General features: G+C 42.7%; 2 protein-coding genes across 6 annotated transcripts; one reads left to right on the top strand and one right to left on the bottom strand.

The window, feature by feature from the left end:
• Positions 1–37,762: 37,762 nt before the first annotated feature.
• On the bottom strand, positions 37,763–120,287 carry PIK3R1 (phosphoinositide-3-kinase regulatory subunit 1). Of its 5 annotated transcripts, none has more exons than XM_026498860.4 (16): positions 120,085–120,287; positions 109,525–110,247; positions 64,784–64,876; positions 64,272–64,346; positions 58,817–58,948; positions 57,804–58,005; positions 57,518–57,597; positions 46,383–46,485; positions 45,589–45,687; positions 45,327–45,507; positions 45,032–45,157; positions 44,204–44,346; positions 43,831–44,007; positions 43,665–43,733; positions 42,937–43,107; positions 37,763–41,944 (listed from the first exon to the last, which is right to left on the bottom strand). In XM_026498860.4, exons 2-16 carry the CDS (start codon positions 109,859–109,861, stop codon positions 41,755–41,757), a joined length of 2,178 nt encoding a protein of 725 aa, XP_026354645.1. In that variant the 5' UTR covers positions 109,862–110,247; positions 120,085–120,287; the 3' UTR covers positions 37,763–41,754. The 5 variants fall into 5 exon arrangements, with proteins under 5 accessions (XP_026354645.1, XP_044240075.1, XP_044240076.1 ...); XM_044384140.3 differs by having other exon boundaries at positions 118,282–120,252; XM_044384141.3 differs by lacking the exons at positions 64,272–64,346; positions 64,784–64,876 and having other exon boundaries at positions 120,085–120,268.
• Positions 119,938–120,669, top strand: LOC113254895 (translation initiation factor IF-2-like). The gene has a single exon (XM_026498391.2). It carries the CDS (start codon positions 119,938–119,940, stop codon positions 120,667–120,669), a length of 732 nt encoding a protein of 243 aa, XP_026354176.1.
• The last annotated feature ends 23,510 nt before the right edge of the window (positions 120,670–144,179 follow it).

Raw genomic sequence — 144,179 nt, 5'->3', positions numbered from 1 at the left:
CAGTGAAGAAGCCTCCCATTCTGGCTTGCTGCTCCAGCTGTCCGCCTGGGGGGAAATGCTAGTGAGATAAGGGGAAGTTGACAAGCCTAGAGTGTGACCAGCAGAAGTGGGCAAGGAGGAATGGGTTTCTGCCTTCTTCCAGGCTGGCACCCACAGCTGTACGGGGAGGCCGGCCAGCAGCCCTGTGGGAGAGGGGGTGGCGAAGGCTACGCGGAGAGAAAGTGACAGGGGAAATCCAACAGTCAGAGGGCCTGAGGGTGGGCCCAGCCCTGTGCCGGCTTTCCAGAAAGCCTGCTAATAGGTGGGGAGTCCAAGGATCTCACCACCATCAGTCTGGTGTGTTTCCTTCATCCCTTCTCTGTTTCTCACAGAGCTTACCTGAGGCCACCTTCTCAGAATGGTTAGAAGGATAAAGCCTTCTTTTTAGCTGCACAGGTGAGTTAAATGTAACACGTGGCCTGTTTTTCCTTTTCTTTTCCCTGTCTGGTTCGTTTTGTCTACATTCCTCCCACCTGCCACCTGCGTCCTCGGATCCTCTGCTTACAATGGCCTCTGTTCTCCCCTTGGCCTGACCTAGCCCTCTGGTAATGCTGCATGGCCCGGACAACTTTTGATAAATGCTCCACTTCTGAGTGGTGGCACTTCGTGTGACTCTTCCTCCTTGGAGAGTCTGTACTACTCCACAGAGATGTGTTCTCTTTGTGATTGTTTCTTACAGTGTCTGACATTCTCTGGGCATTCTCTACATGCCAGGCACTGAGCTAAGCTTTTTACACAGTTTTTTTGCTTCCATTTAATTCTTCTGACACTGTATGGAACAGGTATTATTATTGTACCCATTTTATAGATGAAGAAATCAGAGAGGTCACAGAGAGGTTAAGTGAGAGTTTTTGGTAAATGTGTTACATTCCAGAATGCTATAGCTGATTTCCATTGGAGAAGTCCTAAGGGTAGGTTTATCCCAAACCTACTTGTGGTCAACCCCCAAACAATGAGCTCCGGGTAGATGGATGACAGAGGAGGAACTATTCTGAGTTATCTGTTGGCAAGGTGAATAGGTGATGGGTAAAGCCATACCATGTGTGGGGAGGAAGCACAAAACACAGTGCTCAAGGCCTATGGTCAACCCGAGGCGCTTCTCATTATCCGTTAGTATTGGTCCTTTCATCTGTAAATTGCAATGGTTGAGCTGTATTCTTTCCAAGAATGTGTCCAACTATGAAATCCTATAATTATACAAAAGCTTTAGAAAAGCAGACGTCCCATTTGACCTTAGAACTCTGCTCCCCTTTTGTGTTTGTAAACATGGAGCCAAGGCTTCCTATGGACTAGTGGACCAGTGGGGAATATGACCTCGAGTAGCTCAGAGGCTGTGAATCATTTCCTGCCATGAGGGGAGGACTCAACAGCAGAAAGGAAAATGTGGCTGAAATGGTTTGGTAACACCCTGCTCAACAAAATCCCGATTTTATTGTCCTGCAGACAGGGATGCTTAAAGCTCTTATCTCTATGCTCCTCTCTTTGGTGTGGTCCAAGCTGGAAAAACATGGTCTACATACAAAGCCTTGAGAGCTGCCCTCTAACCAGGGATTTATAAAGTGTGAGCCTGATCTGGTGGCCAAGTGCTATTTCCTATCTCCTGGAATCAGGGATCTTCTAGAAACGGAGGTAGTGTCAGAAAGAAGCTATGATGGGAGTACATGGAAAGAGAAGTCATAGAAAACATGGCGTTTCTTCTCTACCCAAAACTTTACTCCAAGTAGCTGAGAAGCTCTTGAACCATGAGGGAATGACATACGCTAATGGGAACTATGAACTAAGGCTAAGCATCCTGAGTCATCATCTTTCCATCATTAGTTCAAAACCCTCTTTGGACAGAAACAAAGATGGCCAGAGGCCGACTGAGGCTAAAGAAGGAAGAGGAAAAGAAGTTCAGTTTGGAGATAGCGTGTGCATTTCCATCACTCCGCTCTCTCAGCCTGTGCCTGCCCATTTGTGAAGGATACATTGTTACACCTGTTCTTCCTGCCTCGTATAAGGTGGTTACAAGAATGAATTTAAAGGATGAATATTAAACACGGAGAGAATAAGAACAGTAGTGTCTTGGGACTAGCGGCTTCCCAAAACAATAAACATCTATTGTTGTAGGTCAAGAATTTGGGGGAAGTTAAGCTAAGTGGCTCAGGTTCGAGAATTCTCATGAAGTTGCAGTCAGTATAGCTGCCAGGGCTGCGTCATCTGAAGTTTTGACTGGGGCTTCATGATCTGCTCCTTAGATAATGTGCTCACATGGCTGTCAAGTTGATGCTGGCTTTTTTTTTTTTTTTTTTTGCTAGGAGGCCTTAGTTCTTACCAAATGGGCCTCTCAGTGGGATTGCTTGAATGTTCTCATGACATCGAGGAGACTTCCCTCATGCAGGCCTCACCTTGGTTACATGGGTCAGCCCTATTCAGTGTGGAAGGGACCACAGAGGACCATGAGTACTTGGGGTCAAAAATCGGTGGAGCTGTCTTGGGGGCCATTTTGTAAGCTGGCTATGGCAGTTATCATCAGCTTTATTGTTCTAACTGTGAATATTGCTGTAAGTTGGAACCACTTCCAGCTTATGTGATGACTTTGGCTAACAGTCAGGCTTTCTTTCAGCCCAGCATCTCTTTCTGTTCTCTGAACTTATGACTCCAAAATGTATTTTTTTAAAGGCCATTTGGGAGAACAGGGGTGAGTAGGGAGGTAATGAGGATGATAGGAAAGAAAAGGCAAGGAAGTGTCGTAGATGATACTTAAAAAGAGCAATGAGTAAGGATTGGGTAAGTGGCTCAGAGAAGCTTCCGGAATGCTAAGCCAATATTGTCTCTGTCAACCTTCATTGTGCCTGTCAGAAGCAGTAACAGACTCAACTTTAACCAATAGTTTCAAATCTCCACCTCAGGAGACCTGTAATCACTTTTGCTAACAAAAGGCAAACGCAAGCTCGACTTCCTGTGCTGTGTCCTGCTCAGACTCTGTAAGGGGTTAGCCATCATGGAAATGGTCAGCAAAAGGGGCCAAATCGAAAAGTGTTAGGCTCAGCACCCTCCCTTCTGCTCTGAGCATTGCATTTTTTTTTTCAAGATAGTGAAATACAATCAAATCTTGACAGAATTTCTCAAAGGTTTTCTTTCACTTCTTGTGTCTCAGTCAAAATTTAAAAAAATAAAATGTCAAAAAAGAATATTTCTTATATGCATAGATATGTTTTTTATACTTAATAAATTCAATTTTACAGGTGTTTATACAATACCAACGATGTGCCCCAGGACCTTGTGAGAGTGGGGAGGGCACAGTGAAGAGAGAATTAAAATCACTTTGTCTTCAAAAAACTTAATGGTCTGTGTGGGGATGACAGAGGAGTAGAGAAAAGAGCTGAGAGGGACTACGATGCCACAGTGGCAAACTCCATTGACCCGCTGATGCAGGAGCCATTCCAGTACCTTCTCCTTGCCCACCTTCCACTATAGATACATAGTGAGGTACTTGCTTTCCTCGCCTCACTGGAAGTTAGGGGTGGCCACATACCCACTCCTGGCCAAAGAGGTATAAAGTCTGCTGAAAGCATTTGGGTAAGTTTCCTTTTCCTTATAAAAGGGACAGGTGTAAGAAGAGGGTTCGTTCCTTCCTCTCCTTTCTGCCTCAACTGGGGCTATGCGGGCTGAAACAGGGCTGTTATCTTGTGACCCTGAAGCAAGATAGATGAGGCCCAAAAAACTCTATGCAGAGCGAAGCATGAAGGGAGCCTTCGTCTTGGATGGCATTGTTGTGCTGCTACCTGCCTGCCTCTAGATTTCTAATAATATTTATTGAAGCCACTTTTTGATTATTCCTAACTGACATGGAAGATAAACCTTAAGACCAAATGAGAGTGTTAGAATGTACATATTCTGAAAGATCAGTGAGAAGTGAATTCATTGGGAGTGGAGAGGCAATGCAGAGGCAGGGGAGGGCTGGTTAGAGGAGTGGGAGTCAGTGGGGAGTGCTTGGATAGATGGAAATGTAGCACCTGGGTGAAGAACAGCATTCTAGAGGGGACGTACCAAGAACCAGTTTATTGTTGTCACCAAATCTGTACCTCTAAAGACAAGGTTGTTGTGGGTCCCTGTTCCCTAAGATGTGACACATGGCTAAAGACATTTCAGATTATTGGAGATAGTATAGGCTTCTGTGTCTGAACAAAGGCTCTGGCATTAGAGAGACCTGGGTTTGGGTACCAGGTCTATCACAAACTAGCTGCATGATTTTGGAACATTCTGCATAACCTTATTAAAGCCTGAGCTTCTTCATCTGTAAACTCGGGGCGGGGTGGGGAATGAAATAAGATAACATATATAAGGCACATAGAGCTCAGAACAAAGCATCCAATAAAGTGAGTGGTAACTATTATCACCATGACTGCGATCAGATATTATGTTGTCCCTCTTTGCCATCATAGAGATGCTTTCTTAATCCTCTAGAACCCAAATGTTCCATCTATCAAACAGGAATGTCATCTCTCAAAGTTACACTAAATATTAATGAAAGTCTCTGTGCAATTGCTTTTCTTTGAAGCAAATTTGCCTATAAATAACATATGCAATTTTATTTTATTTCATTTTATTTTATTTTATTTTTAAGCCCTTTAAATAGACTTGTGAGCTAAAAATCACTTTGTGATTTTTCTTCCTTAGCAGAAGGTATAAGAATTAGGAAGAAGACAAAGATCAAAACTTTAAACAGTGACCGTTAGATTCAGTGTGGGTTTCAGGGTTGCTATAGTCTGGAGTAAACTGTCTTAGATTGTAACAGTTTCTAAAGAAGTTTGGACCTCAAGGCATGCTCTGGAAAATTCAAGGTCATGAAGCTGTCTTTTTAGTAAGATTTTCTTGCACCATACATGGTCTTCACTATTAACAAAAGATGAAGGATATATAAGCAGATTGAGAGGAGAGCAATGTCAAGAAGAAACCCAGAAGCTGCCATCTGAATACACTTTTGAAATCTCGAAAACTCCCCTATGGTTATCTAGACGGTGTCTCCTCAGGTAAGTGATTGAACCCTCTGAGCATTAACATGAGCAAACGCCTGCACACGTACTTTCTCTCACCTCCAACATTTCTGCCTGCTTCAAACTGCATACCTTTCAGAACTTTCCTCTCCCTGAGTCACAGTATCTCTTACACGCATGACACTCCCGATCAAAATGTGCTACTTTTGCTCTCCCTTAGATATTTGCTTTTTAACATTTCAATATTCCACAGGTATTCCAAGCTCACTGAGGAAAAATAAATAGGTTAAAAAAGACAAGAGACACGACACCAGAGACAGGATCCCTCAAAGAACTGATAAATTAGACTTCATTAAAATTAAAAGAAAAAGATAAGCCACAGACTGGGAGAAAATATTTGCAAAAGATATATTTGATAAAAGATTATTTCCAAAATATACAAAGGACTCTTCAAACCCACACTAAGAAAACAACCCAACGAAGAATTAAGCCAGACATCTCACCTTATAGACATCTCAGCTCAGGAGATACACAGATGGCAAATAAGCACGTGAAAAGGTGTTCCACATCATATGTCACCTGGGAAATGCAAATCCTGACAACACTGAGACGCCACTACATATCTATTAGAAAGGCTCTTTCCTCCTGCCAGGGGTATGCTGGAGCTGACTCAAAACTCAGCGGAGTGTATTTTCAGTTATTTTGCAAGCTGGTTGTTATACACAGCTATTATTAAAAATTAAATGGTACCAACTTAAAATCAAATAAATTATAATCATAGGTACCATCAAAAATTAAATTATATGGACTTAGAATCCAGTACATATCCCTAACGCCTCACTTCCCTATTGTTTTACTGTATATTATCGTATGTGCTCTTGAGGGTATCTTTTCGTGTAGTGAGTGTATCTGGATGGTTGCTACTGTGCTCTCATCCCTACCCCACGTTCATTGCCATGCAGGAGAGCTGATGGTTGATCACTTTCCATCATACCCCTGCTGGCCCTCCCTTACCTCTAGTCTCAGTCTCTCTGAACTGGGAATCTGCTGCGGAGTTGGGCTGAGGTCTGATAGCCACTCACTTCCCAGAGACACCTTTCCTTCTAATGCCTTCAGTCATAGGCTGGTCAGAACCTCCTTCCATCCTATCCCGTCCTCACAAATTTTTGCAGAAATTTCTCAAAAGTTCTATGTATTGATGGCAATTCTTCCTCCCTACCCCCCCCCATAGGAAAAGGCCAGAATACTTGGCCTTCCAAAGATTCATGAGTGTAATTTAGCTAAAATGCATCACTGACATCTATCTTTGAGAGATGAAGTTCAAAAAAAAAAAAAAAAGTGACATTAGAAATGACCCGGAGCTAGGAAACCCCACGGAAGAATGACGAACAGAATGTAGAGGCACGTGAGGGTGGGCTCCAACCCAGGCCGGGTTGGTGTCTAGATAAGAGAATGCAGTGTCTGGCTCCCCGTAGCTTTGAGATTTGGCCCCGTCAGAGAGGTCACAAGGACCTCTTGAAAAGTTGTATTAACTTTTATCACCCACGTGCCAAAAGTAACGTTAAGTAGCAAAAGAAATTGACTGCTAGGATTCTGGCCTGGAACAGTCTAGCATATGAGCTGCGGTCTGCAATTTTGTTGGCTTTCCTCTTGAAGAACTTGCAGATCAGTGTTTCCAAGCCTGTTGACGTGAGGGCTGCTCAAAGAATGCTAGGAAATGGGCAAGCACCGTGAGCGGGGTTTTAGAGCCAAGCCACAGAACCTCCTTTCTAGATCAGTACTCGGCTGCTGTCACGGTCTGAAAGAGAAAGCACTCTATGGAATATTCTGAGACATTTTAAAATCGAGAACATTGTGTAAGGGCTACTATCATTTACAAAGACCCCTTAGGCCGCCTCCTCTCAAGTATCTGGATGAGGGAAGTGCTTACCTCACAAACGACTACGGGTTCCTCCTATTGAAGCAGTAAGACTATGAAACCAATGTGTAGTGCTTTTTTATTTTTTATTTATTTATTTTTTGCCTGATAGGAAGCTCTGTTTTCCTTTAATTATTGGAACTTTCCTTAGAACAGGATTTGTTTTTATTTTCAGTAACTTCTCCTTTCCCCTCCTCTTTCACTACTTGTTTTGTGTCTAATTTATATTGGTGTTCTTAAAATTTTTTTATACTTATGTTTGTAAAATGTTATACAATATTTTTTTCAGAGTAATTACATAATAGAACAGTCAATGTATTCCTGATTTGGTGTGTTGGAGTGTGAGTAATCCAATGCTGTGTACCTAAGATCCGATAAAAGTAAATATATTTTTTGGAAGTCAGTAAAGGTGTAAATAAATACTTTAGAAGTTAAGTAAATACATTTGGAGTGGTCTACCATATGTCCGGCCCTATGCTAAGAATGACAGTAAATCGAAAGTTATCGATACCGTGTATTGAGAACCTAATCTTACTGGATGGGGAAGATTCACCAACAGCCCATAGTTATTAGCTTTCATTTATTAGACGCCAGCGATGTTCCAGGTGTATTTTAAACATTTTCTCATTATCTTATTTAATCACCCCCCCACACACACACCAGACTAATTCGGTAGGTTGGGTTTCCTATTAAATCTTTACCCAGGTGAATCTAACGTGAAAGCGGCGTTGAGAGTTTCTAATCCGGAATAAAAGAACGGTGTAACTGCACGCAGTTCACGTGCGATGCCAAGCAGAGGCAAGTGAAGCCCCCACAATCTGTCCTCGCGTGGAGGACAGCAGCTTGCCTGGAGCGAGGGTATTGGTCAGCTGATGCAACCACAGGTGGGGACATTCAATTCTGGAGGAGAACTTGTCATGAAGATAATGCCTATGACAGTACTTAAAGAAAAAATAAAAGCACCTCACTTGAAAAGTGATTGTATTGAGAGGCGCAATGGCTTTGCCACAAAGTACTAGCGCTCCTGAAGGCTGGGGGTTGGAATGTGACGGGGCTAAGTGTTTGTTTTCCCTTCAATTCGTATGCTGAAATCCCAGCCCCCAATGTGATGTTTGGAGATAGGACCTTTGGGGGGTAATTAGGCTCAGATGAAGTAAGGGGACACTCAGGTGTTCCTTATACAAAGAGACACCTGAGTGTTTACTCCCTACACCCACGCACACACGCACTCACCCACCTAAGCACGCACGCAGACGCAAACCCGGGGTCACGTGAGCTACTAACAGCACCGCCTACAAGCCAAGAAGAGAGGTTTCAGAGGGAAGCCCTTCTTGCCAACACGTTGATTTTGGATTTCCCGGACTCTGGAAAGGTAAGAAATACGTTTCTTTTTTCTCTTATTTACAAGCTACCCCGTTTAGGATGTTATGTGATGGCAGCCAGAACTAAGACAAAGAGCGACCAAGAGTAGAGGCCATTTTTCTAAACTAGGTAACATTTTAAGGCACCTCTTCTGTGAACCTTTGCCCGACTCCTTTCTCTGGCCTTTTGAAACTTACTCTTCATTCCTCTCAACTGCATCTCTTATCATGATGATGGAGTTTGCCCTCACCGCGGACTGAGGTCTTTGAAGGCAGCCACCTGTCTTTATGATTGGGCTTCCAGAGGGAAGCACAATGTTCCGCACATAATAGGTACTCTATACAGTTTGTCAAATGAATCAGTATGCTGTCGTTAGACCTCTCGGCCTCACTGGTCCAAGGAAACAGATCATCACCACCGTCAGCAAACCTATTTAAAGTCCCAGACCATGTGTTATGGGGCCTCTCATAAGATGACAGTAAATAGGAAGTAAAGTGACCAGCACGTTTTCTCCGCTGTGACGAAGTTATCCATATTTTTTTGGTTTGGAAAGGCATGGACTATAAATCACTGAACTCTGAAATAAGCTCATAAATAAATTGATTCCAGTAGGTTAGTCATGGAACGTATGGTATATTTTCCAGTCAAAACCATAATTCTAATAAGCAGTCTTGGTGATGAATGAAACTGTCTTGTAACTTTGCTCTTAAGGTGATGAGCGGTGGTAGTTGGAGGTTGACCGTCCTGTTCTTGTACTATCGGCCAAACCTTTACATGTGTCAAGCCAGGTATAGCTTCAGAATTTTTTATTTAACAACAAGCTAAGCCTGAGGTCATGCTTCAGACAGTTGTGATTGAGTGCTACAGAAAGCAGAGAATTTCTAAATTTCCTTCTGGAAAGCAAATGCAGATAAGCATGTTGGTGATGACTCATTTCCCACCCCCCCACCCCCCCAAAGCATGTCAGCAGTTTTGTGTTGAGCTGATTTATGACATCAGTATCAAGCTGGAGATAACAAAGTGCTGTCACTTATGTTTAAATGGTTAATCAATTCTATCTGTTGACACTTAAGATACCACAACAGGATTCTTTTTGTTTGTTTTAACTGAGATATAATTGATGTTCACTGCATAAGTTTATGGTATACAGCATAATGTTTTGACTTACATATATTATGAAATGATTGCCACGGTCAGTTTAGTTAACATGCAGCATCTCCCAAAAATACAAAAAAAAAAAATATTTTTCCTTGTGATTTACTCTTAGGATTTATTTTTAGGGTTTACTTTTTTAATGACTTTGAAATATACCATACAGTGTTAACCTAGCCATCATGTTGTATGTTACATTCCTAGTACTCGTTTGTCTTATGGAAGTTTGCGACTTTTGACCACCTCATCCAATTATCCCTCCCCTTCTGGAATGACCATTTCAACAGGTGTGAGGCGATTTTGTGGTTTTGATATGTATTTCCCTAATGACTAGAAATGTCGAACATATTTGCATGTACCCATTAGTCATTCATACATCTCTTTTGGAAAATTGTCTGTTTGGGTCTTTTGCACATTTTCAATTGGATTATTGTCATTGTTATTTTGCTATTGAGTCGTTTGAGTTCTTTACATATTTGGACATTAACTGCTTATCACATACATAGTTTGTAAATATTTTTTCCCATTCTGTACCTTATTTTTTCGTGTGTTGACTTTCTTTTGCTTTTTGGTTTGATATAGTCCACTTGTTTACTTTTGATTTTGTTGCTTATGCTTTAGGTGTCATATGCAAAAATCATGGCCAAGATCACATCAAGTATTTTTTCCTGTTTTCTTCTAGGATTATGATGGTTTAAATGGATTTAATATTAATGGATTTAAATGGATTAAATATTTAATCCATCTTGAGTTAATTTTCTGAGTGCTATAAGATAGGGGTCTAGCTTCATTCCTTTACATGTGAATAGTCAGTTTTCCCAACACCATTTATCAAAGAGACTGTCTCTTCACCATTGAGTGTCCTTGGCTCCCTTGGGGTTATTTCTGGGCTTTCCGTTGTGTCCTATTGCTCTACGTGTTTTCGTAACAGTACCATACTGTGTTGATTACTGTAGCTGTATAGCATAACTTGAAATCAGGAAGTGCAACACCTCCCACTTTGTTCTTTTTCAGGAGTACTTTGGCTGTTCAGGGTCTTTTGTGGTTCCATGTAAATTTTAGGATTGTCTTTGTTTCTCTTATTCTTATGGAAATACCTTTGGAATCCTGATGGGAATTGCATTGTATCTATATATGGCTTTTTGTAACATTAATTCTTTCAGCCCATGAACACTGATATCTGCATTTATTTTTGGCTTCTTTGATTTCTTTAATCAATGACTTGAGGTTTTCAGAACAGAGATTATTCACCTCCTTGGTTAACTTTATTCCTAAGTAGTTTGTTGTTTTTCATACAATTGTAAATAGAATTTGTTTCTTTACTTCTTTTAAAGACCAGTTGTTGTCAGTATATAGAAAAGCTACTGACTTTTGTATGCTAATTTTGTATCCTACTATTTTGTTGAATTCATCGAATAGATACAACAGGTTTTTTTGGTGGAGTCTTTAGGACTTTCTACATATAAAATCATGTTATCGGCAAATATAGACAATTTTACTTGTTTTCCAATTTGGGTGCTTTTTATTTTTTACCCGATTTCTCTGGCAAGGACTTCTAGTACCGTATTGACTGGAAGTGGTGAGACTAAGCACCTTGTTTTGTTCCTGATCTTAGAGGAAAAACTTTAGCATTTCATCATTGACTATGATGTTAGTTGTGGGTTTATCATTTACGGTCTTTATTTATGTTGAGGATTTCTGTACCTGCTTTATTAAGAGTTGTTGATCATGAATGGATGTTGAATTTGGTCCAATGCTTTTTCTGTGTCTGTTGAGGTAAGATTTTTTTTTCATTCTATTAATGTGTGTTTCACATTGATTGATGTGTGTGTTAAACTATCCTTGCATCCTAGTTATAAATCTCACATGATCATGGTGAATGATCCTTTTAACTGCTGCTGAATTTGGTTTACCAGGCGTTTTTGTTTTGTTTGAGAATTTTTGTGTCTATATTTATCTGGGTTATTGATCTGGAGTTTTCTTTCTTGGTAGTGTACTTTCTAGCTTTGGTATAAGGCTAATGAATGTGGCTTTATAAAATGACTTTGGGAGCATTCCTTCCTCTTCCGTCGTTTGGGAGAGTTTGAGAATTGTGTTAAATCTTTAAATGTTTGTAATATTCACCAGTGGAATCATCTGAACCTGGGCTTTTCTTTGTTGGGAGATACTGACTCAATCTCCTTATTAGTAATTTGGTTTATGCAGACTTCCTATTTCTTCCTGATTCAATTTAGGTAGTTTGTATGTTTCTAAGAATTTTGCCATTTCTTCTTTTTTTTTTAATTTTTATTTTAAGTTATAGCATTTCAAAGAAATTAGAGATCAACATAGGATTGCTTGCTGGCAATTCGTAGATGACCATTTCTACCTGTGTCTCCCATTCATATTGGAGTAGGGGAACCCCAGTGACCTCATTTAACCCTAATTACCTCTTAAAAGACCCTGTCTCCAAATGCAGTCACGTTCTGAGGTTATAGGGGTTAGGACCTCAACATATGTAGTTTGGGGAGATAGGGAGGACACAATTCAGCCCATAACGAAGTTCTTAAGGAGACCAAGGTTATAAACTGGTGGAGACCTTGAAGAATGGACTGGTTTAGGGTAAGGTGGGGGGAGATCATACAGGAGGCTCTTGTGTTAGTCTAAGCATTATTGTGGTAATTTGATGTTTGGGAAGAAAGAGAAACTGCTATTTGAGGAAAAAGATACTTTATCTTTGGCCTGAAGCCACTTGTTTTCTTTTTCCTGGTTTTCACTGAGAAACTGGCCCTTGCTTTTTATGGACAGAGCATTACTTTAGTTCCCTTTGTGTTTCATAAAAGCTTTAATTTTTTTTTATAATATTTTTTATTACTTCTAAGTTGTCCAGTTTGTTGGCATGTAATTGTTAATAGGAGACTCTTAGGATCCTTTGTATTTCTATGGTATCAGTTGTAGTGTCTCCTTTCTTATTTATAATTTTGTGGATTTGGGTCCTTTTTTTTTTTTTTTTATTGGCTAGTCTAGCTAAAGGTTTTCAATTTGTTTTAAAGGAACCAATTGTTAGTTTGGCTAATCTTTCCTATTGTTTTCCTGATCTCTGCTTTGTTTATTTCTGCTCTCATCTTTTTAATTTTTTTCCTTTTTCTAACTTTGGGTTCATTTCTTTTTCTTGTTCCTTAGGGCATAGAGTTACTTTCCTTATTGGGCATCTTGCTTCTAAATATAGAGGTTTATTGCTAGGACTTCATTCTGAAATTGCTTTTGCTGGATCCTGTTAGTTTTAGGATGTCGTGTTTCTATTTTCTTTTTTTAATTTTTAAAAATTGTATCCAATATTTTTATTTAAAGTATGGTTGACATACAGTATTATTATAGTTTCGGGTGTCCATCACCCACACTTGTCTTAGACAAGACACCCAAAAACATAACAAAATGTTCACCGTGATAAGTGTAGTTGCCACCTATTATTATACAAAGTTATTATAATTCCTGTGACTTATTTATTTTATGAATGGAAGTTTGTACCTCTTAATCCCCTTCCCATATTTTGCCCACCTCTCCAGCTCCCCTCCCTCTGGCAGCCACGAGTTTCTCCTCTGTATTTATGAGCAGTATCTTTTTTGTTTTGGTGGTTCATTTGTTTTTTTAGATGCCACATACAAGTGAAATCATATGGTATTTGTGTTTATGACTAATCTCAGCATAAAGCCTCTAAAATTATCCATGTTGTTGCAAATGGTAAGTTTTCATTTTTTTTATGACTGAGCAATATTCCTTTGCATATGTATAGATCACTTGTTTGTCCATTCATCTACTGATGGACACTTAGGTTGCTTCCGTATCTCAGCTACTGTAAGTAATGCTGCAGTGAACATAGGGATGCACATGTGTGTTTGAATTAGTCTTTTTGTTTACTTCAGATAAATACCCAGAAGTAGAATGGCTGGGTCATATGGTTCTTCTTTTTTAAATTTTTAAGTAATCTTCATACTCTTTTCCATAGTGGCCGCATCAGTTTACAGTCCTACCAACAAGGCAGAAGGGTTTACTTCCTCTACATCCTCGTCAGCGCTTGTTGTTTCTTGTGTTTTTGATACTAGCCATTCTGACAAGTGTGAGTGATATCTCATTGTGGTTTTAATTTGCATTCCCTGATGATGAATGTCGTTGAGCATGTTTTCATGTGTCCTGGCCATCTGTATGTCGTCTTTGGAAAAAAACAGTCTGTTGAGGTCCTCTGCACATTTTTTAATCAGTCGTTTATTTTTTTGGTGCTGAGTTGTATGAGTTCTTTAGATATTTTAGATACTAACCCCTTATCAGATCGTTTGCAAATATCTTCTCCCATTCAGTAGGTTGCCTTTCCATTTAGTGGATTATTTACTGTTCAGAAACTTTTTAATTTGACGGAGTCCCAATAGTTTATTTTCACTTTTGTTTCCTTTGCCTGAGCAGGCAGATGCAAAAAAAAAATATTGCTAAGACCAATGACCAAGAGTTTACTGCCTATGGTTTCTTTTAAGAGTTTTAAGGTTTAAAGTCTTAAATTTAGGTCTTTAATCCATTTTGTACTTTTTTTTTGGTATGTAGTGTAAGAAGTGATCTAGTTACATTCTTTGCATGTAGTTGTCCATTTTCCCCAGTGTCATTGCTTAAAGAGGCTGTCTTTCCCCCCTTGTATATTCTTGCCTCCTTTGTTGTAGATTCATTGACCATGCAAGTGTGGGTTTGTATCTTAGCTCTGGTTCCATTCATCTCTGTGTCTGTTTTTGTGCCAGTACCATCCTGTTTTTATGCCTATAGCTTTCCAGTATAGTTTGGAATCTGTAAATATGATGCTTCCTGCTTTGTTCTTTCTCAAGATCGCTTTGGTATTTGGGGTCTTTTGTGGTTGCATACAAATAACAGTATTATTTGATCTTGCTGTGTGAAAATACTATTGATATTTGATAGGGATTGTGCTGAATCTGTAGAAAACATTGGATAGTATGGAAAATTAAACAATATAAACTCTTCCAATTGATGAGCATGGTGTATCTTTTCATTTATTTGTGTTCTCACTTGCTTTCATCAGTACCTTATAGTTTTCCAAGTACAGGTCTTTTATCTCCTTGGTTAAATTTTTTCCTAGGTATTTTATTCTTTTTAATGTGATAATGGGATTGTTTTCTTAATTTCTTACTTTATCACTCTATAGAAATGGCACAGATTTATGTGTTTTAGTTTTGTATCCTGCCACTTGGCTGAATTCTTCTAGTAATTGTAGTAATTTTTTTGGTGGAGTGTTTAGGATTCTTTATTTGTAGTATCATGTCATATACATACAGTGATAATTTTATTTCTTTATTTGGATGCTTTTTCTTTCTTGTCTTATTGCTGTGGGTAGGATATCCAGTACTAAGTTGAATAAAAGTGGCCCCAGTGAGCATCCTTGTCTTTGTCCTGATCTTAGGGGAAAGCTGTCAGTTTTTCACCATTGAGTATGTTAGGTGTGGGTTGTCATATATGGCCTTCACGGTGTTGAGTTATGTTTCCTCTAAATTCACTCTGGAAAGCTTTTATCATGAACAGATGTTGAATTTTGTCAAATGTCAAACTTCAGGCATCTTTTGAGATGATCATACAATTTTTGTCATTTGTTTTATTAATGTTGTGTATCACATTGACTGATTTGTGAATAGTGAATCATGCTGCAATCCTGGAATAAATACCACTTGATCTCGGTAAATGATTCTTTTAATGCATTGTTGAATTCTTTTTGCTAACATTTTGTTGAGGATTTTTGCATCTATGTCATCAAGAATATTGGACTATAGTGCTCTTTCTTTGTAGTGTCCTTTGTACTGTCCTTGTCTGATTTTGGTATTAGGATAATGTTGACCTTGTAGAGTATATTTGGAAGTTTTCCTTCCTGTTCTACTTTTTCCAATAGTTTGAGTAGGATAGGTATTAATTAACTCTTCTTTAAATGTTTTGTGGAACTCACCCGTGAAGCCATCTAGTCATGGACTTTTGTTTGTTGGGAGTTTTTTGACTCAATTTGATTACTAGTAATTGGTCTGTTCAAATTTTTCTATTCTTTTTTTTTTTTTTTTTAAAGATTTTATTTATTTATTCAACAGAGATAGAGACAGCCAGCGAGAGAGGGAACACAAGCAGGGGGAGTGGGAGAGGAAGAAGCAGGCTCTTCGCAGAGGAGCCTGATGTGGGGCTTGATCCCATAACGATGGAATCACGCCCTGAGCCGAAGGCAGACGCTTAACCGCTGTGCCACCCAGGCGCCCCTCTATTTCTTCTTGATGCAGCCTTGGAAGACTGTGTGTTTCTAGGAATTTATCCATTTCTTCTAGGTTGTCCAGTTGGTTGGTAAAAAAATTTTTTGTAGTAGTCTCATAATCCTTTGTATTTCTATGTATTTCTCTTTCATTTCTGATTTTATTTGGGTCCTCTCTTTTGTTCTTAGTCTGGCAAAAGGGTTTTCAATTTTGTTTATCTTTTCAATGAATCAGCTCTTGGTTTCATTGATCTTTTCTTTCTTTCCTCTTTTTTTTTTTCTTTCAGTCTATTTCATTTATTTCTGCTTTGATCTTTTTTTCCCCTTCTGTGAACTTTGGACTTTTTTCTTTTTATTGTTTTTAGAGATTTTGTTGTTTTTTTTCCAGTTACCATGAGGTTCATATATAACATCCTAAGTACATGGTGGTGTGTATTAAGTTGATGGTCATTTAAGAAGATCATAGACATTCTAAAAAAAAAAACCCTTCATTTTCACTCCCCCTTTCTCCATGTTTTATGTATGTGTTATCATATTTACTTTCTTTATTTTGTGAGTCCCCTTAATCTTTAAGATATAGTTTATTTTACTATTTTGGTCTTTTAATTTTCGTACTAGCTTTATAAGTGATTGCTGTACTCCCTTTCCTGTATGTTTGCTTTTACTCATGACATTATTTCCTTTAATAATTTTCTTCTAATTATGACCTTTTGTTTTCCACTTTAAGTTTCTTTAGCATTTCTTTTAAGGCTGGTAGAGTGGTGATGAACTCCTTTAACTTTTGTTTGTTTGGGAAATTCCATCTCTTCTTCAAATCTGAATGATAATCTTGTCAAGTAGAATATTACTAGTTGTCAGATATTTCCTTTCAGCACCTTGACCATATCATGCCACTCCCTCGTGGCCTGCAAAGTGTCTGCTAAAAAATTAGCTGATAACCTTATGTGGTTTCCCTAGTACGTAACTAGTTGCTTCTTTCATGCTGCTTTTATTTTTTTATTATTATTATTATTTTTTAAGATTTTATTTATTTCTGTGACAGAGAGACAGCCAGCGAGAGAGGGAACACAGCAGGGGGAGTGGGAGAGGAAGAAGCAGGCTCCCAGCGGAGGAGCCTGATGCGGGACTCGATCCCGGAACGCCGGGATCACGCCCTGAGTCAAAGGCAGCCGCCTAACGACTGTGCCACCCAGGCGCCCCCTCATGCTGCTTTTAAAATTATCTTTAAAATTTGACATTTGAATTAATATATGTCATGGTGTGGACCTCCTTGGGTCATCTTGTTTGGAATGCTCTGTGCTTTCTGAACCTGGATGTCTGTTTCTTTTCCCAACTTGGAGAAGTTTGAAGTTGTAATTTCTTCAAATAAGTTTTCTTCCCTTTTTAGCTCTCTTTTCCTTCTGGAACCCCTGTAATGCAAGTATTTGTTTGCTTCATATTATCCAAGAGAACCTGTAACCTATTTTCATTAACTTTTCTATTCAGCTTGGGGGCTTTCCTTTACTATCTTCAAGGGTGTTGATTCATTTTTCTGCATGTCCTAATCTATTGATTTCCTCTAGTGTATTTTCCATTTCAGTTATTGTAGTCTCCAACTCTGGTTCTTTTTAATATTTTCTGTGTCTTTCTTGAAGTTCTCACAGAGTTCATTCACTCTTCTCTCCATTCCAGTGAGCACCTTATGACCATTGCTTTGAACTCCCTCAGGTAGACTGGTTATCTCCATTTCATTTAGGTCTTTTTCTGAGGTGTTTTTTTTGTTTTTGTTTTCATTTTTAGTGTATTCCCCTGTCTCCTCATTTTGTGTGACTTTCTGTGTTTGTTTCTATGAATTAGGTGAAATAGCTACTTCTTTTATCCTTGAACGAATAGCCTTACGTACGGTTATCCCTGTGTACACTGTGTGTGCCTCGTGACTTTGATTGGATGACTGGAGCTGTGGTTGGCAGGGACTAGGGGTCCCAGGGCACTTTGTGCTAGTGCTGACCTGGTGAGATGGCTGGAGCATAAGTGAACATGGGCCAAGGCAGTCCTAGGGCTCTCTGCTTGGAGGACACCCCAGCAAGACAGCTGAAGCTGACATGGGCACAAGCTAGGGGCCCCAGGCCTCTTTGCCCAGAGGGTGCCCTGGCAGGACAGCTGAAGCTTAAGTGGATGTAAGCTGGGGGATCCTGGGGCTGTCACTGCAGGGAGCACCCAGCAGGACAGGTGAAGCTTATGTGGGCACAGATGGGGGATTCTGCGGCACTCTGCTTGGCACCCTGGCAGAGCAGCTGGAGCCAAAGTGGGCACAGGCCAGAGGTTCCTGGGTGCTTTGTGAGGATGATGCCCTGATGGATCAGCTGAAGGTGAATCGGGTATGGGCTGTGTGGTCCTGGGGTGCGGTATGCTGGGAGCGCCCTGGCAAGTGGTCTGGAGCTGAAGTGGTGGAGGCCTAGAGTGTACCCGTATGCTTTGAGCCTGTGTCACCTTGGCAAGATGGCTGCAGCTGTAGTGAGCACTCACTGTGAGTGTCCTGATGTGCACCACCCTGGGGCCACCTGGTGGGACAGCTGGGTCTGGTATGGGCTAGGAGCCCAGGACTCCTTGAGAAAGTAGGCTGGCTAGGGTGCCTAAACCCTGCATCTGTCTATGCTATTAAGGGGGAAGGGGAGCATAATCCAGCCCCACTGACCCAGAGAGAGTTTCAACAGCTTCCCCACTGTTTGGCAGGGTTTTAGGGCTGGATCTTTTATATTCTAGTTATTCTTTTAAACTTCAGCTTTTTTCCTATGCCCCAGGCATCTGGGGCTGGTGTAGGCTAGGGGCGCAGTGCTTGCTAGGAGGGCAGACCATCAGTGCACCCAGATCCTGCTCCCATGGACACTGTTAAGTTGGAGGGGGAGCATAAACAATGGAACTCTCCAGCCCCTCCAACCCAGAGGAAGTACTAGCAGTTACCTTTCCTTTTGGTACAGTTCTAGGCCTGGTTCCTTTATATTTTAGTTGCCACTATAAACAGTGCCTTTTTTTTCTGTACCCTGGGGTAGACAAATCTGCTCACAGTATCTTAGCACTGTCCCTCACTATTGCAGCTCGCAGCGTCAGGTGTGAAGCTTCCCTTCATTACCGTGCCCCTCTCTCTCGCCATTCTTTTTGTGGTCTTTCAGTGAACAGAAACTGCAGCGAGCGCTCGGTTCTTCAGGAGGAGTTACTCTATATATGTGAGTGGAGATTTGGTGTGTCTGTGGGGGAGGTCAGTTTGCGGTCTTCGTACCTCAGCATCTGTACTGGAACTCTCCTTTACCGTTTCTTGCAAGGCTGATTTAGGGTGATGAACTCCTCCAACTTTTGTTTGTCTGGAAATCTCTTATCTCCCCTTCAGTTCTGTATGATAATCTTGCCAAGTAGAGTATTCATAGTTGTAGTTTGTTTTCCTTTTAGCATTTTTAATATATCTTGCTACTCTCTCTGGCCTGAAAGTTTCTGCTGATGAATCAGCTCATAGTTTTATGGGGATTTCCTTGTATGTAACTAATAGCTTTTCTCTTGCTGCTTTTAAGATTCCCTCTTAAAAATCTTTAATCTTTTGCTTGTTTTCATCTTGCTTGGAGCTCTCTGTGCTTCCTTGAGCTGAATGTCCATTTCCTTCCTCTGGGTAGGGATGTTTTCAGCTCTTTCTTCAAATAAAAACATAAGCTGAGAGTGAAGGGATAAAAATATTTATTTCAAGTGACACTTGCTTTTTGTTGCCTACTGTTTGCTTCAAATACCCATTTTTATCCTGTCATTGTCGGTTTTTGTGTGTCTTTAAGGCTAAAATAGGTCTCTTGTAGGCAGTATATTATTGGAACTATTTTTTTTTAATTTGTTCACCTGTTCCATGTGTTTTTATTGGTGAATTTAATCCCCATGTTTAATTGTTCATAAGTAAGGACTTACTGGCATTTTAATTGTTTTATAGATCCATTGTTCCTTGTTTCTTATCCAGTTGTCTTTTTTTTGTGTGTTTTGATGTCATGTGTTACTTAACATATTCTTTTTTTTTTAAATTAATTTATAAAAATTTTAGTGCCAGTATAGTTACTATACAATGTTATATTATTTCAGGTGTACGATATAGTGATTCAGCAATTCTGTACAGTGCTCATCATGATAAGTGTACTCTTAAACCCTTTCACCTATTTCCCCCATCCTCCCTTTCATAAATGTCAGTTTTTTCTGTATAGTTAAGAGTCTGTTTTCTGGTCTTTTTTTCCCTTTGCTTGTTTTATTTCTTAAATTCCACATATGAGTGAAACCGTACAGTATTTATCTTTCTCTGACTCATTCCACTTAGCATTGTGCTGTCTGGATCTATGTTGTTGTAAATGGTAAGATTTCATTCTTTTTTATGGCTGAGTAATATTTCATTGTATATATGTCTATATATAAAGAACACATTTTGTTTATCCATGTATCTAGCTATGGACACTTGGTCCACTCCCATAATTTGGTTATTGTAAATAATGCTGCAATAAACAGAGGGGTGCGTGTATGTTTTTGAATTAGTATTTTTGCTTTCTTTGAGTATATATCAATTACTGGAAATGCGGAATCATACAGTAATTCTATGCTTCATTTTTTGAGGCCCCTCGTACCGTGTTCCACAGTGGTTGGACCAGTTTGTACTCCCACCAACAATGTAGGGGGTGCCTTTTTCTCCACATCCTTGCCAACACTTCTTGTTCTTGTATTTTTATTTTAGCGATTCTGACAGGTGTGAGGTAATATCTCATTATGGTTTTGATTTGCATTTCCCTGATGATGAGTGATGTTGAGCATCTTTTCATGTGTCTGTTGGCCATCTGGATGTCTTCTTTAGAGACACGGTCTTCTCATTTTTAATTGGATTATTTGTGAGTTTTTTTGGTGTTGTGTTGCTTAAGTTCTTTATATATTTTGGATGTTAATCCCTTATTGAATATTTCATTTGCAAATACCTTTCTTCCATTCAGTAAGTTGTCTTTTAGTTTTATTGATTGTTTCCTGTTCAGAAGGTTTTATTTTGATGTAGTCCCAATAGTTTATTTTTGCTTTTGTTTCCCTTGCCTCCAGAGACACACATACAAAATTGTTGCTTTGACCTCTGTCAGAGAAATTACTGCCTGTGCTCTCTTCTAGAATTTTTATGTTTCAGGTCTCACATTCAGGCTCTAATTCATTTTGAAGTTACATTTGTGCATGGAATGAAAAAGTAGTTCAGTTTCGTTCTTTTGCATGTGGCTCTCCAGTTTTCCCAACTCCATTGCTGAAGAGACTGCCTTGTTCCCATTGCATATTCTTGACTTCTTTGTCAAAGATTAATTGATCTTATTATCAGGGATTTATGTCTGGGCTCTCTGTTCCATTGATTACTGTGTCTCTTTTTGTGCCAGTACCAAACTCTGATTACCACAGGTTTCTAGTATATCTTGAAATCTGAGACTGTGATACCTCCAGTTTTGTTCTTGTTTTTCAAGATTGCTTTGTTATGTGGGGTCTTTTATGATTCCATACAAATGTTAGGATTGTTTGTTCTAATTCTGTGATAAGCGCCATTGGTATTTTGGTAGGGATTACATTAAATTTGTAGATTGCTTTGGGTAGTATGGACATTTAACAATATTCTGTTTGTGTGCATGTAACATCTTTCCGTTTGTGTCATCTCTGATTCCTTTCACCAGTGTTTTACAGTTTTCATAGCCGTGTTCTTTTACCTCCTTGGTTAAGTTAATTTATTGGTATTTTAGTCTTTCTTGAGCACTTGTAAATGGGATTGTCTTTTTAATTTCTTTTTCTTCTTTATTTTTATTTTAATTTTTTAAATAATTTTTATTTTGTTATATTATTCATCATACAGTACATCCCAAGTTTTTGATGCAATGTTCCATGAGTCATTATGTGCATATAACACCCAGTGCACCATGCAATATGTGCCCTCCTTAATACCCATCACTGTCCTATCCCAATCCCCCACTCCCCTCCCCTCTGAAGCCCTCAGTTTGTTTCCCAGAGTCCACAGTCTCTCATGGTTCATTCCCACTTCTGTTTACTGCCCCCCCTTCATTCCTCCCTTCCTTCTCCTACCGATCTTCCTATTTCTTATGTTCCATAAATGAATGAAACCATATGAAAATTGTCTTTCTCTGCTTGACTTATTTCACTTAGCATAATCTCCTCCAGTCCCGTCCATGTTGCTGCAAATGTTGGGTAATCGTTCTTTCTGATGGCTGAGTAATATTCCATGTATATATGGACCACAGCTTCTTAATCCAGTGATCTGTTGAAGGGCATCTCGGCTCCTTCCACAATGTAGCTATTGTGGAGAGTGCTGCTATGAACATTGGGGTGCATATGGCCCTTCTCTTCACTACGTCTGTATCTTTGGGGTAAATACCCAGTAGTGCAATTGCTGGATCATAGGGTAGCTCAATTTTTAACTTTTTAAGGGACCTCCACACTGTTTTCCAAAGTGGCTGTACCAACTTGCATTCCCACCAACAGTGTAAGAGGGATCCCCTTTCTCCACATCCTCTCCAACAATTGTTGTTTCTTGCCTTGTCCATTTTTGCCATTCTGACTGGCGTAAGGTGATATCTCAATGTGGCTTCGATTTGAATGTCCCTGATGGCTAATGATTTTGAACATTTTTTCATGTGTCTGTTAGCCATTTGTATGTCTTCACTGGAAAAGTGTCTGTTCATATCTTCTGCCCATTTTTTGATTTGATTGTTTGTTTCTCATGTATTGAGTTTGAGAAGTTCTTTGTAGATCCTGAATACTAATATTTTATCTGTAGTGTCATTTGCAAATATCTTCTCCCTTCTGTGGGCTGCCTCTTAGTTTTTTTGACTGTTTCCTTGGCTGTGCAGAAGCTTTTATCTTGATGAAGTCCCACAAGTTCATTTTTTCTTTTGTTTCTCTTGCCTTTGGAGATGTGTCATGAAAAAAGTTGCTGTGGCCGATGTCAAAGAGGTTGCAGCCTGTGTTCTCCTCTAGGATTTTGATGGATTCCTGTCTCACATCGAGGTCTTTCATCCATTTGGAGTTTATCTTTGTGTATGGTGCAAGAAGGTGGTTAAGTTTCATTCTTTTCCATATAGCTGTCCAATTTTCCCAGCACCATTTATTGAAGAGACTGTCTTTTTTCCACTGGATGTTTTTTCCTGCTTTATCAAAGATTAGTTGCCCAAAGAGCCAAGGGTCCATTTCTGGGTTCTCTGTTCTGTTCCATTGGTCTGTGTGTCTGTTTTTGTGCCAGTGCCATGCTGTCTTTGTGATCACAGCTTTGTAGTACAGCTTGAAATCCGGCAACGTGATGCCCCAGCTTTGTTTTTCCTTTTCAACAATTCCTTGGTGATTCGTGGCCTTTTCTGGTTCCACACAAATTTAAGAGCTGTTTGTTCCAGTTCTTTGAAAAATGTCATTGGTATTTTGATCGGGATAGCATTGAAAGTGTAGATTGCTCTGGGTAGCATGGACATTTTAACTATGTTAATTCTTCCGATCCATGAGCATGGAATATTTTTCCATCTTTTTGTGTCTTCTTCAATGTCTTTCAAGAGTGATTTGTAGTTTCTAGAATATAGATCCTTTATGTCTCTGGTTAAGTTAATTCTGAGATAAAGTATGATTTTTGGTGCAATTGTAAATGGAATGGATTACCTAATTTCTCTTTCTTCAGTCTCATTGTTCATGTATAGAAATTCAACTGATTTCTGAGCATTGATTTTGTATCCCACCACATTATTGAATTGTTCTATAAGTTCTAGTAGTTTGGGGGTGGAGTCTTTTGGGTTTTCCGTATAGAGTATCATGTCATCTGCAAAGAGAGACAGTGACTTCTTCTTTGCCGATTTGGATACCTTTTATCCCTTTTTGTTGTCTGATTGTTGTTGCAAGGACTTCTAGTACTATGTTGAATACTAATGGCGAGAGTGGGCATCCTTGTGGTGTTCCTGATCTTAAGAGAAAGGCTTTCAGCTTTTCCCCATTGAGAACGATATTCGCTGTAGGCTTTTTATAGATGGTTTTTATGAAATTGAGGAATGTGCCCTGTATCCCTACACTCTGAAGGGTTTTAATCAGGAAAGGATGCTGTATTTTGTCAAATGCTTTTTCTGCATCAATTGAGAGGATCATATGGTTCTTGACTCTTTTCTTGTTGATATGATCTATCACACTGATCGATTTGCGGATGTTGAACCACGCTTGCATCCCAGGGATGAATCCCACTTGGTCTTGATGGACAATCCTTTTAATGTACTGTTGGAGCCTATTAGCTAGGATCATGTTGAGAATTTTGGCATCCATATTCATCAGGAATATCGGTCTGTAATTCTCCTTTTTGATGGGATCTTTGCCTGGTTTGGGGATCAAGGTAATACTGGCCTCATAGAATGAGTTTGGTAGTTTTCCTTCTGTTTCTATTTTTTGAAACAGCTTCAGGAGAATAGGTATTATTTCTTCTTTGAATGTTAGGTAGAATTCCCCGGGGAATCTGTCAGGCCCTGGACTCTTGCTTTTGGGGAGGTTTTTGATCACTGCTTCAATCTCTTCATAATTAATCTGTCTGTTTAAATAATCAATTTCTTCCTGTTTCAGTCTTGGTAGTTTATAGGTTTCCAGGAAGGCATCCGTTTCTTCCAGGTTGTTTAATTTATTGGCATAAAGCTGTTGATAAAAGTTTCTAATGATCCTTCCTATTTCATTGGTGTTGGTCGTGATCTCTCCTCTGTCATTCATAATTTTATTAATTTGGGTTCTTTCTCTCTTCTTTTGAATAAGTCTGGCCAGTGGCTTATCGATCTTATTTATTCTTTCAAAGAACCAGCTTCTAGTTCTGTAGATCTGCTCTACTGTGCTCCTGATTTCTAATTCATTGATCGCTGCTCTAACCTTGATCACCTGCCTTTTCGTGCGTGGGTGAGGCCCGTTTTTCTATTCCAGCTCCAGCTTCTTGAGCTGAGAATATAAAAACTGCATTTTAGATTTTTCTATTCTTTTGAGTGAGGCTTGGATGGCTATGTATTTTCCCCTTAGGACCGCCTTTGTAGTGTCCCATAGGTTTTGGACCATTGTGTTTTCATTCTCATTGGTCTCCAAAAATTGTTTAAACTGATTTTTAATTTCCTGGTTTACCCAATCATTCTTGAGCAGGATGGTTCTTAGTTTCCAAGTGTTTGAGTTTCTTCCAAATTTTTCCTTGCGATTGAGTTCCAGTTTTAAAGCATTGTGGTCTGAGAATATGCAGGGAATAATCTCAGTCTTTTGGTATCGGTTGAGACCTGTTTTGTGACCCAGTATATGGTCTATTGTGGAGAAAGTACCACGTGCATTTGAAAAGAATGAGTATTCTGTTGTTCTGGGGTGTCGTGTTCTATATATATCTATGAGGTCCATCTGGTCCAGTATGTCATTCAAAGCTCTTGTTTGTTGATTTTCTGCATAGATGATCTGTTTATTGCTGATAGTGGGGTGTGGAGGTCCCCTACTATTAATGTATTATCTATATGTCTCTTTATTCTGGTTAAGAGTTAGCTTGTGTATCTAGCTGCTCCCCTATTGGGGGCATAGATATTTATAATTGTCATATCCACTTGTTGGATACATCCTTTAAGAATAACATAGTGTCCTTCTGTATCTCTAACTGCAGTCTTTAGTTTAAAGTCTAACCTGTCTGATATGAGAATTGCTACCCCAGCTTTCTTTTGAGGTCCGTTGGCATGAAAAATGGTTTTCTATGCCTTCACTTTCAGTCTGGATGTATCTTTAGGTTCAAAATGAGTCTCTTGTAGACAGGAAATGGATGGGTCATGTCTTTTTATCCAATCTGCAACCCTGTGGTGTTTTATGGGAGCATTTAAGCCATTCACATTGAGAGTGATTATTGAGAGAGATGATTTTAATGATGTCATGTTTCCTGTGAAGTGTTTGTTTCTATAGATTTTAAATTTCTGTTCTGTATCACTCTTGGAGCCTTTTTACTTTTATAGAACCCCCCTTAATATCTCACGTAGGGCTGGCTTGGTGGTTACGAATTCCTTCAGTTTCTGCTGATCCTGGAAGGTCCTTATCTCTCCATCGATTCTTTTTTTTTTTTTTAATGATTTTTTATTATATTATGTTAGTCACCATACAGTACATCCCCGGTTTCCGATGTAAGGCTCGATGATTCATTAGTTGTGTATAACACCCAGTGCACCATGCGATACGTGCCCTCCTTACTACCCATCACCGGTCTATCCCATTCCCCCACCCCCCTCCCCTTTGAAGTCCTCAGTTTGTATCTCTCCGTCGATTCTGAATGACAGCCTTGCCAGATAAAGGATCCTTGGCTGCATGTTCTTCTCAGAGCTTTGAAAATACCCTGCCAACCCTTCCTAGCCTGCCAGGTCTCTGTAGACCGGTCTGACGTTATTCTGATATTTTTCCCTCTGTACGTAAGGATTTTCTTCCCCCTGGCTGTTTTCAATACTGTATCCTTGGATCTAATATTTGAGAATTGCACTATGACGTGACATGGAGTAGGTTTGCTGTGATTCACCTTGGGAGGGGTCCTCTCTGCCTCTTGGACACAAATGCTTGTTTCCTTTGTCAGATTAGGGAAGTTCTCAGCTACAATTTTTCAAATATCTCTTCTAGACCTCTCTCTTTCTCCACCCTGTCAGGGGTGCCGATGATTCTGACATCAGAACGTTTCATTGAGTCAGTAATCTCCTGTAACCTACATTCTTGAGATTGGAATTTTTTGAGCCAAGTTTCTGTTTCAACTTTCTCTTCTTCCATCCCATCCTCCAATTCACTAATTCGTTCTTCTGCCTCATTTACCCTGGCCGTCAGAGCGTCTAGTTTAGATTGCATTTGATTCATAGCATTTTTAATTTCTGCCAGATTCACTCCCATTTCCACCCTTAGAGATTCTATATTCTCAATATTTTTGTTAATATTTTTTTCAAGCCTACGCATCATCTTGACCATTGTTATTCTGAACTCCATTTCTGACAATTTTGTTATATCCATGTCCATCCGTGCTGTGGCAGAGGCCACAGACTCATTATCTTTTCTTTGCTGGGGGGGATTTCTCCTTTTCATCATTCTGATGAGGAGAGGTTGTGGGGATGCCCAGAGCCCAAGTTATTGATCAGGACACAGGCAGTGTGCACTTGTTTTATAGGGACCTTAGGGATGTCGGCTTCCTGATTTTTCAGCCTGCCTTCTGGGCGAGGGACCTGCCACGCTGATACTCAGGCAACCCTGTTTGTGTAGAGCCCCCCCTGTCCCCTGTGAGGGGGGATGGGGGTGGACACACTGTGAGCCGGTCTTTCCAGGCTTTTGTTCTTTGGCAGCTTTCCCTGGCAGTTTGCTGTGCCTCTTCTGAGAGTCAGAGTAGCAGTGGCCGTATCGTAGCCTCTGTCTCAGAACAGAGAGATCGCAGTCCGCCCTCCACTGAGTTGTCTTGGCCACTTTAACTATTTCTGTCGGTGCTGCTAAAAACCCCCGCTGCGTCCTGGGTTGTGCGCCCCACAACCGCTCTCCTGGGCCTCACTTCCAGGGCCGGCATGTATCCATCCTTTGTGCTTCTAACACTGCCAGCCACCCCCGGTTCCTGCGCGCGCTCCCGAGCTCGCTGTTCCAGTGTTGTTTGCATGTGCTCCGGAGCTCCGGTTTTCAGTCTGGTCACGCCCGCGTTCCCAGGCTCACGGTCTCAGTCTGCTCTCTTGTGGGTCCCAGTCCGCGAGTCTGCCCGCTCCCCAGTGCAGGTGGCTACTGCTTCCTGGCACCCAAGTGCAGCGGCTCCCTCCCCCTTCAGTTTATCTTCTGATATCTGTGCGCAGATTCACAGCTCCCCACTTTGTACCTCAATACTCAGCACTGGCGATGTTCGTTTGTAGAGATCCGGATGTATCTGCCTACGTTTCGGGCTGATTTCGTGGGTGTTCAGGATGGTCTGGTACCTATCCAGCTTGACTCAGGGGACCGGCTGAAAAAGGGGTCCCCTACTCCTCCGCCATCTTTTCTCCTCCTTCCTTTTACTGCTTTATTATTAATTTATAAGAATGCAGTGGATTTCTGTTACTGATTTTGTATCTTGTGATCTTACTGAATTCATTTATCAGTTCTAATAGTTTTTGGTGCAGTCTTTGGTGTTTTCTATGTGTATAGTATTGTGTTAGCTGCAAAGAGAGAAAGTTGTACTTCTTTCTTACCAATTTGGATGCCTTTTATTTCTTTTTCTTGTTGGATTGCTGTGTCTAGAACTTCCAGTACTATGTTGAATAAAAGTGATGAGAGTGGACATTCTTGTTCCTGAACTTAGGGGAAAATCTTTGTTTTCCACCACTGAATATGATGTTAGCTGTGGATTTTTCATAGATGGCCTTTATTATGTTGAGGTGTGTTCCCTCACCATGGTTTTTATCTTTTCTTGATGTGATGTATCACGTTGATTTTGTGAATATTCAACCACCCTTGCATCCTGGGAATAAATCCCACTTGATTATGATGAATTATTCTTTTAGTGTATTGTTGGATTCAGTTTGCTAATATTTTGTTGAGGATTTTTGCATCTATGTTCATCAGAGATATTGACCTCTAGTTCTCTTTCTTTGTGGTGTTTTTATCTCTTTTTGGTATCAGGGTAATACTGGCCTCAGAATGAATTCGGAAGCTTTTCTTCCTTTTCTATTTTTTAGTATAGTTTGAGAAGAGGTAGTATTTACTCTTCTCTAAATATTTGTAGAATTCACCTGTGAAGACTTCTGGTCCTGGACTTGTGTCTCTTGGGAGTTTTTTGATGACGAATTCAGTTTTGTTGCTGGTTATTGATCTGTTCAATTTTTTTCTTCCTGCTTCGGTTTTGTTAGGTTGTATGTTTCTAGGAATTTATCCATTTCTTCTAGGTTGTTGGTTTGTTGACATATAATTTTTCATAATATTCTCTTAGAATCCTTTATATTTCTGTGATGTCAGTTGTATTTCTCTTTCATTTCTGATTTTAAGTACTTTTTTTTTTATTTTTAAATGAGTCTGGATAAAGGTTTGTCAATTTTGTTGATCTTTTCAAAGAACCACCTCCTGGTTTCATTCATCTATTGTGTGTCTTTTTTTCTTTAGTTTCTGTTTTATTTCTACTCGAATTTTATTTCCTTTTACTGGCTTTTAGTTCTTTTTGTTGTTCTCTTCTAGCTCCTTTAGGTGTAAGGTTAGGTTGTTTGAGATTTTTCTTCGTGAGGTAAACTGGTATTGCTATAAACTGCCCTCTTAGAACAGATTTTACTGCATCCCCCAGATTGTGAACCATTGTGTTTTCAGTTTCCTTTGTCTCTGTATTTTTTGAGATCTTCTATGATTTCTTGATTGACCGATTTATGGTTTGGTAGCATGTTATTCATCCTCTATGTATTGTGTTCTTTCCAGATTTCTTCTTGTGGTTGATTTCATGGCATTGTCGTTGGAAGAGATGCATGATCTGACTTCATTCTTTTTTTTTTTTCTTATAAGTTTCAGAGGTAGAATTTAGTGATTTATTAGTTGCATATAACACCTAGCACTTGTTACATGAAATGCCCTCCTTAATGTTAATCACCCAGTTATCCCTTTGCCTCACCCACCTTCCCTCCAGCAACTCTGTTTCCTACATTTCAAGTCTCTTATGGTTTGCCTTCTTCTCAATTTTCATCTTACTTTATTTTTCATTCCCTTCCCCTTTGTCCATCTGTTTTTTCTTAAATTCCAGCTGTGACTTCATCCTTTTTGATTTTGTTGAGTCTTGAAATCTGTAATCTGTTCTGGAGAATGTTCCATGTATACTTGAAAAGATTGTGTATTCTGCTGTTTTAGGATGGAATGTTCTGAATATCTGTTAGATCCATCCAGTCCAATGTGTCATTCAAAGTCACTGTTTCCTTGTTGATTTTCTTTTTTTTTTTTTTTTTTAAGATTTTATTTATTTGACAGAGAGAGACAGCCAGAGAGAGAGGGAAACAGGCAGGGGGAGTGGGAGAGGAAGAAGCGGGCTCCTAGCGGAGGAGCCTGATGTGGGGCTCGATCCCAGAATGCTGGGATCACACCCTGAGCCGAAGGCAGACGCTTAATGACTGAGCCACCCAGGCGCCCCTCCTTGTTGATTTTCTGATTGTATAATCTATCCATAAATGTAAGTGAAGTGTTCATATCTCCTATTACTGTATCACTATCAGTTACTTCCTTTATGTTTATTATTAGCTGCTTTATGTATTTGGATACTCCCATGTTGGTTGCATAAATATTTATAATTGTTAAATCTTCTTGCTGACCTATTTTCTTTATGATTATATAGTATCCTTCTTTGACTCTTCTGGCCTGCAGAGTTTCTGCCGAAAAATCCATTGACAGCCTTATGGAGTTTCCCTTCTATGTAACTGTTTTCTTTTTCCTTGCTCTTTAAAAATTGTTTTTGCTATTTTAATTACTATGCGTTTTGGTGTGGACCTTCCTGGGTTGATTTTGTTACTGGTTTTCTGTGCTCCTAGATCCATATTTCTGTTTCCTCCTCCAAATTTGGAAAGTTTTCAGCTATTATTTCTTCAAATAATTTTTCTGCTTCCCTTCGTCTCTTTTCTTCTTTTGGGATCCCTGTAATGAGAATGTTGCTACACTTGACGGCGTTGCTGAGTTCCCTTAGTCTGTTTTCATTTTTTATAATTTTTCTCTCCCCGTTCAGGTTGATTGCTTTCCATTACTGTGTCCTCCAGCTCACTGATCCATTCTTCTGCTTTCTGTAGTCTACTACTTATTCCACCCGGTGTATTTTTAATTTCCATTATTGCATTCTTCATTTCTGATTGGTTCTTTGTTTTCTGTGTCTATGTTGAGGGTCTCACATAGAGAGGTCCTCCTCTCTCTATTCTCAAGTCCAGCGAGTATCTTTATGACCATTATTATAAATTCTCAATCAGGCATATTACTTATCTCTGTTTCAGTTAGCTCTTTTGCTGTGATTTTGTCCTGTTCTTTCACTTGGGAGATACTCCTTTGTCTCCTCATTTTGTCTAACCTCCTTTTGAAAGTTGTGGCCTTATTGAGAAGAGGTCCTGTAGTGCCCTGCAGTATAGTGTCCCTGTTCACCAGAAGCTGGCACTTCAGGAAGGTCTCCTGTGTGTGTTGCATGTGCCCTATTGTGGCTGGGCTGCTTTTGCCTTCAGTCCAGTCATGTGCCATGGTTCACTTTGTCTGTTGTGGGCAGGGTTTGGTTCCTGTGTTGTTGTTGGGCTAGTCTGGGGCCACACTGGACTTGAGTTGTGTCGGATCAGGCATTTTGCCAGAGCTGCAATAGCATGGACCTGCAGGGCATTTTCCCTTGTTAGCCCTTGAGATGCTGTCACTGGTGGGCAGGCCCTGTGGTTAGATCAGATGCCTGTCACCAGCCCACTGTGGGGGCTGCATTTGTACTGGTGTGTGTGGACATCTTCCCCTCTCCCCAGCGTAGGAGGCACTTTGTGGTGGTGCTTGCCCCTGTCGGGGCTGCTTGCACTGCCAGGCTTATGGCGTTGGTTTGGATGGGCTCTCACTAAGGATGCATTGGAGGGGGCAAGTCTGCAGGAAGACGCAGGAGCAGGGTGGCAGTGTTACCAAGGTATTCACGGGTCTGCTGTGGGAGGGGACCTGGACTGAAGGCCTGGTTGCAGGGTTCACGTCTGCAGGAGAATGCAAGGGCAGGGAACCGTTAAAGCAAGCTAGGTGGAGAGTGTTGGTGCGCACTGGTTCCTCTAGGTGTCCATGTATCTAGGCTGGGAAGCGGGGAAGAAAAAACTCTATTGTTCTTGGAGAAGTGTCCAGACAATCCCTTCCCATCCCCCACCAGCACACTCTCAGAGCTGTTTCTTCTGTGTCTCATTTCAACAGGGCTATTTGTTGTGCTGTCTGTTGAAGGGCAGGGACTCAGTTTCCTCTCACCCTTTGCATCTGTAGGAGCCAAGACTGCAGATTTTTAAAGTTCTAGGTGTTAAGCTTGCTGATGGTAAGAACTCCTGAATTTTGGCCCCTCTAGTTTTCAAAGCTTCAAATGTCACTGAGGTTTGTCTTCCCTGTGCAGGTTCCCCATGCGTGGGGTGCCTGGTGTGACAGTCTGTTTCTTTCACCTCTCCCTGCCTACAGTGTCCTCTCCTCCTGTGGACAGTCCCGTGGGTCTTTGTAGCTCCTGCTAGTGTCTCCGCCCTTCCCACGCACTTCGATGTGGCCTCTTCTCTACATTTAGCCGTGGAGAATCTGTTCTGCCAGTCTTTGCTGGCTTTCCTAGGTTATTTACACTGATGTGGGTGTTACCTAGTTGAATCCATGGGAAAAGGTGAGCATGGGATCTTCCTACTCTGCTATCTTCCCTGGGAGTTTCTTGTGAAATTACTTCAGGTTTTTCCCAAGTTACCAAGAGTTTTACGTAAAACACGTAAACCTGCAGTGCCTTATTTTAAGCTAGTGACTTCAGTAGACTTCCTAAGCTTACACTATTACTTCCCCTTCTCTTCAGGTTTTAGATTACATATGTTACAGTTTGTGTATTTTTAAATTTTGTTTAACAACAGATAGCTGTATTTGGATTATTGTACTTGTTTTGGAACCTTTAAACTGGAATTGCAAGGGAATTACAGCCATTACCATATTATGGAACCCAACTGTGTGGTTTTACTGTGACTAGCGAGTTTTACAGTGCCTTCGTAAGTTTTTATGATGTTAAATCGTGTCCTTTTATTTTCACTCAAAAAACTCCCTTCAGCATTTCTTGTAAGGAAAGTCTAGTGGTGATGAGTTCCCTCAGCTTTTGTTTGTTTAGGAAAGTGTTTACCCTTCCTCCATTTCTGAAGGACAGCTTTGCTGGGTATAGTGTTCTTGGTTGACAGGGTTTTTTTCTCTCAATATTTTGGATATATCATCATGTTATCTCTTGGTGTGGAAAGTTTCTGTTTAGAAAACTGCTAATAAACTTATTTTTAAGTTTTAAGTTTTAAGTTTTAAGTTTTAATATTTTAAGTTTTAAGTTACAAGAGGTTCACTTGTAGTTAACTTCTTTTCTCTTGCTGCTTTTAAAATTCTTTGTCTTTGACTTTTGACAACTTAATTATAATGTATCTTAATGCAGCCCTATTTGGCTTCAGCCTTTATGTGGTCCTTTTGCCCCTTGGATCTGAATGTTTATTTCTCTCCCCATTTTGGGGGAGTTTTCAGGCATTATTCCTTTAAATACCCCTTTTGTCCTTTCCCTTGTCTTGTCCCTCTGGGATTCCCATAATGAGAGTTTTGTGTTTTATAAATTTTGTAGGCTTCCTTCACTCCTCTTGGTTCTTCCTTCTCTTTGCTCCTCTGACTGAACAATTTGAAATATAAGACATTCAAAATCAACCATTCTTTTTTCTGCATGGTTTAGTCTGCTTTTGAAGCTCCTTATTGAATACTTCACTTATTATATTTTTTCCTCTGTAGGATTTCTGTTTGGGTTTTTTTTTTTTAATGGTTTCTCTTTGTTGAATTTCTCATTCTGTTCATGAGCTAGTTTCCTAATTTCATTTAGTTGTGCATTCTTCTAATTCGTTAAATTCTTTAAGAGAATTATTTTGAATTTTTTGTCTGACACTATTCAGCTCTCCATTTCTTTAGGGTCAGTTATTAGAGTTTTATTAGTTCCCGAGCTTTGGTGGGGTCATATTTACCTGATTTTTCATGATCTTTGATTTCTTACACTGGTACCTACGCATTTGAGTGATTGGTTTCCTCTTCCAGACTTCAATCATTTGCTTTGGCAGAGATAGGTTTTCGTTAGTCAGTTCAGCTCGGGTTTTAGGACATGTCTGCCCTTAACGTTCTTAGGCAGATGGAGCCTGGTGTTAGCATCTATTTTGGGGTGAGGCAACTGTTCAAGCTCCGAGGTCATCAGGAGGAGTGGGAGGGATGGTATGACACTGACTGAGAACAGCTGGATAGGACTGCTGTTGTGGTTCCCTGGCCAAGGGAGGCTGTAGAATGGGCTCCACAGTTGCCTGGATTTTCTGGTCAGGCTTACTAGACAGTCGGATTGGGTCCTATACTGAGCAGTAGGTGGGGCTGTGAATTAGTTTCCCTGCCCTGGCAGGGCAACAAGATGGGTCCCAGGGCCTGCTTGGCTCATTGTTTGGGGATCCAAATTAAGCAAGGGTGTACACTGAATATCCTGGTCAGGGGAGGCCACTGGTTTTATTCTGCAGATAGGGAAAGCCATGACTCTGCAAGCCCTCTGTGCAAGCCCAAGTGGAAGCAAGGCTGTTGGATGGGTTCTGCAGCTTCCTTTGTGTTTTGCTAAGGTTCCCTGGTCAGGCAGGCTGAAGATTGTATTCAGTGGTAAGACTATATGAATTAGTTTCTCTGCCTAGTGCACTGGGAGAAGTAGCTCTAAGGCCACTAAGGCTTTTTGTGGTCTTGACTTAGGCAGACCTGTGCCCCAGGGTCCCTGGCCGAACAGGCCATTGGCTTTGCTCTGTGGGTGATGAGCTTGGCCTGCCTGTCGTCTGGCTTGAATGATGCAGTTTACACGGCCTCTGGGTGTTTTCAGCTCTTCCTGTCCGATGGGCCTGCGGACCATGCTCTGCAGTGGATGGGACTATGACTCAGCCTTTTTGTGTGGGTATGGGCAGACCCGACTTCCGGGCTGGCAAAGATTTTTGTGTGAGGTCCCTAAAAGCAGGTGTCCCTGCACCCTGCCTAGGACCCTGGTCAGACAACACCCCTGACATGGTTCTGCAGATGAGCAAAACTGCTGGTTGGGAGCTACTACTTGGGCTCTACAGGTAGGAGTTTGGTCCGCCAACATCCAAGTGTTGATTGGTGGAAACCCCTCCTCCTTTCTGTGTTACAATTTGATTGCCAGTGGTTGAGTCCTACAGAGTCCCCTGCGATCTCTATGAGACAAAACCAGAGGAGAGGCTCTCAGGAACTGCCCCCCCCCCCCCAATAACTGATTGCTGGATGTCACCCCGGCCTCTCTCGTTCCACTGGAGGAATTGCAGGCTCAGGGGAGATCTCTTGGCTTGGCGTTGCCCTGGCTTGGAGGGACAATGCGGTCAGTGTGCAGCTTTTCCTCTTACCCTTGCAGGGCAGTCTGTCTTGTCCTCTGTGGTGCCCTGGCTGCTTCAGCCCCACTGCCATGTTCTGGGATTCTTTCAGTGGTGGTCTGTTCATGAATGGGGGTTCGGTCATTCCTTCCCCTCACGAGAACAACCAGTGCCCCAGTCGTGGTTATGTCACTTGCTATTAATAACTATTCTAACAGGTGTGAAGTGCTATCTCATTGTGGTTTTGACTTGTATTTCCCTAGTGATTAGTGACAACGGCCACTTTTTCAAGTGCCTTCAGCCATTCGTTTGTCTTCTAAGAAAAATTTCTGTTCAGGTTCTCTGCCTATTTTTAAATTGGATTCTTTGGGGGGTCTTTGCCATTAAGTGTAATGAATTCTTTATGTATTTTGGACATTAACCCCTTATCTGATATAGGGTCTGCAAACATTTTCTCCCATTCCATAGCTTGTCTTTTCATTTTGTTGATAGTTTCCTCTGCTGTGAAGCAGCTCTTTAGTTTGACAAAGTCCCACATTTAGTATTTATTTTGTAGCTTGTGCTTTAGGGGTCATAACCAAAAAATGATTGCCAAGACCTGTGTCCAGGAGCTTTTTTCCTATGTTTTCTTCTAGGAGTTTCATGGTTTCTAGTCTTACATTTAAGTCTTTACAAAATTCTTATTTTTAGTCAGACTTTTTAAGGGGGCAGTTGAGAAAAAAAAGTTTTTAATGGTTTCTGTTCTTAACATACTATACTTGCCTCCTGCCATGCCCCACAGGATTTTGTAGGCCACGTCCTCTGACTCAGTGCCTCATGCTTTAGATAGACAAAATGTCATTTCCAAGTATACTGTCCTTCACATTATCAAGAACTTGACTTCCCATTTTGACTCACCTGAAGTGACATCAAGCTAGGTAAATAGACATCAGCTAGGTAAATGGGCCCTAATTCTGCTAATGCGTTCTTGGCCATGGTCACTGATGACACAAGGGGCCAGTTCTTAATTGTCGTGATCTGCAGTCGCCAGTTCTGTTGTGGGTTATAACTGTGGCCAAATGGTAAACAGAAAACCAGGGGGTTGAGTCGTCTCATTCATCCACTGAATCACAGCGTCTGCGACTAGACTCACAACTTTACTTTCACAGTTAGGGCGTTAGAGGCCTAGATAGGTGAATTGAGTTGGCCAAGTTCCCACAGCTGGCTAAAGACAGAGCTAAGACCAGCCTAGCGTCCCAAACTGAAAAACAGTCTATTTTCTCTATAGACTCAATGCTGTGAATATAGATGATATCATAAAGTAAAATATATTTCTATCAGTGGCGGTAGCTTTTAATGAAAATACTGGCAGTACGGTTTCAACAACCAGGTGATCTTAAGCAGTGACCCTCCAGCGGCAGTAAGCATTAAAATCAGAGAGCTCGGAGAAAGAGACCGCTGGGTCCTGCTCTCAGAGTGAGTAGTTCAGGGCTGAGGACCTTGAATTTGCACTTGGGACAAGTTTCCAAGGAGTGCTGGGGCCAGTGCTGTTAGTCAGGAAGCCACCGGTCTAAAGCCAAGCTAGGCCGTGTCCTGCCCTCCGTGACTGGCCGCTTGTGCGCTGTCCACCAGGGGAGAACTGTGGTTACATCCCCATCGGGAAGAGTAACCAGCGAACTGTTCTCTGAACTTCTAGCGTTTCCCATCGGAAACTTAAAAAAACTGTTCCAGCGTCGGGTGAGGAGCTTTGGCTCGAGTCAGACCACTGAGGTGGGGGTGCTCTAATTGTGGCATGAGCTGAGGAAATCATTTAACATCGAATGCGGATATTGTCTTTAAACTCAAAACTGTGGAAGGATTAAATGAGATAATGCATGGGAAGTGTTGAATGGATACTTGTGTGGTTTATTAATCAGAGATCAGCCAGGAAGGAAAACTGTAGTTCTTATAGAAGGGATTGAATAAATCCAGAGAATTGGTTACTTATGTGAAGGAAGGGCTCAGAAACCGAACAGGTGCTGGGGAGGGAATGCAGAGGATTAGCAACAGCGGAAGGCTGCCACCACCTCTTGGGTTAGACTAAAAATGGAGGCACTGACGGTACAGCTCAGAAGCCAGAGGCTTCTACTGAGCGGCAGAGCGTTGAAACCCTGGAGAGAAGGTTTGTCTGGAAAGCGTTGGTGCCATGGCAAGACTCGGGACCTAGAAGCCAGAGGGCAAAAGACCCTGGGGATATATATAGTTGTCTGTGATACGGAACTGAGGGGGCCGGGCCAGGGGGAGCTGGAAGTGAACTTGTAATTGCCACACTCCGTGTGTTAGTCATTGCTGCCAGGACTGTGTTTGTGAGCCCTTCTCATTTCCGTCGCTGGACCATGCTTTCCTGTCTGGGCCCCTGGCTGTGCCCCACGTTAAATGAGTGCCATATCCATACAAAGTAGCATCACTGTAGATTTGCTGAGCAATCAAAACAAAGAGGAAAGTTATTTCACATTAACTAGATGCTACAATGAGAACCCTCGATCTGGAGTGTAGTTTAGCTCCCTCTCGAAGCCGCGTGTCACACCCCATGTCACACTTTGCCATGTTGAACATTGCTTCATACTGTCCCTGTACTGTGGGTGTTCAGTACATGCCAACTATAGAACAGAGACAAAAACAGCTGCCTCAACAAAGCATAGTTTGTCAAGAACAATTCTGAAGGTTTGGGGATGGATGGTGGGCAAGGGAAAGGACTGACGGACAGTGGCCACACAGCAAGAACGTGCTTTGCAATGACATCACCTAGAGATATTTGTATTCGTCATTAAGGATGTAGTGAAATTTTGCCAACAACACTAACCGGTCATTCTTGCGACTAGTGTCTTTCTCACTTTACAAAAATGAGATAATGTGATAATAGGATGAAAACGGGTAGGTGTGGGACTATGGGAACAGCAGCAGCATTTGTTAACCAGAAGAGGGAGAGAGCAGGTTTAGAAGTATTTCTTACATGATAATGGAAATTTCAAACCACAAGTTTCAAAACAACCTTTATTCTGTTTGAAGACCTAATACAATGCATCAAAGCAACGTAACAAGACATAGCTCCACTGGATCTGTAGTTTGAACAAAATGTCAAGGAGGCGCGCTCCCCCCACCCCCCAACCCAGTTGCCTTGTAAAGGCAAAATTACAACTGACCATGACATCCTCCCTCTCGTCAAAAGACCAACTTTATTTTAACAATGTCATATAAACAGACTTGTAAAAACATTGAACAGATTGTAGCTTTAAAAAATACACACATATAAATGAGTTTTTTGTTTCGTTTTGTTTTTTTTAAATAGCAGCATCCTGGGCAGCTAATGCTATCTCATGGTGACAAGTTTAATGTTAAGTTGAATAGTGTTTCGATGAACCCAATTCCGTTCCCTCGCTACTCATACTACTAGTATTTTATACAACTGGATTTGTAAAAAATAAGAATTTGGCATTTTTGAACTTTGTCCCATGTGAGGCATTGTGCTTTAAACTGCCCCTTTCTTAAAAGACCCTGAACTCACATTTCAGGGTCTGCTTTCCAACTACTTGGATAGCATGCATAGCAAAAGCACAGGTGTTAAAACCAGCAGAATTTTTCTCCCATTAAGGAACATCAGTAGGACTCTAAAACACGTTACTAGTTCATAACCAGCTATATGACAAAGCACTTGGTTCCCCACAGTGACAGCTCACATAAACACGTTCTGACTCGACACACTGAAAATGAGGATTTCCAAGTTAAGCGAGTCATCCAGACCAGCTCACCAAAAGGAGGGACTTTACAAAGCAGAGAAAGCCAAAGAATTATGAACTTCTCACTTCACTTGCAAACAATTTTCACCCTTAGAAGACAAAACAAAGCCACTTCAAAGGAAAAAAAACAACCCATACACATATACAAGAATTGTACTAGACATGTGCTTGTTAGGTATTTTAACTCAATGACTGGATCTGTTTTGGCTGAAAGGTGTACTGGAAACAGTCCATGCACATATACATATATACATATACCAAGGGCCATGAACTTGTCAGATGTTGCAAACACATGCTCTCTGCCTTTTCACACGGTTAGGATCTTCCTCTTGTGGGTAGCATCGGGTCCCTGTGCTCCCACCGTCCAGCCCCCTCACAGCCTCGCTGCCGCTAGCTTAGCTTCTGGCGTTTCTCTCTGGGACGCTACAGTGGGTGGGGGAAAAGCACTGCGTGCAGAAAGTGGGTTATCAGGAGTGCCTCTGCTATAGCCACTCGTACTCATGAGCCGCTCAGTCTTATTAGGACCGATCGAGCCCCAAGAGCCCTTCTGGTCAAACATGTAGGACGAATGTGGTGGGCATGCTACACGCAATCAAAAAGGCATCTGGCAGAGGCGAGACCTTATAGGTCCAGGATAACTCCGCATAAACAGGGACTGATGCATCCCGCCTTCACTGCTCAGAGAGGAACCTGCTGCATTTATGTCTGTGAGATGCAAAAATGAGGCAGGTGCCTAAAGACCATGCCATCTGGGGAGAGTGGTGAACCGAAAACGTTAACGAAAGCTATCTTTTAATGAGACATTGCATCTTAGATCTTGTATTTTAGATGTTAGGTGAAAACCATACTGAACATCATCCACGTATGTGCTACCAAAAGAGACCCCACCAGAATGCTAGTTTCTAAACCACGACTAAGGAAGTGGCGGACCCGCGTGGGAAGTGAAGGAGAGTGGTCAGGCCGACACTTACAGACTGCAAGCAGGGCAATCGCAGCCAGTCGTGTGGAGGTGAGAGGGAGACGGTCAGGACAGTCAGGTCTCAGGCTGACAGTCTGGCCGCAAGACTGACTCTTGTCTTGAGAGGAGTAGCCTCATGTAAAGAAGAAAACAGTACATTCTACAGTTGATGATGTCAGCTGCTAGACCGATTGTTTCAAAAGAATTTTTAAAAGCAACTACATTAAAAACCAAAACAGAAAGCCCTCCCCACAGTATCTGAAATCAAGCCGTGGCTGAATCAAAGGAAAACTGCAGTTGCGAGTGGAATTCCCCTAGAACCCACCAGAATAGGGACTGTCACACTGATCCTTTATCGCTCCCGACACACGGACGCTTGCCACCACACAGAACGGAGTTGGCTTGAGTACATTAGGGAGACTCTCCTTTTTGCCCCAAGTTGGAAAGGCCCCTCTAAGACCCCTGCCTCTCCCCCATGGTGACGCGGACCACATACGATCACTTGGGTGAACTGGAAGGACTGTCAGGACTCCTGCGGGGCCGTGACGGTAATGAGCTCTCTGCAGCCCAGCGCACTAGCAGCTCGGGTCGTGGCTGTCTGCCTTGTGGGCTCCACTGAGTGGGAAGGTAGGAAGACAACAATGTGCAGATACAAATATTTTCTCAGGTCATGCTTTTTCTGAAATGAATGTTTATTGGCTGTAAGGGGTAATCTGATGTTAAAGAGACACACATTCTAAATGCAGCGAGTATACCTTGCAATCAGTGTTCCAAACAAGGTGCACACTGCCCCGGGAGGCTGGCTTCCTTCCTACGAACTACATTACCTGACCTGCCGCCACACTGCGCTCGGGTTCCGGTACGTCTGTGCTTGGCATTAATGTGTAACGACCAGCAGATCAAAGTGGGAAAACACTGAAGTGTAAGTTATTCACTTCTCCGTAATCACGAGAAAGTGCATACCATCTCGCCACCCCTCCCACCGTCCCCCCTGTACATCCCTTTGCTACATCCCCCTCCCTAGATTCAAGAAGTTCACAATTCTTTATGAAACAAACATTACCAAGTACCGTATTTTAAGGGTCTTGAAACAACATTGTTGAACTCAGCGATACTTTGTCATACTTATATATCTTTCTCTTTTTTTATTGAATAAAGCAGCTTTGAAGCTTATCAGGCACTGCCCAACAAAACATTTAGTCCAAAAAAATCTGTTATGAACTTTTAACCTTGGGCTAATAGCCAAGTACTCTGTACAAGAAAAACTGTAAAATATTTCATAGTTTTAATTCTGAAGCTTTTCTTTTTTAACTGGCATCCTGTACATTTCTTTTTTTAAAAAAAAAAAAAAGGAAAAGAATCACAGACAAATATTAACAAAAAAAAAATCTGGGACAGTATTTTCAAGCAACAGAAACTGGGGCTGGGGCAGCTTATTCTGAAGGTACATTTAAAACTGATATAACGATGACAATTAAGAATTGCATAGCACTGTGAATTTAGTCTTTAGCAGAACAAAACAGAAGCTATTTGGTGTTGATACAAATACATCTATTTGATAGTTAGTCATCCATTGTTATGTACATATTTTATATAATGAATGTCATTTAAAGTCCTGTTTTCCAAGCTCCGTTTGTCCCGTCGGTGGGGTTGTTTTTTGAAGTCTAAACGAAACACTTTCTGGCACTCCGCTATGACTGAACGTACGTGAGCTGACGTTCTCCCAAAATGTCTCTTGTGAGCCGAAGTGCCTTTCTGCTACATATCGTTCTTTTGTTAGAAAAGGAAATAATCCACAGTGCAGCGTGTCCGGGTCCACCGTGCACAGCAAGGCCCAGGCCCAGCCAGCCTGGCGTGAGCATTCGCAGGCCGGGGCTCTGGAGCCCATCCACCCTCTAGTCTCCAAGGTCCCCACTTTGAGCTGGTAAAGCTTCAGAAAGCATGAACAAGCACCATGGTTAAAGGCCTCTTTGTCCCTGCACGCAGAGATTTTTGCATTTCTTTTTGTCTTTGTGTTGTTGTGGCTTAAATTAAACCAAAAAAAACCCCAAAAACAAAAGGAAGGACAAGCGCTCCAGATTAGAAACGCAGGGTCACCGCACGGTGCTAGGCTGCATGTCTTCCCCTCTACTCTTTTGTCGGAAGCTCGAGTCCCATCTGAAGGCAGATGGCTTCGTTTCCGCAGCGCAATGACAGGTCAGGCTGGAGAGGAGCCCTGTGCTTTCCAGAGGCCTCAGGGTGGTTGAACGTCAGGAGCAGGGTCCGAGGACAAGTGCTTCATCGCCTCTGCTGTGCATATACCGGGTAGGCTAGTGTGACGTTGAGCGAGTCATTGTGCTGCACGAGGGAGGTGTGTTGGTAATGTAGCACCAGTTCTTTCAGAGAGCTGTACAAGTTATAGGGCTCGGCGAAGCCATAGCCGGTGGCCGTTTTGTTGATGACGCAATGCTTGACTTCGCCGTCCACCCTGCAGAGGAGAGAGAGAACATACGCCTTTTGAGCTGCTCCTACCTAGACAATTGTTGACTCTGCGAGGTGTTGCTCCTCAGATCGTCATCACGGAAAAGCGCGCTCTGCAGGCCGTGCTCCAGGAGGGGAAGCCTCCCGGGTGAGCTGTCGCCTCGCGGCTGTCACTTACTGGGCGAGCGACGTGGGCCGGTAACTCAGCCTCACTGAGCCACTGTGTGTGCATCTCTAAAATGGTATGTACTTAACACGGTGGCTTTGAGAAGCTTGAGAGAAGGGCTGGGGTGCGGGAAATGCATGAGCTTCCAACCATTACGAGCGGGGCTGGTGTGACGACCAGGGCTATCCTAGGACCAGTATTCGTACGCTTCTTTCGCGCTGGCCTTTCACTTTGCATGTATCCTGTATTCGCCTATTCTCTTGGCCTGAACCCAAAGTTGTTCTTACTTCCTCTGCTTAAATGGAGGGAGATCACGAATATGTCGTGTTTTTAGAACCTTTCCTTCCTAGAGGACACTCACTTTTCTGAAATGATAGCAGTGATCCAAATCTTATTTCTTAAGCACTGGGGGAATACTATGGAAAATAAAAGGAAAATATGCTCTATGATGGAAATGTCTTCTCTTGGGTGCGCTGACCTCAAGACCTGTTCCTGCTGTGGACCTGACCTGTGGGTGGAGCTCTCACGAGAATTACCTCCTACTCTAATGCTATTAGCCCTGGGAGGTTAAAAAAAAAAAGGCAATGTTGCTAGTTCCCTTGCAAAGACTGAAACGACTCCTGATTAAGGAGTAGGTGGATTAGGCAGGTTTCTAGGCTTCTGCCTAGACTTGAAACAGAGCCTGTCTTCGTCCCTGTTCTACACTATTGCACTGGGGGTTCTTCAGGATGGGAGCTTTTCCAATCCTTGCCCCACGCTCGGGTGGCTGAACGGACGGAAAAGCAGCGCGTCAAGAGCGGGTGACAGGACCAACAGCGGCTGGAGCTACGTACACGACAGAGCAGGCGTAGCAGCCCTGTTTACTGCTCTCCCGGACCAGGAAGGTGCCGTCTCGTTTCCCTCGGAGTAGGTTCTCCGCTTTGTTGCGGTTGCTGCTGCCCACGTTCCAGGTCTTCTCGTCGTGGTGCGGCAAATCCTCATCATCTTCCACCAGCGAGTATTGGCTAGAGAGGCCGGAGAGAAAGGGTCTCCGTGAAGGCCCGCCCCCTCCCGCGCCGGCTTAGCCCTCGGTGCCGCCTCCCCGACCAAGAGCCCCGGGAAGTTCAACTCTCGCTCCCGTCAGGCAAGAACTACCCGGAGGTTCCCGGGGCGAGAGAAGGTATCAACCAATCCCGTCTGTGCAGGTCAGGTCAGGAAATGTAGTGGCTAGGGGGGGCTGCCAGTTTTCAAATGGTTCACACAAAACATAGATTTAAGCTTTGGAGACAGACTGAATAGAACTGTGTGGTGGTGGGTTTTGCTTTTTTTTTCTTTCGTCCTGATTGTTTCAGAAACACATGGGATTTTTCAGATGTTCAGGGCCTTCGTTATGGACACTGTCATTTTACGGCACTGTCAGACTGGCACCCCCCCTTTTGTAACCTTCTGGACAAGGAGACGTAGTTGACAGAGGATGTTCCAAATGAGGTAAACCCGCTCACTTTTCCACAACCCAAGCAAGTCCTGCGTTTCCCCAACATGAGCAACTGCGCTGCCGCCCCCACCGGCGGTAAGCACTTACTCCTCCGTGTTCTCGTTGCCCAGCCACTCATTGAGCTTCTTCTGCCGGACGCCCTTCTGAGTCAGCCACCTGGGAAACGGGAAAGGCAGACGCGTTAATCACGTGTCCTTACTCTGCGCAGCCATCGGCTGTGGGCTTTCAGGGTTCGGCTTCCAAAGGGACTCACATCAAGTATTGGTCTCTCGTCTTTCTCAGCTGGATGAGGTCCGGCTTTATGCTGTTCATGCGTTTGTCAATCTCCCGGTACTCAGCCGCCTGCTTCTTCAAGTCTTCCTCCAGTCGTCGTCTGCTGTCCACGATTTCACTGATTCGGGACTTTAGCTTCTCATAATTATGCATAATCCTAGAGGCAAGAGAAAGGCCTGGGTCATTACCTGCTGCATCACGACAGTCTCCCAGTGCTTTTCTTCAGGTCAGGAGTGCTTTCTCGGGCTGTCGTCTGTTTTGTTTTTAATTTTACAAAGTACAGAAAGCGAGATCATCTTTCTAGAGGATTCTGGTTATCTTTAGCACAAGGACAACCCCCATGATTCACCAACCTTTGTATTTCTTTCTCATTGCCTTCACGTTTAAATTTTTCTATGTATTCTTTGCTGTACCGTTCCTGGCTTTGGCACTGTTCTTCAAATATTTTTATGGTTTCATTAAATGCTTCAATAGCTGTTCTTTTCATTTGGATTTCCTACAATACAATGTTTAATAAGCCAATGTCATACCTTCCATAGAATAGGTAATGTGTTACTGTGAGACGCTGTCAGGACACTTGCTGCTATTACTCTTCAGCATGTAAGGCCACTAATTCATAAAACCCAGTAAATAGTATCACAGAAGCACACACTTCCTTTGGGAATTTTCCCAGCCTATGACAGAAGACTGTCTCTGACAATTTCCTATAGTTTTTATCACTTTAAAAGTCATTCCCCTCTATCAGCAATTTAAGGAATCCACGTTGCCTTCTACTCCCTCTGGTGGTCCTAGACACATCATGGCATAGATTAAGCCTCTAGGAAAATACTGCAGTAAATAGCGTCTCCTTTTTTATGACAGGGTATATAATAGTTAAATCTCCATTTTGGAGGTTAGACAGGTTTGTGGAGAGGGGAAAATGTTCAATCAGGAATTATGTCAAATCCACTTAAAACTCACAGCAACCTCTTATGAGTACTTATTATTCTGAAATAAGAGCTTCATTGGAAAGCTTACAGAGACGTATGAATAATAAACAGTGATTCACAAATAATTGACCTTTTCCTCCCACCTGATCAGCAGAAGGTCAACTTTACTTTCTTTTTCCGAAAGGACACAGCTTAGATTTTAGTAACTAAGTGTGTTCTGAGACTCTAATGTGATTTTCACAGAAAACTCACCTGGGAAGTACGGGTATAATCTTCATATAATCTATCATATTCCCGACTTTTTTCTTGAAATTGAGCATTATATTCATGTAATTTTTTTCCTACAGCTTCAATATTATCTTCTTTGACAACTTGATCCTGGAAGAATTAGAGCGAGAACTTCAGCTGATGAGGTATTTATAGTCAGTGTTTTGGCCATTATCAAACAAATCTCATTACATGCAATTCATCTGCTTCACCATGTTCTCTAAACATTTGAAAGTATCTTGTCTAAATACCGTAACATGAATATTTCAGTTTTGATTACCTGTTGGTATTTGGATACCGGATAAAGTAATTTCACGTCCAGTTTGGGGTTATACTGAGCTAGAGACTCGTTCCGGTAGTGGTTTATTAGTTCAACCACAGAGTTGAAGGTCAGTGGGTCAGAGAAGCCATATTTCCCATCTCGGTGAAATATTTTGATTAATTTGTTATTTCCTCCTTTCCTGTAGATACAATAAAGGGCATTACAGTCTTCCCTAATGTCTGCTTCCACACCTCAATCTTTGCTACGTTCCCTGACTCACCTTAGTGTAAGAGTATAGTCACCATGCATTTTGGTAGATGCGTCTCGTACCAAAAAGGTCCCGTCAGCTGTGTCTCGAAGTTTCTCATTCACTTCTTCCCTGAAATGAAAAGGACACACAAAGCTCACTTTGAGGATTTAGTGACTGTTTTCATTTTTAAAATAGCCTTAATAAACTAAGCACAAGGTAGGTAGAGTTCCTCTATACCTCCCCCTCCCCTTCCAGACTGCATGTATTATTTATATAGAAATGTTAGGAATTTCATCTCATTACAAACTGGAAGCTAAAAAACAAAACAAAACAACATACCCACTTTCGGTACTGGTATATCTGTGGTACAAAGTTTTAATTTGTTTTTTTAACCAAATACACTGACAAACGACGAGCACAAAAAGACATGATCCCCAAAGGGACTCCTTACTCCCCCTTCAAAAAAAGCGACGAATAAAGATGCCTTTGTCAAGTAGGTGTCAGATAATAACACGAACTCCGGACAGCTTTCCCTAGCGGAAAGTGACTTTGGACCCTGCCCTTAGGCAGTGCCACTTCGCCCTGTGCTTTCCTGACATTTCTGTCCATAATGAAACGTGTTGAGTATTTAATTTCCCGTGGCATCCAGGACCCACAGTCCCCCAGCGCTCAGGGACTTCTTTGGTCTTCTTTGGAAGACAACCAACTATGCTTCATGCTTATGTTGGAGGATATCCTAAAAATGGAACTTAGTGCGCCGGTGTGTTTCTTTCTCTAAAACTAGGACTCTCTCCGGTGAAAATTCAGAGTGCTTGTCGCCTTACCTTGAGATATCTCCCCAGTACCATTCAGCATCTTGTAAGGACATATTGTTATTCATACCGTTGTTGGCTACAGTAGTGGGTTTGGGTGGTTTAGGAGGCAATGCTGCAGATGAAAGAGAAAGAAAAAGTTGTTTGCAATCCCAAGTACACTTGAATACTTAGACCTAATTTAAGCTTCTTTAGAAAACTGTGAAATACGGCAATAGTCCCCAATTCTATGAAACAGGATCATTTGTTAAAATAAAGACATCTTTCAGAGTATGGGTCAGAAAGAGAGAACAGCTTACAGATGAGCAAATAAACCGGGCTGGCCATGTGAATGAATTTCAGAGTGAATCCAGAGTCCCGGCTTTTTCTACTTCCAGGCTCTAGTTATATTAAAGTTTCAGGCCTGATCGAATCCATCTAAAACAGGAAACCGTGAACATATGAGCAGGAGGAATCACATGGGTTGGCTTTAATTTCCTCCTCTTATTTAATTATAAAAGACAAATTTGGTTTCTGTCCTCCACAAATGCTGTAGCTGTAATAAAACTCATCTACAGCAATATGTTTTAAGAGGAGGAACTGGGTTTCTCTAATCTTAGTATTTCAGGCACTGTTCTGCCAAAAGCCACTTTAAGAAACTCATCTGTGACCTAAATCTCTTCAGTATTCACATTAATAATCTTTTGGATAAATTGTGCTCTATATGCCAAGACGGAGGAAAAATCCTACCCCTCTTCCTCAATGTCAAATCACTATTCATGTATCAATTGGTGACAAATAAAACACTGCAGTGTTTCTGAATTTCTTAATTGGGAGCAGGGCTAATATTGGAACACAATTTAGGAAGCAAAATAAGGCTAGCGTTTGTAGCTGAATTCTAAGTCAAGTTTTAAAGGACCATTAGTATTTCACGCAAAAATTTCAAGAGTCTATCAATATTTTTTAAAGGCTAGCACTAAATAAATAAGGGGAAGCCAACTCCTTTTCTCATTACAGTAACTTCATAGAAGAGCAGGCAAAGTCTCAGCGTTTGACTTAGAATAGTTTCAGGTCAGCTAGGACTGAGTTATAATCACTGCCAGGTTTTACATGCTTTCTAAAAGTACCAAGTGTTATCACTGCAAAGTACCACACTGTCCTAATCCACTGTCAAAAGAGAAAAGCAGCACAAAGGACGCATCCTTTTAATTAAAGGAACAGTATGAACGATACACAACACTATCACCCAAACAGCAAAGGACCTCGATTAACAAAAGACACCAGTGAAAAACTGGAATTCAATTCCTGTCTGTTCAAGTAAGAGAAAGCATTCAGCACATACAGCCTGCTCTGCTTGCTTCCACAGGCAAACAGTTTCATGTCCAAGCTATGATCAAGCTAATTTTTATTAAATTACAAGTTAATAAACAGAAATCTAAAGAGGACCAGTTACAGTAGTTGTCAAAAAAAAAAAAAAAAAAAACCACAAAATAAACTAGCTTTCTAAAAGAATACTGCAGTATTACCTGGTGGATCCATTTCTATATAAAACATCAAGTCTGTGCCACAATTTCTATCTGTCTTAGCATATTCTAAATCCAGGTCTTCCATATTCCAAACAGTGTTGTACATTTGTGCGAGAGTTTCCTTGGCTGAGCTCAGTTATAAGAAAAGAGTCCGGCTTTCTTTGTAATGGTGTCTTGGAATTCATTTTAAAACCTATAAGGGGCTGCACTGTAACCTATTACATCACACACCCCAGCCAATCAAGTCAGAAAAATGTCACCAGACCACTCCTGCTTCATCATTTCTCTTCCACATCCAGCCCTAGCACAATCCCAACCTCACTGAGAACCTACATTTACTAGACCGGCAATGCATGCATGCTCGTCGTTTCCAAAAGGTGTTTAATTTGACTCTTCACCACCACCAGTGAGTTTTCTAATTCCTTTTTTATTACTCCTTGAGCATGGTACGCTCCGCTGTTGGCAGGTTGACAAAAGCTGATACGCTGCAGCACGGAGCTTTTTTTTTTTTTTTTCCCCTCACTGCATCTGGGTTTATGGAGAGTCTGATCATGCCTTGGTTTAAATATCTTACAAATGCATCAAAATGGTATAGTTAAGGTATATTTTACAGTCCTTAAATACCTCTTGTATATATTAAAAGCAGAAGGGATCAAGAACTCAGATATTTCACTCCTACAGAATTTACTGACAACTCAGAACTTAAACACTGTTACAAATGTACCACATAAGAAAGCACAATTAAAAGAAAAATCTCCTTCTACCACACACAGTAAAGTTAAAACTAGACCTTAAGGAATAACAATGAAAAATCTTATTAATAATGAAGATGTATTATTAGCACAAATTTAATGTTACAAGACTAGTCAAGGTAAGTTCTATCTTCCAAAAAGAAAGGCCATATATCAGAATGCAGAGTAGAGGGAGTGATGTTTGCAAACTATTTCTCACTGATTGATAGCATGAGGAGTCTGAAGATGGGCTTAATACTGCTTGAGGGGGGAGAGTGATGTAATCACTTTTGGGATTTTTTTTCTTCCCTCCATCTCAAATGCCTCACTCTGGGGACTATTAATCCTGGTTAGCAATATTTAAATCAATTCGTCTATAAATCTATTAGAGTTCTTTAAAGCCATTCTGCATATAATCCTGCCACCCTTACTAATGTACATTCCCACTGTACACCGTCTCTACGTGCACAGTATAAATCATAGAAAATAGTGGGGCACAGGCAAGGCATGCTCGGAGCACGGCTCACTTGTATCTCGTCTAGTTGAATTCATTTTCCCATTAATGAGGAAAGCAGACTCAACCCATACCCTGCAGCCCACTCCCAGGGGCACTGTTCTATTCCTAAACTCAAAGTCTCACACACAAAAATGGTCAAAGTGGGGGGGTGGGATATGTCCTCAGATAAGGGTCAGAAAAAAATGTTTTGGTTTAAGACAAATGTGTTTCCTCCAGCAAAAGCAGTCCTGCCAGCAGCTGTGGACAGGCTAACAGCCCAGAGGGCCACCCCATGCCGTTGGGAGCACCTGGTGCAAACCAGTCCTGCTGCTGGAACCCCCATGGCAAAACGACCCAGGGAGGAGGAAAGGGAGACAGGTGATTTTCCACGTATCTCCAAAGCCTGGCCCGGCACCAACTTCCAGCCAGGCGCTTTGTAATTACCTCCTTCCCTATTTCTAACCTAAACCCCATCGTTTCCTCCCACTGTGCCCCTCGAGGAAAGGGGGGAGTGTCTCCGCTAATCTCTTATCTGCTCTCCCCAGACAGCACTTAATCAGTCTCTCTCACACTCAACACACACACACACCCCCCCCGCAAAGACAAAACTACAGAAGCGAACCTTTCATACAGGTACAAAAAGCAAAGCAGGGAAGCGGCGAGGGGGGCACAAGTTAAAGGCAACTTACTTTGCAGGTTATGCATGTCTGCAGTTTCGCGCGGCAACGCCAGTATCCGCCAGTGAAAACAATGCCCCCGGCTAGTCCCGCGGCGCCCGCTCCGTGGCCGTGCTCGCGCCGGCAGAGCGCAGGGGCGGCGCGGGACCCTCGGGCTCGCGCGGCGCGACACGGACGCCGGGAGCGGACCGCGGCAGCAGCGCCGCTCACCGCCCGCTCCCCATTGAGAAAGCCACTGGATGCCGGTGCTGTACCCGGGAGGAGGGGAAAAACCCCGGCGCTCGCACGTCTCGCAGATAAAGATCACGGCTTCATGATTAACTTGGGCAGGTTCAAATATTTGCTGAGCTAGGGATTTCGGGTGGGGGAGGGGAGCCCAAGTCAAAGTCAAAGTTGTCATCGGCTAACAAGTGGCCACTGCCAGCCCAACTCGGTCATTTTCGCCGAGGAAATGAGAAGGCCATTGTGAAGGGACCTAAAATAGTCTCTCTAACTAGCTGCAGCGGCGCGCGGGGCTCAAGTGGCCACAGTGAAGCGAGGCACTATGCACGGCCAAACACAGGAAGTGGCTGAGCTGGTTCAGCAAAAATAGAATCAAAGCCCTGCTTGTAAAGGCCTGAACCTCTCCGAACAGCCCAGAACAGCGTGCCTCGCTCGAGTCCACCTCCTCCCACACACTAGCACAGACGGCCCCGCAGGTGTACCAGGAGAGCCCCACGGAGGAACTTGGCAGGGTACAGGTTTGGAAAAGGCCTGCTGGCAGGGGGAGAGGATCCCGGGGAAGACTGCTGTAACTGCATGGATACTCTAGCCCGCGACCACGCGAACCCGGCAGAAAAATCCCGCTGTGCAGCCGCTTTTATGGAGCCGATTTCAACCCACGCTTAACTGGCCATAGGATTGTCTAATAATTAAAAGGCGTGTCTGCATGAAGTTCACGTGGCTGCCAAATGGCGCAAAGGATAGGGCCAGGAGAAGGGTATGCCTTCCCAGAGGATTTCTGTCCTCTGAGAAAGTTGCAGTGAACCAGACTAGAATGTGACCTAAGAAAATTTTCACTGGCATCAGCGAACGATGGACGGCTTTACTGCTATCCCCCAGAACCGTAACAATGTAAAATCACAGAATCACTAACTCTAAAACCAGAAAGTAATTCTAAAGAGCACTTGAAGCAAATCCCTCAGGCTACACACCTAACCCTAATCCACAGGGGTGAAGTGGTTTGCACAGGATCAAGGCACGAGCACCACAACCTAGCCTTCAGACTTTTGGTCCTAAACTCCTTTTTCTCCACCCACTGGCCCTGGTATTCACTTCCTTCTGCCAGAGAAAGTTAAAATTAACAAGTGAAACTGAAGTTAATTTCTTTTAGGCCACATGTGAGAAATTTCACACCTATAATAAACTGACTTTTTCTGTTTTTCTATTTTTAGCTTAGTTACATTTTTTTAAAAACTACCTTCTAATTCTCTGTGAAGAAACACAGTTCTGTCTATAGTATTTACCCTCAGACTGTGCATAGGAAGGTGACCCCACGGTCCCACGCAGAGCTAAAGGGAGATCTCGGTGTTGACATACAGTGCGTGCAGGCGGGGCCCAGCTTGAGGACCACCTGCAGTATCCAGGAGTGTGCTAACCTCACGGTGCGAGTGGCTTTATGAACTTTCCTGTGGTGCAACTGTTAGAGCGTGAAAAACCTACCTTCCAATGGTAAGAAAAAAGTCTGTAAGTGAATCTTCCAGCTCTTGCCTGCTGATCCCAGGGACATATGGTTAGTTCCGATAACACCCTTGCATCCTCAGCTGCAGAATCTTGTCCTACTTTTAAAATAGTCTTTCTAAAGCTAGAAAGCTTGGAAACATCAGTCTCTTCAGCATACCTGTCTGATCTTACATGATTTTTCATGTCAAAACCTTCCAAGATGATAATGTTTTCTAGTCCAACAGTATATTTTCCATCTCAGAAGAAAACTATCCACTGGAAAGCAGTACACCCTCAACTTAGAGAAAGCCACGTCTTAGAAGAGATTTGAGAACTTTGCCTCAAGTTTCTCCCAATATGTATAATCCTCTACCATAGAGCTTCTATTATGTTACTGAAAGTATGAGCTGAGTCTTTTCCCATTCAGTTTTAGTCTTTGAAAAGTGATGGGCAAGACGCTCGCTGCTCTTCATTAGCTTAAAAAGGGAGCCCTCTGCTGGTAGAACAGAATCAGTAACTTCTTGGGAGAAAATGCTCAACTTTCTGCGTGGTTCATTCATTTCCCACTATGTCCAAAATTTCAGACAGATTAAACAGGATTTGCAAATAACTAATCAACTGTACAGGTGTAGTATCAACTTGGGAAATGTTTTTCATGCGGCTGCTAAGCACTTAAAAAAAAATCTCACATTTTAATTTCAGCATCTGAGACCCAAACTCAGCCACACTGGACAACTTACACAGATGTTTGAAAACTCACTCTACCCTCTAGATTCCTCAAAGTTTTGTAAAACTCATTTTGGAGGCAAAAAACAACAACAACAACAACAGGCCACATTTTGTTTCTCAACATGCATGACCTAGTCAGGAAAATATCTTGAATTATGTTTGAAAGGTAATAGAGTGGACACCATCTCACATGTACAAATCACCATCAGATAGTGTTCCCCAACCAGCTTCCTTCCTGCACGGCGTCTTCAAAAAAAGAAATGCAGTGAGAAGAAAAAAAAGAAATGAACCAAAATCTTCAAGGGTTAAATGAATGCCTCCCTTCATAATTTTAACTTAAGACAAATGAGGACAGAAGGGCCTTTCAGTATGATGCAAATTCTTTACTCCACATCCAGTGCTCTTACTGATGCTGCACTAGGAGAATGTCCATTTGAATTTCTAAATAAACCCAGATTTACATATGATACATTCTACAAAATATGTGAAAAGGTGTGACTGTTGCTTAGCAGAATGAAGCACTCCTTCCCTCTCAAATGGCTGTCCCTGGAGAGAAGGAGTCTGCGTGGTAAAGACAAAAGCCACCCGATACCCCACCCATGTAGGCACACCTGCAATATGCTTCTTTTTCAGAACACAAATAAAACTTCCTATTTTTCGTTATAACCTAGTGTGGCTTGCCTCTGTTTACTCCTACCCATCTAAATATATGCATTTTTTTCAAGGTTTCATTTCTCACCTTTGAAACAACCCTCTAATGTCAGACCACATTTTAAACCCAATAAAAAATAAATCAGAGAAAAGTAAAACTCTTTGAAAGTCATTTCCCTTTACCTTAGTGCTTGCTTTAGTCTTGGTTGAAAACCAAGCCCAGAGCATTTAAAACAAGATTTATGAATCAGGCTCTTCAGGATGAATGTTTTGCAATGCGCCAGTGGTTAAACATTAACTCTGACAGGTGTAGAAGGGCAGGAGGGAGAAAGAGTCATTTATTTTCCACTCTGGGCTTGAGGGTGCAATATTAGACTTCAATTATGCTGCATTAATATTTCTGAATATATCCGTGAAATCTGAAATATGTAAATACACTTATAATGGGTTTCATTCAGAGCCACCCGTGTTAAACGGTCCTGTTTGTACCTTAGTTGCCCTACAGAGACCTGCGTTAGCTACCTGAGTACCAGCAGGGGAAACAGCACATGATGATTCAAGAAAACCTGCTGTTCAGCTTTAGGTATTTTTACGACTTTTAGTAACAAAGGGAACAGCAGACTATCCAAGTTCTGAGAACCTAGGGACTCTGTGTTTAACCTTTCAAACCTTAGTTCCCCTCCAAATAGGGGAGATGCTTGCTTCACGGGTTTACTGGATGTGCTAAATGAGTGGGTATGCCAAAGTTCTTTGAAAGTTGGTTAGTCTGTCAAAGAAATTTTTAAAAATTCATGTGGATGATTGTTATCCTTTGCTCTATGCTAGGAGAGGCTCAACAGGAGAGGAAGCCTTTGTCATCCCTGAGCAATGTGAGCTGAGCAGAGGAAAATATGAGCTAAGTTTAAGGGGACAAGATCTTAAGGGCATAAGCCCATGGAACGGGCTGATCACTGCCCATCAAGCAGGGAGAAGACCTTCCTGGGACATGAAGTAGATGGCCCTGTTTGGGGCTGCTGTGTACAGGTGTGCGTTCTGTCACTGCACAGAGGCACGTGGCAGGGGCAGGTACTACTGAAATCCAGGCTCCTCCACTCACCAAGCCACACACACGGGAAGAGGCATGATATTAAGTCAGGTACCTTCCTCCCTCCAAGCCGCGCACCCAGCGAGCAGCAACTGCCCAGTGCGTGTGTCTCCGGCAGCTTAGTGGTGAAGCCCAGGCAGGCTCCTAGAGGCCTGGCTCTGCTGGCTGGCAATGTGGGCTCAGGAGGGAAGGGCCTGACGGGACTGAGGAGCTGGAACTATAGAAGGGGGCCCCCTCTGGTAGGTCCTTAAAGACCAGAGTTGAGCAATGGTAGAGAGAGGCTATAGGGTCATGAGTTTCAGTACTTATCACCTCAATCTCACAACCACCCCAGGGGAGAGGCATTATTCCCATTTCACAGACTAGAAAACAGTTCGGAAAGGCTGCGTTACTTGATATGAACTTGGCAAATAGGCAGCCAAGAGCTGATTCAAACCCAGGTCTATTTGAGACTCACTGTTCTTACCAGTGCATGATGGATGGAGTGACTCTGAGTTTTATCCCCCACAGCTATGAAAATTGCACTCGGGCTCTTTACTATATGTGACCCATACCGGAAACTTCAGGGGCGTTGGACTGGACACTAAAATCAGCCCAATTGCTCACGAAGGTTCCCCAAACCCATGAAGCCGATGCAGCACCGAGCCCCAGGCTCGAGTCCAGGACTGGGTCCCTCACAGGTGACCTCCCCCAGGTGACCCGGTTCTGGCACACACAGTTTGGTTAGCACCACGTGACCTCTCAACCTCTAGGGGCGCTTCAGTCTCCTTATGAGCAAAGGAAGAGCAGAGCAATGTTTTCAACTCTAAAGTGATGCTTTTTACGATACATTTAAAACATTTACTACTTCTTAAAATCTAGTGTAATCAGGCCATTCTTTTTGTACTTTGCAATTTATTTTGATCGAAACTTTGAAATTCCTTGAATTAAAATACTGTTTCCTCTTCCCCTTTTCAAACTGTACCAATTCCATTTCAAGTCCCATTTTTTTCTCTAAGTCTTTTCTGTCTACTCAATTACCCGACAAAGTCACCCATCACATCTCTCAAATTCTCTTCATGTTTAGAGTCAGCACCCTCCCTCCCACTGCGTGCTAGTGGTCATTTCAAGTTCTACCAGGTAAAACCTATAAAAGATGTCTATCCCACAATAGCCTTGCTTCCATCTCCCCCCAAAATCATTCAAGTACTCATTTCTATTCACAACAATAAAGTTATCGCAAATGAATGATTTATGACTGTTCACTGGAGATGCACCGGTTGTGCTTCCAGAGACCTCTGGTAACAGCACACGCTGGGGCAGTGATGAAGGAGTCGAGGAAAATGTCGGATTCTTATCAGGCCTAAGAAATCATTTCTCCAACCAAGAGTGCCCTGCCAGTCATCTGCATGACGCCGTTCCTGAATACAAAGGTGTTCAGGACGAGGACGTTCTTCCTGACATAGATTGTACGTTTCCACAGGTCAGACACACTGAAGCACTTACTTTCATTCCACAGGGCCTATACATTCTTCAGGATAGCTAAGAGATACCACACAAAGGGAAAGATGGCTCAAACTAGCATTTAGAGATTACTCGGCTTCAATTTCCTTGAAGAGGTCGCATAACTCCTGGGATGGTCTAGGAAACGTTCAATGCATTGTTTACCATTCAACATGGCTGACAGGACTAACCCACCTTTGAAACTGGCACACCAGTTTCTTAGTAGAAGAATGCAGCAGGGTCTGTGACCTAGCAGGCAGTCTGAAGTGTGCACAGTGAAAAAGGGTGAATGTGAATTTTTTTTTTTTTTTGGATGGAATTAGTTTGAAACTGATAAGGACATTTAACCGGTTTACACCAGTCAGACTAATTAAACTCCAACACAGATTCTCCTTGGTGTGTAGCAGAAATTCTCAAAAACTCTGTGATAAATTCGTTGGTGGGTATCTATCAAACCCTGTCTGGCTTTTAAGCTTCCATGTCTTCCCGTCTCCATAGGAGTGGGCACTGAGAAGACCGGGACCACCCCCAGCCCTTTACCCCCAGCAGGGCTCAGCTGTCCCTACGCTCGGAGACAGACCTCCACACACGCCCCAAGGAAGTGGGAGGCAGGGCTCCGCCCTTTGGCCCAGGGGCCTGTTTTGTTGTTACTAGTCTTCTTCCCCACCCATGTGTTTGTGGGGGGTGGGGGGTGCCAGCGGCAGTCAGTAAAGGGCTCAAGTGTCATGTTTCACACCTGCGCCCCCCCCCCCCCCCCCGTCCCCTCATCACAGAGTACTTTTAACCTACCACTGCATCTTTTCTATTGATCCCAAAGGCAGCCTCTGAACACCAACAAGGAGTTCCCAAATTCATTAACAAATGCGCCTAGCAGTCACATGAGATGAAACCTTTTGGCCGCCCCCTGGACTAAAGTCCTAGGGCACTGATGACAGACTTCTCTGATGCCATTCACCTACAATTTGGAGTATCCCCACTGAACATCCTGCCTGCTGTGATTTGGAACATTCAGAACATACCACTCTCGCCTTATGTACAGTTTCTGCTGCCTCCCTACGTTTGATACCATATTCTGGTCCTGTCCACAGGAGCCCTTCCAAATACCTGGACCCTGAGTGGTTACCTACCCCGTCCTGCAGTCCACACAGGTGGGTTTTAAGCCGAAGCCCTACCTCCCTCAGTCCGCCCCGTCCAGATGCACACTGCCAAGCCCGGCTGTGTAACAACTACAAAAGCATGACGTAATTCCCCACGGCTGAACACAGGGGGTCCCCAGGCCATGTTTTTTACAGAGATAAACTGGGTAGTTTGCATGAGTTACCTGTAATAAAGAGTAAATTCCTGATGTTTAATTCTAGGCATAAATTAAGACTATAAGCATCATCTCTACTGGTCCTGAAACTTCACTTCACTGTCTGAACCCTAACCTTTATTCCCAATAAAGGTTCTATTAGCTCATTTTTAACAAGCATATAGGCAAAGCAGGGTTGTTTAGACTTTCCACAGTAGAAGAAAAATACATCAGTTTAAATTAAACCCACTGCTAACGTGGTCTACATTTCCTGCTAACTGAATGCCAGTCTGCTTTCAAAGAAGTGTCTGGCCTGCTCTAACTTGCTGCAGTGAACACCCTGGTTTCATACTGCTTGCATTCTTGAAAATGTTTATTTGGACAGACATTTCTCAGCAGACCTGCTTCCAAGACACACATTCCAAAATACTTCAAATTATATAGTAATTATAAATCCCCTAATTTATAAGTATTAGAAAGGAAAACAGGAATGTCAACAACTAAAATGAGCTCCATAATTTATGCAACTGGGAGCAACAAAGTTGAAGGGAAGGGAGAGCGCACCCCACAACCCTCATCGAAAACCAAGATCATCCACAGATGCTGAAAAATCCACAGGTACTGAAACCCAGATAATACTTGCCACAGCCAGTACCACTCAAGCCGTTCTTCCCATAAATCACAAGGTAACACGTTATGGATCACGATTCTACCAGAACTTATGTTCCTCCAGAGAAGGTCTAAAGCCACCATTCTAAAAACGAGCCAGGAGAGAATGTGAAAAGTCCAAAAAGCATTACCTGGTGCAGGCTGTCGTTCATTCCACTCAGTTGAGATTAAAATTTCTATAACTTTTATGAGGTGTTCAGTATTCTCAGAGCTACAAAAAAAGAGAGTTTTCTTAGAAACCTTTTCTTTTTTTTGAAACAACAAACTTACGTGCATTTATACACATTCAAGTCCATGTGTCTGGTATAAAGGTGCACATGTATCTGTGAGCAAGTATCTTCAGAGTAAGTTGAATGATCCCCAGCTTAGGACTACCCCCAACACCCAAAAATACGTGCTTCTCTCCTTTCACCTTACCTGGCTGCTGGGAATCTGAAAAGCAGAGGACTGAAAAGTTCAGAGAGTACTCTTGCATTCAGAAGATTCTTGCTGGAGGCTTGAGAGAGCTTGAAGAAATGTTTTAGCAAATACTGAAGCGTAAGCCAATACTGATGAGGTATGTTAGGTGCCCTAATGAGCTTCTTCAACAGCTGGATATACTCTTCAGAGCTTTGTACTTCTACAGAGTTAAAAAAAAAAAAAAAAAAAAAAAAAGAAGAGATTGTTTCTAGATATCAGTGACTCAACACCTAGAACATTTCTGTTCTAGCTACAGTAGAACGAGTCCTTTTAAACGAAGTCGTCAGAGGCAGCGACAGGACATTTGTTCTTCTCATTAGAAAAGGCATTGTGAGCAAGTAGAAATCTCAAGTCAAATGGAAATGCAAGAAACTCTCGGTGTAAAAACACCACAAGAGGCTCAGGATGTGCTGGCAGAGGTCTGCCCTGTGATGCGCAGCTTCGAGTGTGACTGGCTAATTTGGAGGAGCCTCAGATAAGTATCACACGTTTTAACTTTGAAGGTTACGAACCACAATTTCCTGTCCCCAAAGCACTTTAACTGAGCGTTGGCTCCTGAGCCTCAGAGTCCTCCCCCCTCAACACATTTTGTAACGGCCACTCGAGGAAAATGGTAAGAACATCCCTGGTCAGTGGGTCCTAGTCCCAGGTTCCCTGAATCCAAAGATGGCACTTGGAACACTGTGGCCTTCAGTGACGTAGTGAACTTTGTTAATGCTGATAAAAGGTTAACAATTAGCCATTTCAACATGTGGCCAGTCTTCCTAAGCAACCGAGAATCTGGGTCTTCTATTGGACGCCCTGGTAAGGGAGGGAACTGGTGCTAATGGGGAGGAAGGGTGTGTGTGGGGGGGCAGAGTCCTACTATTTTCTAAACACCACTCTTTATATTATGCACCAGTTAATAAAGTTTACATGCACCTGCACATCTCCATATATGCTCATTGAGGTTTTCAGAACAGAAAACAAACCTTGGGCTAAATAAATCATTTCACTGTAAACGGCCACTGGAATGACAGGATTCGGTAAGTCCAAAAGATAGCGTTTGAAAGCGTCTCCTAAAACTTGCACATCGATCATTTCCAAGTCCACGGAGGCGGCATCTGTGACAGAAACATTTTAAAAAGTATTTCAGACACTGTATGTATCAGTTGGGCCCATTTTTCTGACTATTTGACTTAAATGTGACACAAGAAAGGGAGCAACAGGAGGACAAATATAAAGTTCTTGAGTATTTATTAGCCGTTTTTCTCACAGGGGTTGTTCCCGGCATTGCAAATAGAACACTTTTCTTTGTGGAGGTCTGTCCCCTAACTTAAAAGCATTTCGCATGATGGCTTATGCCCATGATGCCAGGGGCATGTTCCCAGGAGGTGGGGCAACAATAATAAAAAATCACGCCCCCGTTATGAGCTGAATTGCGCCCCCCACAAGTCATAGGTTGAAGCCCTAAGTCCCACTGTCTCAGAAGGTGAATGTATTTCAAGACTGGGCCTTTAAGGAGGTGGTTTAGCTAAAATGAGGTCATTAGGGCCTGGCTCTGATCCAACCTGGCTGGTATCCTTGTAAGAAGAGAAAATGTGGACACACACAGACACACCAGGAGCACAAGCACGGAGAGAATGCGTGAGGACACAGGGAGTAGGTGGCCATCCGTAAGCCAAGGAGAGAGGCCTCAGAGGAAACCAAACCTGCCTTGACCTGGGACTTCTAGCCTCAAGAATGGTGAGAAACTTGGTCTGTGTTGAAGCGACCCAGTCTGTGGCACTTTGTTACGGCAGCCCTTGCAAACCAAAGTAACCCCCGGCTATTTCCAAATACCTTCTGGAGGGTCGTTCTCTGACTGAGAAGCACTCTGTCTAGGGATGGCTAATCATTTAGTAAATGCTTCCTAAAACCTCAACAGGAAAGCATGAAATGCAAATTCAGAGATTGCCGAAATCTTGAGTTGCTAAATACTGCATCTCAGAATTCATATAAATTTAGCTCAAGAGAGTGACTGAACAAACAGATATACAGAATTTTAACAGTCGATCTCAAAAATAGCCATAAAAATATTTTTAACACTTTTAGAATGTTTTCCCCTAATTCTGACAGGGTGTTCTACTAGGATATAACTAATCTAACCTGTGGGCACTGAACTAGCTCGTAAGAAATATAAGATGAGCCCGTGTCCAGTAAATGCTTCCACCGGAAAAGAGGTCAGGCAATTCAGTAACGGGGTGATACTAACCCAAACCATGCTCTGAGGACTCAGGGCAGAAAGAGGGGCTGCTGGGGCAGGAAGGACCACGGGCATCTACATACGAGGAGAGCCATCTGGCTGCTGCCGAAGGCTGCACACCAGTGACGTGAAGGCTGCCTTGAGGAAGATTACCTGGAAACTCGTGTACTCACCGGAGAAGAGGTGAGCTGATGATGAACGAGATGCTACATTTTCAACAGTTATTCTTTCTAGTGTTAACAATTAGTTGGAAAAGAGCACCACTGGAAGTGAAGGGAACACTTCTGGTAATTCGAATTGTAATGTTAGGAATGGGTGAGACAGTATCAAGAACTGAAAGAACTTGGTGACTGACTGGATCAGGTGGTGGCCTGGGAGAGAAGGAGAAGGAACCTGTGTCCTCCAAGGTGTGGGAGCCGGAGCAGGAAAAGGCGGCGTCCTGGACGGCCACAAAGTGAGTGTGATACCATAAATCACTCCGGGTTCAACGTGAAGTTACAGAAGTTCCTGGGACACACCGTTATAAACCAAATCTGTCGCACTAACGAGGCCGACCTTACGAAAGAATCACAACACCAATAAAGCTCAGGAAAGTTCATCTGGTGGAGGATGTGCGTAGGTGAGCTGGAGGAAAAGAATAATTAAACTCAGTCAGTGGAGGGGCACAGGGTTGTACGGCGTGAGTGTTGTACAGAGAGCCAGCGACACACATCTCCAACAACGCCGGGACAGGCAGTGCCGGGTCTGTGCGCAAAGGACCCATGTGAGAAGTAATGCAACCACCAGTGTGCCTGTCAACCACAATTGTGTGTGCATCACTCGAGCGACATTCCACCGCCACTGACCACCTGACAAGCTGCTGGCCCCCTGGAGACCCTTCATGCCCTGTATGCTTCATTTAATAGGTCTCTTGGCCTAGGGAATTAATATCACCTAATTTGTTCATTGTCAAGAATGTGACAAACCATTTGGTGATGTGGTTAAAAAAAATAAAGAAATTAGGATGCTCAATATTCCACAGGCCCCACCCTCAGGCAGAGTTTCTACTGGCTTCTCTGTGCAAGAGCAGTATGGATGAGCCACGTCTCTGTCGTGCCACTTCCCAGACAGTATGGTAATAAGGTGTCTCTCTACTAGACCGAGAGTACCGCGAGGGCATGGGCTGTGGCTCTTCCTGCTTCCCTCGGTGCCCAGCACATAGGACGTGCTTGCTAAATGCTTGTGGCCTGAACTGCAGCAGGTCCTCAGAGTACGGTGAACTCACCCAAGCCTTCTCTAACACATGAGGTGTACTCCCAAGAGCCTTAAGCCTTTGAACAAAATCACCTTACTTCAAGCCTTGGGACTAGTCTCCGGATAAGCTCACTTTATGTCAAATCCCTGAGTGCTCATAACATAGTATATTGTTTATTTTTTGAATGTAACTTCTGAAGCTCCTTGGAGTTCCTGACTTTGTTCTGCAAGTCTCCTTTTCTGCAGACTATCCTAATGAGCTCCTCCAAGAGCTAAGGACATCTGTCATGTATGGGACGACTTCTGAGGTTAGCTAGGCAAGAACTACACCATCTTTAGCTCTAGGATGGAGATTTATACCCTCCACGCCCCAACTTTTCACTGAGTCTGCTCAAGACAGGTAAACTAGTAAGCTCTCCAGCACGTCACCCCTCCTCCCAAAGGGATGGAGTCCCCTCCGCAGCTCATCTCTACCTAAGTTAGTAGTTCTCAGTTGGGGTTTTCCATTTTATTGCCCTACCCCTACCCCAACCTCCACTCCTAAGAGACATCTGGCAATGTCTGGGGACGTTTTTGATTGTTAACACTTTGGGGACCACGCGTCTGGCATCTAGTGAGTAAAGCACAGGTGTGCGGAGGCTGCTAAATAGCCTCATTTTTACCCGTGAGGTATAACTGACAGATAACGCTATTTATCATTGTAACAACAGGCTTTGATATTTGCATATGTGACAAATGATCACCAGTCAGTCCAGTTAGCATCGATCACCAGAGTTACAGAATTCCTCTTTCTTGTAATGAGAACTTTTAAAGAAAAGGCTTGCTTCCGGTTAAGAGAAACCAAAAAATCAGGAGAAAATTCAAGTGACAACAAAGATATAATTCACTTTAGGTCAATACAGCAGGAAAAAAAAAAAGAATATGGGCTTTTGGAGTGAGACCAATGTGGGTGCAAGTCCCAGCTTTGCATGCAGCAGTGACGAATCCTGCTATCAAAGCGTAATGTGGAGATGAAACAAAGTAACTTAGGAGGGTGGGTGCTGACAAAAGTGGGATGTTGTCCTCTACATCCATCCCTTTCAGACACTGGTAACTCACAATTGGTTAAAAGCCATGAATTCTCTCTCTCGCTTGCTCGCTTTTTTTTTTTTTTTTTCAAGTCTAAGTGACTTATCTCTGAGCTTCCTCCAAGGTATTACAACATTCGTATGGATTGAAAAATCCTCAAGCTATGAAAAGTCCTGGAGGACCCACTCCTAAATTTAGATAACGTTTACTCTTTCTCTTCTCACAAAATTCACTTTTATCACACAGAATCCACATGAAACCAGTTTTCTACGTGTGTTTTCATCTCAAGTGGCAAAGAAAAGCTGTCTATCAAAATACATTGCTGACGTGATTTTTGGTTAGTTATTCCATCTCAGAGGTGATGTGAAGATTTTTTTCTAAAGCTAAAGTGCATCATTTGTATTCGGTCACATTTAAAAACTTAACCACTATTTCTCAAATAACTCCCATCTCATCGTCTCTGATGTCTACACATTTCCTGTGACTGTTGTTCAGTCTGACCAATTTTCTGACCAAAACATGTATCTCAATTTCAACTGGCTAAGGACAAACTTCAGTTTCCTTACCACTCTGGTCAGGCTGTGACAAGTAAAGGACAAGTGTTTCACCTTGAGTTTTCTGCCAGTCAGGTCCTACTGACCTACTCTGGGGGTAAGGCAGGAGACCCAGCCGCCAGGGCACATGCCCTGCACATGTGGGAGGCTGGCTTCCATGCACGAAATAAAAATGAAAGCTTGAAAAATTTTTTTTCAAACTTCAAACATTTGGGTGGTGCATTTCAGGTGAAACTATTTACTGATAGAGATAGAATCTTTTTTTCCCAGAAACATCTTTTCTAGAAATTGTCATGAGCTGCCTCGACTTCACATTTTCATTTACTACATTCTTTGCACAAGTACCTGTCTAGAAGAGCTTCCTCCCAAACTAGGTTTCGTTCTTTTGGTTTCAGACGTCCAAATTCAATTACGAGAATGTGAGGCAGAGAATGATTTTTCTAAAAGAAAAATTCTGAGAGGGAATGAAGAATCTGAGAGCATCTACAAGTTGATACAGAAGATGAGTTGCTGGAATGATGGCCAGTACATTTATTCACATTTGTAGTTTCATTCCATTTGGAAAAGGAGAGAGGGAACAAATACTGAAGGCACCACTAGGTTGAATTAATTGATATCATTTCACCAACGGTGTGCTGCAGCTGGCCTGCTCCTAAGGGCCACCTGTGCTCAGTTCTTTCCAAGTTGGGGGTTTAGTGATAACACACCGGCAGCCTGAAAATGACCGCGGCAGGCATATTTACACCGTGGAAATGGGCAAATGCTACAAACCAGGCTTCCCCCACCTCCCTGAGAGTCGGGTTTACCAGCGCACCACTGAATAGAACAGTATCATGACGTTACTTAATATAAACATGACATGAAAAAGCAAATAAGCATGAAAGGAAGGAAGACTGAAAAAAAAAAAAAAAGGAAAATGGAAAAGGTCAGAAGAGACATTTGTTAAATGACATAGACTTATAAATATTTTTTAAGCTGATCCAGATGAATCAGATGTAGCCAACTGCACGGTCAGAAAAAGATGGTCGATACGCAGAGCCAGAGAAATCCTAAGGGGGGTATTTCTCTCCTCTGCAACTCCTGCAGGCCCCAGAGGCTCCTGGCTGTGAGGACAGGCCATATGCCTGCAGGCAGGCATGCACACACCCCAACTCAGGAGACAAACATCAAAGGTCAGCGCTGGTTTGCACTGTTACCATAATAGGGCGGAGGGAACTGTGTGTGATTTCCGAGCTTCCTTCAAACTTAGAACGCTGCACGGTTAAGTTCAAGTTTTTGGTGCTTTACCTGAGACTGAAAGGTAGGAACCGTGTTTCCCATTTGTCTTTCTAGCTCCATGACACTCACCACAATCAAGAAGCTGTCGTAATTCTGCTGGGTTGCTGGAGCTCTGTGTTCTGTATAGAGTTGAACATTCCAGACCTAAGACACAAAACAGACTGAGCATGCAAAACACAGCTCTCTGGAGAACCTGTGAGCTTGCTGCCAGAAAGACGTTCCAGTTTCCATCCCCTATCTATTTTAGATGTGTACCAAATATTCTTGGAAGTGAACTCCTACTATTAATCTTAGCTGGCATGTCAATAATTTTGGCAAAGTCATCTGGCCACTAAAGAGCAAGTTAATTATATTTATTAAATTATGGAGAATTTAATAGTTTCCATACAGTAAGTACACGTTAATATGGAGTTAGAAATCAGACCAAGGTTATTTCCCCGCTACACAGCAACAAAGAGCTATCTGTGTCTAGCACAAGTAGCAAGAAACTAATGAATGTGCAACAGACAAATGTAAATTACAACACCCGTGAAATAAGAATATAACAAGGTACCGGAGGAGCCCCTCTACCAGTTGATTACCTTTCTTTTCAATGGCTTCCACTAGCTTCACAAGAAGAGGCGGAGCAATGTCGGGAGGGGCAAACTGCTCTGCAAGATCTGGAAGGGCCAAAGCTGCAAATAAACAAAATCTTACGATTATGTCTAATTGGGGTAATCAAATGCATGAGACAACAAGGAAGAGAATTTAAATACAAAACAATTTAGTTCTGACACTGGCAAACTCAGGCCTGAGCAAGACCGAGCCCGGTGCTGGGCCCTGCCCTTCAGAAGGATCCTCTCTGGCCATCTTCCAGCTGCACCTCTTCCTGCACTTTAAGGTTTGGGGGCCCAGTGGACAGGCCTGCTTCTCCCCTGTGACACACTCAGAATACTTAGCTAGAATCCAGGAATTCCCTGCCCAACTGGCCTCTCAGGGCCTCGGACCCAGGTCCATCCTCCCCAGGGCAGACTTCCCTTGGGGGTTGCCGCTGGGCCTGAGGCGCCTGGCTGGGGTGGGGTGGGCGGGGCTCAGGGGAGGAGGAATTTGGATGAACTGAGCCGCAGCAGTGCCAGGCAAAGCCCACGTGGGTGGGTGGTCCACTAAGGGGCAGAACTTGGAACCCGAGAAACCTAAATTCAATTCATTATGAAGGAATAACTGTCCAGGTAGGAGGATGGGGCAGATTTTACTGAACAGTTCATTAACAGGAGTTATAACTTCAGAATATTTAGACACAAGCACTTGGAAATGATCACTGGCCCCGTGACGTTCACATTAAGCCCCTGTGTACCTGCCACCCAAGCCTCTGTTTGCTGACATGTGTTTTGGTCAATGAGTATCTTAAGAGATGTGATGCTTTCACCAACAGTTTTTCCATGCTTTCTCTCCGTGTTTTACTGACTGCAATGATACAAGAAGAAATGGATGACACACAAAGAATGGCCTTCACCAGTACATTTATAACTGTAGTCTCACTCCAAAAATACACGAAACCATTTCAAGTAAAAATATTCATCTCATAATACACCAGAAGAGGGAGCTAAATATATTCACCTCACTTTTCTCAAACTGCAAAATACATCTAAAGGATAGTCTATATGAAACTATCTACAGGTGTGACCTTTTCATTAGCCACCAACACGTAACTTTTTCAACACTTAAGGTTCATTACTGTGCACTCTTATCTAGGAATTGTTCATATAATTTCAGAAAGATTAAATATTGAATTTTGTTTCAGTGAGATTTTAGTGGTACGATTCAAGGCATTTATTATGTTAAGATTTCGAAGGAAGCCCATCTTCCTAATACTAAAAGTCAGCACAGAAAAAGAGATTCATGATACAAAAGTCAACCTCAGAGAATGAAGTATGATTTGTATCACTTTACAAACCCTAAACCCTAAGTCTAAGAGCCTTCTACACTGCAGTATGCCCCGGCAGAGACAGACACATGTGACCTTGCCACCTAACTCAACTGGCCATTCAGGTCCCCAGGATAAAAGGAGAAGAGCTAGATGAGGGAAGAAAATCCCACAGCAGCACTGTCCACTAGAACTTTCTGTGATGACAGAAAAGCTCTGTTTGCTGTGCTATCCAAAAAAGCAGTGACTAGCCAACTAGCCACATGTGGCTACAGAGCACCTGAAATGTAGCCATGCAGCCAAGCAAAGGAATTTTCTTTTATTGATTTAAACTGAAATAGCTATATGCGCTAGTGGCCACAGTATTATAGAGCACAGTCCTACAGCCTGAGCGAGGACAGATTCTGTCAAGAGCAAACGAAAGAGCTGGCTCCGTGCTACCAAGACCCCTCCATAAAGCCATCCAAGGGGACAGAGCTTCCGGACATCAGGCTCATCGGCATCTGAGCTCAGGACATGCAAAGTCTGTCACAGCTTCCCGGGTGACTCTGTCCAGCTGCAACATCACCGGAACACAGTATGGACTTCATAAAGGAGGGACAGACACTCCAACTAACTTTCTAGATAGTCACGATGCAGGGAGCTGAGTGGGAACGCCGTCTCCCCTGTGTTCCCCATCCCCGCCTGAGCCTATGGAGCACCTGGACAACTTGCTGGGAAGACAGATTCCCAGGGATGACCACAAACCCCCAGAATCGGAAAATCCAGGAATGGAGCTAGTCATCCATTCTGGGTTAGTACTAAGTTTTAGGACATGCTATTATGATAAGCAAATTCAGGTGGGTAACCCCCTGAAAAAAAAAAAAAACCAGCAATGACATCCCCATCCCCCCATGTCTAAATGTCATAATGGGAATATATTTGAAAAGCACTGAAAATAAAAATGTCTTGCAAGTTTCATGTAGTCTATTTCACTAAAAGCATTGTAAAATAAGAAAGGATCAACTGCAAATGAAAGAGCATACCACTGCATTTCCTCTGATAAACTATAAACTACTTCCTTTTGCCTCAGAAGATGATCAGCTCACAAAAATGTCCTCCCCCATAAATGCCTTCTACAAGTGAGCAAGCTGATATGTATCATCCTATCCGCATATGTGACAGAAGAAAACAAGGGCAGAGAAATATTAATTAGAATTCACTGTAGTGTCTCCCCTTAGCCTTCTCAAACTTACAGGTCTTACTTAGCACACGCCAAGATACAAAAAGCTAAAGATTAACTAGTAAATACACAGTCCCACATGGCCACGCAAAAATCATCCAACTACCATGCCCTGTTCCTCTGTCCCCGTCCCCAGAAATTACTCAGACCTTTTTTTTTTTTTAACTAAAAAAAAAAAATCTTTAAAGTTGGCAACTGAAAATAGTATTACTTAATAAAGGGTTATCTCCTTCCAGAATCTTATCAACACCATCATTTCTGCAGGCAAATTCGAAAGTTAAATTAACTGATAATTAAAGATTTCACCTAATTGCGATTGAAATATGCACCCAGCAGTTGTTTTATGACTGGGTTGGCAAATACTACACAGAAAAGGGTTTCCATCTCTCTGTTTGTTCCCTTTGGCTTGAAGAAGAAAAAAGAAAAAAAGTAAAACCTTCTTTCTTTAGTCCTTTCAATGTCTCTGTGGCAAAAAAATGGTAGTTTACCTTCAGTATCCTGAGCTACAAAATACCACATTATTTCACTCAAAAACGGTTACATCAAGGGGCACCTGGGTGGCTCAGTCAGTTAAGTGTCCCATTCTTGATCTCAGGATTGTGAGATTGAGCCCCACCTCAGGCTCCGCACTGGGCATGGAGCCTACTTGGGATTCATTCTCTCTCTCTCTCTAAAAAAACAAATAAACTGTTACATCTAGTGTTGGAAAAGCACTGTGACAGCCATCAGGTCCCTACAGCAACAGCGGAACTTCTCTCACAGAGCACACGAGAATACGAAGAAGACAGCCAGATGTACTTACAGAGGGTACAGGTACTCTTCTTGTAATAGGTCTAGTGAATTTCCCACTGAGTTTTTAATATTGATAAAAGCTGTATTACTCAAATGTCTGGATCATTACAGCTGACTAAGGTTTTGCAATGGGAGTTTTTTAAGAAGAAAAGTTTTATAAGGAGAGACCTTATTTTTTAAATAACAATTCGGGGATTTTCTATTCTCTAGTATAAAATCTGTGATTCAATACATTTCCCCTTTCAAATATTTAAACACAGGGAATATGAAGCCCTACCCAAGAAGTCTTTAAAGTTCACATTTTCTACTTCAGGCAACAGGATCAATCAACATCAAAAGCCTAAAAAGTATTCTAAAGCAAAATATTAATTATTTCAACAATCCTAAAATCAACTATTCCTCTAATTTTATTAAGTACACAAGGCCAATAATTTCCTATTCCATTACATCCCATTTTAAGAAATTCCGAAAGGAAATTACAATTGCTAGGCACTACCAAATTTGGCAAGTTGTTCTTTGAAAGGTCCATGATAAAGCACCCATATCATATACTTCAATAAACTAAAACAGTGGAATTAAAAAAAAAATACAGGATATACAGATCATATATGGTGGCTATCAAAGAAAACACAAAATGACACAGTATGTTCCCCATGAAGTTTATATATAAATTCTTACTGGGTTTCATCTTTCAGACAAATTTTTATACCTGAACGAGGAATGCTTTTTGGCTGAAGCCTGCTATAGCCAGTGTGAATGCCTGAAGAGCCAAGTCCACTCTTCAGAACCTGGATGAATACACAGATTTGCCTACTACAGTCCAACACCAGTTTCTGTTCCTTTTTTTAAGTATTTATTTATTTGAAAGAAGAGGGAGAGGGAGAAGAGGAGGGACACAGGGAGAGGGAGAAGGAGAGAAGCAGACTCCCCACTGAGCCCAGAGCCCGACAAGGGGCTCCACGCAAGGCCTGTTCCCACCACCCTGAGATCATGACCTGAGCTGAAATCAAGAGTTGGACGCTTAACTGAATGAGCCACCCGGGCGCCCCTGTCCAACATCAGTTTTTTACTTAGTGGGATCCGTTTTCATAAAAAGACATCAGTATCACTTAAGGAGAAAGAAGGCAAGAAAGAACAGCAGAAGGGTCAAGAAGTGGTGAAGCCAAGACATATATTGTTTCAAAAGAGGAAGCAGTCTTCAACACTGATAGGAACACCAATGAATCAATGAATTAGGTGTTCCTGGTTGCAGAAAGAATTTTTGATGACACATCAGATGCTGCGTTTTCCATTAGTTCTATTTTTCTACCTTAACCCTGGCGACAACCAATCACATGGAACAGGAGAGAGCCTTCTCTCCAAACTCAGACCCTTCCCAAACCACGAACACGGACAGGCCTGAACAGTCCTGGGGCACCAGTGGTGTGTGGGAGACAGCGGCATTCCTCACATTAAACGGTGCCAACACCGCTACAAAGTGCAAGATGAAACCAGCACACAGCTGCACCTTTTGGAGGCAGTCCCCATAAAAAAAGATATTTCAGAGTCAGTGCCTGGCAGAGACGAATGGAAAGTTTAAGCTGAAATTCTGGACTCCAGAGACGGCCCGAGCCAAGTATCTCATTACCGATGGAAGTAGCTTGGAAGTACATGAAAAATTGCCACTTACCTTTTAAAATGTCATACAAATACACAGAAAAGAAAGCATATATGCAAGGCGTGGGTCAGTATTAAATCAAGATGTTTGTTGATGAACTGTTGCTGAATCAAAACTTTCTGTCCGAAACAACCTCTCTCATTATTTCAAATGAAAAACGTACATTCTGGTGGGCAAAAATCTAACAGATCCCAATACTTGTCTGAAATAAACTGTATAAGCACATTCATACCTATGTCCATAATGGTTAATATCCTGACAGTTACACATCTTAAGCTCTCCTGGCAAAACCCCAACAAATACTGGCTAAGGACGGTATGGCTAAAAAACTAAAACAAAGCCAAAAACCAGGATGGGTTCCTTCACTTTGGGACACACCTGTTCAATCAGCAGTAGGTGCAATTATTAAAAGCACACACTTACAGCCAAAGAGACCTGGGATTTACTCTTGGTTTTGCTACTTACTGAGTGTACTCTTGGACATGTTAATTAACTTGAACCTCAGTTTCTTCATCTGCAAAATGGGAATAATTATGAATGCAATAGGGATTAAATGAATAATACAGATAAACATGGTAGGCATAGTGTCCAGTACGTAGAATGCACAAACTAATGGGTAGCTGTTATGAATTTACAATTATTTATGTAACCTTTTTCAGTATTATAGATTTTTAATTGTAATAGCAAATTTTAAGACCAGAAAGTACTATAATGGAGACCGAAGGAGTTTTCAGTACACTTTTTTAGACATTGTTTGTTTATTTATTTGAGAGAGAGAGCAGGAGCCAGTGGGGGGGTGGGGAGGAACAAAGGGAGAGGGAGAAGCAGACTCCCACAGAGCAGGAACCCTATGCAGGGCTCCATCCTGGGATCATACTTGATCAGAAGGCAGCTGCTTAACTGACTGAACCACCCAGGCGTCCCTCAATACATTTTTTAAGGTGGCACGCTTAGAGGGTGCACATTTCCATCTTGCCTTTCATTGTAACATATAAACACAATTATCTTTTCAGAAGTCATACCTAAAATACCACATTATTTTCAATATATTGCACTTTTTCCCTATAAAAACTAATCTATTTGAGTTATACTAGTTTTCTGAATGTGAAAGAAAAATGAAGTTGGAATGATACTGAATTTGGTGGAAACAAGTACTTTTTTTGAGAAGGGAGGAGAAAAAATATGGGGAAAAAAACGGAGTAGAGTCCCTGTGGAAATAAATCTTCAGCCGTAACTACATTATGTTCAGAGATAACTAGTCAGAGGGAATTAAAAGACATGTCAACAGATTTAAATAGGAAGTTTGCAAATCTTTTCAGTCACCCTAAACTAATTAGTCTTTAATATCTTTATCTTCTCCCACTTATCCCTTCTGCTTCACAGCTTAGGAACAAATGAAAGGGATCTGAGATCTCTGCCCATTTCGTTTTATTTCTAGACCACAGCCTAGTATAGGAAACAAACAGCGGGCAAAGATCTTATTAAGCATAAGCAGACATTACAGCTGTGCTTTGGATGGCCTCAGCTAGAACCTCAGAGTTGAAAGATCACTGACGGGCGAGACTATACTTCACCTTCGACAGGCTAGACTAATTAATTGTGATTGTTACTGCCCCAACTGGAGTCTGATTTAAAGATCACAATTTACAGTGTACAGCAAAAAATTAAAATGCTGAGCAGGAGGTAAGTGAGGAAGAAAGAGACTCCCCTTTTTGCACCCCACAAAATAACTTATAGGTGAGTCCCTGGGACTTAGGGGGCTAGCGATTTATAAGGGAAGTGGGTCTTTTGGTCTGTTGGCTTAGAAAGATTTCATGTGAAACGTGACTGAAAAGCCCCAAAAGGGAAGGAAAGAAGAGAAAAATCATGGGACACAGCACAGCGGGTGCCTGACCGTTTGTCGAATGAATACCGACCGCTGCACATCAGTTAGGAGCCACACCCCCACACTAAGACATGCTTTCAGTTTTTATTCCTAGCAGTCCAAAGATTACCGTCCCCTTGTTACCCCGACTCAAAAGGCGAGGAAGTTGAGCCTTATGGAAGTTAGTCATTGCGTCAAGGTCGCAAAGCTTGTGAACAGTGTCCTGAAGTTTGGCTTGTACCTGTTCTTCTCCCCCTGAGCCGACAAGTTCCAGTAAGGAAAGAAACCTGTGAGAAGTCTGCCAGAATTTCCTCCGGTCTCCCTAGTTTAAAGGGAAACTATGACAATGGTGTTGTGTAACACACAAATATTTGATGCTCCATCCCACCAGCGAGCAGCCAGGGTGCTCTCCGGAGGCTCAAGTGCAGCTACCTGGTAACGTTAGCTCCTGCACTTCCCCCAAGTACAAGGCAGCACCTAGTCCCTTACCACCAAATGGACTCTAGGACACAAACTGAGGGCCTCAGAGGGGAGGGGGGTGGGGACTGGGATAGGCCGGTGACGGGTAGTAAGGAGGGCACGTATTGCATGGTGCGCTGGGTGTTATACGCAACTGATGAATCATGGAGCATTGCATCAAAAACCAGGGATGTACCGTATGGTGACTAACATAACAAAATAAAAAATTATTATTAAAAAAAAATCTTTTTCCATGCAGATCATTAACACCATAAAGAGAAAGCAATGAGAACCCCTTCAGGAACAAGAGGGAGGCAGGGGCTCCCAGGAACCCGCAGAGGCACTCGCTTCTCTCCCACTGGTCTCTGATAACACATTTCACAAACATATAAAAATATCATGTTAAAAATGCTTCAGAGTAATAAACAGGGTCTTCCAATGTAACCCAAGAAGCCCCTAGCTCTCGAGAATTAAAGATCCACTGGATTGGGAAGGCACAGAAGTGAGACAGAAACTGGAGACACGTGACTGGTGCCATGGGAGCATCTGGATCTCGGCTGGCCCCTCACTACGTGACTGACAGCAGGACGCTGAAGGACCCAGGAGCAAGTGCCAGAAGAGGGAGGGACTGCTAAAGAGGCAGATTCGCCCACCTGGGCGGACCCGGCTTCTTCACAAAGCCTGGATGGAAATCAGAAAAGAACTACCAGATTCCATTCTAGTAACTAGAGAGAGAGCTGGGCTTTTTCACTGACATTTTAAAACATACCCCAAAGTTGACGGAATTGTACAGTGAATGCCCATATATTCTCATCCTAGATTCTACAAGCCCCGTTTATCCGTTTCGTCCATCAATCCATCTTACTTTTGGTGACGTATTTCAAAGTAGGCTGTAGAAATCGGTTGCTGTGGACTGAACTGCTTCATGCACACCACCCCCCCCCCAGTCCCTACGATGAAGCTTTAACTTCCATTATGACAGTACGTGGAGACAGGATTTTTGAGAGGTAATTAAGTTTAACTGAGGTCATGAGGATGGGGCCATCACGATGGAATGAGTGTCCTTCTAAGACTCTAGAAAACTTTCCATTTCTCTCTCTGCCACGTGAGTGCAGGAACAGAGGGCGACTTTGTGTAAGCCAGGGAAGAGCCCTCACTAGAACCCAACCTTGCTGGCTCCTGGACCTCAGACGTCTGGCCACGTGAACTGGGATGAACAAATAAATGCCCCCTGTTTAAGCCACTCCGCCTATGGTATTTTGTCATAGCAGCCCAAGGCGACCAAAACGTCAATACACTACACGTAAAGAAAGCAAAGGAACTGCGAGTCTAGAAAAAAAATCAATGTCAAGTACAATTCTACGGGGACTTAGCAAACACCTTCTGAGCATCAGCATATTCACAAGGGCAGTGCTTTCTAAACTTTACTGTGCATATTAATAACCTGATTGGGATCTGGGGCGGCCAGAAGATTCTGCACATCCAGCAAGCGCCTAGGTGAGGCCCATGTTGCTGGTCCCGGGAACACACTTTGAGTAGCAAGGACTGAGGCTGAGCCCACCAGTCACAGAAGGAAAACCCAGATCACCGTGGGGGAGAGAATCCCAACAGTTAACCGGCATACTTCACACTTGTTCCCGAAATGCCCTGAGCTTCAGGGGCTGGTCTTACACCAGATCCCAGAAGCCCAATATCTAAGCACGTGTCGTGCAGATGGCGAGACTGACTCGGAGGGTCTAGCTATCAAATCGAATCAGCTCTGATATCATACCTAGTTAGAACCCGAAAGAGAGAGATGAGCAGCGGAGGCCCTCACCTCTGTGCACCTGTGTACGGCTGGGTGCGGGGAGAGGGGTCACGTGGGCCACAACTCGTTAAGTTGTTAAGTTCAGGCTGATGATTGGCACCCAGTTCCCCTGACATCCACAACAAAGCTCTTCCGCACTGGCCATATTCAAGAGGACACAGCTGTTTACACTGTGCTAGGAGAGGAACAGAATATATTACTACTACCCCCACTGCAAGGACTGCCACTACTACCACCGGCACGACGACACTGCTGCTTCTACTACTGCTACTTTTCACGTATTAAATGCTTGGTACTGGAAACCGTGCTCAGTGCTTCCTGTGCCTCATCTCATTTCACCCGTGCAACCTTGTGAAATATTCTAATTATCCCCATTTTACAGATAAAAAAAAAATGTGGCTAAGAAGAGTTAAGCATATTAGCCCAAGTCCTGCCAGCAGTAAGTGGGAAAGGAATGGTCTTATAGAACAGACCGACTTCCAAGCCAGCAGTAATCACTCCATGAATCTCAGGTGCCTCCTGAGGCAGATGCACCCCAGGACTCCACCCGGGGGGTCACAAAGCCAGGAGACGAGGGTAAAGATCGAAAAGCACTTGGCAAGAAGAGACGCCCCCCCAACCCAGTAACAACCCTTAGTGACAAGAGGTACACCGGGCCAGCTTCTCCCCATCACCTCTGCTTTATCAGGACTGAACCCCTGCTAGTCCACTCAGCCAGGCTAAATATTTTGAGGGCAGCATTTATTAAATATTTTCTCATAAGGCTAAACTAAGCACATTCTTCCCCAAGGATGTAATGGGTTTTATTCAGCTAAATATAGTTGGCTAGCTTATCACTTTTAGCAAGGTACAAATGGACTATTCTAGTTAATCATCAGGTGGAGAAAGAGCCCAGGAAATAATTGACAAATGCATGTATGTTGTAACTTCTATTACAAAGGATTCCAAAATGAAATCTTCGTAAGATACACTTAATAGGCATATGAAAGGAGTTAAAGTGCTCATGATCAGAGAGAGAAAATGAAAAGGATGACCTGTCTACGGGATTGGGAAGAAAAAGAAAATAAAGCAAAAAAAGGCAAGGGGCCAGAAAATAATGAAGAGAAAATTCCCCATCAGAGACTGCAGAAAAATTACATAAGAAAATGAGTAGTCAGACCTTTTTTTCAACGAAAAACATTAAAAAAAAAGTCACTGGTATGTGAAACTAAACTATCCATTTACAATAAAGAAATTGTTAGCAACTGCCAGCAATTTTAAGATAAAAGTACACACAACCCTTAATAATTGTGTGAGGAATCAGAATAAAAAAATAAAAATGAAGCAAAATGCTTTCACTACCTCAGACAAACGTGATTAATTCTGGGGGGCTATTAAGTTTCCCTATCTCACAATATACTATAATTACTGGTGAAATGAGCAAGAGATTATTCACCTTTCAGCTACAGAAATTCATGCACTTATACCGGTTGCAATTTTCCTTTTAAGGATAACAATTTTAGAAGGGTCAATTTAGGCAGCAGTTGGACCCTATCATTAAATTCTCAAAAAAGCCAGGGTAATACATAGTACTATGCCATAGACGCTTATTTTTGCCAGACCCATCTACCTTGTTTTAAATATACAGAAGGCCCTACAGATAGAACAAAAGCAAAATATAAAATACATATCAATTACAGAAAGAAGTCTGACCATATTCCCACAAAGATTCTCAGAAATAAGCTTAAAAACAACAACAACATACAGATGAGTGATCTCTTTGGAGTGGGCGTATTTTCTCATTGAATAAAAGTCAGCAGGGGAAAAGTGGCTATGTCAAACAGGCTAGAGTAAACCGGTCAAAGAAGAGGAGTGAAGTCAAAAATTAAGGTGGACCCAGCAACAGAACTATTCAATCAGTAATTTGAACCAACACCTGAGATTCTTGACAGTCCTCTGCGTCAGTCTGAAGATGTCACGCTGCTAGAACTTCCCCCGGGTAAGCAGGGATGTCAGGACAATGTGGGTCACCTGTTACGGAAATGCTGTGATGCTGTTCATGGAGAAGTGCCCCCGGGGGACGCCCTCACTGACCGCTGGGCAGCGGGCCTCTCTGCATTCCAGTCTCCGAGCCACCTCGTCCTAGCAAAGGTGACAGCCTGTGCTCTGCCCCTCTCCTGCACCACTTCTGCCTTCGGCTGATAGTGAAGCGATAGGGCCTGAACCACGGGAGGGAGTTTTGTACATTTTGTTCTATCAGATTAGGCCTCAGTAACTTTATGAATTATGAGCTGTCAACTTCTTTTTCATCTGCTATAGAATACGCTTCTTAGAAATCAGGACTATAAATAAAACAACAGATGTTTTTTGCTGGCTTCAACAGGAGCTTGGGTCATTTTTTTTTTAAAAGGGGCTAGAAGTTAAGTGAATTAATCCAAAAGAATGTACTAGGTTTCCCCCTGTTGGTCACTTTTTGCATTATTCCACTGAAGTCACAGATTCATTTTACTCCAAAAAACACTTTTTGGGGCCATTGTATGTAACCTCCAGAAGAAACTAGAAAGGGCTTTATAACACAGTGCATTCTTTCTGTGACTTCTATTTGAAACAAAACAAAACAAAACAAAACTATTAAATGCCTTACTTATGCTTGTTACTGGATGACACCAAAAACAATCGAAAAGCCACTGTTCAGCGGCAGACAAGAGGTGAGGACATGAGTTCTGGATGGCTCTGTCGGTGACAGGTTGGGAACTTTGAGGAAAACATTTAATACCTCTGGGCCTTCCCCTGAATATCAGTGATGTGATAAGGTTTAGCTAAATAATTCTAAAATAACTTCTAGTTCTTAAAATCGTAATTGGAAAATAAAAGTCGAGGAAATCACAGGGTCACCATAAAACCACTGAGTGACATTTCAACATGAATTACTTTAAAAATAACCCTATTCTCTTTAGCCATTATGTTGTTACACTGCATAGCTGACAAAAATCACAGGAAGGCACCCAGGAGAGGGCTGGCCAAAAAAAGTTACTTCAAATTGGGGGGGGGGGGAATCATTTGAATGAATTAAAAGAAAGCAAAAATGGCAAAATTTAATCATATTTCATTGGGCTACCTTAACCTATAATTTCTGACAAGGGGTGGGGAAACTTTTTGAGGTCATCTTTTCATGTGAGATACAAACTTTCACTTTGTCAGCACGAACACATTCAAAAAAACCAAAACATTTCTCCAATTTCTGTCTGTATGTGGCTCTAACAGAAGACAACTTACTGCATGTCCTTGCATGGATTCTGAAGTCATGACAGCTACAAATCAGAGAATGCAATCTCTACTCAGTTTCTACAGATCATGATTTGGAGGAATGGGGGTGGAGATCAAGAAATTGAGAGCAACATAAAAGTCAGGCCAAGGGAAGGAAGGAGGGAGAGCGGAGGGTGAGCAGTCACTGGCCTAGATACTGCTCGAATCGGCTGGCTTACTTCCATGAGTCATGCTACCAGCCTTGTAAAGGACATCGGTCTTATTCTGTGTGTCGGAAAGACTGAGAGGTTAGGTGACTCCAACAAGATCACTCGATCAGGGTCAGACAGAGCAGACACCAACAACCCGCGTCGTCTGAATCCAAGGGCCCTGCTCTTTCCACTTCACCTTCGATTTTTCCTACGGGTAGTTACTTCTCCTGTTCTCCTTCTCCTGAGTTTCCAAATTAAGTTGCTTGTAAATGCAGCCCCTTTTAACATTTTGATATTTCTGACCAACACATGCTGGGCTCTAAGAGACAGGAGGGAAGGTCCGTGCAAAAGTGGCTCACGATCTATGCAGTCAGTTGAGTACAAATGTCTGTGATTGAACAGGTAAAGGGGTTAATGATACTCAGAGGAAAGTGCTCTGTTCCCCAAAATCTAGATCTTTGTAAGTTTATCCACTTCCTTCTGAGAGGACTTGGCCTTCAGTCTTTCAGAAAATGATACATTCTCAAACATGTGGTAGTAAGAAACAATCCCAAACCAAACAAGATCCGAATACACCAAGGGCTTCCCATCACATCTGAGGCTCTCGTTACCAATATGCTAATAATAATGGGTAACACTTACCATGCACTTAGTACGCGCCAGGTACTGCGCTAAGTTGCTTTAATGAAATTATCCCATCATGGGGCAGGTTCTACCCATACAGTTCATCTCCATTTTACAGAGGGGAACTGAGGCTCAGAGATGGTGGGTGATTTGTCCAGGCTCACACAGCAGTCAGAGCCAGGACTTAACTGACAGAGGTGATCTAGTTTAGACGTAAAGGTTCCTCCCCTCCAAGGGATCCTTATTTACCAATGGAGTGGTATCTCACTGAGTTCCTTTAGGGCATACAGTTTCATCTTTTTTGGGTACAGGCCAGTCCACTACTCTGGCAGCTGGAACTGCCTAGAGCCAGACAAAGTTAGAAAAAGAAGAGTTTTCTAGGTCAAGAGCAGATGTGGAAAGTAGAGAGCTCAAGAATAGCGGCTCTGTTCCTTGACTAGCCCATTTCTCTAGTTACGGTCTTTTTCCAATTCTCTAACATTCTACAGGATGTTGGGCATATCTGATCTATGCCTGCTAAGTGAGGGCAGAACTTGCCAGTCGTGGTGACAACCCACCCTCTCAAATCCTTGAAAACCACAGTGTGATACCAACCACTTCCATGGTCCTGTGTTCTACCAGATGATCATTCATTTTGGAAGAAACTACACAGATATACATGAAAAGAAACCCACCATAATTAACGGAAACGGTCACCAAGTAGAATGTATACCAGAAATTCAGAGATAGAATGACTTTTAATACTCTGTAATGATGGGGTCCAGATATAAGCCATACATGTAATTGAAAATTTTCTAGTAGCCGCATTACTAGTAAAAATAAACAGGAGAAAATGTAATCTTTCATTTAACCCTATTTATCCAAAATATGATCATTTCAACATATAATCAATATAGACGTTACTAATGGGAGACTTTACATTCTTTATTTCCTCTTTTACACTCCCAGCACATCTCCATTCGGACGAGCCACACTTCAACGGCTCAGTGTGACTGTGCCATGTGACTGGGGATCTGTACTGGGCAGCGCAGCGCCAGAAGACACGGCCTTCAGTTCTCCTCAGCGTGCGCGCTCTGCTGACTGCAGCTGACAAAAGTGCCATTATCAGGGAAAGGCTGCCACAGACCAGCTATGAGACAATCCACGGTCCATGGAGGTTCACGTCTTGACAGAACTAGCCTCAATAATGTCATTTGTAAGATCAGTGATCATAACATGTCCACTATTGGCCACAAGACAAATGACCATAAAAGGGGTGGAGGGACAGTGATGTCTACTGAGTCTTGAGGCAGCAGGAGCCGCCTGAGGGTGCTTGCTTTCTGATACGACGGTCCAAGGCTATGGATTTTTAAAGCCCTACACCTTCAAATTCAGGGTCTTGAATATGCCCCTTTCCAAAACATGCCATTTAATGAATCCATTCTTATAAAAACTTGGAAACTCTTTTTGCTCAACTGTGCCGGTAACAATATTAAGTGCATTTTGGGCTAAACTCCTGCTACAAAGGCAGCATGACAAAGGGCCGCAGACAAGGCTGGAGCGCGACATCTCGTCCTGTTAAATACCGTCTGTCTCCTAATAGATGCCCGTGCTACCTGCTCCCAGTCCCAAAACTGGACTCTTCCCAAGCACATGTAATGTGAACCTTAAACCCAGCTCCTAATTGATGCTTCTATGAAAAAGAGCTTCACAGCTCAAATTTCTGATTCCATTTTGGACCAGAAGAAAAACTCTCTCCTTTAAAAAGTCAAAGCTGATAATGTTTTTCCGAAATGTAAAATGTTTTACAAGTGGTAGAAACTAGTTCCCAGCTCAGATTCTAGGATAACATTACAAAACCCTAAAAGGTACTAAATCAAATATTATTTCGGCAAGGCAACAAGAACGTAGATTTACAGCATGCTCCTCAGACCTCTGGGCTCTTTCTGGGAGCGGGCCCGAGTCTGAAGGCAGTGGGGTTACCGTGCCCGAATTTCAAAGGAGATGTTTAAAAGAGCCTGCCCTTATCAGACACTTGGCATCTTGAGAGAGTTTATCAAGGTAACACAGCTTTCAACGTGTGGACTTTAATGGTTTTAGCCCTTGACTATGCAGGTCAGACCTCGGTTCCAGGTGCTACCTGATGATGATACGCAGGAAACTGGCTCTTGGGAGGAAGTGCATGGGCTGTAAAGTGCGTCCACACTGTGCACTGAACAGCTAAAGGAAGGCTAATTTTAGATGTGAACCAGCACTTCAACAAGGGGGCTAAGATCGCCAAGAGAACGGCAGCTTTGGAAGGTCACTCATAGAACGTGTCCCAAACCCATTTTACCACGATACAGAGGATGTGATCCATGAATATATGTTGACTGAATGCACTGATAAACAAGTCCACTTCTCCCAAATTGTCCAAGAATTCTTGGTCTAAGAGAACAACTTGAAGATGAGATCTAGGACAGACTATGACCCATGTGAGATTCTTAATTAAGAGATCTTAATTAAGTGTAATGTAAATGAAAGAACAATCACTTTAGAAGTACTGTGACCTGGGTTCAAAAGATACTTCGGTTTCTTTTCCCCTCAGCGGTGAAGTGTCTCCAGAGCAGACCTCTAGAGCAGGAATATTCATTACTGCACCTTGTGCTTTGTGGGGTGCCTGACACAGGGAAGTTTTTTCATGAACAGTGGTTGGGACTTCTCTAACTTGAGTCTTTCTGGACCTTTGTTTTCTTGGACATAAGCTACATAGACTGGGTTATCATTTCTAAGAACTATTCAAGTGCTCTATGAATTTTATGAATCGAACTTGCTGTTCGAAAATTATTGAGCAAGGGGCACCTGGGTGGCTCAGTTGGTTAAGCAGTAGACTCTTGACTTGGCTCAGGTTATGATCTCAGGGTCCTGAGATCGAGCCCCAAGTCAGGCTCTGCACCAAAGCCTTCGTAAGATTCTTTCTCCCTCTGCCCCTCCCCTCTCACCACCCCCCCCCCGCACCTGCGCACTCTCTCTCTAAAAAAAAAAAAAAAAAAAAAAAAAAAACAACAAAAAAGAAAATAATTGAGCAATTGTGTTATATATTTCTGCTAACAATACTGAATATAAGCCCGGAGAAAATGTATCGTTGAGATTTTAACACCCAAAAGGAGAAGCCCTTTCCTTGCCCAGTACTTGAATATAATATATGAATACTTCAGAGATTACTGATGAACAAAAAAAATTAGGGTGTTGGAAAAATCAAAAACCCAAACAAACAAAAATCCAAATAACAGATCATATACGGTGAATGTTTGGAAAGGTTAATCTGTTCCATAAAAATTGTTTAACAGAGGAAGAAGAACACTGTTTTGCAGGACAATTAAAAGCATTAGCAGAACAGAATAATTTCAAATGTAGTGGGCACCTTTTCCCCATCCTCACTGTCGTGACTATATTACTCCCTCCGGAGACGTTCAACAGACAGTAAGCCACAAGCATAAATGGGCCACTGTAATATTACTGAAGGTTTTAGCCCCGTGTTAATGAGGGTTACTCTCTCATGGTTCCATCTGCCTTTCACCACCAGGCTCCTGGTAGACAGGAGGCGGTGACATTTGTGGGTAGAGGGAACTTTGTGGCTCCTCTTCATGAAGAGGCAGTTTCTATCATCCATCCGTCTATATTTCATTGAGTTGGGAATCCCTTTACTTGTTCATAGAATTCAAAATGCTGAAGCGGTAAAATCACATGAAGTGGAGGTGAGCTAGGCCCGGCCCGGCCACGTAGCTCTCACCTCTTCTGCTTCTCCCACCTCAGACTGTGGCCCACGCAGTACCCTACATCCGTGGTGGTATATCGCACATTAGTGGCTGAACAGGCCCCGTTCCAGCACGTTGCCACTTCCCGCGTGGCCAGGCCCTGAGGGGGAGGCTCTCATCCACAGGACACGTAGGAGCAGCGCCGCTGCCCTGGCCCGGCAGGTCACCAACCTACAGCTGGCCAGGTGAATGAATGACCTTCAGAAGAGCCAGGCCTAGGCTAAAGTGAGAAACAGAATGCTTTTCTTGAGCATCTCCATCTTCCTTTCCAAACCTTTCCCCCAATTTGGCAATATTCTTCTCTATCATCTCACTCTCTTGCTAATCCTCCTCCCTGATCCGTGAGATTGTTCAGTGCCTCAGGGTCTCTCCGGTCTCCTGCAGGCTCAGACAGCAGCCTCTCACAGAAGGGTCTGATCAACGATCACAGTGAAATGGGAATGAGCAGCGAAGTTTCGTTACCATATAGAAATACAGGGTTGATTTTAAAAGGATCTCCAGCGACATTCTTCTAATTATAGAATTCCAGGCATAATCTTCTCTGAAGACGCACACCCACATATATGTGGCTCTTTAGTACTTTGCTATGAGTGAGTCATTAGAATGCGTCTCATTAGGATCATTAAAATGCTCTGGTCAACAGCAGATCTTGCAAAGCTGAGACCAGATGATCACTGAGGACACCACCAACCATGCCCACTGTTCGTACTTCAACAATCAACTTCATACCACAACAGTAAGGTTAACAAATATTACACTAATACTTTAAATTTCTGTAGCACTTAGAAGATGACAAAATGCTTTTATACCTATCCTTTTTTTGATCCTCAAACTAGAGAGAGAGAGAAAAAAAACTAGTTAAAGAGAAAAGCAAGAAAGGAGGTGGTCAAGGCAGAGAAAGACACAGGTTAATAAATAAATTCAGGCTGTTCACATTAAAGAACAGGAAAACATGTAGTTGGGGTCATCAATGTTGCTTTGAACAATGTGCTATTTTGAATAAACAGATACTTGGTTTTAAAGATTTCTGTGAATACGCCCTTACAAACTCTGTGTCCCTCCCATTTGCAAGCAGGTGCTTCAGAAAAAAGAAAGGATAAAACCACACCAGAAAGGCACTTGGTTATCGAGCCTGCAAAGCCCATGTCTTTGTGGTTTTTAAAGATGTTACCAGCATTTTAATGTGAAATGTCTTGCAGACTAAAGTCTCAATCAATCACCGCTTTTTGGGAATTGTGCAAAGCACAAATAATAGTCCACATGACAAAGGGACATTAATGAATGTGCATATTATAATCTCTCCATTACGAGAGCAATTAATGACAAGGAATACCAACTCTAGACAGAGTCGCAGTTTCACACTGACAGCCAGTGAGTTTACTTCTGCCCTCTGATTCCAAGAAGAGCAGTGAGAGCTGGGATCTTAAAAGAATATTACGAAAGCAGTGAAGCCGCCAATCAAAATGAAGCAGCAGCTCACTCCAAGCACGCTTAGGCGTTTTCCCCAACACCCCCCCCCCCGGCCCCCGTTCTTCATAAATTTACTAACCCATTCCCCCCAAGGACTATTTCACAGAGCACGGCTTCACATGAACGTTTGCTCCATGAGGCTCCTGAAGAAGCAGCTAACAAGGAACATTTGTTTACCACCCCCCTGCTGAGGTGGACAATGTGGCTGCATCAGAGGCTGACCAGATAAAGATGCTATTCGCATAGAGCTTGGTCAAGAATGAATACTGCCAGAGACCCCAGAGAAGCCCTGAAATCACCATTTGTTCCTGCACAACACTAACTTTCCTTGATCAGCAAGAGTGGGTTACTTCTTCCACACCCATAGCATGGAAAAATCTTTATCTGACACAAATCCCACAAGGACTAAAAAGTGAGCACTTTGCAAATTAGACGATGAAACGATTCTCCTTAGGTAGTTTTAGAAAATGAGAGGCTGTTAAATTTTAACACTCACTTAAAAGTCTCAGAAGTTCAGCTCTAAGAAGCTTCTGGAGCAACCCAGTGACTAATGTTGCAGGCCATTCCAGAGTTATTTCCCTTGAAGGATTTCTCTCCCCAGCAAGATTAGCCACAGAGTAGCATCAGGTCCATTTGTGGCACGAACCGTGGCCTGATCCGTGTCAACTAGGGACAAAGGCAAGAGAAGGATTTCGAGGTTACCCAGTGGAAAATTTAGGAATAAGATTCCGGAACCTCAGGAAATCTTGATTTAATTTAAGACACTACTTAATTTGCCTTGTTAAAAAAACAAAAACAAAAACAAAAAAGGCAAGACTCTGTTCATGCAATCTACTCCCCTTTATTATATAAAGTTTTAAGACCTAAAAGAAAGATAATTATGGATATGAACCATAGCCTGTAGCACTTCCAAGGGTGGCTTCTCTTAAATCACATTAAAATTGTAAAAAATAAGATACAATAGGTGACTAACGAAAACACTTAACAGTCCATTCAGGCCAGCTCCAAAAGAAGGGACTTGACTGTATAAAACAATGAAACATCTACACGATTCACTTTTCAATCTAGGATGCAGAATCATTCTTTTGCCAGTAACCAATCTCTCCTGGTCTAGCTTTCAATTTGCTGATAGTGCCAGAAGAACAGGGAGTTCACAGAGCTATCTTCAGGAGTTTGCTCAAACACAGACTGGTCAACTGATTTGTATAATATTCAAGTGTGCAGGTCCACACTGACTTCCCACATTTATGACCAAAATGGCAAACACAAATCACTCAAGACTCTGGTAAGGTTGTAAAAACACCCCCCCCAAGAAAGGGGGGGGATTCATGGGAAGATCCAATGTAGATATTTAATAGCTCCTGGAATGGATATAGATGGGTTTACAGTTCATTGTTTTCAGTAATGCCTCTGACTAAATCAACTTTCCACCTGCTTAATCAAGTGCTGAGAGAACACTGAAGTATGTAAGAAGCATGCATTTCATTTACCATAAAGAACTCCAATAAGGCACATGTGTGCAGCTGGAACTAACTTGCACCACATTTCGCCAATCTCCCATCTCATGGTAGATATTTGCAAACACCTCTCGAAGTCCCAGCTGTTTTTAGTTAATAGCTGATGTGGACAGCATCTTGCCTAACTTTCCAGACTATCATTTTATTAAAAAGAGGATTCTGAATCTTTTCTAATTAAGCACTTAGATCCATTTATTTTCAAGTCAAATATACGACCCAAAGATAAATTTAAGGTTAGCTCTTTTAAAAACACTAATATTTCACATTGAATGTGCTCCTGAGGCCAGAGGAAATGTTCTTTCCTAAAATTTCTAGCCAAGTCCTAACAAACCCAGTTTTTCTTCCCAAGAATATTTGTTTTCTATTTCTCCGAGTCTAGTTTAAAAGGGCTGGAACCTTTCAAAAGACAGAATTATTCCATTTGCTGGCTGGCTCTTTCTCCAAGTCCAGCTCCAATCCTATGGGACACATAAATCCTCATCTGAAATGTAGGGTAAGTGTCAAGAACCATACTTGGAAACTGGGAAACCACAGTTCAAAGCATAAACACGAAGACAGAAGTGAAGACCCACTTTAAATTAAAGCTCTAACAAGCAGAAATACCACTAACCATGAATCCTTTAGTCAAAAAAATCAAAAACATTCAAGGAAAAACCATACATATTATTACTAATATAGGGGGAAACGCAGCAATGCAGATACTAATTTGTACTGCCGGGAAGGAGGGACAAGGTCTACAATAAATTCACATTTACCCTGAATGACTTCAGCCAGACATATAGTTCATTTCTCTCATCAAATACTGTATCGGAATAGTGTCTGGGAAAAAAACAGAACTAGGAGCAGCAGAAAGGAAGCTCAGGCAGAAGGCAGGAGGCGCCGACTTCACAGGCACAGCGCTGCAGAGACAGCCGCCACTGGATGGCAGCGCAGTGTCACCCAGGTAAGCTGCGGGCACAGGCCGGTCACGCAGCACCCGCTGCCCCAGAAACTCAGCGCTTGGGGTAACAAAAAGTAGCTCCTCTCCACCGAAGAGGCCAGGGGCCTCTGGCCTAGGAATGTGCAAACCCTCATTCTGATCATCACCCAGTGCCTCTATCAGAGTATGGAAATGGGGACTGACACAAAGCTTCTAAATAACTTCTAGGATTCTGACACTCAGAGCACGCGCGTGCACACACACTCCCTCCCTCCCGTTTACTATTGAAACATTATCATCCCAAGCCCAGTACAGCAAATTGAAACCACATTTTATTCTACTTTTTCTTGTTAACTTGATGGCTTCACCACACTTTTAAATGCTACACACTCTCCTCCCTCTCCCTTGGCATTTGATGCCTTTTTTTTTTTTTTTTTTTTTTTTGGTGAAATCAGTAATCTCACCAGTGACAAGCTTTGCTTTCAGTAAGTGTATCTGCCAACTTAAACAGCGTCCCTAAGGCAACGGATAATGAAAGACACATGTAGGTACTTGCCCATCATTAGACACAAACTCCTCAAGTCAGCCTGAAATTGGGCCTATAATTCTTGATCCTTGGGTTCGGGACAACTGTCCAGAGTGGTCTAGGATGGTCTAGGTCTTAGTCTCAACAGCGATGAGAGACGCAAGCGGCCAACCTTTCTCATCTGCGCTGGACTCACCGTCAGACGGGTCATAGCTCTTCAGTTCAATGGGGGAGATGTGAAGGATTGCTCAATGCCTGGCAAATGCTAAGGTCTCAAGACATCAAACCGTGAATTCTGCCTCATTCCTGTTAGTGAACTTGAGGCAGTGCTTTCCAAGCCCCAACTCATGATCCAACCAGAACATCTCCAAGGGCAGCCGTTCCTTCTGCACACAGCCAAGGCTCCACCAACTCCCAGCCAAGGTGGGGCCTACGGAACTGATCTGAGTCCCTCCGTGGATGACCACAGTTCACTCCTTTCTCCCTCTCTCTCCAGGCTGTCAACTGAGTACTTTCCTCTTTGGACACAGAGAGATTCTAAAACCTAAAAAGTCTAAAGAATAGACTAATAAAAAGTCTGGAAGATTTGAAAGGAAGGCAGGAGCTGTAGTTCCAGCTCACAAGAAGTTTCCTCCATTTTACAGCTGGGTCTACCATCAGAAATCAGCGGCTGATTAATCCAGCCCTACAGGAACTCCCCCTTTCTGCACAACCCAACCCCAACATGGAGACGGACTTCAGCACGTTTTTATGCACTTCCTGTGAGTGTGAGTCAATGGCTCACGAAAGTCCAGCCCCCTTACTTCTGCCCAACAAATAAAAACCTGAAAGACCATTAGGCCTCAGAAAGGCTACTCATTATTAAAATTACTATTTTTTTAAAAAAAAATATAACAGAGCACATCGAAAAACCAACTCAGAAACAGTTGATACCTTTCATCTTCTGGACCAAGAATCTGAGTCACAGCACGGAATCAGAGATGTGTTGCAAAGGTTTTATCAAGAATACATTTCCACTATACAGTATTAAATAGCTATTTTAAAATCAAATCGAAAATCCAGGAATTTAAACTTCCTTAATGACAAAGACAATGTTAGCCATCAGAACCACTGTTATCACTATCACCTTAAAGAAGCTCCCTGGCCAAAAAAAAAAAAAAATCAAAAAAAAGTCCTAGGGTAGTTTAAATGGAATATGCTTATCTGAAAGCAATAGCAGTAACTCACTGTGTGCTGATAGGTTTTGAAGATAAAACTTTAATAGCTAAGAGTTGATTATTGTGTCAGGAAATGAATCATTTCCCCGCATTTCCCTTCTCCCTTGGGGAGTCACAGGGCTACAAGTTGTTGGAGTACGGGGTTAATTTTAGTAATATGCATATAAGGTAAACACACACTCTTGATTTAAAAAGACCTCTTAGGATATGAATTAGGTTTTCTTTAGCTCAGTGGCTCTGGTAAGCAGGTTTGGAAAATGAATGAGTAACTTCCAGAACTCCAGTAGAGTCCATTCAAAATCCCCAAGCAGCACACAAGTCTGGGGACATGTAAGAGTTAACAAAGCTTTCCCAGCATGGCTACATGTCAATGCAAGAAGTCTCCAACTTACACAGGGACAATGTTTCCAAAGCTCATTTCTAAGTTAGTTGTGCAAAACTCAGAACACATTTCCCCCTAAAGATATTATAAAGGGTGGTCAGGTCCCCAGATTTGACCACCAAAGTCTCTTTTACCCAAGTTATTTTGAATAACTACATGGGTGAGGACTGCACATGGGCATATTTCAGTGACATTATGGGTAATAAAAATTTTAGTATATAAATATGGAAACCTAACGCACTTGATGATAATTTCTATATCTAAGTACATCAAGAGCAATGGGAATAATCCACTTCCCTTTGCAAATGACGTCAGAGGTAAGGGTGCTGACAGAGCAGCGGGAAACACAAGGGGTGAGAGAAAGCAGAAAGAGGAGGTCTGGCAATGCCAGAGAGCAACACTGTGGAGGGGTGGGAGGGGAGAGGGTCTTCCTGCCTTGCTATCCTCTGCGGGGGCCCATCACTGAGATCGCAGACCCTGTTCCCTCTCTGACAATCTGAGGAGGGGGCAATGCAGCCCCAGCCACCCGAGAAAGGGCAGTGATGCAGAAGTGGACGAAGAGAGCGAAGGAAGTGACCTCCTCCTGTGTCCAGGTACCCTACTGCTCACACAGCTGGAGCGGCACGCAGCTCATACACCCTGCTTCCCTCCACCAGGTTTTGAGTTTCACAGGAAGCGCTGAAGATACCTTATTTAGGATGGTGATCCCAGTATCCAGCCCAGTGCTTGGCATACAGTAAGCACGTAATAAATGACGGTGAACTGGGGTGCCCAAGGAAATCACCTCCAGATCTCCAGGGAAACAACTTAAGGTCACTGGCATGACATGGATATTCAGCCATTTAGGCATTTACTCAGCAGATAGTCCATCATCTGCCTTCTGTGTGCAATGTTCAAATAATAGTGGTCCGACTGAGAAATATCCGTGTTAACCTTTTTTTCCAGCAGTTCCCATTCACAGAGTACTTGAAACACTGGTAAGTGCTGCCTATAAACACCTATTAAAATGCAGCTTTAGGGGAGGTTCAATCATGATGGCGGAGCACAGCCGTGGGAGCTATACAGGCCAGCAGTACCCTGCAGTGGCCTGTCGAACTCGCCAATGTCAACTGGAGAAAGAAACGGTTTCCTTACAAAGTCCAACTGCCCAATACAATATTCTAGAACACCACATTTGAATTTAAATCGTTTGATCACATGTGTTTAAGCACAGGATCCTGTGACAAGACCACTTAAGCGCTAGAGTAGATAATCTGGGCAGCATTAAAAAGCCCAGTGTATCTGCTTTTATGGAAACACACTATAAAAAGACCAAGAAGAGATACCACTACACACACGTGGAGGTTGAAAGAGGAGAACTTGAAAGGGGATACAAAATGGATAGCTGAAAAAAGGCAAAAACTGAAGAGAGATCAAAGTTTCACACGTACCTAAATTCTACGCTTCATTAATGTTAAGAATAAAACCAACCAGAACAGGAAAATGACTATGAATTTTAAATAATGAGTAAGCATATATTCCTTTTCCTAAAGGAAGGGACAAAAATAGAAGAAAAAGAACGTATCATTACTGGTAAATGGGCAGGTCTTTACAGAAGGAAATTACACAGACTGATTATAACAATGCACTCTGACTTTCCTACATAAAATGTTCATGTCTTAAATTCCCTGACAGTGTTCACAGAGCTATCCTCACCCTCAACTTTTCAAATCGGACAGCAACACCAGGTTATGAGCCTACTGCTGACATCCACAGGAAGCTGCTGGAAAATAGAAATATATTTTACTTTCTTCAGGAAACATTTCTTGATTTATTATGGACTCACTCCAAACAGTCTTCAGTTTGGTTTTTGCTTTTATTGACACTACTCATTTAAATTCACCAATATGTTGCTTTATAACAGTTTATATATATTTCTCACACATATATAGGTGTACTATATAAAAATTAAACCAAATAACATATGGTTCTCCCAATTTCCCAGTACTAAGTTCCCAATGCAAAGTGGAGTAAGGAATGTTTGCCCAAACAATTAACTGAATATGTAATGCCACCAAGGGTATCAAATAATTACTCGGGAAGTACCTAACATCAAACGGCTTAAAATTATAAATATGAACAGACCTGAGAGCGAAATACAAGGACACAATATAGGAAGAGTGGTGGCTTTATTTCTAAGTTTCTTAGGATATATACCAACACTATACACACACACATTGTGTATACACACACACACACACACACACACACACACACAGACAGACAAAACACTAATCTGTAGGTTTATATTCTCAAGATTTGAAAGGTGTTTAGATATTGGGGACATGAAGGAGAGGTGGATTTAAGATGATATAGCATTAATAATAAAAAAAATCGCTACACCACTGTTTTATATTTAAATCCAAGCACTCTTAACTGAATTTATGTAACCATCCTAACATTGTGGAAAGAATTATTATGAAAAACATTTTCCAAGTTTGTAGCCACTTGAGACTTTTTGACAAAAACAATGCATTTTTTTTCTCTTTTTTTGGATTATCAGTGTACCTTGATGTTCAATGATTATGGGGAAATGACATCACTCAGGGCAGTGCTCTCTGTATAGTGCTCATGATCTGGAAACACAGATTCTGGAATCAAGAGGCACAGAGGCCAATGTCACCAAGCCCATCCCATTTTCGCTGCACAGGAAATGCTGGATTTCAAAGCTGGGAGTGAAGGAAAGCCCAAACTAATAGTAAAGTTAGAAAATGTTTTCAAAATCAAGCCTCCAACATTTGCCTAATTAAAAATGCATTTATCCATTTAATATTCCATTAAAACAGAATTCTGACAGTCTCAAAAATATGCTTTTAAAAGGAACCATGGGAGCAACACACCTCCTCTCTTTCAAATACCTACTACGATTTCATGAGACTGGTGACAAAAAAGTGAAAGCACAGAATAACGGTTCCTCATCAATTACACATTTTCAAACACCGCAGCTAGGAGAACCATCAAAATAATTGTTTTGATTTGGCAAACATCTTTCAGTTTTACTTCTTTTTTTAACCAATAGGTGGCAATCTTTATTGCTAAGACTGTTTAAGCAAAACAGTTTAGAAAGATTGTTTTTCCTCCCTCCTGTCAAGACTCAGAATGTCTTTTACTAATGACCTATTGGAATAGTGATTATTAATCATAAAATCTAAATAGTCGTGATTTATTAAGTTACTGTAATTTTGCCTTTGTAAGAAAAAAGAAGAAAAAAGACCTGACAATCTCTTCAATAAGAAATACACCCAACGGACGAAGCAAAATGAGTCTTTTTCCTTGGCATGGCTCTGATGGTGTTATTACTACAGAGGAAAGCAGAGAGTAAGTATAGATCATACCCAAATGCCATGTTAAAGGCTGCGGAATGGCTCCCCACCAAATGGTACAGGGAATGAAGACACACAATGTAAAAAGAATACAGGAGTTGACCAGACCACATCTTCCAGGGGACAGGACGTCCTAAGTGCAAATGAAGACACTATCTTAAGAAACAAAGCACGATGCCAGTGGTCTTTTGCTGGAGGACAACATGTACACAGGTGTTTGGCAAATTCACTGCCCCTTTCATTGGAAGTGAAGACAAGATTCAAGAATGTGTCTCAGAAAATGGGTCAATGTCACTGCCAGTGCTAACTTCCGTAATTTAATTAACCTAATTTCTTCTTGGGAGAGCCGGTAAGAAAACATAAAAGAATTCATTACTATTCGCCATAAAACACCGTTGCATACAATTTTCAGACGTTTAAATCAGCTCTAGGTCTTTATTTCCTGTGGCTGAACAAACATATCAATTAAGTAAGAACTACTTTGGTGTGCGCGCCAAACATGTTTTTAAAATTTTTGAATGGTATCAACGAGCTGTTGGTTTCCACCAGATACTTGGTTGTTAATACTCTAAGTACCTTTCTAGGAGCTTGGTTGTGACCATGATGCCTCATCCTCAGCATGGTAGAGTGCCATTAAATTCTATTTCACAGATGAGAAAACCAAAGTGAAGTAGGCTACTGTCTTTAGGATGCACAGTAAATTAGTCACAGTAATTAGGACTAACGGTCGGACAAGGGCATTGTTCAAAGCCCAGCCTGTTCACAAGTGTTCCACCATAAGTGAGAACAATTGAAGGAGGCCACTGAACAAAAGTGCAATGGTTGCTTTGGCGCCTGCATCAGTAACAAACCCCATCTCCCATACAGCTTCCAAATGCCCTCAAACCCCCAAACTTAGCATATTCGAAACTCAACCAGCTTGGAATCAACAAAGAATGAAAGCACATTTATCAGAATTCCTCAACTTCCCAAAAGGTGCAACGACTGTTAAATACATCCATTTACAGTGCAATAAATAATAATGAAATACAGTAAGAATTTGCTCATGTCCAAAAGTATTTCAAAATCTTCCTCAAACCAGGAGGCTCTTTTGAAGAGAGGGGGAAAAGTTAGCAAGACCCATCACACACTGTGCACTATGTTCATTTAGGATGCTGAAATGTATCTTTTCCTTTTGAAGACGGCAGCTGAGTCTCAGAGAACCAACCCGAAGCAGAGTGACTTGGATGCCTGATTTAATCTGGCAATTAACTCTGAGTCCCTTGGTCCCTTGTCTGTCCCTTAAATAACGAAAATAATTCCTTGGGTCACCAAAGGGATGCAGGGAGGTTGACTCCTTTGGACTTCTGTAGGAAGGGTCTATAAAGCCCATGGGCAGTGTTATTCAATAAAATATTACAGAAGTTTAGGTGATGTTCAGTTGAAGCTATTATTTCCTACCTCTAGTCCCAATGACTGCCACATGAGATCCAAGTGCAAAGAAGTTCAGTTTTCGAAAGCCTACACTGTCTTACAGTGACTATTAGAAAACAAAGGGAGAAAACTTAAAATTACCATGGATCTGACCAGTCAACTATTCAATGAATGGCAGCATTAATACATTCAGCATGAGCTACAATTATGGTTACAGCAAATACTCTTCATCGTACCATGAAATTTAACTTACTTGATATACAATATGCAGTTAGAAGACAAGTTTTCACAAGGACCACTGAGTGAGCTTAATGATCTAATTAAAAGCAGTACATCCTAAAGTCTTTAATTAAGACCCATTTAGGTAAGAAACTTTCAACACATGCTGCTAAGTCCCGCTGAGTGGAAGAACAGAATTTTCCACCACTCAGTCCTGCACCCATGCAAATAAACACACTCCTCACAACTGTGTTTCATGTTCAGATTCTTTTGTTTTTCTTGTACCTAACTAGAAGAAAAAAAAAATCAAGTCAAATTATTTTAATTTAAAGGGCTTTTATGTATAAATAAAAGATCAACAAGGATCAGTGATTCAGAGAACTTGGGTTTGCTCCTGATAAGCCATATTGTGGCTTCTACGCCTCTGTCCAATCCGCGGGCATGTAATCTCAGTCAAGATATAATAAATGCAGCTACAGAACACTCCAAATTAATGCTTTAATTTAAACTACAGCTGTTTAATCTTCTCATTGTAAGAGACCAGAATACCTAATGCTTGATTTTAGAAGGGCAGGAAGTAAACAAGAGGAAGAGAGGAAACTGAAGTTTCTCAATTGTCCATGAAGGGTAAGGAACCATTTTATGTAGTCTCAATTAGATAGTCCCTTGTCACTCTGGTCCACGTGACTGTTTAACGGAAGATTATTCAGAATCCGAATCCCAAAGCCAACTCCCATTTCTGCCCAGAGCCACCAAAGTTAACTGAGCACTTGCTTTATGCTTCAAGCGCTGGGCTGGGAGCCAGTCCTCACGCAGCCTCCGTCTGTCTAACAAACCGAACCGCCTCTACAGCCAGAGAAAGGCTGCCACTGGATGTGTGTGTCTGTCACAGCTGGTTTATGTGGATTTTCCTCTGTGAACATTCTGAGGAGGAAAGAAAGGTAGGCCTATTGATACAAACTCCCAGTGGGGGCCAGGATACCGCTCTCCTCCACTGGGAGGGAAGGGACATCAGCGACTTCTGCAGAAAAACCTGCGACCAACTACGGGACTGCCCAGGATCCAGGCAGAAATGGGTTTTTTCAGCTATAGCTGTGGTGGAACAGAACTTGGAGCTTCCTAACTCCACCCTCTTTTAATTCACTGGAACTTCCCTTCAAAAATGTTCTAGGTTATGACCTTCACATAGATGGTTCTTCCCAGAGATGAATTTTCTCTGAGGAAAATCCTCTCATCTAGTCAGAGCTCGTAAGAGAGGACACTTTTTTTTTCTTAAACAGGAAACACAACATCAAAACCTTTCAAAGTTTTATGTGTCTCATCATAGCAGCAAACAAATCTTTTCTTGATCAAAATTATACTTTAACAGTTAGAGAGCCCAGGTTTTACATGCCTATGAGAGGTTCAAAAATAACCTCTTCTGATAACCAAGAACAGAAACACAAGCATGTTTCACATAACACAGAGCTTGCAAAGGCCTCAAATGAGCCTTCCTCTTTCATCACGGCCTTTTGTAAAAATTGCGACAGTGGACCAGTGGGAATTCTGGCAGGAAAAAAGTCCCATCAGAGACTGGCTTTTTGTTTAAAAAAAAAAAAAAATAAAAATAAAGCCATGCTTATGCAGAAAATTCTTGCTTTTTCCATTATGTGGTGTCTGGGGGAGGGTGGGAAGAGGAAGGCTTCTTTCTGTATCTGTAGAGCACTGTAATTTAAAATGAGTCATGTAAAACATAAATGAAAATGTTAACCTCTGAGACGGGGGTCAGCAAATTTTATTAGTGCTTAGATCCATTCTTCTCTGGCAAGCTTGACTAATCCCAAACCAGGGGCTTTCCCTATAGACACACTCCAACTTACCCAGAAACTGAGGGTTGAGTCTGAAAAATGGCCAGCTTGAGGAGGAGGCCTCAAGGCCTCAAGGATTGAGAAATCCTTGGCCACAGCTCAGCCTCGGGCTAACCCTAGGCTACCCCATCGGCCCGGCAGACCTCCCATTTCACAGCAGTGCATTTTCCCAAACATGAATACAGAGGATACCCGACTCCAAAGAGGGGTGGAATTACTTGTCTTAGTATCAACTACTGCAATATGGTTTACCTCTATGTCCCGGGTCAGGCCCGGGAGAGCATCTGCATGCTTGTCTACGTGTGGAAGACCTCTCTTTCTGGATATCCCGCTGCCTTAAACCTATCTTGATGGTTTAAGGGAATCTCCTAGCGTCAAGGACTTTTCTTCTGCCTTCATCCCTCATTAGTGTGACAGGAACTGAAGAGTGACTGCTCTGCTCTCTGAGCAGGACGCAACGTGGGGTCACACGGAGACGTTCAGATGTCTGATCCACAGCCAGCCTCTCCGTCGGGGCTGATCTCCTCTCTAAGATTAAACTTTTACGAAACCACCCAATTAAAGCACAGACATTCTTCTAGATTGTAATTGCTATAAACGAGTCCAACTCTAGGTTCAAACACTGATAATGTTCTAATAGAGCAATACTTTCACCTGGAGGGAAGGAAGGTCATCGCTTTCACTTAGGGCATTTCATACAGTCTTCCCTCTTTATTGTTAAGAAAACTTCTAAAGATGATGATTTGGTACAAAGTGTCTCATCTAAGTCTCTGGTTTGATGTATGGTTCAAGGACATGATCTTGACAGAAACAAGACACTGGCCAATCAAGCATTTTTAATACCTAGATCTTTAAGATTTTTAAGTTAGTATGAGGGTAACTGAATATGGCCAAAGACTACAGAGATGTGAGACTCTATTTAAAAGTCTACGACGTATAAGACCCCTTCTTCCTAATACTTACTTAATATTTGCCTCCAGCATCAGTGATTGGTCTAATATGACATGACCTCTGGGGAAGTTCATACTGCTAGAGGTTCCTTTTCTTCTCCATTTCAGTTTGAGGGTGGGACACAGGACGATGCTGGAAAGCACACACCCTGAAGTCAGAGTCTGCATGCAAATCCCAGCTCTCGACCTTTTACTAGTATCTGCTTCTGGGCAGGTTTCTCGGTCTAAGCCTCAACCTAAAAACAGCAATGAGTGAGATGATGCAGGCAGGGCACACATCACCATGGCCGGTACAAAGCAAACGCTCAATGCGTGCCAAGCAAACCTTAAGAATCATAAGGAAAACGTCTCCAACTTTTCATCCCAGATGTAAAATACTTCATCCTACACATATTTAAGAAAAGAAAAAGGTAGCAACCAGATGCAATGAACTAAAAAAGGGTAATATAAAAAAAAATGCAGACAACCTTTTCAGCAAATAAAAAATTCATGTAATCATTCAGTGACATGCCTAAAAGTGAAAGGTCCAGAATAAGGTAACGAAATTAATCAGAGCCTACAGTGCCTTTGCCTGAAACATAAAATATCAACTCTGCGAGATGGATTTTGGGGAAAAGGCTAAACCAATCAGTCATGGTCTCTTCTTTGCAACTCCTGTAAGCAAAGCATTTTTGCCTTCATTTTAAGCTTCAATTACTAGAACTATTAACTCCTGGCCTTTTTCATTTCCTTCTCCTGGCAAATTATACATTAAATGTGAGATAACATAATTTGGAGATTACTAACTACATTTGCTAGGCTAGAGAATTCTAAACAATTCAGAATGTGAACTCCACATAGCATCTGATGGGGGCAAAAGATGGTCCCTTAGCGACTCATTGAATCAAAAGATTCTTAAGCAAAAGCTTCAGTTGTATTTCAAATGTGTTTTAGAAAACAGATTGTGTGGGGGTTGCCTGAGAGGTGGCAGGGACAATGGTTTTGTATTCTGGGAAAAAAGATCATTGTAAAACTGTCCCCATCTTTCTCTTTCAGAGTATACGAAAGGCAACTAGTCTCATAGCCAGACTGTAACACTACCCTTCCCCACCAAAAAAAAATTTTTTTCACCCTTATAGGTAAAGAATACTCAAAATACTAAATACTAAAAGGATGTAACAGCTAGGCTGGAATTCACCAAAAGCAGTTAAGGGAATAAAATAGTTACGCGATTAGACAAATTCCCTTATTTGACCGCACTGCCACCAGAGAGGCGGAGGGCTCAGGGTCTGCTGCACAGACTCCGGAAGCCGGCAAAGACAACAAGAGTAAACACTGGGTGCATCTTGTGAAACTTGTCCTGAGTGCAGGCCACAGTTAGGCGATTCCAATCACATAAGAGCTGGATAGATATGGTCTGACAGGAAATGGGAGTTTCAACCTAAACAACTGTGAATTTTATGCTCCAATGTTTAAACTTCCTCTAAATGTTAAAGCTGACTGGGTTTCTCAAGTTTCCCTTCTGGGGAAGATTAGACCACAAATGACAGTTACAATATAACCGTACAAGTAACTACAAGCATCTGATGGCTAGTGGAGTAGCAAGCTACAACTAGATTTCAATCCTTTAAAGCTGATTTTAGTGAAATTAGCAGACTCAATTACAAAGGTACACTTGCATCACTAAATCAACAATGACTTGTCTATATTGCTTTATATACTGTGCTATCAGACATGTTTATATACATTATGGATGAATGCTATTTTACATATTCAGATGTTATGCCACCTTCTAAAGATATAACGTCACATCTATAGGTATATAACATTTTGAGAAGCGCTAGTCCAGTGAGTGCTAACTTGAAGGTTAGTATTTTAATCATTTATGCCCCAGAGATTCCAACACGACTTTCAATCACCTCATCCCAGCCTATTGTTCTGATGAGGTCCTTCTGCTGAAAAGGAGAGTAACTCACACAATTTTTCTTGGGTCTATTTCCTGAAAGTCGAAAAACCTTGTTGTTTAACTCACTGCCTAATATCAGGCCACGTCACAGGTCACTGGCAAGCCAGGGGATCATCTGCCTTTGTCTCAGGGGTGCCCTCCCAGCCGATGGGCTGTGTCCAGGAATATCGCGTTGTCACAGGGCACGGACACTCCTGCCCGAGGCCCATTCGCTGTACAGCACAAATACTTAACCACGCTGGGGGGACAGGCAGATGGTCTGGGGCCAAACCCCAACTCCCCCACTAGCTGTGTGAGCCTGGGCTATCATTTAACTGAACTTTAACTTCTTTTCCAACAGGAAAATAATAAGGCCAATGACATAGAATTCTTACGAAAAGTAACAAGTTAACGTGGTACAATGTCAGCACTGCACCTGACACAGAACTAGCATTTATTGAACACAAACATAGGTAGGTACAAATCTACACTTCAATACTTGTGTACAGATACACACATACACATGGATGTTTATGTATGTACTTCTGTAAAAATTTTCATATAAGGTAAGGATCTTCCCCATGTCCATAATACTGTCACGCTTTCTCTGTAGTCTGTGTTTTAGAAGATGCATTTTATTTTTAGGTGTTTGGAAAATACACACCTTAGTTTTATTCTTCGGGTACTTATTCTTCAAAGTAATCAACTTCTGCCTTTCTCATCACAAAGTTTAAATGAAAAGCAATGTTTAAGTTTTGCCATGTGACATGGGAAGTTTAATGTAGCTTTCTGAGCCCCTGCTGATATAAGAGTGTCTCCTGACACTTCGGTCCACGGATCTTTCGTCTTGCTCCCTCACTTTTCTTTTTCTTTGCCTTTCCGTGTGAAATATAAGAAAGCCAGACCCGAAGTTCTCAAGTCACCATTTTTTTCCCTCAAAACTCTACTAGTATCTTATGGCATTTACATCTATAAAGGAGAAGGAAGCCTGAATTGTGTTCCTTGATACTTAAACAGGTATTGTGACTCGATGCTTTAATGATATTTTTATACTTAAAAACTTTTTTTGGCCAACATGCATCTAGAGGTGGCTTTCCATTGATTTCCTATGAATGAGGTGGAGGACACGTTCAAATGTGCACACAGGCATGCAAGGTTATTTTTATGATGTTGCTCTCTTTCACTTGATATGATTTCCTATTTATCAGCACTTAAAATTCTCATGTTAGATCTTCGGTCCACGGATCTATCGTCTTGCTCCCTCACTTTTCTTTTTCTTTGCTTTCTGGAAGAGTCTCATCTACATTTCTTGTTCACAACACTAATTTTATTTTCAGCTGCATTAATTCTACTCCTTACTGTCTCTCATATGGATTTGAAGGTACTACTGAAATTTTAATTTCTTTACACTCTTTTTTTTAATGCTTTCACTCCCATTTCATCCCATCCTATCATTTTTTTTCAACTCATAAACATTTAACTACTTTCTGCCCTGCTTTCATTAGGGCCATGTCATTTTGAAGAAATCGTTGGTGGAGGTCTGCTCTTTCTTCAGATCTTCTATTTGATCCCCCTTTCCCTTTACGGAGCAACACTGCTCAGCGGGCTCAGCTGTACTTTTCCTGATCAGTGATCACTGTCGACCCAGAAATCGACCCAGACCTGGCGTTCGCTCTGAGCTGCCCCTGATCCGTCGGGTGCTGGCTTCAGACGTACAGTTGGGTGGCCAGTTAGGATGAACAGTTCTCAGCCCAACTCCCAAGTGCAGTTTTCATTCCAATGTAGTTTCGCTAGCCTGAAAGAAAACCTTCTTCTACCTTCACTGGCTGGCTTTCTGAGTCTGTGAATGATGGAGAACTCCATCAGTACTCAGACCCTCAGTCCGAACGGAGGTCCTTCTAACCCTTCCCCACCTCCAACGCTTTACTTTTGTGGGGGAAGATTCTCAGGACATGAACAGGAACAGCCCCTGTCCTACCACCCCAGCCTTGCCCGGTTATTTTCTGAGTTAGGATCTTCCACTGAATAAAAAAGCACCACTGGGGGAGATTAGAAAGAGGAAGGGAAGGGCATTCTGGGGATAGCTGCCTAGGCTCTTTCTGAATTACGGGCAGAGAGTTGCGGAGGACAGGACTCTGCCTCTCTATTTATAGGTGGTCAGAACTTACTCTGCCTATGTTTTTAAACCTGGTTCCGTTTAGTTTACTGTAGACATTTTCCCTGCTAGTTCTCATTTTTATAACTCTTGAGAATATAAAGTGTTTTTCTCTACCTTCTTAGGGACTCTAGTGGGAAGCCTCAAGAGGCTGTGTCAGGACCATCAGGCAGAGACCTTCTTAAATGAGGAAACTTTCAAATGTTTCAAGGGAAAAAAAACATAAGCAAAAATAAAAGCATCTAAGAGGTTTTGCCAGCACTCATCGCCTTTGAGACTATCTCTGTGCAATGTCACATTGTCCTTTTAAACACCCAGAAATAAAATTCACCTGTGCCTTTCACGTGCCCTCACCCACCCTCCTTGCCCTTGGAATTCTGGAAACAGAAACACAATGTTTATGTTATAAACTTGGCAGTGACTGACTTTCCTAAGAAATAAAGTTTGACATTCAAAGGAATTTAGCCATTTAGCCAGTCTTTAAAATGGCATTTACTGCTAACTCTGACAGAACTTAGGCTTAGGTTTAAGACTTCAGATTCATTTGAGTCAGTTTGGGATTTCTTGTAGTTATGGATTTCAAGTAGCCACTATCTACATGCCAAAACAGATAATTCTTATGCTGGACGTACTCAGCTTTCTGGCATTTAAATAGGTAATAACCAGCCTGCACTCCATTTCGATCAAAATGACATAATTATAAGACAGAAAGAAGAAAATCTGAAATTCAGGGAAACATGTGAGACAGACAGTAACTTTCTCCCAAATAACAGGCATGGAGGGCAAATCATTTATCAATGGTATGTAACTTCTGAGAATCTGATCAAGGTCTATTTCTTCCCAAAAAAACCCACATACACATACATATACCCAAAACTTTGTCTTAGTTTCATGGTCTCATCAGTCTTTTTGTAACTCAAACCTTTAATATATTTAACAGACATGAGAAAATGCTGTGAGTTGTATGTAAAACAAAGATAATTTGTTGTGTGGTTGTATGAATGTAACAGCCAATGAAACTTAAAAGATAAAACAAACATAATTAAAGACCACCCCAAAAGCTGAAACTATCTGGTTTCTTCAGTTACTGATAACTTCACAAAGGACTGCTTAACAAGATCCACACAGCTGCCTACTGGTAGGCTCCGAACCCTGGGAATGCCCTTTCTATGAAGTCCCCTTCTTTTTAAACATTTACAAAATCATTTGAGGTTTAGCTTCTTAATCTGGAAAATGATTATAACAATGCAATCTTTGCAGGGTGGATATAAGAATCAAATGAAAAATGTCTATGAAAAGCCTACCAGAAAGCTTGGCAAGCATAAGTCTGCAAATTTTATGGTCCTTTTCAAAAAAAATTTTTTTTTTAAATTTTAAAGCCTTGGTGACATTTATTTTGTTAGTTTAAGGTACATTTTGAAAAAGGCATTTTCAACATTTAAATAACATCCATGGGCAAGTGTGGTATAAGGACTACACTCTATACTTCTGATATAGCCTAGCCAAATTCATTACATCTCATTCCTTGGTACTTAGCAGAAGATCAGTATTATTTAATAGCAATAAAGTCACCTTGTTCTAACCTTTTTGAATCCATCTTTCTCCTTCAACAATGGGAAATTTACTTTTTCGCTACCTAAAAAAGCAAGTTAGCAATGTTGTAAAATACTTTCAAATTATAAAGTGATGATACAAACATTCAACTCTGTTTCTACAATTAGGACACAGGGATAGAAAGATGTATTTCGAACGAACCGTTCACTGATAAAGCAGCAACATTCTTAAACATTAAAAATTACATTTAAAAATAGGATAAAAATAAACCTAGCGGTGTTTAATGCGGATTCACAGTAGACTGTCTTATTTACAACCTGAAGTAATTTTGAAAACTGAATTTGCCAAAAGCCAGCTACAAGCTGGGGCTGACTTTCTGTCACAGTGTCCATGGTACCATATGCCAAGTCGGAGGGCACTGTGGCGCTCTCCCTCCTCGAGGTAAAGCTTGGAAGATGAGGACGACCACCCCAACTATCTGGCCCATGTCACTACAAAGCTATGCGAATGTGTCACCTCTCAGGCACATACTCTGATACCTCTACCACATACATCTGAAGAGCTCTGAAGAAACGAATCTTTATAACCTGAATAGACAAATGTTAGAACCATCACCCTGTCTACCAGCCTTGGAGAATTTAACAAAAAACCCAGAAGACAAAGCCTTAGGAACTCTGAGCTCCTATCATGTCAACGCATTCAGTTACACCACAGAGACACGGTACAAGGCAGGCATTCCATGAATATCTCCCGATTCACTCGTGAACTGCAAGGTGTCAAACTGGAAGTCACAAACCCAGTTAGATGTCAGCGATTCCTGAGAGTCCGCCAGCAGAGCGAGAGCACAAATTCTCACACTGGTGGAATATATCTTAAGATCATACAGTACGCAGTTTCGCAAAATCTTGCTATTAATTTGGCACCTTTGTTAGCAATAATCCCATCTGATCTCACAGCCCAACCTCCACCTCAGATCTTGCGATGAGGTGGCACGAGCACATCTGCCCAACCATCCTAGCTTGTTTTTCCGACCTAAGTCCCTTCACTGCTTACCTTTCTTCTGCCTTCTGGGCTGAAGTACTGGGGAAACGCTACTAGTGACAACTTCAGTTTTCTGGATTATGTTTCTCAACAATTCTTATGAGTAGGAATACAGAAATTTTTACTGACCAAGTGTCAGCAAGATTAAAAGAAAAATACAGTCAAAAGTCAGAAGAGATAGTATTTCTTATTTTACAATTAGAGAATGTTAGGATTAGAGGGATTAAGGAATTTATAGGAAGCAGAGTAGAATTTCGACTCAAGTAATGTATCACAGAGATTTGTACTTCACTGATACCAACATCTCTGCTATCTTGAATATCACATTTGATCACCAAATTACAAACAGTCTCCTACAATACGGTTTAATAAATTCATAGTCAGAACTTCACTATGCATCAAACTGTGACAGGATAAAAGAATCTATAGGCACCATGTAATACATGCTACCAACTAGAAATAGGTGAGCAGATGAATGCCAACACCCCCAAGCAAGACAGTGTCCAGAAAAGGTATTCCTGAAAATGACAGCCATACTTTAGAGGGCATAGAGCCACTGGGACAAAGTTCTGCATACATAATTAAACAGAAAGATCTGCTGCTTGTTTTTATTTTCAACTGCAAAGTTCTGTTTTATCAGATCATTTTTAAAATGTACAGTGCATGGGATTCTCACAGTAAAAACAAAATACTGTGGTCGTTTATAGAAATTAGTAAGGAAGAATAACACGCTTATAAAGTATTCTGACAGTATTCTGTTAAACTTGACATTTTAGGGAAATTATACCCAAGGAATTAAAATAAAGCCAACTGCTAGTACACTCTGACCTCCTCTATTAGATTCGTTTCAATGAAAGCCTAAGAACTGTTTTGGTACGGAACGCCATAAAATCTACCAAGACCTCAAAACATTAGATATAATCCATCATGCAATTATGCTTCTCGTTTCTAGCTATCACACCAAGTTATTTTCTCCCTCTTCAGCCTTCAAACCAATTTTATGTCATTCCTCATGGAAATTTGTTCGCAACAAAGACACACATATATGCAACAGCCAGCTCTGCTGCTAACATCTGTTTTCTTTTACTAAGAAAAACATAGATATGTAAATGGCATCACGTATTTCGTATTCTTTTCTGCCAGAGGTACAAAATTCTCCCCTTTCTGGATGCTACTTAGCAGATGTTAGGCACGATTTGTTGTTGACTTTAAGAATTTCAATTGTTTGTTTTCTCAAACTCTGACTTACTGCAGAAGCGCTTATTAATCAGAATTTCTCCTGTTTTAGACAAAGATGCATTCACCTAGAAACCAGAGAAGACGGACGTCAAAGTTATCAAAGAATCTACTGACAACTAAACTAAAAAAGAAACATTTTCAAAATACAGAGTTCTACTTTTATGACAAGGAAAATTTTATTAGAACATCATCATTAGCTTGGTTGCTAGGAAACAAAATAGGCTCACTCCACTTAACAGAGATCCTGTTCAAATCAGAGGTGTGAAGGCTTTATTTAGGTAGTACAGATATGGACTTTGGACCCTTTACCCATTCTGGGGGGCGGAAAAAAGAGAACAGAGTGAAATGTCTAAAGCCAGAAGCCTTAATGAAATCATCTGAACATGTATCTCACCTAAAAAAATACAACCTGCGTTATCATAGCTCTGTGATTCTGAATGACACGTGTCATGGTAACATGGCAGAAATCTTTTCCTCAAGGAATGTCTTACCTGTAACCTTGAACTTAACTGTCGCCAGCTCCAGGAAAGAAAAAATGAAGCCCTTCTGGTCAAATAACAGACTGGAGGAAGGAGGGAGGAATGTCTCCCTCTCTGGGAGTACCAAGAGGAACTCCCTACTCATCCCCCCTTAGGGTTTGCTTTTAATGCCTAACATGGCCAGCCAGGTCAGGCCAGAACTTTTCTTGCTAAAAAAAAAGCAAGAAAGAAAAGGAAAGAAATGAAAATCTTTTCTCTGTTTGTCAATTTCCTTCTCAACTAACCGTGGATATGCCAATTATTAACAAGGGTTACTTTCCTTTCTCTTCACATTTCTGGGGAGACAAAATAATTAAATTTAAAATTCACAGGAAAAATGTCTTAAGAATAGAAATGTTGGCACTCGAGCAGGAGAACTATATTATAACACGTAACTTAATACAGGAGTAATTCCTTTTGGGATTTTAAGAGAAGTGGTTAAGCTCATCTGATTTTATCAAAAATAATTATCACATTTGTTTTCTCCAGACCTACTCTTTAATCAGTTATATTGATGATATCTTTTGGAAATGTATTTCATTTCATCTAAAAACACAGAGGTCAAACACTTAAATTTTTATATCTGGGTAAAAATCTCTAGCGTTCTGATTAATTTTTCCAGTGGGTCGTTAGAGGCAGGGTTCTAAGGCCTTGATCTTCAAATACCCTTTAACCAGACGTGCTTTCTCACAAAAGCAGCATGGTCAATGCAGAACCGGCAGTCAGCACCACAAGTCCGATGTCTCACCCCACACCATTCAGGGGAGCTCAACAGGACAAAACGTCACAGCAAAGTCTCACTTAAGTAGGAGAAAAGGTGAAGAACATTATGACAAGGCAAAATCTCAATGAAAGCAGAACTCATAAAGGCAGGAATTTGTGAAGCAAAGCAAATTACTTTCACAGGTACTATGTGGGTGAGCAAGAGCTGTATGTTATGACCATGAGGCTCAGCAAAGGTGTGTAATTTGGGATCAGGTCACTATCTTCTGTGCCCCTGTACAGGGTCGTCAATTTATGTGATTTATTACAGTCTTGCTTTCTAGACGAGGAATGACATCCACGGAGGGGCACTCAGATGCTGAGTGTGAGAAATGTAAAAATCACTTGGCCAGGGAAACCTTGAAAACAAAGATAAGTTACAAGCTTTTTTCTTTTTCTGCTTAGAAAGAAATCTGATCAAAATTTAAAATAGGCCTCACCCAATGTGTGCTTTATGTTTTATATGTGGAACCAGCTGTGGGACTCACTGTCAGGGTCTGAAGTGGGGGCCGGTGAGGGGTGTGGGTGGGGGACGGACGTCAGTATGAACTCGGATCTGTGAGTGGTTTCTCAAGTTAGCAGATTCCAGTGTCCCAGACACATACTAACATGGTCACTTGTCTATACAATAAACTAGATTCTAGTCACTAGAATCCCACTAGTCTACATATCGTGCATTAGCATGACTTTAATGAATAAATCGCAAAATACTGTCTCAAGAAATAGCCCCAGGAGACAGCTGACTATGAAAGAATGGAATGCATTTTCATTCCCCTATCCCTACATCTCCACCTTCCTCATCTGCTGGGTGCGGAGAAATAGGGACCGTGGTTGAATGGGGTTGTGGGTTTGGGAATGGAATGCCGGTGTCGGAAGAGCCTAACGCACAAAGAGCTAGAGTGCTGTGTTTCCACAGCATGGCTCCCCCTAAGGACCACGTGACAGCCACTCCGCAGGCCCTTCACCTGTGCGGAACACCGAGGAGGTTCTCTCCAAAGTAGATCAAACAGGGCTTCACGAGACTGTGGGAAAGTGTAACCTGTCACTCCTCTCGGTAATTTTAGCCCCCAGGCAAAGGGAAGGAGATGAAAGGAGGGGAGAGGGAATAAAACCTGTGCCTGAGGACACGTGCTGATCTTGACACATGTTCTAATCACTTTACTTAAGTGGCTGACAGAACCCACTATCAGCTTAACACGCTTTCCCACTAGCAGAACTACCTATCCTAAGCACTGGAGTAGAAAATAACAGTTTTGGAGACATAGTATGCAATGGTCAAGGCCAAAGATGCAAGATTCCTCAGATGTGAATGATGTGAAAACAAAGCTGTGATTTCTAACAACAGAACGGGCTGTTACAGCCTCGTGTGCCTGTCCGTGACATACAGAGTGCATGGCTCTCCTTTCAAGTCATCTGGGATGTGAAACATTTAGAGGAAGAACCTCAAAAGCAAGCCTGTATCCACTGAGAACCCACTGCACTGTTCTAGATACTTGGGATCATGGAGGAACAACCAAGAGCCCCACCATCATGGAGCCTACAATCTAGCAGAGGGAAGAAATAATAAATACTAACATGGGAAGTAAATTCTATAGCAGGTTAGATAATAAATGGTTTGCAAAAGCAGAGGGGCAGGTCACCATGTGAAGCAGGGTGAGCAGAGCCAGCCTCCATGAGGAGATGTGAGCAGAGGGGAGAGTAGGGTTGCCCAAGGGAAGTGTGAGGAAGAGCTGGCCAAGAGGAGGGAAGGAAGCACAGCCCTGAGGTGGGAGGGGGAAGCACACGCCATCAGAAGGCATGCTATCTCTCTCGAATCTTGACCTCATTTTTCATCGCTACTTCCCAGCACAAAACAGGGATGCAGTTCATGTTTACTGAATGACTTCGAAGCCGGTAAATGCAACAATGTCCAAAGAACAAATTCAATTCAATCGACAGACTGGGCTTCCTAAGAGACTTTATGCAAAATGTACCGGTGGAAGGTTTAGCAGATGCTCAAATGAGTTTCAAAAGCTCAATTTCACAGCTTTATTTCCAGGAACATTCAAGGAAAAGTGGAAAAGTGGGTTCTATTATGTAAGGAGGAATCCCTCGCACAGTCTACTTCTGGCCAGAGTCCAATCACAACTTTCTTTTAAGAAGAGAGAAGGCTGCAAGAGCAGGAGACAAGAACCACACAATTAGCACGCAGGCAGGAGTGAGCACCCTCTCTCTAACCCCTGCCCATTACGGGGGAGTGCCAACTCTCCCTGTGACACTATCTCAACAGGAGCCCTGCGTTTGATCCCAGGCCTGGAGGATAACCTTCTAGGTAAAACAAAGTCAAACACTACAAACAGGTTAAATCAAGTGGGGGGGGGGGTTTAAAAAGAAAAAAGTGCTGAAAAATTCAATTACAGTAAGAAAAGAACGATCCTCTCTCGCTGTCCCACAATTTGTCACTGCAAAGGCTTCCAAATTAACATCCACATGGGCAAAAGAAACCAGAATCCCATGGTTTCAACATATATGTTTGTCCTTATAACTACTTTCCTTATCAATGTGACATGCAACTAGGAGGAGCTACTGAATTCTCATTTCAGACAAATCCTATTTAAATGAGAACAGAAGACTAACATTTCTGGGAAATCTAATGTTTAGTACTACACTCCCCTCACGACCTCCCCATACTGCCTCTTCAACCTTTTAGTGACTCCTGATTTCTCATTTACATTTAGGCCCACTCTTGTCTAATACCTGAATGCACATTATCATGGGTTTCTTTCCTAAATTCTGCTAAAAATTTTCAATTACTCTACCTTTTTGTGTGTTACAAAGAAAAAAGAAAAGGCTGTGAAAAATCTCCATTGTCACTACATCACATGAGAAAGCAAGCCTTGTAAAATAGTTTAGGACCTAAAAAGAGAAAAATCATTTTGCTTATAATGAAAGTTACACCTAATAGCAGTTACCAAATGCAATTTTGCTCAGAAATTATTTTTACAAAATCTGTGTCACTAATCTTGACAAGATGCCCCCTCTTCCACCTTTTAAGGAATCTTCTCTAATCCAACACAGATACTTGTAGGATTCTGTCATCTTTTGTATCCTGGGACAAATTAAATAATTTTTCCTTTTGAATCAGCCTACGTTAAGTGGTTTTTTTTTTTTTTTAACTTCAAAAATAAACAGCCAAATTAAAAATATGTAGTTTGGTAGGGAAAAAACAACAATGTATACACCTTTAATCTGCTCAGTGAAATGCAATGGTTGACAAAACCTTATCTACGCAGTCGAGGTGTTCTGACTTACCTGCAAAGAAAAATTAACTTTTGCTTTTCAACTGCAGACATTATTTGGACATTATTTATAAAGTATGGTGTCATGTTTATCAAACAAGTATCTCTTTTGGCTCGGACAGGGGAGGGAAGGGCGTGTCCCTTCAGGGATCTCTAGGCAGGAATGCTTGACTTCTTTTTTTTTTTTAAAGATTTTATTTATTTATTTGACAGAGAGAGGGAGAGCCAGCGAGAGAGGGAACACAAGCAGGGGGAGTGGGAGAGGAAGAAGCAGGCTCATAGCAGAGGAGCCTGATGTGGGGCTCGATCCCATAACACCAGGATCACGCCCTGAGCCGAAGGCAGACGCTTAACGACTGAGCCACCCAGGCACCCCAGGAATGCTTGACTTCTACAGAATATTCTGTCGTATTATGACCCTGTGCTAAAAGGCAGCTCTTTCTCCTTGCATTCTGCTCCTTTATTCTCGTGTTACCTCATTCATATGTGCTGGGATAAGCCTTAAAGAAGGCATAAGAGCGTCAGAATCCCTCCCAGAGATACACTGTAATGCCACACGCAGTTGTATTTAACATGCAGCTGCTGCGGTTGGGTGCACCTGTTTCAAACCTACCTTGCCAAACCTTTCTCAGTCTGAGAATTTTAAAAAAAAATTGTGAGAAAAAAAAAAGCTTGAAATTTACTAACGAGGAAATGAGTATTTAACAAAGGTCATAACAGCAAAGCTGAGCAAAGGGCTTGTCTCTGCATGACACTGAACAGCAGAAAAACCTTAAATGACCAGCTGTGCACAAAGCTCGAGTGTGGACCATCTCTAATAATAAACAAGGAGCGGGTTTTGAATCAAGGTGGTTTCCATTTAAGAAAAGCATTCAGTAACCCCCCCCACCCCGTGACAGCCAAGCACACTACAGGCAATAATGCTACGGATGACCCTGCCCCTCAAGGAAAAGAACTCCCTCTGCATCTACACTGAGTATGGGACTAGGCTTCAGCTTCAGCCAGAGTGTTTCTGGAGAGGAAACCAAGAGGGAGATACCAGGTTATAAAAACAATGCTTTCTTCTCTGCTGAGTTCTGTGGTCACTTTATTGCTCTTGACATTTTTCCATACAAATCCAATTAATGTTGAATATACTGACTTATCCTCTACTTTCCCCAAATGATTATTGTAAATCCATTAGTATCAGTTACAAGAGTTAGAATGCACAGTGTTTAATTCCACAGCAACCATAATAACACGGTTTAAAGATGCTCACGAAACAGGTTCTCATATACCATCATCTCCGTCCGTTTACAATTCTCTACCCCACAAACACCAATCTCTAGTCCTGTAATGACTGACCAAGCTTTTATATACCATACATAAATTCAGATAAATTTGCCAAAATGGGTTCTTCCTCGAGTGTGACAGCCTGACACAAATCTCAGACTTTTCCTAAAAAAATAAAACAAAAATGCCATGAAGCAATCACTCATGAATACTGACCTTGCTGTTGTTCACCGTCTGCTTCAGCTTTCGAAGAACCTGGTGCAACAGGAAGGGGTCGAGGTGGTCGGGGCTTTGGTGTGGGAGGAGAGATTTTTTTCCTTCCGATATATTCAACATAAGTTCCCGGAAAGTCCCCTCTTTCCCCGGTGGTTTCATTATAACCATTTAACCAGCCAATTTCTTCAGGCCTGGCTTCCTGTCCATCACTGAATCCAAGAGCTACTAAGGACCCTTTATTCACAGTCAAGATATCACCCAAGTGCAAGTCAATATCTTCTTCTCGTTCCTTTTTGTAATCATACAGCGCTCGGTACTGGTAGCCCTCGGCACTCATGGTTGCGAGTCTGTGACCATGCAACAGAGGAGTCTGGTGACACGCTGCAGTCTGATCTTACGTTTCTATGGAAAGTGAATTCTGAGAGTATGTTAAGATTCCTAATATGTGCCCAGCAGAGGACAAAGGACAACTCTCCACAGGTTTAAGAGGAGAGGTGACTGAATGTCCGGCTGTCCATCTGTCCTCCATCAATGGTGTGACTGAAGACAGGGTGCCACTTCCTCTGCGGCCCACAGTCCTCCCACTGGCTTCCTTTTCAGCAGCTCGTCAACACTTGGCCTCCAGGCTGATTCTCGCAGCGAGGCCCAATCTTTTCTGACACTCTTGTCACACTGTCCATCTGGCGTCTGATTTGACTGTGTCACTCCACACGCGAGCTTCACCTAGCAAAGGAAAAACAAGACTTATGAATGAACATCACACTTTGCCATCTGTGTGAATTTGAATTTCTATTTCCATTCAACAAGTATTTAATCAATTTGGCATACACACACGGGCCAGTGCGCTATTGCTCAACATGATATATACAACAAAGATTAGTAAGACAGTCCCTGCCTTCCAAGAACATGAGGCAGGGGTGGGAGGTGTGCTGGCATGTGGCAATGTCTCTCAGATAAGCATGGTACACAAGGAACCATAACATTAGGTAAACAGCAGAAGACAGGCAGAGACGAAACACTGTTGGGTTCCACTGAGGGAGAGACCACATCTCACCGCGGGGATCTGCAGACAGAATGGAATGTGTGGCAGGATCTTAGGTACAGGTGTGACTAAGCGAATGTCGTATTCTGGGAAGAGCTAGAACAGGCAGTCCAAAGCGTCGGAAGCCAAAGAGGGAGCACTGGAACTGGGTTAGAAAGACAGGGAGGGGTTATATGACATGATACACGCCTGCACTGAGCTCGGGAATACTGTGGTCTAACTTCGGGAGCCACCAAAAGCGCTTGGAGAAAGGGGAGCAACAATGAGAGATGCACTGGAAGAATCTCAGTCTACCTATGGTGAATGGCACAGACTGGCGGGGGGACAGAGGGGTGAAGATGAAAGCTCTAGGACAGTGGTGCGGGCAAAGGCCCTGAGGGCATGAACCAAGACAGCATCAGAAGATACGGAAGGGGAGGAATGAAGCAAGAGACCCTGCAGAGAAAGCAGGAGTGGATGTGGTGATGCCTGAATCAGAGTCAAGACGGAAAAGGAGCAGATGGCCAAACCCGAGTTAATTCCAGTGGGCTTTAGGGGGTGCTGGGCATACAACTGTTAGTGTGGTGGGGGAGAGAGGGAACCCACCACAGATCTGATCAGCTGCAAGTAAGGCAAGGCTGAACTCAATGGAATGGAGGAACTCCCAAGGAAAAAATATCGAAGGTTAAAAAAATGATCTATGGATCAAACACTGAGGTTCACTGAATGCAACCTTAAAAGCAGAGTCAAGGTTTGGAGACAAGCTAAGTCCGGGAAACAATGCATAAGAGGATTTGGGTGGGACAAGGTGATCCCTAAGACCAAATCCTGCAGGGGCCTCCAGCAGGGGGAAAGTGAGGCAAGGCTAAGTAACCCGGGGCTCTGCCCATCACCACGTCATCACTGACTTCTGAGAAAGCAGACTCCAGTCTAGAGACACTGAGGACAGTCACTAGAATTGAAGGAGTTAAGATAATGAAGAGGAAGTAGAAACGGCTGCCAGAGATTACCCTGGGAAGATAGCCTGGTGTAGGGGGAAACGAACGGTGCAAGTTTTTTTGTTTTTTCTTTTTTTTTCTTTTAACACAGTGGAGGCGGAGAAATTAAGGACTCGAGAGGGAAAGTCAGCACGTGGCCTGCCAACAGCACAGGGCGCTCGGGTACACAACACTAAACTCCGGTCACTTCTCAGCACTATCTTTATCATATAGGATAAAAGCAACTTCAAGGTTTCAGTTAAGCTGGCCGAGTAGCAAAGCAATAAACGAGAGCCACAAAACATCAGTGAGCTCTATCAAAGAGAGCTTCGTGTGTTTTAACAGGGGGCCACTTGAGAGGTTTAGTATTACAGGAACTCGTCAGTATATGCATCTTAATACGCAAAATCCAATCACAGCTCATGATGCTGGTATTCAGAAGTGTCAAGTATTCAACTTTACGAGGTTAGAGCCTCTTAGTGGTAGTACAATAACACTCTTAGGAGAGTTAACATTACAAGAAGCAAAAACAAACACTGGAAACCTCTGAGCAGTCAGAATATTAATTTGAGAGAGTATTCTAACTTTGTATGTCAGTCATCAGATTAAAAAAACAACAACACAAAACTTCAGCAACCAGCAGGATGTATTAGAAAAATAAACTAGAATATCTTTGAAGACAACCTCTCCTTTTGATGGATCCAGAATCAAATTAAATATTCACTGCAGAAATTCACACAAAAATGTAGGACTAGCAAATCTCATTTTTAGTACTAATGTACTCTGTACAAATGAGACACAGAACTCTAAAGAACACGAGCATTTACATATCCCTAAATGCCTGGAAACCAGGCAACATGCCTAAGAATAATTTAATTCCTCCAAATCTGCCTTGAAATTTTTGTTAGCTTTTCCTGGCAATGTAGGTCTTTTTGGGGGAAAAAAAATCCTCAACTAGTATGTTGGATAGATCTTTCCACCAGCTGCTGCCTATGGCTTGTTCTATTTCAACAACCCCGTGGGCCAGTTTGTTGAGATTCTCAACAGAATGGGTAATATAATATCTACCCTCTCGCCCTCCCGTCCTTCCTCTCTCCCTCCCTGTCTCTCTCTCTTCATCACTCTCTCCCCCACACAGCCCTCAGCCACCACCAGGCCCCTGATCACAGAACACCTAGGCAGAAATGCATGTTCCTAAACAGGGGACACCATACTAAGAAGAGGCCCCATATCTGATCAAGGTTTTACCAACCCAAAAACTGTGCATTTGTTAGCCTGAGAATAAATCCTTGCAAGGAGAAAAAGAACCCAGAGGAACCTGATGACCGAGAAGAGCAATCCCCAACCCAGGCGCCGAAGACCTAGATGTCTCTACTAATTCCTGTCCCTCGCCGTTTTTAAAAGGAGAACCTTACTTTCTGTGTGAGAAGAATATTGCGCAGAATTCTGGGCCTTCACCTGATTTAAAAACAAAACAAAACAAAACACCAAAACCCAAAACCCAACAAAAAACCCTCATCTTCTATGACACTAGGGTTATAAGAACAAACCATTCCTGTCTTCTGGGACTCCACCACGTCAAGGCCAGGAAGATCAATCCAAACAATTCAAGGTTGGCCAAAGTCAGCGCCAACTAAGAGGCTGGACAGCAACCTTGTAAGAGAAGAGGGAGCACTGACTCGTCACCTGGGCAGCAACTGGGTAGCGTCCTGTGGCACAGTGCATGGCGGCCTTGGCCAGGGAGAAGGGGCAGGCACCTGGACCACGATGCAGGCTGCAGACTTCCTGACGGCCACGCCCATTTCGATGACTGTCCCTGTCATCGTGGTCACCATCTACCTCTTCCTGGGAACTGCGTGTGCACCAGCTCACTCAACCACTGCCATCTAATGCTCGTTAGGGGCTACACGAGCATCAACACGTTCACTACTCAGCATAACCCGGAGGCAGCACTATCAACACCCTCACTTTACAGAGGACGAAACTGAGGTACAGAGAATTGAATACCTTGGCCACGGTAACACTCAGCAACTGGGAGGTGGAATTACAGCTCACATTTAAGCAGTCTGGCTCCAGGGCCATGACTTGACACCACTAGAACCCACTGCCCAAATTCAACTTGCTTTGATGACCGAGGACAGCCCAGGTGTGTCCACAGGGTCAAGGATGCTGATTCTCTGCCGGCACATTCTGACCCCTCAGATGAACCCTGAATGTCTGCTTTTTATTGACCCTCTGTGACGGTGGCCTCACTGATAGCGTTTGTGGCTCTTTTACAAACACACCTGCCCAAAAAAGCCACGACGACTTGGCAGCAGTTCCATCAAGTTCGGGACCAAGTTTCTTGGACAATGCAAATTTTCTTTCCAAGAGACTTCAGTAAATGCATCCTTGCCAAAGAAGTCTATAAACTCGTGAATGAGAGAATACTGGGTACATCACTTCTGGAATCCTGCCCACTTCTGCTCTACGAGCTGAAGCTTCTGCCACCTGTATCCCTCTTGGCATCTATGCCCCCTATGGATATCCCAGGCCCTTGATTACACGATTTCTAACAACTCAGCTCCTCCCTAGGGGAATATGTAGAGCATTAACCCATAGTCACAAGAACTATCCTATCCAGACAACTGGCAAGTTCTTTTTTCTCTTATACTCACGTTCTCCCCAGGACTACAGAAGACTCAGCAACCTGAAACATTGGCAATACCTGTGTGATGTAACCCTCCCAGGATCAATTTGGAGCCCGAACTACCCACATAGACAGGATATATGCTGCCCAGATTCACAAGATTATGCCTCCAATCTCTTTGGCTACAGTCACCGGTCCAACGAACTATTTCCATCTAGCTCCAACATAATTGTTAACACAGTAAAGGTTTTATAGGTGGGTAATACCCACCTATCCATAATTTAATGTTTTCAAATAAGCAATGCAATCTTATGATTTAAGCTCCAAGCTAGTGCATACGTAAGTTATAGTAACAAAAGATATAAAGGAATTTTATAAACAAACAACTAACTTATTCTTACGTAATACTGCACGCAACAGTTCCAAATTTCTTTAATGGTAATTACTGTGTTCCAGTCTTTCAATCCTTTTAAAGACTGCCTGCCTGCAACACACCATTAATCAATGTGTATTTTCTCTCTCTGCCACGATACCGTGCCATTCCTATTTTGTTTCTCAAAATAAAATGTGTCTGATGCCTGACAATCAGGAACCCATGACTTCTTAATGTAGAAAGGCCTGAATGCAAACTTTCAGCTTAACCCTCTAACCCGCAGGCATTCTGGCAAAGAACCAAACAAAAATCTTTGAAAAGTCCTTTGACTTTGCTGACTTACTCATTCCCCCTTTACAAAGGACAAGGATTTAGCAAACTTGGTGGGGAGACAGGAATAGAGGATATTTTTAAGTAACTTGAAATAAATCAGGAATAGGCTCCAATCCTATGATTCTATCCTGTGATTCAATGAGCAGTTTCACACTGGGTCCCAGCACACAGTGGGTCTTCACCTCGGCTGCAGGTGATGGAGGGTTCCTGGGTTGGCAGCCTACACTTCCTGCATTCCATCTCTCCATCCTCCCTGGGCTAGTTCTGAGCCTAGGGCAAGCTCCCAACCTAAATTCACAGTCTTTTTAAAAAGACAAATCATCATTTAAAAATCTCTTCACCTGTCCAATAGAACATCCTGGAAATCATAAAAATCAAAGTTAGAGCGAAGTTAGATTAAGCCTAAAGTAACAGTTATCAGATATCCCCACTCATTTTCAAACCAACCAGAATGTGTTGTGGGCTGCGATGCTCAGTGCTGCGTCCACACTGTGGGCAAGCAGGGTGTCTAACGCAAGACTCTGGCCTGCAGCCCTTCTGAGGCTGGAGGAGCAGTGGGGATGGGCGGGGTATGGGACAAGCCCAGATGAAACAACTAGGACGCAGGACTTTCCAGAGGCAAAGTGATGACACCAGCCAGAAGGCCTCAGGCGGCCGAGAAGAGAGGCCCAGGCCCAGCTGGAGTCCTGACCAGGAGGCTGGCAGAAAGATGCTGGTGCTCCTGCTGCGGGGCCTGAGAAACACACCCCACCACCCAGGCAAGGCTGTGGGGTTGACTCTTCCAGTTCGTGGGGCTGACCATTCCAGTTCTCTGCACCATCACGGGGAAGAGGCCGGAGGAAACGGCGGTGGAACGAGAGGACTGAAGGAGATGATCTGAACCCTCTCCTCTCATGAAAATACAATGGTATTTTGCGAAAGTCTTAACGAGAAGATTAGTATAAGCACTGAGCTTCAGACACAGACAGCTGTCCCCATCACTGTCTGGATTTTTAACCTTGGGCAAGTTACTCAGATCTCTCTGTGGCATAATTTTATCATCTGTGAGACAGATACAATAAGCAAACTTACACCTCCCGGGGTTACTATGAGAATTAAATGAAATTACATATATGAAGTACTTAGCTCCGTGCCCGATAATTAGAACTTAATATAACATAGTGTTTACTACAGGCTAGGCACAGCTCCTAGAGTTTTGCATAGATCAACTCACTGAACCCTTACAACCATCCTAGATACAATTACTGTCCCCATCTTACAGATGAGAAAACAAGCACAGAAAAGTTAAATGATTTGTTTGATGTTACACAGCTAGTAAATTGCAGCTATGTTATTACTGCTACCATTACTACTATTATTACTACTAGTATTCAACGTCCCTTACTGCCATTTATACAATTCTTATTTGAAACAGGAATATTTGCTAGGAGTTTTTGTTTGCACTGCTTCTAAAGGCTTGTAAACTCCTGTAAAGGAACCCTCAAGTTAGCCTGAAATAAAACTCTCTGCTATCCCTTTAACTCCTTTTCAGAGTAAAGTAGACACAAAAAGGCTGCCTGTGGACTTTGCCCACCTAGTTCTCTCCCTGCCTGAGGGAGAGGGGTGGCTCTGGAGGTCGGGGCAAAAGAGACCTGGGAGGGGCCAAGACTCCTCTACAACAGGGTTTGGTGGCTGGCTCCGTAGCTTCCCTCAAAGAGGAGAGTCCTCTAGAGACTAAAGGTAGCTAGCTGCGTCCTGAGGTTTCAGCCCTAGCTCCCCCAGGGGAATGAGTCCAGGGTCTGGACCACTAGGGTCCAGCTAGGAAGGGGAGGGGCAAGGCATGCCTGACCAGGAACCTCGCTTTATTAACTCACTCTTGCACGCCATGGAGTTTCCTCACACTTGGGTACTCTCTGGAGTGATCCTTAACCTGAAAACTATTTTGACTACAGGTGCCTGTGGGTATGTATTTGATTTACTTTAAGGAAAACAATGCTGGGAAGATAAAATCTCCAAAGATGTTTTTATAGCAGGATTTTTTCTTTTCCAGCAAAAACTATGCTATGCTCATTATACACTTGGGGGGGAAAAAAAACCCAACCCAACTAACATAAGCCAAACAGACAAGTTTATGAGTAATTACGTAGTCTATGTCTCAGTTTATTTGGCATAATGCACATGAAATGGCCTTTAATCGCCATTCTTTTAGGCAAGTAATTCCAATAAGAGAGTTGGCTGAAGCACAGCAAGAAATTACATTAGGATGGAGGTGGAAAAGACAAAGAAAAAAGAGCAATAAATAACGTGAATATTTTAAAAATCACTTACAACCTAAGTTTTTGATTAAAAACGGTTATAAAATTTATATTGTCCCTTCTAAGGTAAAAAACTAAATTGATAAGCCTTTCCTTCCACTGACGAGTAACCTCATTTTCTGAGAACTTCACTAAGAGGCTCAATTCTCTTGAGTTGACTGGCAAATCTCTGTGCCCTCCAAAACAGAGATATTTGTGGGGAGTCCGTCTAAAATGTATAATGTACAGAAAAAAGCACTTTCCATTTTCTTCTGCACGGTGTATACCCACAGGTGAGAGAATTAAAAGCAAAACCCCAAATGCAACCACTATCTCAGCTTTTTATCACCTACCTGACCATAAAATCAGTTTCTTTACATCTGCTCATTCACCATCTCTTTATTCAATAAAACGCATTTTGGAAATCACACAATGCAAACACAACAAAAGATGAACTGAAATTGTCCCTGTCTTCACGAGCAAGTAGACAATCTTTCAGAATGGATGCCTTTTTAGAACATGACCCGTGAACTAAGAGAAAAGGGAATTCTGACCAACAAACTACCTTAAAAATTACATGGCATTCATGGAAAAATTTAATTAAAACATATGGTCATTTTTAACAACACAAGATTTGGGTAGGTGGTGTACGTTTGCATTTAAGATACAAAGCCCTTCAAAAATTGCCTGAGGTCCAAGTGGCAATTCCGCAAGATGAATACATACTACCAGCACCACTACCAACAACCAAAACATGTATTAATTATAACTTACTGGACCACTGCTGTTCCCCAAAACTAACTTTTTATGCTGTGGGGATTTCCTGATCTTTATAAATTCCAAAAAAAAAAAAAATAGCTAAGCAAAGACAATATAATTAACTGATGGGAAGTGAAGTGCTTTTTCACACTATCAGCATCACGCATGTGGAAGGACACAGTGATAACATCATTTTACAAAAGCAGATAAAACAGGGGATAGACATTATGTATGCTAGAGTTCTGTTATGCAACTGACAAGAACAGGTCCCAAACCAAGATGGAAGTTAAAAAGCAAAAGCACGTCACACTTTGAAATATGAGATACACAGATCTTCCTTCCAATCACAAAAACCTATACACTGTTATGAAAAAAGTATGACTACTACCTACCTGCAACGGGCATATAAAAACTGAAGAGGCCAGCAATGACATAATCCAGCAATTCTGCAAGGCAGGTAAGTCTCCTCCACTGACCTTTCCGGTTTAAAGCTTGATTCTGAACCAAACGCATCTTCTCAAACTTTAGAGGGACACTGCCTCCCCCAAACTACCTTTAGGGTATTTTCTTTGTAACAACCAGAACACTTGCTTCCCAAAATTTAAGCAACTTCTGTTTCTAAGAAACTACCCTCTACTGATTTGAACTGTTTATTTCAAGAACAGTGTGATCTATCAAAAACCTGTAATGGCGGGTGGGGGGTTCTTTTTTAAAGATAAAAACTATTTGTGGCCTTCTCTGCAGAATTCACCAAATTCTCTGTGATTTGCACCTTGGAGATCCATTACTTTAACAGTGTGCCTCAGAAATGAACCTGTCTCCTCCTATCTTTTCTGGCTAATACGTACCCATCTTTAAAGTTGCAAAACGTGACCCAAGCTAATGAAACATTAAAATACAATTCAGCGTAAATGCCTGGGTCAATAAGCTCTGTGAATGTCCCGCCTAACAACTAAAACTTGAACCTCATTACACTGAAATGACAATCTTAATGCTGCACTCAAAACCCGGAACTGCTTTATCCAGTCGTACTTCGCACTGAATGACAAAGAACAGAACAGAAAAACAAAAGAAAAAAAAGTGTCGCTTCCAAAGTCATAAAAAGCCCCAAATAAAAAGTATACTCATACTCGGATACCAACAGCGCTGCAGCTCCACCAGGGATTAACGGTGGAAGTGAGACCTTTTGGATATTAATAGCACTCAGGGAAGCATAAGAAATTCCCCAAATCCAGTTCACACGCTTTCTGCATTCAACATGTAACAGCCATTCCACTCACACCCTTATATTTCATGCTCGAATTCTGGTTACCAAAGTTATGTATCTGTACAGGAGTGGCTGGCCTGAGCTTTTCAGTTCTCTTTGTCTTGTGATCTGCGGGGCAGTTTCTGCTCTTGGGAAGTGAGTATCAGAGCTGTGGTTGCCAGACAATTCCCCACGATATTTTAGCTCAGGCTTGCCATACTCTTGCTTTCCCTAGCCGGCTCCATATTGCTGGGCAGGTCCCTCCAGTCTCGCCCCGCGCTACAAAAAGCTGGATTTCCGCACTGTTCGAGGACCCCATTAAATATGCCTCCAACAACCTGTCCAGGCCCAGCTGGCACTAGACGCCTCTAGGGCCCCAGCGACCAGCCGCCCCGAGGCGCACTTCCCCCACCCCGGAAGAGAAGGAAGGCAAACTTCGGAGGGCGGGGGCTCGGGGCGAGCTCCGGGGACCACCGCCGCCCCACCCGCTCGGGGGAACGGCCCGAGCAGCGACCCTGGTTGCAGCTGGAGGAGGCGGGGGGAAGCTGCGCTCCTTCCCGCTAACTTAAAGGCAATGGTCTGGGCGCTCTCCTCCGGTGAAGGACCCCGGAAAACTGCAACAAGGCGACAGTAAGGACCCTCAGAAGTGTGCGGTAACGAAGGGGTGGGGACAAGCCCGAGATCGCCTGCAATTCGGGGGACGAATGAGTCCAGCAGCGTGCAGAGCCAGCTCGTTAGAGGACCGGGGAAAGGGGAGCTCGGAAGCTGCCAGAGCTCGCAGGACGCTGGCCGAGAACCCGCGATGCCGGCGGCCAGCCCGCTTTCCCCCGGCTCGGCTCTGCAGAAGCGGCTGCTGGTGACAGGAAGAGAACGGCGGCAGCCGCGCGCGCACGCACTGCCTCCCCCTCCCGGGCACACACACACACCCGGACCCGCTGCCGCCGCCTACCTCCCCCGCCGGCCGGCTTCCTTCCTCTGCGGGGCCCAGGCTGCAGCGGCGGCCTCCGACGCGCCTCTGACCCGGCCCCGACCCGCCCGCCGTTCCCGATCCGAGCTCGGCGCCTCCAACCCGCTAGCCCGCCGCCCTCGTCGCGACCGCCGCTTCCTCCAACTCCGCTCCAGCTGCTCGCGACTCCTCTCCGTCAGCCCGCAGCTCCAGCGCCGGGTCCCGGCCCCGCCTCCGGCCCGGCCCAGAGCGCCCCGCCCCCGAGCACGCGCCAACCAGCGCGCGCGTCTCCGCCCCTCTCCGCTGGCGCCGCGCCCTCCGCCGCTGCCACTCACTGTGCCGGCCCGCGAGCCGTGCGGCCGGAGGGGCGGAGCTCCAGCTCTGCGGACCCTTCCTGCCGCCGGGCTGGCCTTCCGCCCCCGACAGCGGGGATGCCCCGGGCCGCCTGGCCGCGCGCTACCTCCGCGGTGGAGCGCTTTGCCTCTGCGCCCACCCGCGGCATATGCAGCCGCGGGTGTCTCCGGGACCAGAGGCGGTGGGGTTGGGAGAGGTGGAGGACGAGTTCAGACTCAGAGACCACGTCTCTAATCGGAGTGTCTGGAGACGAACCCCAGCCTTCTTCGAGCCCCCTGCGCCCAAGCGGATACCAGGGGCGGGGAGCACTCCGATTCCAGGGCTCGTCTAGGCGGGGAGGCCCTGCAATTCCCAGCCTCGCCAGCACGGCCACCGGAGTGGGCGGAAAAACCACGCCACCCGCGTGGCACCCGGGGGTGAACGAAGGGTGAAAGGGTGAGCCGGAGGGGCTAGTGCCCGCAGCCTGCCGCGAGCTCCAGCAGCCTGGCACCACCGCCACCGGGAGCCAGGCGGGCCAGCGAAAAGGAAAGAGAGTTTGATAAGGAGGGCGCACGCTGACTAATCCCTTCCAGTCTTTGCATCGCGGATTAAATGTAGGTCGCTCAGGCGGAGCCCCTCTCCTTGCTCAGGGTGTCGGGAGTGGAAACTCACGTGAATAAGACGGTCCTGTAAATTCGCCTTCAAATGCAGATTCTTCCACTAAGAATCATTACTAAGTTGCTCAAAAAAAAAAATCTGATGTTGATTCGGACCTTCCAATGCGGGTAAGATGGAATGCCAGCAACCTGTGTTCAGTCTGCCCTTTACTATTAAGCCATGTTAAGAGTCCGCTTTTTAAACCTCTATTCCCAGATTCCTCTTTTCAGCAGTTTTGAGATCTGCACCCGCCCAGCCCGCTTGCCCTAGGGCCCTTTCTACAGCTCTTTCCCCATTTCCTTGCAAGGATATTCCCCCCTCCCCCCCTTTTTTTAAACATTTAAACTTTTGTCAAACTTTGAATTTGGTGCCTTATTCTTGTGGGTGTTGGAAGTAAAGAACATCCTGAAATGTCTTGAGTATCCTCAGAAAATAAAATCATTTTTAAACGTGACTCACACTCTAATAGAAAAGTAATTTCCACTTTAGGTATCAGGTACTAGCCTTTCTATTATTCCAACATGTCTCTTGAAGTGGAGACAGAGAGAGAGCTACCCCCATGTTTAAGAATTCACTTTATCTAAAAGTTTACCCAAGCAACGTCCTTTCCACCTACTCTATGAAATGAAGGGCCTCATCTACTATTGTTTGCCTGAGCTTTGTAAATGAAATGAGGTGTCTCACGCTGTGGCACAATTATTTTGACCCAATCCAGTAAGCTGAGCTATAACTGCTGTGATGTTCACAATATTTCCTTTAGGCTTGGGTCTGAAGAAACCTTACCAGCCATCTCCTTCTTTTGTACATGATGAGTTCCTGGAAAGGGACTTATGTATCTTTAGGATGGAGTTCTATTCCCCCAAAACCTAAAAACGCATGAAATCTTTAAATGAGCTTCCTTTTTTTAGATGGTCTACAGCAATTTATGTTGTATCTTCTTTAATCTTTTCCATCATACTGGACCCATAAGTCCAAAGAGTATCCCACGGGAGGACAATAGGGATCTTTCTTGATAAAGTGAATAATTTCAGTCTTTGTTTGATCTGTACTGATACCTGCCCCCCAATATCACTAACATTAGCTTTTTAATTTTCATTTTCCATTGATTTCTATGAAATAATAAAAAGCAACAAAACAGCAGTACTCAAACTTTAAAATAAACCTTTTTCCAAAATAAAATCTTATCTGGACACGTAACAGATAACTGTTATAAGAAGCCACGTGGTGAGGCCAAGGGGGAACCTCTAGGTCTCTGGGCAAGCCTCATTATTCTCTCCTGGGGATGTGTTAGAACTGCAAATTCTCTGTCCTTACTGAATCAGAAATCCTGGGGCTGGAGCCTAGCAATCTTTTTAAATTAGCTTTCCAAGGAGTCTCATGCAAGCGAAGGTTTGAGAGCCTCAGCTCTAGGCCTAGGGTATCTGGGAACACACACTGAAAACCACTGCAAGGAAATGCTCAAATGGGCACAGAAACACCACCATCCCATCAGTAGCAGCCAAACTGCTGTCTGGCAGGTTGTGCCACCACCAAGGAGCTCAAATGTCAGAGAATGTACAATTTCCCAAAGGGAGATAGGGATGTCATGTACAACTGGTGACAGCAAAGGTGGTTTGTAAGTCAGACCTAACTGAGAGCAGAAGTCCCAGCACCCTGAAAGGCTTTCAGCAGCCACAGTGAGCTAAGCGTCCTCCCCAAAGACGACTGGCAGGATACTCCCATTTGCCACCATCACTCCAGCTACTATAATAAGGTGAGTGCTAGAATACCATTCCTTTAGATTTGAAACCCAAGTATGTAGTTTAGGGTGCAAAAAAATAAAATAAAACAAACACAACAAATGCCTTAGAGCCTTACTTCTCAAAGAGAGGTCCATACACCAGCAGCATTGGCACTATCTGGGAGCTTGTTAGATAGGCAGCATGCCAGGCACTATCCCAGACCCACTGAATCACAATCCGCATTTTATCAAAATCCCCAGGTGACTGATGTGCAATTTAAAGTTTGCAAGACTCTGTCTCAGCAGGGGTCCTCAATTCTGGCTACAGGGCTTATAATTGCCTGGGGAGTTTATACAAATCCCAATGCCTGGTCTGTACCCCAGAGAGATTATATCAAAATGGCTGTGGGCAGATCACGGGCATCTGTGGCCTTTATAGCTCCTCACGTGATTCCAGTGTGAAGCCAGGACTAAGAACCACTGCCCTGAAGGACCCAGGTAGGAAAGGTACCATCAGGAAAGCCAGTTGGGAGAGACTGGAGCCCAAATGGCTGGTCTTACAGGAAGCAGCTGGTACTAGCGTTCCGCTGATTGTTACCACACAGGAACGTGAGCCCAGATTTGCCAGACCTTCCAATTTTCACAGAGAAGCTGGAAACCCAGATTTCTATAGGCAATTTCTCAATTACTAAATGCTGGCAATTAATTCAACATTTTTTGAAACCTAGGTTAGGCTACGTAAGTGTGATGACCACCAGTTTATGGTTTTACGATGCCTCACATCATAAAATTAAGTGGACTCCGACAAAAAAGAGGACACCCAAGAGGACAACTTGCTTGTTGGAATGTCACACTTCTTCTGGTCTACAGACCCGTGTATTTTCACTCTTCTGTTCTCTATGGCACCCAACACTGGAGGCACTCAACAGCTGAGATAGGGTAGCGGTGAGATCCCCACTCGAGCCACGCTGGGGCCCAACACTAAGGAATTGGGCCTAACATTTTTATTTTTCCTCTCTCCTGCCTTGATAGCTGAAACGCTTTTCGGCGGGGAGAAGTCAATCCCTGTATTACTCAGCTTAAGATCTTACACTATTGTGAGTTAAGGTTAAACACGTATTAAGAGAAACATGCAAAAAAAAAAAAAAAATGGCTGGAATGCTTCCGAGTAGAGTGAGAATTCATAAGGCCACTATACTTCCCATTCTGTTGTTTCTGAGCCTGAACAAGCTGTTAACCATGGTGAAGTACTAGAAAGAGTGGCAGCTTCCTGACTGTACCCCAGAGAACATGTCAGATCATAATCACCTGTACCCCAAGTTCTCTGATCACCATCTGTACCCTGGGCATCCCTGTCTACTATTTTAGTTTCTGAATCCTCATAAACTGTTGGAAAGAAGACTCAACAAATCAACCAGTATGAGATGCAGCTGAACGAACCACCTTCCTGGTAATTTCCGTTACATTTTACTCTATATCTGATCTCAAATTCCCTCGAAATAAGAAGCTGGCCTTCAAAAAAAAAAAAAAAGTTGCAATACAGTAATCTCAGTAGAGTCGATAAAATCTGAAACATAGAAACAAATTTCTGCCTATTTTCTTGAATGCAAGGGCCACTCTTTACTTTTGTGTAACTCCAGCAGCTAACAGACTTCTTGGTACATAGCGGCACGCAGCAAGGGAGAAAGGCTTGGAAAGCTCAAGGAAACACAATGTAAATTCCTAGATTTATGGCTGTTAAAACACTAGTATGCAAGTGCGATTCAGAAAGAACCTCTGAGAGTCTGAGTAAGTCACAGCCAGATTTGGGGACAGAGCAGCAGGGCTCCCCAGGGTCCTGGGTCTACAGTCTACCAGCCTACAACTGGTGCTAAAACATCAGCAGGCATGGAGCAACTAGAAAACCACATCCAAGGAAAAATGGAACTTAAGTGCCGATGTCCCACCAAATAAAAAATTGACTGGAAATGGATCATAGACCTAAAAATTTCAGAGACTACGAAACTCCTAAAAGAAAGTATATTTTAGAAAAGATTTCTTAAAAAATTAGGACACAAAAAGCATCAACCATAAAAGAAAAAAAAAATCGATAAACTGAACTTCATCAAAATTGAAATGTTTTGGGCCCCCCAGGGTCCTGGGTGGTTCAGTCAGTTGGGTGTTTGACTCCTGGTTTCAGTTCAGATCATGATCTCAGGGTGGTGAGACTGAGCTCTGCGTTTGGCTCAATGCTCAGTGTGGAGTCTGAGATTCTTTCTTCCCTCTTCCCCTCCCCCCCACTCATTCTCTCTAATAAATACAATATTTTAAAAAATTAAAATGTGCTATTCGAATGACACTGTTATGAAAATCACATCTTGGAAGAAAAATGTTTGCAAAATGTGTATCCAACAAAGGACTTGTATTAAGAGTACATTAGGAAATCGCACAGCTCAATAATGAAAAAGCAAACATTTTTTCAAAATGGACAAAAGACTTAAACACTGTACCAAAGAAGATCTATGGATGGCAAACAAACTCATGTATAGAAGCTACACATCTTCAGTTATTAGAGAAATGCAAATTAAAACCACAAGGAGAAGAGATTCAAATAGAAACTTGTATGCCCATGTTCATAACAGCACTATTCACAGTTGCCAAAAGCTGGAAACAACCCAAGTGTTCATCAACTGATGAATGGATGAACAAGTGGTATATCCATACAATAGAATAGTATTTGGCCATAAGAAAGGAATGGAGCTCTGATCCACATGATAATGTGGATAAGCCCTGGAAGCACTGAGTGTAAACGGAGGGATATTTCCTCTTGGCTTTGGAAAGCCTTCTTGATATGTCCCAGGAACCCAGTGGAGTATACCTCTCTAGTAAGCAGCATGTTTGCATCCCCTGCCTCAGGAACTTTCTCTCTGGTGCTGTCTCCCTCTTACTTTCTCACATTCCTTTGCATGGGCTCTGTGAAGCTACCTCAGTTTGCTTAAAAATCTTCTACAAAGTGTACAGGACACGTAGCTTTCTGAACTAACATCACACTCCAGGCTTGCCTCTTAGAAACTAAAACAGAATCACCTTGTTTAGACTTGGTTGATGCAAGATTTTCTTCATCACTATTTACAGACTCTCTCTCTGTCACACACACAAGACACGCACGCGCACACACACACACACTGCCACATCATGTGTTGTTAACACAGATTTCTTTCTCAGACTGCCACTTTTCCCTCACCTTCTGGAGCCACCTTACTCCAACACAAGCAACCCACTTAGATCCATAAGCATGTGCCAGTTGAGCTATGAAAGCAATTCTGAAACATTCTATTTTTTTTTTTTGAAAATGAGCTTGCATTTGAAAAGTGACAAGTGTAAATACAATGATAAGCAAGCAAATAAATTGTATTTTTTGGTGATTCAAATGACTGGAAATTTAACCCATAGTTGATTATATTCCACACCCAAGCTTTGAGTGCTGGCACAAATTGTTAGGGTGCTGTTACAGCTGTCTGGGTAAAAGGATTTGCTTAAATATGCTCGTGTTGGCCCTGCCAGCATAAAAATTAAGGGCAAAGTCATACCGATAGATAATGAGCCCTTTATCAAGGAAACTGTGTTGGACAATCTCACTGCTCAGAAAGAATTTTTCAAAAGCAACTCCAGCCTTTGTTCCCTCCACTGGAGGAGATCCAGAACTGTCAGTGCTTCTGACAGAACCTAGCCCGAGTATTCATACAGCCTCGCAGAATAAAGGAAACACATTACCATCAGCCTCCCCAATCCAGCTCCAAGCACACAGCCTTTTCTCTGGGTCTTGCCAAGCTGTGTATGCAAAGAAAACACTTTAGATCAGGTAAGGGTGTATTCTGACAGTACCATTTTTCTAAAATTGGTTAGAGCCTTTTATTTTAACACTCAAAATCCTTGCTGGGTGGATATATCATAATGTTAACAAGGATTTCCTTTCTTCAGTTATGAATAAGATGCATCTTGAAGGAATGACCGACTACTCATAATTTAGGGTGTTTTGCAGGTTATCAGTTTCTTTAGCCACTAATGTCTTGTTTCCTGTTTTAAGAAGGGAGTCGTGCTTATGATGGCTTTTATGCTGGGTTTCAATGTTGAAAGAGGACTTTCACATGAACTGTTTTATTTGATGCACACCGGTCTGGGTTGTAGGCAGAGCAGGGATCGTGATTTCCATTTTACAGATGAAGAAACAGACTCAGAAAGGCCGTGTGCTTTGGCCCAGGTCCCCTTGGTAAGCAGCAGAAGCAAATCTCCACTTGGGCCTTCTGCCTTGAGGACTGTCGTCCCTGCTGCCTCACTGTTCAGTGATACCTTCCCCCTTCCGGTTCATGTGCTCCTTATCCTGAATTTGTGATAGGCCACTTCAAGGCAACCTTCTCCAAACTACTGCGATTATCAACTCATCTATCATTACCACCAATCAAGGAGAAACTCTGAAAGGGCTCCCAAAGGATTTGGGCTCAGCAACATAGAATTTCAGACCTCTGGGACCACCTGGGCTCTCTCCTTGGGTAATCCTGAATTATGGAGCTTGCCAAGTGCCTTCGGCCTCTAGCTTAGCTCTCTCATTTTCAGATAAGGAAACTGGGTCCTAGAGAAGTTAGGTAACTATCTCTGTGCTATAAATTTGGTTGATGCTCCAAGCCACCAGCTCCTGAGTGACAGCATCATGACAAGTACCTGAGTCTCCTTGACTCAGGCATTCGCCTCACTGTGCAGCTTGCGGCCTCACTGGTACCATACCGGTTTCGTTAGTGCCTGGTAAATACTGGCCAAATAGAAAAGGCACTGCTGAGTTACTAAAGAAAAGATTTATGGTTCTTATGCATGCTTGCAGGCCTGTCAACAATGCCCTTGTAAAGATTATTAATCTTGTGCATAACTTAGGCACTGTGCCACTTGAAAAACAGGAGAAACTATGCAGGCTGATGATGCAATCTAAGGCAGAACTTCTTTAAACCTGAAATGCTATACAATACTTGACCACAGAGATCTGTGGCAAAGGAGCTAGCAATCCCTATTTTTTAAATCACTGAATTCAAAGGGAAAAAAAAGAATACACATCTGTTTTCAAGCCATTTACCTGACCGTGAATGACGGCACACACACCCCCGTGCCCACCGATACCTCCCTGCCACGGTCCATGGTGGAGCCCATTAAAACTGTTATCCTAAAATTGCCTTCATTCAGGGAATGTTCCCTCACCAATCCCTGTGCAGTGCTAAAAACCTAGTGTTACTAAGTCTGAGCAGCTCAGTCTTCTCCCTGACGTGAGGCTCAGTACTTTGACAGAGGTGGTTCTGCCACCCTTTTCCTTATGTGTTCTTCCTTGGAAGGGTGCTCCGGAGCCGGCCTACCAGCAGGCTACCATGCAGAAGGCTGCAAGACCATTCGTCTAGATCCAAAGCAGCATCACCCAAGTGAGCACCAGAACCGCTGGTGTGCGGTGTGCCGAGTTCACGTGCTTTTGCTCTGCTAAGAAGCTTTAGATCTGCCTGTGACTTTCCACCAGTAGAAAGTTCACGAATAGAGAAGTTTCCTTACAAGGATAGGTCTTTCTTCACCTGGTGGGTGAGCGGCTCTTGCCCTCTCACCACCTCCCTGCAGAAGAGGTTGTTGGGCCAGGCTCATCAACAGAAAAACACTCCACAGAAACACAAAATGAAGCCGAAAAGAGGAAGAAGAACAAGAGTTAACAGCACTTATTATACATTGAGCACAGGTCCAAGTGCTTTACACACATAAATTCATGGACTCCCCACAGCCGCCCAGGGAGGGACGTCTAGCACCATTTCTCTCAGTGTTTATGGATCAGGCAACTGGGCACAGAAAGGTTAGGTAGCTGGGAGAGCTGAGCTGTGAACTCAAGCAACTTCGGTCCAGACAACGAATTCTAAACTAGGGGTCTGAGAAACTACACCTTGCAGGCCAACTCCAGCCACACCTATTTTTGTAAACAAGTCCTGCTGTCTATAGCTGCTTTCACATCACCACAGTAGAGTTAGTAGTTGCAACAGGGACTACACGGCCCACAAAGCCTAAAATATTTACTCTCTGGCTCTTATGGAAAAGTGTGCGGACCCTGCCTCTGAATTACACTGGGGAAGAAGGAAGACTGTCCATCTCACACCTTTTAAAGATACAATACATCTGAAGGCTATTGTTATACAGGCTAACAATTTAATATCTGGAAGACAGCTTAGCATCGATCTAATTCTTCCCTGTCTGATTTAAAGATGAGAAAATGGAGGTCTGGGACAGAAAAAGAAATCAGCCCTAGATGACACTGAGTGAACAGTAGAGCCAGGTCCAGAATCCAAATCCCCACCCCACAGTTCTGCTGTGTTTGAGATAACACCTCAATTATCAAGGAGCGATTAGTTGAAAATGAGTTGAGAACAAGACTGGAAGAAATTATAGGTACCATCCAATAGATGGAAGTTAAAGGTAAGTATGGAGAGCCCAAAAGGGAGCAAACAGAGTTCTTGCTGATAAAGGGAGCAAGGGCACCGAGGCAAACCGCACCTGCTTCAAAGCCCCGTCAAGGACCAGTCCTGGCAGGGCCACTCAAGTCTGCCTGTGCTCCCAGCCCCTGGCTTCTTGCTCAAATAACAGAGATGGTCTATGGGACACTCAAGAATAGATGAGTTTATAAACGTTATTAACCATATTATTTTAGTCCTAACTACACATTTCTTGAGGGAAATTCCAAAAGTCATGAACACATGAAGTGTACAGTCTGCAAAGAGGGCCCTACCCTAGGAAGTCTGAATGGAAATACTGGCCTGGTTATTTCCTAGTTGTTTGCCATACTTATCCATAAGAAAGCTCATGGAAGATCTTTATTTGTGATCATTTTCACCACCAGTAATTGGCACAGCCCTCATTTCATCTTGGAGCTTCAAAAGAAGACACTGTCAAAACCAGTTTCCTCATGACTTTTCATCCAGCATGTTCTGCTTTATTTCTCAGGGAACAAAGTACATACTTTTCCCCAATGCAACCGAAATCTCCACTCTCAGCTACTTCTGTTTGGGCTTTAGGGAGTCTCAGTGTTAAGCAGATACTAATGAGAATCAAAAGAGCTAGGATTTGTCACATAATTTCCCATCTACAGAAATGCAAATGATAGTTTAAAATCAGTACAATCTCAGAGCTAGTACATTGCTTTGTCGAATCAGCTCAAAGCTTCGTAATCCAAATACTACAGAACTGAGAGTCTCCTGACATTCACCACTATCTAATATAAAGTTTTAGAAAGCTTGGAGACTTCAGACGCCATAATAACAGCGTTCTAGAGAGACGGAATATTTTGTAAAATTATCAACTTGCTTGAAATTGTTTTCACTTAGATCTTGCGGTTTGCTTCTGTTAATTTCCTCAACTGGGATGTGATGGCAAACCTGTATTACTCGCCGAGCCCCTGCTTTTCCAGGACTTGCCACCCCAGTCCTACCACAGTTCCCAAGGACTATCACAGAAGCATCCATTTCAGCCCCAGTTCAGTGGGGTCAATGAGTCCACGTGGGCTGATCCCAACCTTTCCCTCAGGTCATACTTCCTGGTCACAGGGGACTGGTCCAAGGAGGACCCCAGGCCCAGCTGTGCCAGTGAGTTCCCTGGAGTTTGTAATCACAGTCAGGTTCGCTTCCCTGAAAGTCTGAGCTCTGAAACTTAAGCCTCAGAAGCTATCAGTTGCCAGTTCTATTACGTTTGACAAAAAAAGTAATGGAATCTGGTTTGTGAGGAGAGAGAAAGAAGGACAATGCAGATGTGCGGGTTGGCAGAAGTGAGGGGAGATAACATCAAGTCATGAGTTTGTGATTTTAGTTTTTCTTGGAACCTACCTGCAAATTCATCTTTGTATTCTGTGAGAGACTTCTATAGCCTTACAATGAGATGTTCCTTTCATTTAAGCTTATTAGAGTGAGGTTTCTGTCATTTGGCACTAAACATCTGAAGGAGTATGCAACGTGAAAAATTTTAAGGAGAAGACGAAACGTCAACAACTTTACTAGGAAAAGATGTGTATTTACTAGGAAGGCTCATTTACTCGTTAGTAAGCTGCTTGAAGTTACAATCCAAGGCAGATCAATCAAGCCAATGACTTGAATTTAGTATTTAGTAGTTTCCTGGTGGTGTTGCTATTGTTTGTTTTAATGCACAATAAATAGCAAGAATTGGTGAGTGACGCGTTGAAGGCCTAGAGAAAATAGAAGTAAGGCACAAGATGAAATGAAAGCAGACTCCACCTGCCAAAACCGAAGCCCCGCCATCCCTCTGACCAGGTCTGGTTCTAGTTCTTGCTGCTATCCCAACAAATAGCCCAGTTAGCCAGCCCGGCGTGTACGCAGCACCCAGCTAACCTTCCTCTCTCTTCTCCCCTACGCTGAGTCTGAGACCATAATGTCATCATTCCACCAGTCCCAGAGGTACGACAAAACAGAAATCTCTCCTATTAACCCATCTCTTTTCATCTCCATTGCTCCCAACCCAAAGTTACACCATTCAGCAGCCACTGAATCGGTCTCCTTTCCGACGGCAGACCTAGCTTTCCTAACTCCAGGGTCCTAGCCATGGGATGCTTTCTGAAATGTAAATCTGATGATGACATTCATCTCCCCCTCGACACACACAGTACACATATTCCCTTTTAAACATCTTGTGGTTACCTCCAGCTGGAGGGTCATGATTTCCAATAAAATCACCTGCAAGTTTCAAAAACAAATAACAAAAAAATTAGGCTTGGGTCTCACTTCCAGGAACATGGATTTAATTTTCTGGAATGAGATTCCCTTATCAGTATTTCTAAAATGCTTCCCAGGTGATTCTGAAGAGCAGCTGGAGTTGCAAAAATTGCTCTATGGGTATAGGCCAAAATCCTTAAGATGGGCTGTGCAGTCTTGCCCCTGCTTGCTTCTCTCTGCTCTTCCTCTACCACATCCCCATCCTTTGTTCTCCAGCCACGCGGGCCTTCTTTCAGTTCCTCAAAACCACCACACTCCTTCCTGCCTGCGTATAGGGCCTCTGAGCAGGGTCATCCTGTGACACAGTCTCCTTATTCCCCAGATCTGCACTTGGTACCACCACCTTAGGGAAGGCTTCCTTGGCCTCCTTGATGTGGTCATCTCCCCCCTCTGGGCTCAGCAAACTCTTCCTTTATAGCAATAGTCACAAGGCGGCTTTCTAGGATGTGTGAATGATGTGTGAATAATGTTTGTCTTCCCCAGTAGACTATAAACTCTGTGTGGGCAGGGACCACGTTTGCTTTGCTCACCACCCCATCACCAGTCCCTGGCCTACACCTTAAGACAAGGCTCTCCTGGTATGTGGATGAGGACCAAGTAAGAGAAGGCTGATGTTTACTGGGCACAGGCCACCTGGCTGTGGAAATTAAAACTGTACACAAAGATTTTTTTGTTACCAAAGTAGCAAAAACTTTAAAGGGTAACCCAAGTCTGGGGCAGAATGCACAGTACAATACTCCGAGGGGCATGTGGTTGACGGCGGGTTGCATGAAGAAGGGGGTGGAGTGTAAAAAAATCTCAGGACAGGTGAAAGGTCTGGAGGAGAAGCCTCTGCCCCTTCCCAGTCTGCTCTCTCATTTTCTCCCCCGAGACCTCTGCCTCTGGCTTAAGCAGCATAGTCTGAAAGCAGAAAAAGAGAGCACTTGCCCAGCAGCGCTGTGGGGTCACCAGAGCGGACTGTGGGTTTGTTTGGATGGCAGAGGGAGAAATCACCCAACTGGACACCTAGTTGGGTAGTCAGACTTGAAGCCAGACTCCCCAGTTTCAAATGCCTGCAGGTAGCCTTGCTACTTACTCGCTCTGTGACCTTAGAACAAGTTACTTCTGTTCTCCAGGCTTCTGTTTCCAGGCTGCACCATGGGGACGAGAACAAAACCTACCTCACAGCAGGTGTGTGAGATTACATCATCTCTTTATCATGGTAGTGACAGATATAATGCATTCTAGCTAATATAAGCACAGATTCTAGGAACACAAGCCTTCTTCAGCCATTGTTTTTATAATTTTATGCCAGCCCTAAAAAACGCTGCCAGGTTCCCCATTTTTGCTTCCGTGTTGGTAGATTTGCAGTTGGAGTCCTGAAACTTACAGGTTCTTAACCATGGCAGCACACAGCCTCTGAGGCACAAGCCAAACTTTCTACCATCAAATCAGAAAAAGCTACTGGTTTCTGAATGAAATCAAAGTGCAGCACAGTTACGACTGCGGAATTTTAGATAAATCACGATTGTGCAGAGGATCCGCTTCCCAACTGTGTGCCCTGAAATGTCACGGCTGAGAACACCCATGAAGCTGTGCTATCATCTCCGCTACCTGTAACAGCCCTGAAGGCACGTCTGTCACCTTCTGGAGCAAAGACAGAAAGCTTTCACCAACATCCCTTCCTTGGAGCGTCACGCAGGCAACCATGCCACACAGAACCTCCTCCTCCTTCTGACCCCTCGCTACCAGCGCACATGCGTTCCTGTGGACGTGGATGGGGGCATCCCGTTTATTCACACGCTCTGGAGTAAGTTCTGAGCGCACAGTAACACCGGAAGGCTCAGAGAATTGATATATTACACATTTTGGTAAAACATCTTTTTTAACCAGAAAATCATTTTTGTTACAAACCATGAAAATTTTAGCTACAATTTCAATTTGACTAGCACTTGTGGGAGGAGTGATGGTTCATTTTATGTGTCAAATAGACTGGGCCATGGGGGGCCCCGACATGCAGGCAAACATTCTGGCTCTGTCTGTGAGGGTGTTCCTGGGTAAAGCAGGTTGTCTCTCTCTGATGCACGTGGGTCCCATCCAATCAGTTGAGGAACTGACTACAACAAAAAGGCTGACTCTCACACCGGCAGGAGGGAACTTTCTCCTACCTGACGTTGAGCTAGAATGCTATTTTTTCTCTAGGATTCAAACGAAAACACTCCCTTCCTGAGTCTTAAGCCTGTGGGCTTTTGGGTTGGAACTATACTCCTGGTCCCAGGCTTTTGGACTCATATTGGAACTAAATCACTGGCTCTTCTGGGGTCTCCACCTTGTTGACAGCAGGTCTTGGGACTTGTCAGCCTCCACAATCACATGAGCCAATTCCTTATAATACGTGTCTTTTCGTGTGTGTGTGTGTGTGTGTGTGTGCATACATATACGAGCGTACATTTTTTGCATATATCTATGTTCTATTTGTTCTCTGGAGATCCCTGACCAAGACAAGGAGCTTAGGAGAAAGCCTTAGTAAAGCTTTTTCTGGCTTAGTAAATTTGGAAGACCAAATGTATGACTTTTTTTCTTGCTAACGAAGATTCTGAGGATTTTCGAGAAATACTCAACATTGTGAACATGAGTCACTCACTATACAATGCTGTGGGGAACAAAAGGGGAATTAACACGTATGGAACACTCACTATAAGCCAGTTACTTCCACAAACAGTGACTTCTTTCTCCACAAACAGCGATTTAACGAATTAAAGCAGTATCTACCGACCTAAGAAATTAGCTTAAGAACAAGTCCCACGCGCTAGTTCTATCATTCATCTTTCCCGGTAAATATGGAGAGTTTACGAAATTGGAAAAGCCCTGAATAAGGCCCTGATACAGGCTCAGGCAACAGCCTTCTCTTGCTTAGGGAAGTTACAGAAACTTCAAAGGAGAAGGTGTGATTTCTTTCATTGTTGTTACTGAATGGTGATGTTAAAAATGCGGTTCTTCCTGACAAAACTGCATCTTTGTGATGCAAAAGATTTGGCTTGACATTCTGCCTTCCTGACCCCCAACAGCCCGGATGATGCCTTACCATATCACAGGACCACATGGGGTCACCCCCTGGAAAGGCAACAGGTCCCTGTCGCAGACTTAGGCAGGCTCAGGGACATCTCCATTTCCTCACAGGCATTTCGTAAATCACAGGAAGCCTTCCAGACTCAGCAACGCCCCAGTGTAGAAACTACATGATGTTATTGAAAGACATGTGGAAAGGGTCAGAAAGTTGGTTTTTCTGACCTGTACCTGAAGAGAGTGACTTGGAGTCTTATGGCTCCCTGGTGCGATCTTTCTGAGACTTTTCTCTGTCTGCCCAATGGAACCCATAACAAACCTGAGGAGGAAAAGGTCTCTTGCTCACCTCTCTCAGCCTCATATATAAAAAGAGCCAAACCTCAGTGACCCTGCCAAAGTCATAAGCCCGAACAGTGACTGACAAAATGTTGTATAATGGAAAAGAAGCAATGGCTAGAATTTACAAATAGAGACTCTATCTATGTCATTTAGTTAAGCCACTTAACTTCTCTGGACCGCAGCTGAACAACTGGAGTGGGGTGAGGAGGGCTGGGAAGGGGGGAGGAGGGCTGAAAGGGAGGAAGTGAGTGGGGTAAGGTGGGCTGAGGCGGGGAGGAGGGTAGGGTGAGGAGGGCTGAGAGCTGGGAGGAGGGTGGGAGCACAGGATTTCGGAGACACTGGGACCTTTAAAAACCAGCTTTTCTGTTATCTCTATATTAGAGTGGGTTTATCGGTATGATAAGCCTTTCAACTTATCAAAGGTAAAAATGTGGTAGCTCACAAGTCACTTCTTCATCTGGATGGCAGGGTTCTGAGCTTGTCAGCCCTCTGGTTTAACAAATATTGTGGAGCGTGTGCGAGAACACAGACCCATGCTAGCTTCTGGATGTACAAAATCAACTCACGAACTTGTGGGGCCTTGAGGAGGACCCAGGTTACTGGTTTAAGATAATATACACAAAGTTGTTATTCTTAGAGAAAAACACAAAAACACACGTAGCGCTGTTTAAAAATGGCTTTGATATTCCTTGCAACAAGAGGGGGCCAATCTTAGCAACTCGTTTGTAACCAAATGAGTCTTGCAACAGCGGTGCTGTGTTTTGTCAGAGGTTAGGTTGGAAAAGGCTTCTGCCTGGTTCTTCTGGGACAACTGCTGTGGCGGATGCCATCCACCACGTAGGAAGTCTTACTATCCTGAGGCGGCCATGCTGATGGAAGTGCTCTGTTAACCACCCCTGCTGAGCTCCCAAGGGACTCATCTGTGGGCCTGCGAGAGCGCACAGGCCAGCCTTTGATGACAGCCGCCTCACCGGTCCCCCCCTGCAACAGCACTGCCACCTGCCCACGCGGAGCTCTTCCTGAATTCCTGGCCCACAAGACTGGGAACAGAATTAAGTGGTGGTTGTAGCTATTGGTTTGGGGATTATGCTGCAATAGCACCCAGAACAGTATCTTCACCCAAATTACTCTTGAGATAATTAATCCAGAATCACAGTTACCACAGAAACATTTTTATTACCATAAACTCTTCCAGTGGGTATACAGTCCATGCTTAAGGAGAGAAAGAACAATGGTACAAGTGACCTAAAACCTTCACGAATGCAACCATGCATGCAGTGCTCTAAAATATATATATTTTTTCTTTTTAAAAGTATAGCCTTGAAAAGTAGTCTCTGCCCAAACTAGAAACATATCCATGGAACAATATATTTTAAAAACAAAAATTTAAGAAAATCGAAACCGAGAAGACCCTTAATTTTTATTTACATTTTTGGGAAACCAAGACGATCCTTTAAGTAACAACTACAGTTGTACTACTTCACTTTATCAGTGCTCCTCAAGACAACTGAATTTTTCATTTTTGTTTGGAAAAAAAAAAAAGTCATCCTGAGTCTTTATTTACTCTAACCACAGTGAAACACATTCTGGCCTGGTGATCAGAGGAAAAACACGGGAAGATAAGAATAGACTCCCTGCCTCCCACCCTGTCAGCTAGATTCATGGCACACAATCCTCCCATCATAAATGCATAGATATTTTCAACACCATCAAGATTCAAGTGCTCTAAATGAAGTGGCAAGTGGAGCATGAGCCATCTCCTAAAAATGACAGCTTCATGACTCGATGGACCTAACACTTAACGGAGGATGCAGCTTCCTTCCAGTCACTGCAAAAAATAGCTCCATTTCGACAGGTGACAATTTAAGAGTCCACCTGGCAGAGCAGCTAGCAGCTGACCTCGCCTCTTCGTTTTGGATTCTCTATCTGCAAAGTTGTAATTATACTCCTGACCTACCTTAACAGTCACTGTGTCAGTTGGGGGAGGCTGCAAATAAGTTAAAAAAAATTCTGAGAATTCAGAACACTGAATCAGCTTTGGAAATATGACAGTTTTCAAAATAAACCAAACTTTATTTTTAAGTTCATGTTTAAAATTTTGCATTCACCTTGGCCATGGCTGCTGGTGCTACTGCCTCCCTTTTGTCATCTGAATTTTAATGTTCACCGTAAGAGTACAGTAAGTACATGTGTGTGGATGGGGGGAAGGTGTCAGCAAAGAAACATAAAACTTGAGGTCCTTTTGTGCTTGGAACTAATGAATGGAACAAGTAGGGAGACATCTGTTTACATGGTTACACTAACCATAGATGGTATGTAAAGTTCTATAAAAAAAAAAAAAAAAAAAGAAAGTGAGGGGTTATCTAAACAAATTCACAGTAAGGCTCCTTTAAATAGCAAGTGTCATTTTTTTTTTTTCTGAAATACACTTAGAAATATTAAAGTTTGTCCTGTGTAAAAACTTTTCAGAAATACTTCTTTGACAAAAAAAAAGAAAAAAAAAAAAGCCTGTATCAAATAATTTTGGGTTCTAAGCCCATGAGGAAAAAACATTTTAAAATAGTTGCTTTTCTTTGTTAACCCAACTGTGCAAAGTTCCCCAATTATTTCTCCTTTTCTCCTATGTTTATGAGGTCTCATTCTTCTCAACTTGGCTCCAAAGTTCCTTTCTCTCTGAGACCTTCTGATCTTCTTCTGTGAAATCCCTTCTCCCTTCTGCTGGGCTCCCACTGGACTTCATTCATTTCTCTCCATAAGCAATTCCAACGCTGAGCTAAAATGGCTTGCTTATATCCCGTGTCCTCCCTTAGACTGCGGCTGATGCATCCGCCTTCATATCCAGTGTATGGCTTGCTATGCAGCAGGTGCTCAGTCGATGCTGATGGACGTGTGCTTGCATCTGTCTGCCATCACTTTGTTTCCTCTGCATTTCTAGTACCTAATCTATCTTTTCCTCTTAATATTTGTGATTTTTGCTGAGTTTTGAGTTTTGATTCTATAGTTTTTTAAAAGATTTTATTTATTATTTACTTGACAGAGAGAGAAACAGCGAGAGAGGGAACACAAGCAGGGGGAGTGGGAGAGGGAGAAGCGGGCTCCCAGCGGAGCAGGGAGTCTGATGTAGGGCTCCATCCCAGGACCCTGGGATCATGACCTGAGCCAAAGGCAGACGCTTAACGACAGAGCCACCCAGGTGCCCCTGATTCTACCGTTCTTAATTAAAAGACAAGATCACATCTGGTGGTGCAAGGCCTGCAGAACTTGGGTGTGCATGAGAGCTGAGTCACTACCTCCTATTTCTGCCTTTGCTCTTCACATCCACACCCCACCCTTGCACTCTATTTTCACTCCTTCCTCTCATTTCCCTTTCAGAGCACAAATGAAGGTGAAAAAATGGCATCTTACTCTTCTATTTGTACTTGCCAAATACTATGCTGAATCCAGCCATAATTCTTCAATTATTCTGAAGAAGGGGGTCTATCGACTGCAAAATAAGTTTCCTTGTAATCTCTGGTTATAGCAATCCTGTTCTATTTTGTTCAAGTATGGTAGGGTATATGTAAAGCTCTGTTCTGTACTTTTTCTGGCACCAAGAAACAAAGGGTGAACATATTCCAAAGTCATTACAAGTCATTTTTTGAAGAACATCCGATGGTGTGGGGAATGGTCACCAGAGGTGGAAAAAAGCATGGTATAAAGGAGAAACGGATTCAATTTAGGTATATTGAAATTTTCTCTTTATCTGTGTACATGTGCATATATAAAGATAGAAAGGAAACCCATTAAAAAATCAATGCTAATTCAAGGACATGAGACTTATACTTTCTTGATTATACTACTTCTCTGCATTTCTCAATTTACCACAGTTATAATATGCTCTTTTTCTATAACCAGAAAAAAAACCCCAAATTCTGACATGTTAAAGAAAGATAATTGAAAAAGTTAGAAACAAAATAGAGTGGACATTTAAAAGAAAACCCACATTTTGCATTGTAGCCTGAGAGAAGGGGAGACTGAAAACTTTTCATTGTAGTATTTTTTTTTTTTAATGCACTCAGTTTTTAAATTCTCAAGAGCGGACAACAGCATACACAGTAAGGCCAGGGTACCCATCACTCACTCGGCTTAACCCACTAACCACACTGCCACGGTTCCTTCCTCTACTTTCCCGTCCCCATTTTTTCTTCAAAGCAGTTTTTTTAGGGATTCCAGTTGTCTTTTCATTTGTTTGGATCTATTTTATTTTGTATAGCTGGGTTTTCTCTTTTGGGATCGCATACAAAACCACAAAGCTTCTCAAGGCCCACTCATGTGAGACAGCATCTCGCTTCTCCAAGTCTGTGCCCTTAACCCCACCCTGAGACGAATCCTACTGAGGTCTCCGTGAGCAAACAATCTAGCAAAAGCAAAGCGATATGGTATTTACTCAACTTTCCTTCTGTCCGGTGGGTCAGAGAACGGACGCCAGGGTCCAGGATAAAGCCAGGCCTTGCTGGGCCTTGGCAGCTCAAGCCGCTCCATTGTGATTCCAGATTCGGGGTGTAAACACATGCAGTGTTTAACCATCGCCAGTTTGCTTTGAATGTTTGATAGCCGTGACTAGGGCTCAGGAAGAACACAGTAGTGACTTCTTCGCTGGAGCTGAAGCTGAGGCTTTATTTAGTATTTGGGCAAGCGGCACTGGCAGCTGCAAACCCTCAATGGGCGCTTTCTAGTCGCAGAGCGGGCGGCGTTGCTGGGAGCTGAGGGTCCAGGGCGCCAGGGAGCCCGCTGGGGGAGGAGGAAGCAGGACGGCTCAGCCCAGGCCATCCCCAACCCAGTGACAGGTGCTGAGGAATGAGGAGGAGGAGGAGGGGGAGGAGAAGCCCCTCCCCACCCACTCCCAAGCCCGGGCTTGGTGTCTGACACTAACTGCCTGTTTTATTGCGTTTTTGTTTCAGGAATACAGGACCTTGGCAGGCAGAGACGTACCCCCTGGCTTGGGCTTTCTCTGGGAGGCCGGTAGGGATGGAAACGATAACAAAGACCCTGACTTTACTCAATGACCAAGACTCACTCAGATAACAAACCAACACAGGGGCTGGCAGAGAGCCTTCCAGACCCTTGATTAGAGTGGGCAGGGGGGCTGCATGGAAAGAGCTCTAAGTTGTATTTCAGTGCAACCAAAGGAGATTATCTTCTCCTGATCTGGACCAATGACCACGTGTATTAGTAACTATCATTTACTGAGAACTTTCATGTGTCAGGTACTGAATTAGGTACTTCGTGTTCATTGTCTTGCTCACTACAACCCTGCAAGGGTTTGTTGTTGTTTTTCTTTTTTTAACAAAAGAGAAAATGGAGTGTCAGAAAGGTTAAGTAATTTGTTCAATATTATTACACAGTTTATAAACAGTACAGCCAGAAATCCAATCTTGGTATGACTATAAAATAACTTTCCCTCTTTCTTGGGGAAACACACAGCTTATGCCTTGTAAATTTTCAATTCAAGGTGCCAGGTGACTGTGGCCTGGAACAGGTGAGTTGGCCATGGGAGTATAGAGTAAGTCAATTACTTCTATATACAACAGTATTTACTCTTCATTATAGAAAAATTCAGATGAGATAGAATCATTTTCCAAAAAAACCACAAAGGGCAACTGACTCTGTGATGAGGATAGAGAGGAGGACAAAGATGATGAAGGAGGAAAGAAGCTTGATATGGAGTATCATTTCTTCACTGCCCATTACACTTCTACACTGTACATACACACCATTTCCTTGGATGTCTATGGTATTTATAAAATAAAAATAAATAAAATAACCTCAGGCATAAGCATAACTATTATCTAACAAAACACTTTAAATTTTAATCACCTCTGTCTCTCACAAGGACACTTCTTTGGCTACTTCTATCTTGTTTAAATATTTTATAGTATATTTTTGTAAATTAAGAAAATTGCAACAACTTTGTTACTGTGTTAGAAATGTCACTAAAAATTGTCTGATAGTCAGCTTACTTTAGTGGGGAAAAAAACGAACAAAGTGAGCAGTGTGCCTTTACCACCTTGAACTGTTATTTAACTAGCAATCTGAGGATCAAGCTTTTTAACATCTTATCAAGGTCCTAAATTACTTAGGTATATCTTTCCTGTAGATCACATTTGCCTAATCTTTTTGTTTTGTTTTGTTTTGTTTTGGGGGGGGGGGAAGATTCAGAATGCAGAGTTCAATTTGATCCAAAAGAATCTGCCTCCAAATCTACACAAGGAGAAAGATGGAATAGGTAAGATGGGTTAGGTGAATTCACCTCAGGGAAAAACAGAAAGGACTTTCCTCAATGGAAATACACGGAGGGACATTTTGGAAGAAATTTTTAACAGACATATTTATTTTATCCAACGTTCCAAACAGGACACCAAATGGATACTGTCTGGTGATGGAGGTGGTAGGCAAAGGGATCGTATTTATAAACCTATGTATGCCTGAAGCCCATGGCGGTGGTCATAAAAACGCAATGACATAGCCCAGTGTTTCGAATCTTTTCAAGAACAAGAATCTCTTTTGAAAGCCAGAAAAATTCCATGGCTCCCCATATGATAGTAGCTGTATTCACTGACAAAATAAAGAATTATAAAATAGGGATATTAATCACATGACATTATAGCTTCCACATACATCTGGAAAAGCAGTGGCATATATGTGTGAAAACATGTATCTATTAAGTCTGTAGATAGTGCATAAAACCTTATAATAACCTCTGGGCCCCTCAACCGGAAGACATGAGCTTCTTCTGCTCCCTCACCCTACCCTCCTTCCATGTCATCACTAGGTTCCTGACCTAGGTCTTCTCTTCTAGCAGATGAGTTATTACACCTAGACTTCCAGTTTCTATGGATCCACTTCCTCCTCCTATCTCCAGAGAACTGTGTGAGAAGGAAGTACAGAGGGAACTCCAGGTGGGCTGTTGTGTTGACCTGACTATAGTTCTGGTGCTCTTCCAGAGACCCACCAACTCTTGGTCACACTGGCCAACGTATCTCTCAACACCCACCCCTAACTCTCTGGAAGGTGTACCAACTCCAAAAGTACCAGGAGTGTGGAATAAAGAGTGTTTGTGTCTTAGTGTCTTAAATTTGTCTGTGGCCCATAGTGCAGACCAAGCTCAAGTATAAGAAGGGTGTGAGCTCTGGGTTCAGATTCTCTCCTAAGGTCACTCATGGGTCACTCTGTCCTATGGTGGTGGCATCTTAGATATGATGCATGCCTTTTTGCTCTCAGAAAAGCCTTTGCTGCTTGGTAGATCTGCCTTCCACCTCAACCCCTTGGTTCCCCTGAAGGCAATTCTGATTTTCTACCCCAGCTGGGCTGCCTCAGGAAGTCTTAGGAAAAATCAAACACTTCTTTCCCACCTGCTCCTTCCCAGCCTGGGGTGCGGAACCTGGATTCTTAAGAAAGACATGGGCTTCCTCCCTTTCCCTTATGTCACATTAGCAAAACAACACAAAAATGCAAACCTGTCCTACTCTTGACTGATACTTAAACCATAACATTTCAGATCTTTTGGTTTAGGCTTTAACTTTTGGTAAAAGTACAAAATGCAACTGAGAGCAGAGATCACTGGTTAAGCCTTATCAGCAAGTTGCCACTGAATGAGCTTATCAGATCCTTTCCTGGTGGCAAATCTCTATAATAGTGAGAGGGCAGAAAGAGGACAACGCTGAACCTTGGTCCTTCAACATAGACCAACAGTCTGGAAAAGCAAAAACAGAAAACTAAAGGTTAGATAGATTAAGAGTAAAATTAGGGTCTTGCTTGTCTAATACCACAGTCAGCAGAAATTCTTTTCAAGGGCAGATACAGATGGTTGACAGACTATGATTTATTTCATACTGGACGTAACCAGAGTGTAAGACTCCTGAGAGGTGCTCAAGATTGGGCCAGGATGGGAAAAGAATCAATGCCACTGAAGCAGCGAGTTGTGAGCTGGCCAAGGACTTAGCACTCATGACATTTCTGATGCTGTTTAACGTGATTTATATCCAAGAGATAGAAGCTACTATTATTATGCCCCCATTTAACGGATGGGGAAATCAAGGTCCAGAAAGATTAACTTGCCCTACCCACTTAATAAGTGGCAGGGCCAAACCCTGAACCTAGGCAGTACGGTTCCCAAATCAGAACTCTCCAACAATACCAGGCTATGGATCAGAGAGGTGGAGGCAAAAGCACACCCTGGTTCTGGTTTAAGCACTGCCTCTAGCTATAGGACTTTAGGGAAAGTCATTTCAGCTCCCTGGCCTCGTTCTACCAACTATAAAAACAAAAAGAAAAACAAAAAAACCAGTAGCTGACACAAGGTTCTCCCACTGCTCCAACATTCAGTGATTCTACAATGAACACGTAAGGCCAGAAGATCAGACAGCCTATGCAACTAATGTATGTACGCTGAGGGTACACATTATTCCCCAATTCCCACCCCCAGAGATTTATGTGCCCAGAGATGCTTTCATGCCTTCCTTTCCTGACCCTCACTGATAAGGGTGGATGATGGCAATGAAAACAGAACTCTTAGGAGAGGGTGCTTCTGGAATCGGTCAAAGGAAAAGAGAAGGGGAGGAGCATCGGTGGCAGACAGAAAACCTGCTTCGTGCTTACTGACATGATCTTGCCCAAGTTATCTTCTCTGAGACTCAGCTGCTATATCTGCTGAGGTAAAAGTAGCTGCACAGAGGGGTTTTGTGGGGATTCAGTAAAATAGGTAAAGAAGCAAGGTCAGCACCTAGCACACAGTAGGTGCTCAGTTAAGTTTTAGTTCCAGTTACTTTTTCTCCCTTCCCAACAAGTAACGTGCAGAATCCAGAGTTGCAGTGGCAACAGGGATGCCATTTAACTTCATGGCCCTTCTTTCATCCCAAACTTCTGTTCCAAGACAGCTCTGGATCTAGGTGAAAGGGAGTTACATCCTTTTTTGCGGACATCTTGAGGCATCTGCCTAGCTCAGGGGGAATTAGGTGAAGGTGCTTAATAGGTACAAACTTCCAGTTATAAATGTTAGGAATATAATATACAGCAGAGTGAGTACATTTAACAATACTGTATTGTGTACTTGGAAGTTGCTGAGATGATAGATCTTAAAAGTTCTCATGGCAAGGAAAAAAGTTGTAATTATCTGAGGTAATGGACTTTAATCTTATTGTGATAATAATTTTGCAATATATACATATATCAAATCAGTATTTTATAAACCTTAAACTTAT

The sequence above is a fragment of the Ursus arctos genome, unplaced genomic scaffold (genome assembly GCF_023065955.2).
Source record: "Ursus arctos isolate Adak ecotype North America unplaced genomic scaffold, UrsArc2.0 scaffold_5, whole genome shotgun sequence".
Lineage (NCBI taxonomy): Eukaryota > Metazoa > Chordata > Mammalia > Carnivora > Ursidae > Ursus > Ursus arctos.
This window is presented reverse-complemented; position numbering and strand designations above follow the sequence as displayed.

Excerpts from the sequence above, each read along its gene's own strand:
- PIK3R1 (XM_026498860.4), bottom strand. The coding sequence starts at position 109,861 with ATGAGTGCCGAGGGCTACCAGTACCGAGCGCTGTATGATTACAAAAAG. Across the intron at positions 57,598-57,803 it reads TTCAGATTCCCAGCAGCCAG|CTCTGAGAATACTGAACACC; the intron begins GTAAGGTGAAAG and ends CTTTTTTTGTAG. Across the intron at positions 46,486-57,517 it reads TGAACGACAGCCTGCACCAG|CATTGCCTCCTAAACCACCC; the intron begins GTAATGCTTTTT and ends TTTCATCTGCAG.
- LOC113254895 (XM_026498391.2), top strand. The coding sequence starts at position 119,938 with ATGCCGGCGGCCAGCCCGCTTTCCCCCGGCTCGGCTCTGCAGAAGCGG.